Consider the following 144,179-nt stretch of genomic DNA (forward strand, 5'->3'; position numbering starts at 1 on the left):
TGGCTAACACTACATTGTCAAACAAATTGTAGGGAATTGGCTATAATATTATGTTAAATAACTAAAATATTGGCTAATGTATAATGTATAAAAACTTAACCATGTTGAACATGAAAATTGGCTTATGCCAACAGATATGGTTATGAAATCTATGCCCAATTGTTTATGACAATACTAATTGTATGTCAATAAAATGGCTAACGATACATTGTCTAAAAGTGATGCATGTAAATGACTATAATATTATGTTAAATAATTAAAATATTGGCTAATGGTTCATACATAATAAATTTATATATGAACATACGTAAAATTGGCACATGCCAACAAAAATGGTTATGTAGTTTAATATTCAAATGTTGACGCCAATACTAATCATATGTCAATATTGTGTAGTTAGAATATCAAATGATAATATAAGTACTTCTAAACTAATTCAATGAACCCATAATCAAGGGCATGCCACTAATTGGGACAACTCCCAACATGCTCTAAAAGATTACATATGAACTCATGAAACTCATTGAATGAAGTGCTCATCGTCCATAAATGATCATATGAATCTACTACACTAAAGTAAGTAAGTAACGTGAGTTATAACATAATTAAAGGGGTCTAAAGTAAGTAAGTGACCAGATTGGGGTGTTAAAGGAAGTGAGACAAGTCTCACTTACACCTAAACTACTATGTTAAAAGAATACTCACATATGAGTGTGTTAGAATGTGTGAGTCGGTCTCATTAACACCAAAGGATGATATGTAAGGAAAATTCACATTTCATCAATGTAAAGTAAGGATGAACAGTCATCAATAGAGTAAGTAAATCTTAATCTAGAAGCAAGCCTCCATAATGCTTGAGTCAACACTAAAAGATAAAGAATAAATGAACATTCACGTAATGAGGTGAGTAAATGTGTTAATCTATGATACTAATGAAAATGGTGACAACATGATAGAAGGCTAAGATGAATGGTGAGACAAGTCTCCACCAAGCCGAAGTAAAGGTCACTAAAAGTACTCACCAAAGACAGTGTTGAATATCAATAGACAAGTATCAATCATTCTTTATATATAAGTTTAATGATGATCCATGATGTATGAGTTGAATGTAATGGAACTTTATACAGAGCATCGATAGGCTAACTATGAGCGGTGATGCCTTCCTTGGGAAAGGGGGAGGTTCACGTAACTCTCATGAGATGAGATTGTCCGGCATGCCAGGTTTGGGTCTCCTTATATCTCCTAGTCTTTGAACCTATACTGCCAATATAGGGATCTAGTAGGGTTCGACTCCCTATATACGCTAGCATGTTCGTGTCACTTAGGTCGGTGATTCCACCTCTTTTTGGTGTGGGGCAGACATTGGATTCATGATGCTCACATGATCTATGTCGGTTAAGGTTAAAGTTCCCAAAGAAAGAATGAGACCATCCTCAAAGTATGAAAGATAGTAAAATGAACGATACCGAAGGTGTTTGTGCAAGACAATCATAAGGTGAAATTAGATCAGGTAATGACATTAGGTCATTCTTTGACATTGCACTTCATGATCGCGATGAGAGTCTTAAACTTCATCCTAGGTATAGCTGGTGTTTACATCAGCCTATTAATGAATGAAATGAATAATGTGAAGTATGATGAACGAATGAAGCAGACTCTGTGTTTTCTAAAGAAGTCCCTCGGGTTGAGGTCCCATATGTTGGGCCCTCACTTGAGATATCTTATGCTACATAAACAATTCCAAAGCCTCGTGTATATGAAATGCGTAATATATAAAACATAAAAGTAATGTAATCAATGGGATGCTAAATAGACAATTGCTTATGAATGGTAATGAATATATAGAGAAAAGAATGACTAACTAGTTATAAGGTAGGGAAATCATTCCTTAGTCCTTGGATTACTTACATCGAATTATTGTGGGTATGGTACTACAGTGAATCATTAGACTTCTAAGTAAAACATAGGACTAAATGAATTATTGAACTACCCAACAAGAAGAATAAAAAGATTGAAAAATAATCTAAGTGTATAAATAGGAGCTCTCAGCCTACGAGGATCAAAAATCTAAAACTTTCGCCCGAGTTGTTCTAAAATTATGTTGATGATACTAATGTCTTGTAATAATATAGAAAATGAGTGGTGTGATTTGAATTCATTAAAATACATCATATTCATACCACAATTCACACCTAATGATTTTGGAAAGTCTAGTGACTAGGGTTTCCAAAATTAGCATGTTGTTTAGGAAGAGCTTTCTTTGATCATGCATAGGCTTATTTTTATGTGTGCATACACCCATACTTATTACAAGTTGTGTACTAACCCCTACTATTTACTATTTTATAAATGCAGGTTAAGGGACACATTGATGACTCTTGCAACCGTTTGAACATCAGTGTTTCTCCAGACCAATTGGTAAGGTCCTCTTGATTTTGAGGATGCTACAGTTTTGGTCTAGCCTTAGTTTTATAAAAATCTAGTGGACGTTGTCCCTAGAGTTTATTTCGTAGTTTCATTTTGAATCTTCTATAATAAGGTCGTGTGTGGCAAACATATTTACTATATATTCTTATTCTATTTCAAATTGATTCTTATGATAGATGGTTGTAATATTTATGTTGAGCTTAGTATATGATGAATTCATGAAATAACTTACAAAGTCTATGTATACTTCATATGTTTAAAATCATTAAATGTTTCGCTAAAATAACCATATGAATGTGATGAATGCAAGATGAGGCTTGTCTGCGACCTCTGAGAGATCAACGATGCCGGTTGCGATCCAAATTCCAGAATCCGGGTCGTGAAAATGTTACATTCATATATATGTAAATTTTATTTTTCTACTACATTTTCTTTGATGTACTAAGTTTCGTTACTATTTTACCATCTTATTATATATCACATGTGTTTTAAATTTCTTTATATACATATAATGAGTTAAATATTTCTTGAGTTGAGTAGACCCAAGGTAAGTTTATCTAATTACCCCAAGCTTAGGTCATTGTTTAGATTTTCAATTTCATACTCGTACATTCAATGTACTGATGTCATTTGGCCTGCTTCGTCTTATGATGTAGACGCATGTAACTTGGATCACCATCCAGTGCACCGCTGATCTAGTTTTAGCACTTAGAGTCAGTCGTGATCCTCCTTGCATTAAGTAATATCCTTTTTATGCTTTCCAATCTTTCTATTATAGAATGTTGTGGGGTATGTCCTAACATTTATCAAAGTATGTTTAGAGGCTTCATAGACGGATAGTTAGTAGTTTAGTTGAATCTCTTTCATTCAAATTATATTTGATACTTGAGTGCCATTTTTGTCAAGATGTTAAATAAAGTTAATTTTGAGAATGTTCTTGTTTTACTATTGAGTTAAGTAAGCCAGGGCAAGGTTCGCTCAAAGCCAGCAATGGTCATTTGGTGTCGTCCACGTCGAGGATGTTGGTTCGGGGTGTGACACAAGGAATAGTTTAGGTTCACAAAATATGAAGAAAGGGGTTGGAGGTTTACATGGCAAATATTGAGGTGATTGAGAATCTACCACAACTAATCTCTGGTAAAAGGTATTTGTAGTTTCTTGGGGAATTCCAGATTCTACGGGATATTAATCAATGATTTCTCAAAAATTTCACTCCTATTGGGAAAGCTATTGGATAAGGAGGACAAATTTTACTTTGATGACGCATGTATGAAATCCTTTAAGTGTTTGAAAGAGAAATTAATCTTTACTCTAGTGATTATTAACCTAGATTGGTCACAACCATTTGAAGTGATGTGTGTTGCAAGAGGGACTGCGTTGGTTGTTGTTTTGGGACAAAAGTGTACTAAATTATCCCATCAAATCTATTATGCAAGCAACATATTGCTTAAAGCTCCATGTAACTACATTATTACAGAGCAAGAGATACTTGCGGTTATATATTCTTGTGATAAATTCTTGGCATATTTACTAGGCACCAAAGTTTTAGTTCACACTGATAATCAAGCCCTACAGTATTTAATGGCAAACAAATATGCTAAAATACGGTTTGCAAGATGGCTATTGTTAAGAATTTGACTTTAAATTCAAACATAAAAGATAGTTTTAATATCAGGTGGCCAAGCACCTATCTAGGTTGGATGGCAAAGAGAAAGATGAGATTAAGTTACACATAAATGATCCATTCCCATATATGTAGGTACTCATGGCCACTCTTATACTGATTCTTTGATTTGCCAATTTTGCTAACTATATGGTGTGTGGTTTAATGCCAGAAGACATGAACTTGTATAAATAAAAACATTTCTTGTTCAATGTCAAAAGATATTTCTAGGATGACCAATATTTATTCAGAGAAGGTGAGAACCATATTATTCGAGGATGTGTGCCTAAAGAGGGAGTCCATGAAATTCTAAATGCTTGTTATGCGTCCAGTTGGTGGTCCTCATTTACATGTGCGAACAGCCGTTAAGATTCTCATAGTGGTTATCACTGGCCATCCCTTTATAATGATTCTCATAAATTTGTCAAGGAATGAATACAATGCTAAAAGAAAGGTGGGTTGTCCAGAAGTTATGAGTTGCCTTTTAGACCTATTTTATACCTATTCCGGAATTTCAGCTATTTGATGTGTGGGAAATAGATTTTACAAGGTCGTTGGTGAGTTTGTTTGGTAATAAGTATATTTTGGTGGCTTTGGATTATGTTTCTACATTGTGGAAGAGTGTCACGACCCAATGATGAAGGAAACAGTGTTGTTCAATTCTTAAAATACTACCTCTTTGCAGATTTGCACCCCTCGGGCTATTATAAGCGATGCAGTTTCACATTTTTGCAACTGGATCGTCGCTTCTTCATTGAGTAAATAATAAGTGAAACATAAAGTGGCAACTCCATATCGTCCTTAAATGAGTGGCCAAGTCGAGATTCCAAATGAGATTAAGATTATTTTTGTTAGAACCGTGTATGCAAATTTGACCTATTAATTTCACAAGGTAAATGATGCTTTTTAGGTATATCCCATTGCTTACATGACACCAATTGGCATATGCCAACATAAGCTGCGTTTGGTAAATCTTGTCACCTATTATTGAACTAGAATAGAAAGCACTATGGGAATTAAATTCATCAAATATGGATTGGGTAAATGCCTCGAAAGAGAGAGTAGATCAACTGAACAAAATGAATAAATTAAGATTTAAGGCATATGAAAGTCCAACTCTGTACAATGAGAAAATAAATAAACGGCACGAATTTAAAATCCTTAGGAGAGAATTTTGAGTTGGTAAATTTGTGTTTCTATACAACTCTCGACTGAGACTCTTCTTGAGAAAGCTCAAATCAAAGTGGTCCGGTCGATTTAAAGTGATGCTAGTGTTCACGAATGAGGCCATTCAAGTTGAAGGTAATTAAGTTTCAGCCTTCAAGGTCAATGGTCAATGTGTGAAGCTATATTTTTTGTGAATTCCATGAGATTTTAGAGATCGGCGTAGTGTACTTTGAGGATGCTTGAATGCATTTCTATGTCAAGCCACGACGCTAAATTAGACACTTTTTGGGAGGCAAAAAAAGTGTTAGTTTTTCTTAACAATTTGTGCTGAATGTGTAGGTATGGGTGATTCTGCGACACTTCGACCCTTTCGGCGAACCGCCAAATGAATTTTCAGCCTAAATTTGGTTAAATACCATGTTACAAATACAGTGTTGCAACTCTTGAAAGAGAAACACATATTTTGAAGGTTAGATCATGAGAGCCTCCATGAGCATATTCAAAACTTTTTGGGGACATGAACTCTCTTCTCACTCAATGATATTTTGAAAGAATCAATTCGGTTGTGGTTGTCCCCTTTTTTGAAAGAATACTTACTTTACATTGATGAATGTGAATTGTTCTTACATATCATCCTTATACGTTAATGGGACTGGTCTCACACATTCTTACACACTCATATGTGAGTATTTTCTTAACATAGTAGCTTAGTGTAAGTGAGTCTTGTCTCACTTCCTTTAACACACCATTCTTCCCACATACTTAATTTAGACCACTTGAATTATGTTATAACTCACGTTACTTACTTACTTTAGTTTAGATGATTCATATCATCCTTTATGGACGATGCGCACTTCATTCAATGAGTTTCATGAGTTCATATGTCATTCATTTAGAGCATGTTTGGAGTTGTCCGAATGAATGGCATTCCCTTAGTTATGGATTCATTGAATTACTTTAGATGTGCTTATTCATTTGGCATTCCAACATTTTAGTCATATAAGATAGTATAGGGTATGTTGGGACTTATCCCATTATTTGGCATACCCTTAGTATGGATTCATTTTGTTATGTTGGTCATGCTTAATTTGACATTACGTTATAGTGGTCACGTAAGATTGGTGTAAATTTAGTATTGGCCTAGAAAATTTGGAAATGACTTCATACACAATTTATTGGCACAAGCCAAACATTGATTCATATATAGTTTCATGAGATTCTCATTAGCCAATTTTTCCATCATTATTTAAAAACAATAATATAATCCAATTCCATTCAACTTTTGGACAAGACATTGTTAGCCATTTTACTGGCATAACCTAAACATTCATTCAACTTATGATTTCATGGATATCTATTTAGCCAACCTTATAAAATAACTTTAGGCATAACACATTTAAACATCTTGGACAGAATCATATTAAAATTTGATGAATATATCATCTTTATAACGTCATATTAATGGCAAGTATGCACAACAAACCATAACATCTTCATACATATCAATTTCGCATATATCTTTAACATAGTATCATTCTTTTAATTCACATAATAACAATTGGAATCAAACGAGTCCAATCAATAAATTCATTCAACCATTATTTAACTAAAAAATATACATATTAAGATAAGCCAGCACCACATACCAACAACATGATTTCTAACCTATTCAACATTTAAATCGTAACAAGGATACTAGGGAAAGGAGTTCAACAAGAATGACGGGAAACAACCCTAGTTTTCAAGATCTTTGAATTATTCGAAAGAAAGTTCTCTTCGAGAAAGAATTACAGGAGATAAACCCATACATTATGTAGAACTTAATCTACTAAGACCACCATGAACGAAACTTTTAAGGAACCTTTAAATCGCCCTAGAGAAATTGATAAATTTTCTACCTTTTTGTTGCGTTCGTTGCTTACTATTTTCACGTCGCCTTTTCTTTGAGCTTGAACATGATTTTTAGGTTTAATAACTGATCCTTAATTATAAAACTTAGGTTTCATAAGTTAATTTAATAAACTAATTAACCAATTAACAAAACGCCCCTCCTAAGTTGACTAAAGATAGGAGAACATAACACTTAGTCAAATATGGAAATTGTTGTTTACTATAGTTTTGGTCAAAATTATGACTTTATATTAATTAATTAAATCCTTAATTTAATTAATTTAGGGGCCTAGTGTAAGAACTTAAGTACCCCCAAGTCATTGGAACTATAATCAACCCTTTAGGACCATCCTAGGTTAAGTACTAGGATGTTTCTTGAATTATACTAGGTTAGTGTAAGGATTTCGTTTTAATAATTTAAACCAATTAATTAAATTGCTAATTTAATTAATTATGTGACCTATGTTAATTACAAAAGTATCCTGAGGTCTTTAGGACCATAACCATTCCTTTGAACCATCCTAGATTAGGTACTAGGTTGTCTTTTCCTTGTTTTAACCGAAATCTGGAAATTGTTTTGTGATTTTGGTTTTTCCCCTTTAAATCAATTGATTAAGTTTATAAATTAATTAATTAAGTCGCCTATTGTAATTAATAAAGTATCCCTGGGTTGTTAGTACTTGAACTAACTCTTTGGACCATCCTAGGTAAGGTACTAGGTTGTCCCTTTTTTGTCTTATTCGAAATCTGGAAATTTCCTTTGTAGTTTCGGTTTTAGCCCTTTTAAATTAATCAATAAGTTTCTAAATTATTTAATTATGTAAGCTAGTGCAATTTATAAAATACCCATAAGTTTTTAGGACCATAACAAAACTTTTGAACCTTCCTAGGTTAGCTACTAGGTTGTCTCTTTAACTAGTAATAGGTTAGTGTTAACCCGGTTTTTGTCCTAGGTTGGCGGGTGCACTAATGGGTCCATTTCGATTAGTGCTAGGTTGTTTAGCTAGTTGTGACAGTTATTTAGGACTTAGAGTTGGTAAGGAAGTTAGGTCCACATGGAGTGGTCCCTTGTGCACTTTTTCCCCCTAACACCTTAACTAAATTCGGTAAGGGTGGTTCCTTCCTTTAGCAACTTCTTCACATGTCTTGCACATGTTATTGCACATGGGTTGGTTGTAATTCTCTAACTAAATATTATTTATGATTCATTTGGGAATTTTTAATTATGGTCCCAAGGACCCTCACTATGTTCTTGGGCACTGCTTAATTTACATGATCATTTTAAATGATTATGTGCTATGGTACTGGCTTGACACTTGGATGCCTAGTACTTTATGTGGTGGTATGGTGAATATGATTGAATATTGAATTTAGCTTAGGCTCTTCCTTATAGGTACTTTTGTTGAACATAATTCTTGGATTGGGGTATGACAACTCAAAAAGTATATTTTTTATTCGTATATAGCAAATTCGCTAATATCCATTAGCCAATTTTTCTATACCATGCCAAATATTTCTCAATATTGGGCATTGGGATACCTATGTACCCCTAATATTCTATCCTAAGGGCATACTAACTCTTCATTAGACATACGATTTTCCGGAATGTTACATTATCCCCCCCTCCCTTAGAAACATTCATCCACGAATGACACTTATACATCATTCAAAAAAAGAGGGTGACTTTAGAAAGTTACTTAATCATACTTAATCGTTTCTCTTTTGTGAATATCTAACTGATATTTATTTGGATGATGCATATCATTCAAGATTATTTGAAGCTCTATTTTTTTTATTGAGGAATTTCCTTATCAATCACACTTAACTTAATGCACGTCACAAATCATGCAACACAGGAAACATATCTATGCTACACAAAAACAGCACATGAAATGCAAACATAAGTTCATTTTAACTCACATAGTGCTATTATAAGACATACGATTAGTGACCTATCACACCAAATTGTCTAAAGCACTTATACTTAGAGTTTCTTAAACATAAACCAGACATAGGAAAAGTATATCCAATCGTTTAGATAACATCTTGTTGGACTTAAGATTTGAACCTAATGACGCCCAACTTAATTTCAAAGGGACTTGCCACTAAGCCATCTACTTCTCTACACACCCCTTCGGCCTTAATACTGTCTCCTATGGGGATACTAACTAGAAATGGTTCATGTAAGATCTCAGGAAGTAAGTCAAATTAATTATCCACCAATGGAGTAACCATAGACAAGGTAGATCCTAGATCTAATAATGCATAAACAGGAAAGGAGAAGACAAGCAATTTACTATTATCCACATCTGCGGACTTCTCTTGCTCCTATCTTCCTTTCAATTCATAGAACCGGTTTCTCTTGGGGGGTTTGGCTACAACATAAGGATTTTGCCGAGGCTGAGCATCTGCCTTGGCCTGTTGGATTCGAACCACGCCCTTCTCTTTTTTACCAGACTTATTTTAAGACTAAAGCCTTACTACCCTATTTCTATTGTCTATTATAGCATAACACATATGAAGCAAATCCATGTCTAAGACATACTCTTGAGTTGGTATGCAGCCAACTTAGCCTTCTCCTCCTCATAAATACTCATAGTAGGATTTCATACATTACAATGCATTCAAATCCATGCGAATAACCACACTCACCACACGTCTTTCGTCCACGTTGGGCATTTCCATGATGACCTCTTCCTGGGAAGGCCAGATCTTGAGTCTGGCACCTTAGACCACCTGGTCATCATAATTCTTGTGTGTATTCTTCTACGAGTTCACACAACAAAGAAGTTCAATACTTATATTGACACAAAGTGTAAAAGCTCTAGATAGCATGATAAAGAGTAGACAATGGAGAATTTCCTATCATCGCAAAGTGTCTAAGTCATGATTGTGGCGCGCTTCACAACCATACGTAAGAAACTACGTAACGTGGTTGCGTTTAGCTTTATTTCCTCAGTACTTTAACCTCATGCTCTGATAGCAAGTTTGTCCCGACCCGGATTCTTGAATCCGGATCGCAACCGGCGTCGTTGACCTCTCAGAGGTCGCAGACAAGCCTCATCTTGCATTCATCACATTCATATGGTTATTTTTAGCGGAAAATTTAAAACTTTTAAATGTATGAAGTATACATATACTTCATTTAGTTATTTCATGAATTCATCATATACTAAGCTAAACATAAATGTAACAACCATCTATCATAAGAATCAATTCGAAAAAGAATAAGAATATATCATCAATATGTTTGTCAAACACTGCCTTATTACAAAAGCTTCAAAATGAAAGTAATAAAGAAACTCTAGGGACAAAATCCACTAGATTTAATTAAAACTAAGTCTATACTAAAATTGTAGCATCCTCAAAATCAAAAGGACCTACCAAATAGTCTGGAGAAACGCTAATGTCCGAACCGTTGCAAGAGTCATCAATCTTTCCATTAACCTGCATCTATAAAATAGTAAATAGTAGGGTTTATTACACCACTTATACTATGTATGGTTGTATTCACACATACACATAAGGCTATTCATGATCAAAGAAAGATCTTCCTAAACAACATGCTATTTCTGGATAACCTAGTCACTAGACTTTCCTAAATCATTAGTTGTGAATTATGGTATGAATATGATGTATTTTAATGCATTCAAAGCACACAACTCATTTTCTATATGATTACAAGACATTAGTATTATCAACATAATTTTTGAACAACTTAGGCGAAGATTTGAGATTTTTGATCCTCTTAGGCCGAGAGCTCCTCTCTGTACACTTAGATTATTTTTCATTATTTTTCTTCTTCTTCTTGTGAAGTTCAATAACTCATTTGTTCCTATTTTTTACTTAAAAGTGCAGTGATTCGTTGTAGTCTCACACCCATAATGAACTAAGTAAGTAATTCAAGAAATTAAGGAAATGACTTAACTACAATTTGGGGCATGAATATATTTATAAGTCAACACTTGTTGACTATACTCATTATTTAGTTTATTGCATAATGTGGGTAGTTCTTGGGGCATATCATTAAAGCTTATGATCTTGCTTACTTTGGGCATGAATTCTTTATAAGTCAATCTTTATTGGCTAAATACATTAGTTAATAATTTTGGATAAGCATATTTGAATTCATTAATGTCTTTTATATTTTCTTAATAAAGAAAGACATTATAAGCCAATTTTATTTGGCTTTGTTCATTTTCATGACACGAAGATTCATTATTAGCTATACCTTTTACTTATTATTAACTTCATTGTATATGCTTTGACTAATCTTATAGCAAGTCATTCATTACACTATACATTCATTACATTTCATAAGTCATTCTCCATTGATCATTCCATTGATTTCATTACTTTCTTGTTAGGAAAGTTATAGGTTATTTATTTAATGTTTTCATGTTTTATATATTATACATTTCATATCTACTAGAGCTTGGAATTTTGGATATAGCATTAAGACATCAAGTGAGGGACTAACATATGGGACCTCAATAAGAGGGAATTCTTTAGCAAACACAGACTTTGCTTCATTCGTTCATTCGTACTTCAGATTATTCATTTTATTCATTTGTAGTCTGATGTAAACACTAGCTATACCTAGGATGAAGTCTAAGACTCTCATCGGGATCATTAAGTGCAGTGACCAAGAATGACCTAATGTCATTACTTGAATCTGATTTCACCTCCTAATTGTCTTGCACAAACACCTTCCATATCATTCGTTTCAATATATTTCATACTTTGAGGAACTCAAACCTTAAACGACATAGATCATGTGAACATCATGAAATCCGATGTCTTCCACACATCGAAAAGAGGTGGAGCCACTGGACAAGGTGAAACCAAAACATCCCTAGATCGCTTAGTTGGAAAACCACTGGCTAGTTCCCTATGTTGGCAGCATAGTTCAAACACTAGGAGATTTAGGGAGATCCATACCCACCTTGGTGGACAGTCTCGTCTCATGAGAATTACATGAACCTCCACCCTTCCCGAAAGAAGGCATCACCACTCATAACTAGCCTATTGGTGCTCAGTTTAAAGTTCCAGTTTATGTTCAACTCATACATCATAGAAGCTTGCTTCTAACATAAGGTAGTCATAGATCATTAGATGATTTCTCATCTCTTCTTTTACGTATTAAGTGTGAATTGTCCTTACACTTACATATAGAATATGATTTAGATTTATTTATTCTTTTGATGACTTGTCATCCTTACTTTGCATTGACGAAATGTGAATTGTGCTTATATGTCATCCTTACTTTACATTGATGAATGTGAATTGTCCTTACATATAATCCTTAGGTGTTAATGAGACTGGTCTCACACATTCTAACACCTTCATACGTGAGTGTTCTTTTAACATAGTAGCTTAGGTGTAAGTGAGACTTGTCTCACTTCCTTTAACACCCCATTCTGCCCACATACTTAATTTAGACCGCTTTAATTATGTTATAACTCACGTTACTTACTTACTTTAGTTTATTAGATTCATATCATCCTTTATGGACGATGAGCACTTCATTCAATGAGTTTCATGAGTTCATATGTCATTCATTTAGAGCATGTTGGGAGTTGTCCGAATGAATGGCATTCTCTTAGTTATAGATTCATTGAATTACTTTAGATGTGCTTATTCATTTAGTGTTCCAACATTTAAGTCATATAAGATAGTATAGGGTATGTTGGGACTTGTCCCATTGATTGACATACCCTTAGTATGGATTCATTTCGTTCTTTTAGTCATGCTTAATTTGACATTGCATTATATTAGGCACATATGATTGGTGTAAATTTAGTATTGACCTAGAAAATTTGGAAATGACTTCATAGCCAATTTATTGGCACAAGCCAACATTGATTCAAATATAGTTTCATGAGATTCTCAGTAGCTAATTTTTCCATCATTATTTAAAAGCAATAATGTAAGCCAATTCATGTAACTTTTGGGCAAGACATTGTTAGCCATCTTACTGGCATAACCCAAACATTCATTCAACTTATGATTTCATGGAGATTTGTTTAGCCAACCTTATAACATAACTTTAGGCATAACGCTTTTAGACATCTTGGACGGAATTATATTAATATTTGATAAATATATCATCTTTATAACGTCATATTAACAGCAAGTATGCACAACAGAACGTAACATCTTCATACATAATATTTTCGGACATATCTTTAACATAGTATCATTCTTTTCATTCACACAATAACATTTAGCATCAAATGAGTTTAATAAATAGGTTCATTCAATCATTATTTAATCAAAAACCATACACATTAAGATCAACAACCACCACATACCAAAAGCATGATTTCTAACTTATTCAACATTGAAATCGTAACAAGGATACTAGGGAAAGGAGTTCGACAAGAACGACGGGAGACAACCCTAGTATTCAAGTTCTTTGAATTATTCAACAGAAAATCATCTTGGAGAAATAATTCCAGGATATAAACCCATACCTTATGTAGAACTTAATCTACGATACCACCTTGAACGAAACTTTGAAATCACCCTGGAGAAATCAATAAATTTTCTACCTTTTTCTTGCGTTTGTTGCTTAATGTTTTTGCGTCGCCCTTTCTTTGAGTTTGAACGTGATTTTTAGGTTTAAGAAATGATCCATAATTATACCACTTAGGTTTAATAAGTTAATTTAATAAACTATTTAACCAATTATAGAAACGCCCCTCCTAAGTTGACTAATGATAAGAGAACATAACATTTAGTCAAATCTGGAAATTGTTGTTGACTATGGTTTCGGTAAACATTTTGACTTTATATTAATTAAATAAATCCATAACTTAATTAATTTAGGGACCTATGGTAGGTAATAAAGTACCCCTAAGTCATTGCAACTATAATAAACCATTTAGAACCATCCTAGGTTAACTACTAGGATGTTTCTTAAATTATAGTAGGTTAGTGTAAGGATATCGTTTTGATCATTTAAACCAATTAATTTAATTTAATTAATTAAGTGGTATAAGGTAATTTAAAAAGTACCCTTAAGTCGTTAGGACCATAAACAATCCTTTGAACCATCCTAGGTTAGGTATTTGGTTGTCTTTTTCTTATTTTAACTGAAATCGGGAAATTATTTTGTGATTTCGGTTTTGCCCCTTTGAATAAATTAATAAAATTGATAAATTAATTAATTAAGTATACTGGGGTAATTAATAAAGTATCCTTAGGTTTTTAGGACCTTAACTAACTCTTTGGACCATCCTAGGTTAGGTACTAGGTTGTCCCTTTCTAGTCTTAACCGAAATCTAGAAATTTCCTTTGTAGTTTCGGTTTTAGACCTTTTAAATTAATTATTTAAGTTTCTAAATTAATTAATTCATCAACCTAGGGGAATAACTAAAGTACCCCTAAGTTTTTAGGACCATAACTAACATTTTAGACCATCCTAGGTTAGCTACTAGTTTGTTTCTTTAACTAGTACTAGGTTAGTGCGAACCCGGTTTTGCTCCTCGTTTGTCGGGTGCAATAATGGATTCATTTCGGTTTGTGCTAGGTTTTTTAGCTAGTTGTGACAGTTATTTAGTACCTACAGTTTGTTAGGAACTTAGACCCCACATGGAGTGGTCCCTTGTGCATGTTTTCCCCCTAACTACCCTAACCGAATTCGGTTAGGGTGGTCCCCCCCCCCCCTTTGGAAGCTTCTTCATATGTCTTGTACATGGGTTGGTTGTACTTCTCTAACTAACTATTATTTATATGGTTCATTTTGGAATGTTTACTTATTGTCCAAAGGACCCTCACTATGTCCTTGGGCACTGCTTAATTTACATGATCATTTTAAATGATCATGTGCTATGGTACTAGGCTTGACACTTTGGATGCCTAGTACTTTGTGTGGTTGTATGGTTGATATGGTTGAATATTAAATTTTAGCTTAGGGTCTTCCTTGCAGGTACATTTATTGAACATAAATCTTAGATTGGGGTATGACAACACAAAAAGTATATTTCTTATTCGTATAAAAAATTGGCTAATATCCCTTAGCCAATTTTTCTATACTATGCCCAACATTTCTCAATATTGGGCATTGGGGTGCCTATGAACCTTTAATAGTCTATCCTAAGGGCAAACTGGCTCTTCAATAGAGATATGATTTTCCGGAATGTTATAATTGAAGAGATGAAAGATGATTTCTCACCATTGAATAATAGAGTGAATTCTCATGCTAATGCAATCAAACAACTTGATGATAAATTAGGCCAACTTTTAGCACAATTCGAGCCTACAATATTTGAAGGGGGTTAAGCTAAATATGACAATGATTTAGCAGTTGTGACTCGTAGTCGAAAAATCGTTGTTTGTAGTAAAAAAGGTAATGATGGGGTTAAAAATATTAAGTAGAGAAAGATATTGACGAGGAAGAGAATCCTATTCAAGCATCGAAAAGTGATATGCTCAAAGAGAAGGAGGGAAAGCCCCTTCAAAGAGTTACAAAAAAGGTAAAGAAAAGAGCACCTCAACTCCAATGATTGTGCAACCTCTTCCCAAAATAGCTCTTCTATTTCTTCAATGTCTCAAGAAGAAAAATGAGGATGATAAGTTCCTATAAATGTTCAAGAAACTTTCCATAAATCTATCGTTAGTGGAAGCATTGCAGAAGATGTCGGATTATGACAAATTAATAAAAGAGCTGCTCACCAAGAAACGAAGCATTACTTCTTGACAATAAAATTTTCTAACAATTATAGTGCACCATCCCATTTACTATCAATATGCTTCGATTTGCTAAAGCTCAATGTTATTTGGGACAAGTATAAGTATCATGCCCTATTCAATCTTTAGACAACTTGGGCCGGGTGAACAAAAATCCACAACAATGTGGATTCTTATGGTGGACAAGTCGATCAAGCACCCCATTGGGATACTCTATGATATATTGGTAAAGGTTGATCAATTTATCTTCTAGGCTGATTTTGTTATTCTTGATTTTGAGATTGATGCTAAAATTCCCATTATCTCGGGAAGACCCTTTTTAGTTACCGGGAGAGCATTAGTGAATGTTAAAAGCGGGAAGTTGATGTTTCAGGTGAATAAATATGACGTCAATTTTAAAGGGTGAAAATCAATGAAAAACCCAAGTAATATCCATGTGGTTTCAACGATTTATGGAATTGATGATGAAGTGGCTAGTGTGAGCCATTTGATGTGTATGAGTGAACCTTTTTGAGGTTGTTCTTGCAAATTATAATGAGACCAAAGTTCATTAGTAAGATAAAGCGGTATATGCTCTGTCATGATTAGGTGAATACTCAAGGACACCATTTTAATCTAGTAAACATTGATCTAAATAATTGAGAAATTCCTCCCTTTAAACCATTAACAAAAACCACCAGAGCTTGAGTGAAAAGTTCTCCCCACTCATATTCCATACGCATTCTTAGGAGGAAATAACTTTTTTCCCATTATAATACTACTAACTTGCTTGAATTGAAAGTAAAATTGATTCATGAGGTGTTAAGAAGGTACATCCAGGCTAAATGGTGGACTATCGTTGATGTTGTAGATATTGCACTTGGCATTTGTACTCACAAGATTAAACTTTAATCAGTGCAAACCGAGGGTCGAGCATCAAAGGAGATCAAAATATAGAGATCTCACACTATCCACTTCATCATCAATAAATTTGAAGAAGTTCGGAGATAAAATGAATTAAAGATGAAAGATTGAAGAATAAAATTAAACAATAAGGTCAATGGATCAAAATTGCACTGCACCCACGTGGAACTTAAGAAAATCCATCAAAAATCAAAGTGAGACGGATGGCAATGGCCTCTGTTGTTCACACGAAATTCTTAATTCGCTTAGTTTGTATTTCTCAGTTTGTTCTGGAGTCATTTATTTTATTTAGGATTTTCTACATCTATAAATATTCCATAGAAATAATTATTCGACATAAACATAGAGAGGGAGATCAATCATAAGGTATCAAAGTATAAAGTTATCAATATTTTATGTTTTTGTTTTTCTTTTTTCTTTTCTTAGAGATTAGTGGTTGTAGCCCTAGTTCTGGGGTTGTATCTATGGATTGAATGTTGATTATTCAAGGCTCTTTTTTAATTAATTATTGGTTGTCATAATAAGTTACTTTTATATTTTAGCTTTTGTATTTCTTGACTGGCCATCTATAGAAAAATATATTGTCCAATCTTAAAATTGAGAGGGTAGGGGTCATATAGACAAAATAATATAGAGAGCTCGATAAATCCATTAAGTTGAGATGATTTGTGTTCAGGAGTGCACCCGGACGAGCAACTTACTTAATTACGAAAAAGGATGAACTATAAATGCTCGCTAGTCAGGCCTATTTATCCCTGGTCAACGATGTAGTTAGACAGTTAACTGGATTAAGCAACTAGATGTTTGATACCAGACTCATACAAATAACCCCGTAAACCAGTAATTTGACAACTGATATTAGTTCTAAGCCAATAATATGATGCACGAGATTCATTATGTGTTTCAACCCTGGAATTTTCCAAAACATCGTAAGTAATTTTATAATTTTATTCTTGAATTCTTTTCTTTTGGTACTCTTAAATAAATAATTGTACCAGAATAATTTATTAAAAATAGTTAATTGACAAGTCTTTCGGGTTTGATTATGTGATTCTTTTAAAGGACATTATATTACTTGCTCGACCACATACAATTGTGTGAGCAATTGGGAGCAACATGTTTTGGGTGTCACTGCTAGGGAATTAGAAATTAACTAACTTTTAGTGTTATATTTTTCATTTTATTTATTATTTATTTCTTTTGTAAAATAGTTTTTTTTCCAACAATTATTATCTTTTCTTTATTCGAATAAGTTAGTACTCTTATTGATATGGATGAGTTGATAAATCGTGGTTCGATGATGAATGTCCTTTATGTTATATATGTGGTCATCAATATATTCATTGAAATGGTTGTCTTAAATCTTCCCTTAACCCAAACCTCTGTTATGATTCTTCTATTATTTATAATGTTGGTAGAGGTGAAGTGGGGAATGCAAAATAAGAAACGCGTAATGAGAATTCACTTATGGAATATACATACATGTTGGACAAAATTAATTCAAAAATCACCTAAGAAACATTTGAATGCGTGGAAGACCGAAAAAAATCATGAAATTGCTTGATGACCTTGACGCTATTCAATTAAAAATTACTATTCTAGCTAAATTAGAAGAGATTGGCGTGGATGATGACAAATTAGTGGAGAAAAAAGAGGAATTCAAACCATTCAACTATACCTTATTCCTTAATTTCCAAGTTGAGAAAGAGTACAAAAGTAAGAATGTTGTAAAAAATGTTGCTTTGGAGTTGAGCAACTTCAACCTCATTCAAAACACTTTTCTATAAAATCTTAAGTTCATTGATGAGGACAAGATGCTTATTTTCTAAAAAAAATTGTCTACGTAGACAAAACGAGATTGCTCACATAAGGTCCAAGAAGTACAAGATGCGACATATATTACTTGGTTCATTTATCTTTATATCACCACCTCTAGAGAGGAGAAGAAAATCTATGCAATGTTTGGAATAAAATTCATAAGTTCAAAGTGGAAAGCAAAGTAATGAACTTACTTTACATGTCGCGATGGTAAATTTGGCGCTTATTGTGTAGCAACCCAATTTATGGTGTAACTTATTTTTTTAATGTCATTTTTTCTGTGATTTTTACAGATTTTGGAGAGGTCTGAGTATTAATTTTGAGCTAAGGAGCACGTTGGAGCTTAAGTGTAGGGTGTGTACGACCATTTGATAAAAATAAAAGAGAACGTGCTAATAGCTACGCCTTAAGGCCCCAGGAAGTTTTCCTAAAGCTTGTTTTAAACTTTATTTGATACTTTGGGCACATAACATCTTTTTGAATTCCTAATTCTTACTATTTTGTTAAGTTTTTTCTTTATTTAGGATGGGTTCCTTGTCTTTTATTTTGGTTCTTTTCCTAAGGATAGTCCCATTTAATCGAATGTCGTTTATTTTTTAGGAATAAGTTTTCATTTAACTATTATTTTTTAAAGAAAAAAAAATATCCATTTGAGTGTTCTAAGACTTGCTATTTAGGTCAAAATTTTGAGTAGTGCTTTGTTCTGAAGGCTTGATTGATAAGGAAAAAGAATACTCTTTGACACATAAGCTCATTGTTGTGACTTTGTATGTAGATTATTTTATTTTGTATTTTTTTAAGGATAATGCACAAGTACCCCCTCAACCTATGCCCGAAATCCCAGAGACACACTTATACTATACTAAGGTCCTATTACCCCCCTGAACTTATTTTATAAGTAATTTTCTACCGCTTTTTAGCTTACGTGGCACTAGTTTGAAAAAAAAGTCAACCATCGTTGGGCCCACAAGATAGTGCCACGTAGGCTAAAAGGGGGTAAAATATTATTAATAAAATAAGTTCAGGAGGGTAATAGGACCTTAGTATAGTATAAGTGTGTCTTTGAGACTTCGGGCATAGGTTGAGGGGGTACTTGGGCATTATCCCATTTTTTTATGATCCTCTCTATCTTAGAAGTGGAATTGATCCATCTTGATTGATACTTGTATCATGTGTGGTGAGAATTTTTTAATTCCATATTTTGCATCTTAATAAGTCTAGAATTTGTATTGCATGATATTGAAGAGAAATAAAAAGTGTTGTTTTATTTAGAAGATGAAAATATGTTTTCATTGATTTGTCCAGTAAAATTTAGTTTTTTCAACTATTTAATCACTAGTTATCCGTTTTAATCATGTAGCCTTTTGTCGGTAGCCATATTTTGCCCTTGTCTATTTTGTTGAATCCCTAGTTTTTTGCATCTTTCTTACTTGAGCATTATAACACAGTCTAATTCTAGTTATCAATTCTGAGAAAAATGAATGGTTCAGTGAAAAGATAATCAATGAAAGCTAAAAGGATTAAATGCCCTCTTTGAAAGAATGTGATGAGGAAAAAAAGAGATGAACATAAAAAGTTACCTTGATGATGACCTTGGTTGTTCACAAGAGATTGTGCACCTTAACGTATGTAAAATACGTATGTTAAGGGTGGTTGTTACGAACTAAAAAAAATTCAAACAAAATATTAAAGCATCCTTGAGATGATGAAAATTACTTGTGGAATAATTTTTGAAGAGAGGGTTGAAAATAAAAAGAATAAAACAATGAGTGATGAAGTCTTAAAGTTCAAAGTTCTTAAGAAAGTATAACTCACTATTATATTGTTTTCCTACTTGTCCCCTAGCCTACATTACAACCCATTAAAGTCATATTTGATTTTATTCAAACATGCTTAATTAGTGGAGATGTACAAATTGGACAAGCCTATGGTTCTTTGTGCATACATGTGAATTTTGTTTGTGAGTATGATAGTTATTCATGATGTGAATCCCTTAATTTGTATTAAATCTTTTTAATTGAGTGTATGAATTATTTGTTCTAGTGAGGACACTTGTTTCATGATGATAGGTGATTTTCATTACTTTCTTTGATGAGAGTAGGGGAGCAAACTTAATTTTGACGAGTTTAAAGTCCTTCCTTGAGGTTATGATGTTAGAGGTTTGTTATTTATTTAGATGCTTGGAAAAATGATTGATTATTGTACTTAATGTTTTAAAGGGTTCCATCAAATTGATTTCCAAAATTTGAGTTTTCAAGTGGGTTCCATCCAATCTCAAAATTGATGTTATGAATTGATTATTTTATGATTTCTTTTGGATATTATGATAGATTAACATGTATTCTAACTCAATTATGTCATTTCTTAATGGATTGGTCTATTTTGTAGAAGATGATCTATTCCTCTTAACCCTAGGTTATGATCTTGATATGAATTGTATTGTATTTGTTCGATTGAATTGGTTATTGATTGAATTCCTATTAGATGATGTTTTTGTATCAATTATGAATAAATTAGGATGAATTATATTATTATCATGCTAGTTCTTGAGAAGTGATCTAGGTTATAAAGTATGTTGTGAATTGACCTAAGTATCTTGTCTTAAGCTTTGATCTAGTATTTAATTGTGATGTAGTAATTCTTTTAGCTTTGATATCATGTTGGTCATTGAATTATGATGATGGTATTCCCTAATTGGGTTAAGGTAAGGGTTGATGGTAAGACCTTGATGATGGATTATGAAGGAGACTTTGTAAGTCTTATGATCCCTATCCTTTATTTCAAATTATGGTTAATTGTGATTAAGTCATGATATTATATTGGAGTATGCCTTGTATAGGATTGATAGGGTGGTATGATATTGAATTGTAATGTCTTGACTATGATTTTTGAGTTGTTGTATTAAGATGTAATTGTTATAAAGATGGTGAATGATTTACCAATGTGCCTTATCATGATATGAAGATGTTAATGTGCTAACCTCACCTATATGAATTGTAATGAAAGGAGAATACTTGTGCAATTCTTATTGATATATGATGATGATAATATTATACAAGGGTTAGACATTATAACTTACAATAAGCTATGATGATTAATAAAGACATTTAAGACATTTCAAAGGGGACTCTAGCTTAGTATCGAGTGAACTAGAGTGAGGACTGTCCCTTCCCATATAGGGAAGATAGTATTAGTAATGTACTTTTGAGATTGGAGACTACAATGCATGTAGCATAAATAGGGTCCCAACTATCTCCTCGTTCTTGAACTATATTGCCCCCATAGGAATACTAGCTCATGGATCCACGTTGTTGCTATGTTCATGTTTTGGTACTATCTTTGCAAGTAGTCTGCCTTCTTTCGTTGTAGGATTCCATAACACCAGATTCCACATTATCTCATTTGAACTAATGGATTGAACTCTAACTAAGGTGACCTAAGGGTTTTAGCTTAGTCTAGGTACAAGTATGGGACTCTACCTAAACATTGCACTAGTAAGCCTTGAAGGGAGTCTTAGAAGGATGTTCTTATGTGTGAATATGCTTACAATGCCTATAACATGTATATGATGAACATCAAAATTGTTGATGCTATATGTTGTCAATTATGAATATTTGTTAGTCTATATTTTTAAAGTAGTACTCTTAAATGTTATGATATTTGAAGTAGGAAATTAGTCATGATTCTTGTTGGTTTACTTGATTGAGAAAGGTTATGGGGATTTGCTTGGTTATTGCACTTGTTGACTTGATAGGGGTTCATGGGTAATCATCTTGCTTTAGTTATGTTGAAAGTACTCTTATTCATGCTAGTTACTATTATGACTTGATGATAAAGTTACTAGGCTATGTATTAAACTATATGTTATGCATGTTGACTTGACTAGACTTGATGTTGTTCTTGTGATGTACATGTCTATGACTTCATGAACATGTCCTATTGGTTGGTGTGGTCTTGTTGAATGTGCATAAAGGTTTGTAATGAAAATGCATGCTTACTGAGATGTCCTTTTTCTTAGCATGATTTTAAATTATGTGTGCATACGGTCTCATACTTAGTACAAGTTGTGTACTAAAACCATTTCTTCTTTTTCCCCAATATTTAAGGTTCCGGTCGTTGAAGTGAATTTAAAGAAGACTTGGATATCTTGATCATCCAAGTAGGGTAGGTCCTAACTTTCCGAGGGCGATGCCACTATCTAGCTAATGGAGTTGTTTTGAGCTTAAGACTTTTATGTTTCTTTCCTTTCCATTTAGTATGAAACATTGCATAGCCCATGTGAGGTATTCTTACCTTGATGTTTGGGAAATTCCCTAGTTCTTACACTCTTATTAGATGGTCATGAGATGAGATGACTATAATGACTATGTTATATTTTATATACCTATGTGTATGTACAATTTCCGCTAAATTTGACCTATGAATGTAATTATGTAAGCTAAGAGGCTATTTTTACTCCCCAAAGAGGACGACGATGCTGGTTATGTCTAGGGGCTATTCTCGGATGTGAAAAACTTGGTATTATAGCATGAATTTAAATATCTTTGAGTCGATGTTTCTCTCAACCACGTCTATGTTGATTCGTGTTCATAATTGTGAATTGCGCCACACTTATGAATAGGAATCTATATGATGCTTAGGAAACTCTCACTTTCTTGGAAGTCTAATATCATGCCTTTAGAGTGTTAACTCTATGTGCTTTTGAACCATGGACTCCCGTCTAAGGAATTTCACTAAGATCAATCCCCTACTTTAAATGGGTCCAAGGTTGAAAAATATCTCAAAGAGTTCATTGATGAGGCTTATAATATCCTCTAATCTATGGTGGGGTTGTCTACTAGTGAGAAGAACGAGTTAGCCACTTAACAACTCAAAGATATGGACCAAACTTGGTATGTCCAATGGAAGGATAATAAGTTGTTTGAGGTGTCCTGGTGACTTAGGAAGTTTCCAAGAAGGCTTTTATTAATAGGTTCTTTCCTAGGTAAAGAGGGAAGCCAAGGTTGTGGAGTCCATCAACCTTCGCCAAGGAGGTATGAGTGTTCTTGAATACTCTTTGAAATTCACTAAATTGTCAAAATATGATCTTTCTTTGGTTTCTGAACCTAGAGATGAAATGAACCGCTTTGTGATTTGGGTGCCGGATGATTTGGAAGAGGAGTGTAATTCGGCTATATTACATGCCAACATGAACATTTATCGTCTCATGGTTCATGCTCAACGTGTGGAAGAGGCAGGGGTTAAGAGGAAGAGTAGAGATGCTAAGAGGGCAAGATCTTTTGATAGTGGTTCTTCAAAGGGATGGATTTAGATACAAGACAAACCTTAAGTTCAAGAAGAGAGTTTCTAATCAACTTCCTTCGAAGTTCTCTAAGGCTAAGGATAATAGGGTCTAACCCTAATCCCAAAAAGGGAAAGGGTAATAGTTCACCAACCAAAAAGCCAATTTGTGGAAAGTGTGGCGGGAAGCACTATGGTGATTGTCTTAAGGGAATGGATAATTATTTTGGTTGTGGTAAAAGTGGGCACAAGGTTAGAGAGTTCCCTAATGTGAGGCGTCAAGAAAAGGGTAGTGATCAAGCTCAAGCAAGTGGTTCAAATGAGGCTCCAAAGAACTGATTCTATGCTCTCCACTCTAGGGGTGAGCAAGAGACTTCTCCCAACATACTAACCAGCATGTTGAAAGTCTTATCTATTGATGTTTATGACTTACTTTATCTTGGGGCTACTTTATCATTTTTTACCCTCTAGTATCTAAAAATTTTGACATTTTACCCGATATCTTGCATGAACCTCTTATAGTGTCTTCCCAGGTGGGTGAGTTGGTTGTTGCAAAAAGGGTGTATAGAAATTGTCCTTTAATTTTTCCAAATAGAGTTTCTTATGTTAAGCTAGTAGAACTTGATATGCTTGATTTTGATGTCATTTTTGGCATGGACTGGTTGCATGCTTGCTTTGCCTCTATAGATTGTAAAACAAGGGTGGTGAAGTTTAACTTTCCAAATGAGGCCATTATAAGGTGGAAGCGGGGAAATTCTATTCCTAGAGTTTGTATCATCTCTTGTTTGAAACAATGTAAAATGATCTCAAATGGGTGTTTATACCCCATAGTAAAGTCCAAGATTTAGACTCCGAAATTCCTCCCGTTAAGTTGATCCCCATAGTGAGGGAATTTTCAGAGGTCTTTCCTAATGATCTTCCAGGTTTTCCTCCCGTATGGGAAATTGATTTTGGTAGCGATTTGTTACAGAATACAAATCCCATTTCCATTCCTCCTTATCGGATGGCTCTGGTCAAATTGAAAGAGTTGAAGGCTCAACTCAAAGATTTACTAGAATAAGGCTTCATTAGACCTAGTATTTCTCCATGGGGTGCTCCGGTTTTGTTTGTGAAGAAGAAGGATAGGTCCCTTAAAATGTGCATCGATTATCTCAAACTCAATAAAGTCACTATTAAGAATAAGTATCCTCTCCTTCGAATTGATGACTTGTTTGATCAACTTCAAGGGGCAAGCTACTTTTCTAAGATCGACTTGAGGTCGGGTTATCACCAACTTAAGGTGAGAGGTAAGGATATACCAAAAATGGCATTTCGGACTAGATATGGTCAATATGAGTTCTTAGTAATGTCCTTTGGTCTCACGAATGCCCCAACGGAATTTATGGATCTCATTAATAGAGTGTTTCAGAGTTACATAGATTCATTTGTTATTGTGTTCATTGACGACATCTTGGTATACTCAAAAAGTGAGGGTGATCACATGAACCATTTGAGGGTGGTGTTACAAGTTCTTAAGGAGAACCAATTGTTTTCCAAGTACAGAAAATGTGAGTTTTGGTTGAGGTTGGTGGCATTTCTTGATCATATCATATCTAGTGAGGGAGTTGAGGTTGATCCAAGGAAAACCGAGGTGGTGAAAAATTGGCCTATACCATTGACTCTAAGCGACACTAGGAGATTCTTGGGTCTAGCGGGTTATTTTGGGGGTTTGTTGATGGTTTTGTGTCCATTGCATATCCCTTGACTACTTTGAACCAAAAGACTAAGTAGTTTGAGTGGTTAGAGGCATGTGAGAGAATCTTCCAAATCTTGAAGGTTAGGCTTACTTCCTCGTCGATGTTGACTCTACCGTAAGGTACAAAGGGTTTCATTGTGTATTGTGATGCATCCCGAGTGGGTTTAGGGTGTGTACTTATGCAACATGGGAAGGTGGTAGACTATACTTCTAGGCAACTTAAGGTGTATGAGATAAACTACCCAACACATAATCTTGAATTAGCGGCCGTGGTATTTGCTTTGAAAAAATGGAGGCATTACTTGTATGGTGTCCATGTTGATGTGTATACTGACTATAAAAGTCTCCAATATGTGTTTACCCAAAAGGATATGAATCTACGACAAAGAAGATATCTAGAATTGTTGAAATATTACGACATGAGTGTCCTCTATCACCCCGGCAAGTCCAATGTGGTTGTGGATGCTCTAACGTGTTTATCCATGGGTAGTGTGTCTCATATAGATGAAGCCAAGAAAGACCTAGTGAAAGATGTCCATAGGTTGGCTAGATTGGATCTGAAGCTGCAACATTCTCCGAATGGTGGTTTTATGGTCCATCATAACTCCGAGTCATCATTGGTAATTGAAGTGAAGTCCAAACAATACTTTGATCAATCATTGATGGAGTTGAAGGAATCGGTTCTTGGTAAGTTTAATGAGTCATTCTCCTGGGGAGGGTATGGTGTCTTGAGGTATCAAGGAAGATTGTGTGTTCCCAAGGTAGATGGATTGAGGAACCGGATCCTTGAAGAAGCCCATGGGTCCCGTTAATTCATTCATCTGGGTTCGATAAAAATTTACCATGACCTTAGAGAAGTGTTTTGGTGGGAAGGTTTGAAAAAGGACATAGCGGAGTTTATTGCTAAGTGTCCAAATTGCCAACAAGTGAAAGCTGAACATCAAAAGTCGGGTAGCTTACTACAAGAAATACAAGTTCCTATTTGGAAGTGGGAAGACATCAATATGGATTTTGTAGTAGGTTTGCCTCGGACTCAAAAGCAATATGACTCTATATGGGTGATTGTGTATAGGTTGGCCAAGTCCTCTCACTTTAATCCCGTCAAGTCAACTTATTTGGCGGAATATATTCAAGGATCTTGATAGATAAGATTGTATGTTGCCATGGTATTCCGTTATCCATTATATCGGATCGGGGTGCACAATTCACATCTAGGTTATGGATGCCATTTTAAGAAGGGTTGGGTACTAAGGTAGAGTTAAGTACCGATTTTCATCCCCAAAAAGGATGGTCAAGCGGAGCGTACTATTCAAACCCTTGAAAATATTCTTAGAAGTTGTATTATTTATTTCAAAGGGAATTGGGATAAGCATTTGCTTTTGGTGGAGTTTGCTTACAATAATAGTTGTCATTCGTTCATATCCATGGCTCCTTATGAAGCCTTGTATGGTAGGAGGTGTAGGGATCCTATTGGATGGTTTGAAGTAGGTGAACTTTCGTTTCTTGGTCCCGATTTGATTTATAAGACCTCAGAAAGTTCATATCATAAGGAATCACTAGTAAATGGCCTATAGTCGACAAAAGTCTTATGTTGATCATAGGTTAAGGGATTTAGAGTTTGAAGAAGGTGATAAGGTGTATTTGAAAATTTTGCCTATAAAAGGGGTGGTTAGATTTGGCAAGATAGGGAAGTTGAGTCCTCGTTATGAGGGTCCCTATGAATTATGCAAAGGGTTGGTAAAGGTTGCCTAGTGAATTGGCTTCGGTTCATTCAGTTTTCCAAGTTTCAATGCTTAAAAAGTGTATCGTTGATCCCGAGTATATTCTTCCTATTGAGGGTCTTGGTTTGAAGGATAACCTCTCCTATGAGGAGATTCTAGTTCAAATCCTTGATAGGCAAGTAAAGAAGTTAAGAAACAAAGAGGTGGTTTCCTTAAAGATGTTATGGAAGAATCACCTAGTTCAGGGTGCAACACAGGACGTCGAGGCTGACATAAAGTCCCGTTACCCTCACCTATTTGATAACTAGGGTTAGTTTTTCTTATAAAACTTATTAATAATGAAAAATAATGACTCAAAATTGGAGTTTCTTGATTTTTGGTGAAGTTTTGCAAAATGTGCATTTTTGATGTAGTTACAGTAAATGTGGATTTTGACTTGAACAATTTACAATTTTGCTTGTTTTGAGTCATTTTGTGCATTTTGATATGGTGAGTCTTCATGAAATGATATGTAGAACATTGGTAAGTTGAGCTTTGGCATAATTGACTCTAGATGCTACGTTGAGCTCTTGTTGTTGTGAGAAGGATGTTCCTCATAATGTAATGTTGAGTCTTATGTGTGGTAATTGAAGTTTTGAATTGGCTTTTGTAAGTGATATTATTGATGTTGTAACTCATGTTATTATGTATTGTTGTTGTTGGGTTGCTAGTCTTGAGTCTATTCCTTCCTTTTAATGATTTTTAGTGTCATTCATGGACGAATGTTCCTAAGGGGAGGGGGGATAATGTAACACTTCAAAAATCCAAGATGTGTTCTAGAGCCTAACATAAACGTCATAAGGTTTAGACATTGTTTAAATGTCTATTTTAATGAATATAAGTCATTTAGAAAGTCTAGAATTCAAAATGTCCAAGAACGTCCATGACGTCCAGAAACTAGTTAAAAAAGATACTAGCCTGCCTTAGCCTCTAGCTTTTAAGAGTCAGAGATTGATGAAATTTGGTAGAAGGGTGTCTAACATGTGTTTAAGTTGATTTGTGGTCGAAACGTCCGGGTAAGACTCCCCAAGGACCAACCAAGGCCCTTGAGGAGGAACCTTGCATTTTGGGGTCAAGGACTGCCTGGGCAGTGTGCACCCATGAAAAGAAACGACAAGGCGTGTGTAGATCGATGGGGAGTCGATCCCATCCATCGACCAATACTTATCCAAATACTTGAAGGGCCTCTTTTGCACAGTATCTGAACTTACCTACGGATGTGCAGCACCGAATGGGGGCTTGGTCGTTGATCGTGGAGTCGTCTGTGAAGGTCCAATTTCCAGCACATTTTTACTTATTTCCAATTAATAAATTAAGGGGTTAGGTCGTTAGTTAGGGTTTAAGGTAAGCCAAATTAATTTAATTAACACCCCATACAAAGACCCAAAACCCACAAGACTAACCTAATCTCTCATAATTCACAAAACAAAACTTTCTTCCTTCTCTCATATTTCTTTCTCTAGTGAAGAACACCATTGGACCAAGCTAGGAAGGATTTAAGGGCTGAAAAAGGTCATATTTAACCATGAATCTTCATGAATTAACAAGGTATGGGATCTAATTCACCTTTGAGACCTCTTTCCTCAAAGTGTTGTATCAAATTGATTTCCAAAATTTGAATTTTCCAGTGGGTTTCATCCAATCTCAAAATTGATGTTATACATTGATTTGTTTATAATTTCTTTTGGATATCATAAATATATTAACATGTATTTTAACTCAATCAAGTTATTTCTTGATGGATTGGTCTAATTTTTAGAAGATGACCTATGCCCCTTAATCCTAGGTTATGATCTTGATATGAATTGTATTGTATTGGTTCAATTGAATTTGTTATTGGTTGGATTACTATTAGATGATGTTATTGTATAAATTATGACTAAATTAGGATGAAATATAGTCCTATCATTCTAGTTCTTGAGAAGTGATCTAGGTTATGAAGTATGTCGTGAATTGAACTAAGTATATTGTCTTAAGTTTTGATCTAGTATTGAATTGTTATGTAGTGATTCTTTTAGACTTTATATCATGGTTATCATTGAATCATAATTATGTTATACCCTAATTGGGTATAATTAAGGATTGATGGTAAGACCTTGATGATGCATTAAGAAGGAGACTTGGTCAGTCTTATGATCCCTATCATTTACTTCAAATTATGGTTAATTGTGATTAAGTCATGATATTGTATTGGAGTATGCCTTGTATGGTATTTATAGGGTGGCATGATGTTGAATTGAAATGTGTTGACTATGATTTGTGAGGTGTTGGCTTAAGATGTAAATGTTATAGGGATGGTGAATGATTTACCAATGTGCCTTATCAGGATATAAATGTTAATGTGCTAATCTCACCTATATGAATTGTAATGAAATGAAAATATTCATGAAATTATAATTGAGCTATGATGATGATGAAGTTATATAAGGGTTAGAACCAATGACCTACCATAATTTATGATGATTAATAAATACATTAAAGACATTTCAAAAAGGACCTAGCTTTGCACCGAGTGAAATAGAGTAAAGAGTGTCCCTTCCAAAATAGGGAAGGTAGGATCATTAATGTACTCTTGAGATTAGAGACTACAACGCATGTAGCATAAAGAGGATCCCAACTATATCTCTTAATTCTTGAACTATTTTGCCTCATAGAAATACTAGCTAGTGGATCCACGTAGTTACTATGTTCATGTTTTGGTACTACCTTGGCTAGTAGTCCGCTTCTTTCAGTGTAGGGTTCCATGACACCGGATTCCAAATTAGATCATGTGGTCTATGTCGGTTAAGTCAAGATGTCCCAAAAAGGTAAAAATGAACTAAAGAATTGAACTCTAACTAAGGTGACCTAAGCGGTTTGGCTTTGTCTAGGTAGATGTATGGGACTCTACCTAAACATTGCACAAGTTAGCCTTGAAGGGAGTCTTAGGAGGATGTTCTTATGTATGAATATGCTTATAATGATATATTTCATGTATATGATGAACTTGCACATTGTTGACGCTATATGTTGAGTGGTTTCACTTATAAATATGTTTTGGTCTATATTCTTAAAGTATGATGCTACATACTCTTAAATGTTATGATATGTGAAGTAGGAAATTAGTCATGACTCTTATCGGGTTATTTGATTGAGTAAGGTTATGGGGATTTGCTTGGATATTGCACTTGTTGATTTGATAGGGGTTCATGGGTAATTTTCTTTCTTTAGTTATGTTGAAATGTACTCTTATTCATGCTTGTTACTATTATGACTTGATGATAGAGCTACTTGGCTATGTATTAAACTACATGCTATGCATGTTGACTTGATTAGACTCTATGTTGTTGTTCTTGTGGTGTACATGTTTATGACTTAATGATCATGTCCTATTGGGTTGGTGTGGTCTTGTTGAATGTACAAAAAGGTTTTAGTTGAAAAATGCATGCTTATTGAGATGCCCCTTTTCTTAGCATGATGAGAAAGTATGTGTGCATATGGTCTCGTCTTAGTACAAGTGGTGTACTAACACATTTCTTCCTTTTCCCCAACATTTTAGGTTTCGGTCGTTGACGTGTTTTTGAAGAAGACTTGGATCTCTTGATCATCCAAGTAGGGTAGGTCCTCACTTTTCGAGGGTGATGCCACTATCTAGCTAATGGAGTTATTTTAAGTTTAAGACTTCTATGTTTCTTCCCTTTCCATTTAGTATGAAACATTGTATAGCCCGTGTGAGGCATTCTTACCTTGATGTATGGGCAATGCACAAGTTCTTACACTATTATTAGATGGTTCTGAGATGAGACGACTATTATGACTATGTTATCTTTTATATACTTATGTGTATGTAGAGGTCTATGTAAACCTCCAAGTAGAAGTAATTAAAAGTTTTAATCCGCTAAATTTGACCTATGAATGTAATGATGTTATCTAAGAGACTAGTCTTAGTCCCCAAATAGGACGAGGACGCCGCTTACGTTTAGGGTCTATTCCCAGGTGTAACACTTTCAGTAGAAATGGTTCTTGTTTGATGTCAATTTATTGGATGAACCATATTTATCCAAAGACTATGCAGACCATAGTATTCGATGATGTGTGCCGGATAGGGAAGTCAATAAAGTTCTAAATGTTTGTTATGTGTTGCCCGTTAGTGGTCCTCATACCGATGTGCGAACAACTGCTAGGATCTGCAAAGTGGGTTCTACAGTCTATCTTTCTACAAAGATGCTCATGAATTTTTCAAGAAATTCATACAATGCCAAAGGCAAAGTGGGGTGTCCAGAAGGCATGAGTTACCTCTTAAGCCTATTCTTGAAGTTTAGTTATTTGATATGTGTGAAATAGACTTTATAGGGCTGTTTGTGAGTTCGTTTAGTATTAATTATATTTTTGTGGTTGTCGATTACGTTTGTAAATCAGTGGAAGCAGTGCCACTACCCGATGAAGGGAAGAGAATTGTTCAATTCTTAAAACACAACATCTTTGAATGATTTGGCACCCCTCGATCTATTCTCAGTGATGGAGGTTTGCATTTTTGCAACCAGTTATTTGCTTTTTCATTGAATAATAAAGAGTGAAAACATAAAGTGGCATCCCCATAACATCCTCAAGCGAGTTTCTAAGTCGAGGTTTTAATCAGGAGATTAAGAGTATATTGTCTAAGACCGAAAATCAAAATAAGACTGATTTGTATCAAAATCTAGATGATGCTCTTTTGTCATATCGCACTAATTGCATGAAAATAATTGGCATATCCCCATATAAGCTGGTTTTTGGAAAATCATGTAACCTACCGATTGAAATAGAACACAAAGCATTATAGGCAATAAACGCATTAAATCTGGATTGGGTAAAAGCCTCGAAAGAATGAGTAGATCAGCTGAACGAAATGAACAAATTCAGGCTTAAGGCATATGAAAGTTCATCTCTACAAGGAGAAAATGAAGAAATAGCACGACTGTGAAATTCTTTGGAGAGAATTTTGTATTATATAGATTGAGTTTCTATACAACTCTTGACTAAGACTCTTCCAAGGAAATCTCAAGTCAAAGTGGTGCCATTCATTTAAAATGACGCAAGTGTTCATGAATGGGGCCATTAAAATCGAAGGTAAGGAAGCTCTAAAATTCAAAGTGAATAGGCAATGCTTGAAGCTATATTTTGGTGAATGCCATGATATTTCAGTGATCGAAATGGTGTACTCAGAAGTTGTTTGAAAGCATTTTCACGTGGAGACACAAATTTAAATAAAGCGATTCTTGGAAGTCAACACAAGTCTTAGTTATTTTGAAAAATATATGTTGAATGTGCATGTATCGATGTGGAACCAAAAGTGAGTTGATACACTCGAATATTTATCGATGCGCCTAGTATATTAGGCAAGCCCAACTTTCTCCACCCTTTTGCACAAACCTGCTGGGTTAGAGTCCTAGAAATTTTGGTGCGCACCTTAGGCGATACAATAATGTTGTTCAGCCCACCCGATCTCGGTCACCCTTTTTCTATAATTTTAGTGGAAACAATCTAGATATTTTAGTGAATTGCATTTAAATTGGTGGTCCACCAATTGGTTCAGTGACCACTGTAACCATTCACCTAATGGCCACCCAGTGTATTCCTTCTCACCCTACTCTGTTTATTTAGTGTCAATGCCTCTCAGTTATTTTCTATATTTATTGTATTTTGTTATTTTGTTGTATTTTTTCTCTAATAATATTTAGGACAATGTTGGATGATTTTTGTGGGGTGGTAGCTTTTTTTCCCTCGCATTTTTAAGTGTCGATGATTGTTAATATGAAAGACTTGAATAGTGCTCTTATTTAAATGAAATGAATGTGCCAGTACAATGGAGAAAAGAAGTTGCATAGGAAATATTTGAATTTTAAGCATATCGTAGTGACTAGTTAACCAAGAATTTTTCCATTCGTCTATTTTATTGAAGTGAAGAAAACAATTAAAATGATTTTAGGCAACATTTTTGAATAGTGAACCAATTTGAAAATATAACTATTTTGTGGTCACCTTTTTTAGATGTCTGAATCTTTCTTGACACCTTTTGATCCTTTCCTTTTCTTGGAAGAAAGTTGAAAAACTTTGACCCTATTATACCATGACCCATAACCTTCATGAAGTATCAATATTTTTGAATATCCAACTTAGGCCAAAGCCTTAGTTGGGGGTGCAGTGAGAAGGAAAGTCAAGAAGTGTGAATTAACCCCCGTTTGACCAGTTGTTTTGAAAAAACAATTGAACCTCTCCATGTAAAAAAAAAAAAGAGGTAAAAGAAATGAAAAAGTGATTGAAAAAGAGAAAAAAGTTGTGGAATAAAGTAGTGATAATTGCAAAATAAGTGGGGTGTCCATTGGTTCGTATGCAGTTGAATGATTGGGTGAATAATGAGCATGTTTGAAATGTTAAAGAAAACGAGAAAAGTTATGTTCAGGCCATAAATCATGAAAGTAGAACCCACTAATCCTAAATGATCATACCTTTAAAATACGCCTTGTTACAACAAGCCTTGAAAAGGTTTTAGGAGCTTGAGTGAGCTTAAAAGAATGTTCATTAGAAAATAAGGGAAAACGTATGGGTGAAGTCATTCATGTGTTTATCTTTGTGAGTCTCAGAGTTGAGTGTTATTTCAGTACTTTAAATTGTTGATAATTTTTTTTGTAAATATGGAGTCATCTTTGATGTTAGAGCATTTAAATACTTTTGTTTAACTTGAACTTTCATTTGAAGCAAGTATTGTGAGCTTGAACACACTTGATGATGGTTAGTCACATTTGAAACTTTGAGTGCACAACTGATCACTATATGAGTAGTTTAAACCTTGTGGTGTGCATTTATGTTGAGTCTTATGCAGCACTATTTGTAGGCATCCTTATTGAACTGCCGATCTTGAGTTTTACTTAAGTATAAGCAAAATTTTAAGTTAGGGGTGTTGATGAGTCCAAAACATAGACTAATTTAGGTCCTATAGTTGATAGTACAAGTGTCCTCAAAGGCCTATTTTATGCTTCAAAATGATATTTATATGTAGATTAGCGCTATGGAGTCTACGAAGAAAGGCAAGGAAATAACCGGAAAAAAAGAACTAAAAAACTGAAGAAGTGAAGAAAAGTAATCATGATGCTCACCAAGACTACTAGGCGGTCCCTTGAGTGGATCTTAGCCAGCCAAATTTTATAGAGCACCACCTCTAAGATGAGAGAAATTTTGGTGAAGGGTGTTCCCTATTAGCGATTCGCCGAAAGGATCGGTCAAGATGGATTGTGGTTGCCAAAGTATACGAGACTATCAGTGAAGTTTCAAGAAGGGTGGAGATAAAAAGGAACTAAGTTCATATCACCGAACCACTTGGCGAACGCTGACATAGATAACTGAAAGTTACACTACGAAATGGAAGAAAAACTGAGCTAAGAGGGCTATGGACAAGGGTGATCTGCAATTCATTGACTGGTCAGCGAAGCTCTATTTTCCTTGTCGATTGGACAAAAAGGCCAAATTTTGGAATAGTACAAATTGTTATTATTGAAGAGAGAGAAGGCATTCCAAGCATTGTTCAAAGATAGATTGGACTGCATTGTGGAAAGAGAAATTGAGAATATAAACACTATTTTTGTTTGTTTGAAGCGTTTTTCTTTAGATTTAAAGTTGGGTATTGTAATAAAATCATGCTTTATTCATTTTAAGATTTTGGAAATTAATAATTGGATATGGAGCATGTAATCGATATTGAATTTTATCTTTTTACCATGAATAGGTAAAACCCCACCCATGGGAGTTTGACCACGTGACTAATTGCAAAATTTAGTGTAATGGGTGTTAAAAATTTTTGATTGTAGTGCTGATTTGAAGTGAATCTGCGATTTAGTTGCTTTGTGGAATGTTTATTTCACTGTGATTTAGTTTTTTATGCTTGCTTCAGCAAGAGGTGTAAAACCAATGTGATAAATTAGCATTTGTAGTGATTGGTTCATTGTGTGTTCAACTCGAGAGAGTGAATCCTATGTCTCACTTGACCTATCTAGCTCCAGAGAGTAGATATAGTGAGGTCGTAGGCTGATTTTCATAGTTAGTTTGTTGAGGTTCGAAAGAACTCAATTAAAATAAGGTAGTTTTTAGTGAAAAAAATTATATCACTTAAGGTCAATCCTACCCATGAATATGGGGTCACTTTTAGTAATCACCTAGAAGCCATTTAGCAAGAATTGGTAATTAGTTGGTCATTCCTCCAAGCTCCCCTTACTCATTTGATTACTATTATTGATTATTGTAGTTGTGATTTCTATCTGATATAAAGATCCCCCACTTGACATTTATGTCAACCTTTTTATTTAAATAAAAGTCTCCAAAAAATGTTATTCCTACAACCATTTTAATCGCGTTTATAGCTTCATAATTGAATTTGAACTTGTACCGCTCCTAGTGTGTTCTACCCCAACTCAATTTTTGGGTTTATACTAGATTACGATTGCCTACACCTAGTATAAGATGAGGTATAGTTGAGCTTTACTCAACTGTATGTGGTCCACTCCATGGGCCGTGAATGGCCAACGTTGTTTTGATACTATTGCACCCGAAAAGCTATAGTTAGCCATTTTTTGGATACAAGGTGTTACACTAATTGATAAGAGTAACAAAAGCATTAAGAGGTGTACCAATATTATATTTAATCATACAATGTTCCAATTAAGTTAATGTGGGTAATGGTTATAATAAGTATTTTATAATAGCTGAAAGAAGTTACGAGGATTATATTAGAAATAAGTTTTAGAATAAGTATTAATACCTACTTTAGGAGAGTTTAGTATCCAGAGATAAGCCATTCAGGAATATGAGAGTAAAGGGAATATAAACCAGTGTGGAGATAATTAAATAGATCAACAACTTTCAAGTGCAAGTTGTAAGCCTAAGGGGGAGATGATAAGATGAGAAACCAAGTCAAGTGTGGAGTATGAGATAGTGATGTATTTCGAAAGAGTTTTAGATGTATATCAATCCATTCATAATATTATGTATTCCTCAAGTAAAGTCATTACAATATCTTGTTGATATTCTTAATATCATAATTGTGTCTATGACCTATGCTCATACACTTTAGAGAGATTCATGTCTAAGCTTATTTTCCAAAATAAGGGGAAAGACTTTAGCCCATGGATCTCAATCTTATCCATACAGTTATGACAATAAGCATAATAAGCTCAACCTATTCATATATGTACTCATGTCTCATAGTATTCCAGTCTCGCAAAATCATGATTTGATCTGAATGGTGAGCAAATATTGTTATCTCATGCATATTCTTATATCAGAACTCTCGAATTAACCGTGCTTATGATCTTTCTCCCTAAAGCTCTTTCAGTTATCCTTTTTAGTCTTGAGAGTGGTGTTGTTGACAGTTTTTATGTGATGATAGAGAAGACGATTGCTATTTTTTATTGTAATAATGATGGTGTGTTTATTCCAACTAAGGTTATAAATGTGGAGGAAAAAAGGAGATAAGGTTTTACTCTGAGTAATAAGCCAGTTCTTGAAAATAATGTCTGAAAGTTCTGTTGATAGAAGTTACAAGAGAATGAGTAATTCTTATATGGATTGGTTAGTAGGAGTCTGTGGAGTGGTTATAGTACTGGGCTTGAATTTTGTGTTAGTAGCATGTGGATAAATCCCTGATGCGTTGGATTGTTCTTGACTAGGGCTTGAAGATTTGTTCAATGTAGTGGTAATAAGTAATATTCATGGGATGAGATCACCTTTAGAAGCATGAAACAATATTCTTATGGTTTAGATTAGTATAAAAATCGCATGTTTAACGTAATATGATTTAGAGATTAGGCTTGAACACACTATTAGCGGATAGTATAATTTAAACCTTGGTAAGAGTAGTCATAAATGATTTTAGGAATAATGAGTTGCAAATAATGAGGTGCGATATTCATAAAAAAGGTCATAGTTTAGCGGAGTTGCTAGCTTGAAAGCGAGTTGTTGTATTTCATAAGGCATAATAGTCTAATTCTTAGTTCATGCCTATATTCTTTTGATACATACAAGATAACTTCAAATAGTGTGTGACTATGTTCAAAACAATATTGTTCTTGACTTATGTGCTATACATAGTTCGAAACACTTTGTATGAATAAGTTTCACCTATGTTAGTAGGCAATATCAGAAGTCAAAATATAGTAATAATAACTTCTTCCCCTTCGTTCTCAGTTTAACTATCATTTGACCACAAATGATCCCAAGGGAGAGATATTGAAACACCCCAAAATTTCTATTTTTAGATTTGAATCATCTTCATTTGTCAATAAGATCGTATCAGGTGATTCTTAAATTGACCATATATGTAAAGGTAAATTCTTTAGTTTGTAAATGATTTTGGATATCAATTAAAGTTAGTAGAATCTCCTACCACAAAGTTGAGTTGAAAGATTCCTTACCAATTAAGTTTTCATGTAAGATTCCAATTTGGTCAACATAAAACGATCATATCTCTTAGAATATAAAGATTTATGTGGCACATAATCTATCAAATTAAAGATATTTAATCTTCTTTCCAAGGACATCAATTTTGCTACAATTTAAGTTTTGGGTAAAACGTAATGACCATTTTAGTAACCTGATGTAGTGTAGTGACGCATTAGCCAACGAGAAAGCATTAAAAGGGGTCATTTTTTTCTTTTTACCTCTACGAAACCCTAAACGAATTTCTTGACTTATAAGAGAACCAAAACAGTCAGATATGCATCTCTCAAAACAGTCAAATATGCATCTCTTAATCAATCGTTCTATTCTCTCTCAAACCCGAAAGCAAAACTCTATGGAAAATTCAAAGTAGAAAGACTTCATTGAAGATTATTTCAATCTTTTTCTAGATTCTTCTTCAAATTAAGTCTTTCTCCCTGAATTCCATTCTTTCCAACACAAGTACCTTCATACAATTAAGAAGGACTAATGAAATTCAAAATTCTTAGCCATAGAGTTTCAAGAAACTAATTCAAGAAATCTCAAGAAAGTTTTTCTTGATTTTTTATATTTCAAGCTAGGGTATTAAGGTTTCTAATCAAGTTCTCTTGAAGATTCTTTGAGATTATCCAAGAACCTTGTTCTTGTAGGCATGTAAGTCTATCACAGTTTTGGACTCATTCGTTCTCACGCACTACATCTATTTTTAAATCAGTAAAAGAGTAATCTGGGATTCAATCCATAAACTTTTTATTCCTAGATGAGTTGATTTCGAGTTCTTGAGTTAATGATTCTTTTAATTTCTATTGCTAATTTTTTATTTTTTTTATTTTATTCGTTGAGATTCTTCAGTTGATTCATTCATGTGTATATTTTAGATAAAACCTATGAATTGAGTTTTCTTGAGTTGAGAAGTATCATAGAGTTCTAAGTTCTTGAGTTCTGAGTTTATGTTTTCTATGTTATTATTGAGATCCTTGAATTAAGTTGCTCATGTCTATATTTCAACATGAACCCTATTTTTAAAATCTTTAAGGAGAATACTTTTATTTTAAATTAAGTTTTTGAGAAAGTAAAAATGAGTTTAGAATGAGTTTTAAAATATCATTAGTATGACGATCGAGTATGTCATCAATGTTTAAGTAGTGTGGTATCTAAATATACCATCAATATTTATGTAGTATAACTTCCATAGTCATCAACCATCATAATACAATAATGTTTTGAAATGTTTTTGAGAAAGAGTTTTCAAGTGTGAGTTAGGTAAGAGTATAAGGAGACTAAGTGTTCCGAAAGGTAGTTATTTTTACATTAATAAATAGAAACTTTGATTTCTAAATGAGTTAGAAGTTCAAATGATATTTCAAGCGCAGTTACCTTTTTAAGAGGGTAGTTTAAGCAATTGTCTCAAACCAAAGGAAGATTTATGCTTTTAAACATATGAGCATGAGCTAATATTATAGGTAGAATTGAAAACCAATACGGGGATGAGTTCAGATAACTCACATTCCTGATAAAGCATCTATGCCAACATGGTTACATGATCATACTTTTAGATGAATCCTAAGTTCCTTTGCATAGAGCTTAGTGGATCTACTTAATTAAGGTGTTTTATACCCCGGCAAGGCATAGGACAGTCTGGTAGCATGGGTGATACGTTGTATCATCACATAGCTCATAGTGATGGTTGTCGGTTAGAGAATCTCCTAATACAGTTAAAGTGTATTTTTATATGTCACATATTATGATGAGTTCAAAGATGAGAAAACATTTTGTACAACTTTAAATAATTTCATTCGTTTATTTCTTGACATTCAGCTTGAGTACATTGTTATCTATTCCACACCTTTCATTAAGTTATTTGTTATTTAGCTATATTGCACACGCGTACATTTAATGTATTGATTTCATTCTACCTACAGCTTTTCATGATTTAGATACAGGTTATTAGGATCCTCAACAAGATTTTGTTGAGATCATTTCGTATTCTCCCCAGCTTTTGAGTAAGACCTCTTTGGTTTCAAAATACTCCATTTTTATGAGATGTTAGCGTTAGTTCTTTTGAGAAGTCATGGGTCTTGTCCTAACACTCATCTTTGTATAGTAGAGGTTTTTTAGATAAACAATTTTGAGATACTCAATATATTCAGCAACTTTTTGAGATTTAGTAAGATATTTTTAAGCTTTTCATTCAATTCGATGTTTATGTATGCTCAAGTTTTTATTCCTTTTGCAGTAAACCATGATGATGATTCTCTTAGGGACCACCAGTGACTCTTGAGCGCCAGCCACGTTCAGGGTCTAGGCTCAGATAGTCATAATTGTTATGACATCAATGAATCTACTGAAAATTGTGAAGTGCTTATTTGGGAAGAATTTTCAGTTTCTCAATGAGAAACACCATCCAAGTTCTATGTGATGTAGACAACATGTTTATTGTTTAAGTGATGATGAAGAAGTGTTACTAAGCAATTTAAGGGGGTTTGATATCCCTCTCCAACTAAGGAATCTGAGATGCAACATTTGTCCCCTTAAGATATCTTTTAAAACACACATGAGTAAGCTAAGACTACAAAAGGAAGCATGGATTATCCTTCAGATATATGAATTTCTACAATGAGTGAGTCGAGAACATTTGAATATGCAGTTGTAGAATTTAGCAATTTTGACTAGACACGGTTTAAACCTACATTAAGGTTGGGCAATATGGGTTGTCTATGATATCCAGGATGCCATGCCTAGGATTTATGAATTCATTAGGAAGATTTTGTCTCCTGCATTTAAATTACTCATACCATGGTGTAAGCCAGATCCGTTGAATAAAGATTAAAGCAAATGGCTATATGAGGGTTTTCCAGCTTCTTGTGCTAGGTTCAAACTAGAAAACTCAAAAGACATTGAATATAATCCTATGTTCTCACATTCGGTATGCGAGACAAATGGAAACATCTATGATGTAATAAATATCTTTCCAATGGAAGGAGAGACTTGGGCCCTCTTTAAAGATTGTGATATAAATCAGTGTCCACATCTAGGGAGCAATAGAAATTTCAACTATGAGTTTGTTGAGATCTTACCAGACTATGTTGTTGCGATTGAATAAAGCAAAATCTTTACTTGTCGTTTCCATCAAGTAGTGGACCCATTTTAGTTCTAGCGAAGGATATTTTTCGATTTTGTCATATAATTCCATTTATGAAGACGACGGGGATGGATAAGAATGATGTTTCTGAAGGATTCTTCGAACTATACTCATATGCTCAAATTACACATCCCTAAAGAAGTATAAGCGGTGGTAATCAAGTAGAGAACCTAACTAGTAGGTTGGGGTCGATCCAACAAGGAAAATGGCTTAGAGTTAACTTCAAATCACTATTAAGTCTATTTAGCCAAGGTTTTTCCAAAAGAAAGTAATTAGAAGGGGGGTTATAACAATTCCTTAAACAATCTTTATTAACAAAGTCTTTATCAAGTTTAGATACTAACTAGGGTGTATGTGTGCCCGTAGGTTCATAACGCCGTATTCCTAGCAACAAAAATTCTTCCCTAGTGTTTTACATGTAAAGTGATAAGTTATGTATCTCTAAATCCTTGGTAAGGAATCTAAAGAATTTCACTTCGTACCTTGGTCCTGGTACGTGTGTATGAACTACTAAACCTTACATTTACCTTATGTTATACATCATAATCGATGTATGAATTAGTTATTACTTTGCACCAATCGACACTAGCCTGTTAGATAGTATCACACTAAATCTATGTTAATAATTCTTTTCTTATTGACTACCTCCTTGCTCCGTCAAGTAGCAACAATTCTAGGTCAAATGCGTGCACTCGTTAAAAAGACATCTAAACGAAAGAATTATCAATACATGCAAGAACCTATTTGAGAATTGCTAATTCGCTAGGCTTACTTTGTCAATCACCCATGGTTCCCACAACCCTAGTTGTTGATTTAGTTACACATGCAAGGAAAATCACAATTCATAGTTTTTAATAAAGAAATCATGAACTTACTCAAAAATAAGAAGAAACACAAAAAATCAACTTGAAATTTCAAGAAAAACCTTGAAATCAAACCCGGAACTAATTGATTGCTAAAGTTTGCAAAATCAATCTCCAAACACAAAGTAAAACAATAATAAAAGTGTCTAATAAAAGTAAAAACAATAATAAAAGTGTCTAATAAGACAATAATAAATGTTTTTGTGTGTTAATATATATTAGCAAAAACTTTGTTAATGCATTTGTAATTACTCCCTTCTAAGCTCTTATGTATATATGTTTGTTGCTCCTCTTCCTTTCACTTTTATATACTAGCTTATGAATCCTTATGTGACTTACGTATATAATTAGTTTTTACCTTGATGTTTGAAATAAGCTTGTTAAAGCAGTTGCAGTGACCCCCTTCTAAGGGCATACATTTATGCATGTATACGTTGCTCTCCGTCCTTTGTTGTTTGTATCCTAGCTTTTGGGTTCTCATGTGACTTAATTTGCTTAGTTTTTATCTTGATGTTTAAAAAATGTGTTTTGTCATTAGTAATGATGCGTTTTTGAGTTGTTGAAACTCAATAAGATTTTAGAATTCTTGCATGCATGTGTAATTAATAGCTAGCTAGATTTGCTGGAACTATTAAAGAAGTTGATAAAAATATGTACCCAATTTTTTAAAATGATTTTTTTCTCCTTATTCATTTTCCACCTTGGTAATAACTTTTCCCTTTTTAATATTTTTATATGTTGTGATACAATATTTGAATTAAAAAAATGGATATCGTTTCATAGATTCTTCAAAACTCGCAATAGAACTTGTAAGAAAATACCAAGAGAGAAAATAAGAGAGAAAAGTGATGTTTAAATTATTAATTTTGACAAATAATTAAATGAAAATAAAAGTACCTCTACATATGCACTAAGGAGTAATAATTTATGTACAATTAAGTCATATACACTTCAGATGACAATCAATTTCAAAGAAAGATTTGATGGCCACAAATAAGTGAAAATAATAATAATTTTAAAATAAAAATCGTCTTATTTACATGGGAGGCTTTGAAAATCGATGGTAATTTCTTCATCAGTCAATTTTAACTTGTAATGTAAGAAAAGATATAAACGCATATACGTTAAAATAATGAAAAATACATAGTGGCAACCATATCTAAAAGACAAAATGATAATTTATGTCTAAAATATCAGATAAAAGAAAAGTGGTGTGACATTATATCAATAATGATATTCTGAGTTTGAAATTAAGATCAAAATTAAATTAATCAAGTATGAAATGAATCAATCAATAAAAAACAGAAATTTAAACAAAGATATCAAGGAATAACTTGTCAATAATTATTAAAATGTAAACAAAGCAACATGAAAAACATACAGTTAAAGCTTTATTGAATCATCAAAAACAAAAATAACAATAATTTAGTACACAGTAAATTAGCATCAACAATAATTTAATAACTAAAAACAAATCATTAAACAATGAAATCAATGCAAACCCCAAAACTTTAAAAAGTGAAAATACATTTAGGTAGAATTAACAACAACAAAGAAGCTGGAACATCAACTTAGATAGATATAAAAATACAAAATTAAAAGGGTTACCGAAGTGTTGCTTCTTTGAGCAAATATGAAAGTGAAAGAGTTGTCGGTGTTGCTAATTTATTCTTTTGGATCTGTCACGTGTTGCAATAGTTAGAGTTGTGTTCCAAATTAATGGATTCTATGTGCAAACTCGAAGCTCGTTGCTTTCCAGCACTGGTTCACCAGAAAAAAAATGAAAAATAAAAGGGGGGGGGGGATTTTTGATGAATGAAAACGGAAGCAAGTTTGGGGTTGATTGGTGGAGCAATGGATTGAGCGGTGTTTGTTAGCGATGGAGAAGATGGTTTGTTTGGTTGTTTGGTGGTTGTTTTAATGGCATGAGGGAGTTCGTTTGGGGTTGTTGATGGTAGTTTGGTTGTTTTAATGGCGTAAGGAAGGTGGTTTTCTTGTTGTTGTCACTCGAAAAAAGATACGACCTCTAGGTATGTTCTCTTCTTGAAAATGTTCAACCACCCACTTTATTTTTTGACCTAATAAAAACATAAATAGGTAATAGTTATACAATGAGTTCAAATCATGGGCTTGAGACTGTGGCCCAAAATTTTAATTAATAATATATTGAAAAAATTACTTATATACACATATTTACTTACCTTAATATCCATTTATCCCTATCTTTTAAAAAAATTCAAAAACCCTTAATTCTCCCAAAATCATAAAATCTCCCAGATACATAGATATTTCACTACTATTTTCAACATCCACGTTTCCCTCCCCTTTTCAGTTCTTCATTTTATCACTAAATTCTCTCTACTTCATTAGTAGTTACAAATTTTAAATTCATTTTGATTATCAGAAGGTGTCTCTCTCAAATTTATCTATTAATTTATTTTTAAATTTCAAATCTTTTCTATTTCCAATAATGATTTCAAAATATTCAAAGAGGTAAATTTCTTTCAATCACTTCAATTTTCAATTTCTTTTTGTAACGACCTGTTTAGTCGTTTTGAGCAACAGATGTTATTTCTAGAAAACTGGCTGAGACGATGGATCCCACGATGGACCATCATGGGCACGACGGACCGTCGAGGGGTCTCGTTTCAAAACACTTAGAAATTCTGAAAAATGGGTACTGAAATCGACTCTCTGAACTTCGTAACGGAATGGCAGGACGGACCGTCACAGACTCCTTAAGGGAATTGAGTCTCTGAACTCTGTGACGGAGCAGCAGGACGGACCATCGCAGGCACGACGGGCCGTCACAGGCTGCGTAATCCCAGGCTGAGTCGGATTTCTTTAATGTTTTAAGGGACGTTTTTGACTATTCCTACTTTAATTATAAAGTTAGTGGGTTAATGTTAATAAGTCTAATTACATGGGGGATAAAAGAGGTAACCTTGAGTAAATTAGTGGGTTATTATTGCCATCTTTTATTCTTAATTGTATGCTAATTAGGGTAAAAGAAAGAGGGTTTGAATAAAGAAAATAGAAAGAACAAAGAGAGTGAGAGGATCGAACGAGAAGAGGAAAACACAAAGCTTTGGGGAATTTGCTTGCTTGATCACTAATCTTCGGTGGAGGTAGGTTATGGTTTTTATATGCTATTCGTAGTAAAGTCTTAATAGCGAATGATATGTATTGGGTAGTGTTGTAAACCCTTCTATATGCTTAATTGTATGCTTGCATGAATATGATTATATAATTGTGATAAAATAAGCATGATGAAGCTATTGAATCCTAAATCGTGAAAAAGAAACCCTAATCTACTTTGTTAATGATGATGCCTTGGTATAAAAGAAGGCTTGATGAACGAAAATAGTGAGATTAGGGGATCGGGTGCCACGTTCCGGTACCAGGATAGTATATGAGGATCGGAGTGTCACATTCCGACACCAGGATATTATATGGATCGGGTGCCACGTTCCGGTACCAAGATATTATATGAGGATCGGAGTGTCACGTTCCAACACTAGGATAGTATATAGATCGGGTGCCACATTCCGGTACCAGGATACTATATGAGGATCAAAGTGTCACGTTCCGACACCAGGATAGTATATGGATCGCGTGCCACGTTCCGGTACCAGGATAGAATATGGATCGGGTGTCACATTCCGACACCAGGATAGAATGAGGATCGGAGTGTCACGTTCCGACACCAGGATAGTATATGAGGAGCGGAGTGTCACGTACCTACACGAGAGGAATAAAGATAATGAATCTTGAAAGATGTTAATATATTCAATCTAATGAACCTAATTCCCAAATGAGTATCATGAGGAGGCGTGAGTCCTCATTGATGTGCTTGGTGTTGTAACCAAGGGTTATGGTAATTGTAAATGCTGCATGCTAAGGGTATTAGTTGATTTTATGATGTTATCTGATATATACTGTTTTCTATTTTGAGTTGGCCGATGATACCTACTCAGTACTTGTGTTTGTACTGACCCCTACTTGTATGTTTCTTTCTTTGTTATATGTGGAGTGCAGCAAACTTACCTTCGTCTTCAACACAACAGCAACTCTAGCCAGTCTTCATTACTCCGGATATCAGGGTAAGCTAATGCTTCTAGCTTGGACTGGATCTTCCTCTTCATGTCTTGATGCCTTGAAGTTCCGGCATGGACTAGCTGTTTATGTATTTTAGCTTCTTAGATACTCTTAGATTTAGTAATTTGAAGTAGATGTTCTTGTGATGATGACTTCCAGATTTTGGGGATAATAATAGTTGTTGAGTTTTTAGAAGTTATTGAATTTGTTTTTATTAATGAGTTTAAGTCTTCCGCATTACTTTCTGTTGATATTATATTGAAATGTTAAGGTTTAGATTGGTTGGTTCGCTCACATAGGAGGGTAAGTGTGGGTGCCAGTCGCGGCCCGATTTGGGTCGTGACAAACTTGGTATCAGAGCATTAGGTTCATTGGTCTCATCACACAAGAACGAGTCTAGTAGAGTCTTAAGGAACGGTAGGGGGACGCCTTTACTTTTCTTTGAGAGGCTATAAGACTTTAGTAAAATTCCATTCTTACTTTCTTTCTTTCGTGCTATTACTTGGATCCAATTGGTATCTAGGTAATACAAATTGGTATCTGACCATCTTCACTCTATTTCGCAGATGGTTAGAACTAGAGCAACAACCGCGCCACCACCAGCACCGGCAAGACAAGAGGCGTCTGAGCCAGCCACTGAGACTGTAGCTCGAAGAGGAGCAGTGGCAAGAGACCGTGGTAGAGGTCTTAGGAGGACGCCCTTTAGAGGAAGAGGACGAGCACCTAGCCCATCTTGTACTAGGGCGGTGACTCCTCCACCAACTGAGGAAGTGGTAAGAGATGGTGAGGATGGGGAGAATGAACAAGTGCAAAATGAGGGATTGCCACCCTAACCCACCCCAGAGATGATCAATCAGGTTCTTGCTTATCTTAGCGGGTTATCTGATCAGGGCCAGACATCTCCAGTGTTTTCCACACCAGCACCTCAAGTTCCGGAGGTACAACATGCAGCTACTGTGGCTCGCTGTATGGATGTTCCATTAGAAATAGGCACGTTTCCTCGTCTGACTACATGGCCTATAATGACAAATGATCAACATGAACTTTTCAGTAAGTTCTTGAAATTGAAACCTCCAGTCTTCAAGGGTGCTGAATCTGAGGATGCCTATGATTTTCTGGTTGACTGTGATGAGCTACTACACAAGATGGGTATAGTAGAACGGTTTGGTGTTGAGTTTGTGACTTATCAGTTTCAAGGGAACGCCAAAATGTGGTGGCGGTCACATGTTGAGTGTCAACCAACAGAGGCACCACCTATGACTTGGGCATCATTCTCTAGCTTGTTTATGGAAAGTATATCCCCCGGACTTTGAGGGATAGGAAAAGAGATGAGTTCTTGAGCCTAGAGCAAGGCAGGATGTCGGTTTCTGCCTATGAGGCTAAGTTTCGTGCACTCTCCAGGTATGCCACCCAACTTTGTTTCAGCCCACAAGAGCGAATTCGCCGTTTTGTATAGGGGTTGAGGTCAGAATTGCGCATTTCAGCCTTACAGGTAGCGGCTACGGCAAAATCCTTTCAAGAAGTGGTAGACTTCGTAATAGAGGTGGAAGGAGTGAAGCCAGATGACTTCACCATGGCATCGACATCAAAAAGGTTTCGAAAGGGAGGTGAGTTTAATGGTTCTTACTCTAGAGGACAGGGTTCAGGAGGTTACTCAGTCCGACCAATTCAGTCTTCACTACAAACTGTAGTTGGGGGTCCACCGCAAACTGGTCAACACTTCTCTGAGTTTGGAGGTTATCCCCAGACTTCGTCATTTTCACAGAGACCTATGCTTGAATCCAGAGAGTGTTATGGATGTGGGGAGACTGGACACATCAAGAGGTATTGTCCAAAACAGAACTACAGACCCCCCATAGTCAGAGGTAGAGGTGGTCATGGAAGAGGCCGTCATTCTGGAGGACGTGGTGGTCGAGGTAATGGTGGTCACCAAAACGGCCGGGGTGATGGGCAAACTGTAGCCACTACAGCACAACATGGTAGGGGCAATGGACAAACAGGTGACAGGGCCCATTGTTACGCCTTCCCTGGGCGGTCTGAAGCGGAGACATCGGATGCTGTTATCACAGGTAATCTTTTGATTTGTGATTGCATGGCTTCTGTATTATTTGATCCTGGCTCCACATTTTCATATGTATCTTCCTCATTTGCTAATGGTTTTAACTTACATTGTGAATTGCTTGACATACCTATTTGTGTGTCTACTCCGGTGGGTGAGTCTGTAATAGTTGAAAGGATATATAGGTCTTGTTTGGTGAATTTTGTGGGAAACAATACTTATGTAGACTTGGTTATTTTAGAAATGGTTGATTTTGATGTAATTCTTGGTATGACTTGGCTTTCTCTGAATTTTGAGATCTTGGATTGTAATGCTAAAACAGTGACGTTAGCCAAGCCTGGGACAGATCCGCTAGTGTGGGAGGGAGACTACACTTCAAATCCGGTTCGTATCATCTCCTTTCTTCGTGCTAAGAAAATGGTTAGTAAGGGTTGTTTAGCGTTCTTGGCACATCTCAGGGATGATACTACCCAAGTACCTCTAATTGAGTCGGTTTCGATAGTTCGCGAGTTTTTAGATGTGTTTCCTGCAGACCTTCCTGGTATGCCACCGGATAGAGATATTGACTTCTGCATTGATCTTGAACCGGGTACTCGCCCCATTTCTATACCCCCCTTATAGAATGGCTCCCGCGGAGTTAAGAGAGTTAAAGGCCCAACTTCAAGAGTTGTTGAGCAAAGGCTTCATTAGACCAAGTGCATCTCCTTGGGGTGCTCCGGTGTTATTTGTGAAGAAGAAGGATGGGAGTTTTTGGATATGCATAGACTACCGGCAGTTGAACAAGGTAACTATTAAGAACAAGTATCTCATTCCTCGCATTGATGACTTGTTCGATCAGTTACAAGGTGCTTGTGTCTTCTCTAAGATTGACTTGAGGTCCGGTTATCATCAATTGAAAATACGGGCAATGGATGTGCCAAAGACTGCTTTTCGAACCAGGTATGGGCATTACGAGTTTGTAGTGATGTCTTTTGGTCTTACGAATGCCCCTGCTGCTTTCATGAGCTTGATGAACGGGGTTTTTAAGCCATATCTGGATCACTTTGTGATCGTATTTATTGATGATATATTGGTATACTCAAAGAGCAAGAAGGAACATGAGGAGCACTTGAGAATTGTATTGGAAATGTTGAGGGAGAAAAAGCTTTATGCCAAATTCTCCAAGTGTGAGTTTTGGCTAGATGCAGTGTCCTTCTTGGGGCATGTGGTTTCTAATGATGGGGTGATGGTGGATCCTTCTAAGATTGAGACGGTGAAGAATTGGGTAAGACCTACTAATTTGTCAGAAATAAGAAGCTTTGTTGGTTTAGCTAGCTACTACCGTCGATTTGTCAAGGGATTCTCTTCCATTGCTTCCCAATTGACGAACTTGACTAAGCAGAATGCTCCATTTGTATGGTCGGACGAGTGTGAAGAAAGCTTTCAGAAGCTCAAGACTTTGTTGACTACCGCACCAATCCTTACCTTGCCAGTGGAAGGTAAAAATTTCATCGTCTATTGTGATGCATCCTACTCGGGTTTGGGTGCAGTACTAATGCAAGAGAAGAATGTAATTGCTTATGCTTCGAGGCAATTAAAGGTGCACGAACGTAATTATCCGACCCATGATTGGGAGTTGGATGCGGTAGTGTTTGCATTAAAGCAATGGAGACACTATTTATATGGAGTTAAGTGTGAAGTATACATGGATCATCGTAGCCTACAGTATGTCTTTACTCAGAGGGATTTGAATTTGAGACAGAGGAGATGGCTGGAACTACTGAAGGATTATGATGTTACCATCTTGTATCACCCAGGAAAGGCTAATGTTGTGGCAGACGCCTTAAGTAGAAAAGCAGGGAGCATGAGTAGTTTAGCCCACTTACAAGTTTCTAGACGCCCATTGGCTAGAGAGGTCCAGACTCTGGCTAACGACTTTATGAGGTTGGAAGTCCGGATCCGAGATAAAGTGTTGCGAGGAGAGGCTAAAGAAGCAATAATGGATGAGGAAGGTGTTTTGAGAATTAAGGGAAGGGTATGTGTGCCCCGTGTTGATGATTTGATCCACACGATTCTTACAGAGGCTCATAGTTCCGGATATTTTATACATCCTGGTGCAACCAAGATGTACTGTGACCTAAAGCAACACTTTTGGTGGAGTAGAATGAAGCGCGACATTGTTGATTTTGTTGCCAAATGTCCAAATTGTCAGCAAGTAAAGTATGAACACTAGAGGCCTGGAGGGACACTTCAGAGAATGCCCATTCCTGAATGGAAGTGGGAAAGGATTGCAATGGATTTCGTAGTTGGTCTTCCAAAGAAAATGGGTAAGTATGACGCTATTTGGGTGGTTGTTGATAGGTTAACTAAGTCTGCTAATTTCATTCCGGTCAAGGTGACCTACAATGCAGAGAAGTTAGCCAAAATCTATATCTCAGAAATCGTTCGATTGCATGGAGTTCCACTCTCCATCATATCAGATAGAGGTACGCAGTTTACTTCTAAGTTTTGGAGAACATTGCATGCTGAATTAGGTACTAGGTTGGACCTCAGTACTGCATTTCACCCTCAGACCGATGGTCAGTCTGAGCGAACGATTCAAGTGTTGGATGATATGCTTCGCGCATGTGTAATAGAATTTGGTGGTCATTGGGATAGCTTCTTACCCATAGCAGAGTTCTCCTACAACAATAGCTATCACTCAAGTATTGATATGGCCCCATTTGAAGCATTGTATGGGAGGAGATGTAGGTCTCTCATTGGTTGGTTTGATGCATTTGAGGTTAGACCTTGGGGTACTGACCTTTTGAGGGATTCATTAGAGAAAGTGAAATATATTCAAGAAAAGCTTTTAGCTGCGCAAAGTAGGCAAAAGGAATATGCAGATCGAAAGGTTAGAGACTTGGAGTTTATGGAGGGTGAACAAGTCTTACTGAAGGTTTCGCCCATGAAAGGGGTGATGCGGTTTGGTAAAAGAGGTAAATTAAGCCCAAGGTATATTGGTCCCTTTGAAGTACTTAGGCGAGTAGGGGAGGTGGCTTATGAGTTAGCCTTGCCTCCAGGGCTTTCCGGAGTGCATCCGGTATTTCATGTGTCTATGTTAAAAAGATACCATCGGAATGGAAACTACATCATTCGTTGGTATTCAGTGCTGCTTGATGAAAATTTGTCTTATGAGGAGGAGCCTGTTGCTATTTTAGATAGAGAAGTTCGCAAGCTGAGGTCAAGGGAGATTGCATCCATCAAAGTTCAATGGAAGAATCGACCAGTTGAAGAAGCCACTTGGGAGAAAGAGGCCGATATGCAAGAAAGATACCCACACCTGTTTACAGATTCAGGTACTTCTTTTCGCCCTTGTTTTTCTTCTTATGATCGTTTGAGGATGAACGATGGGTAAATTGGTATCTATTGTAACGACCTGTTTAGTCGTTTTGAGCAACAGATGTTATTTCTGGAAAACTGGCTGAGACGACGGATCCCACGACGGACCGTCATGGGCACGACGGACCGTCGAGTGGTCTCGTTTCAAAACACTTAGAAATTCTGAAAAATGGGTACTGAAATTGACTCTCTGAACTTCGTAACGGAATGGCAGGACGGACCGTCACAGGCGTGACGGACCGTCACAGACTCCTTAAGGGAATTGAGTCTCTGAACACTGTGACGGAGCAGCCGGACGGACCGTCGCAGGCACGACGGGCCGTCACAGGCTGCGTAATCCCAGGCTGAGTCGGATTTCTTTAATGTTTTAAGGGACGTTTTTGACTATTCCTACTTTAATTATAAAGTTAGTGGGTTAATGTTATTAAGTCTAATTACATAGGGGATAAAAGAGGTAACCTTGAGTAAATTAGTGGGTTATTATTGCCATCTTTTATTCTTAATTGTATGCTAATTAGGGTAAAAGAAAGAGGGTTTGAATAAAGAAAATAGAAAGAACAAAGAGAGAGAGAGGATCGAACGAGAAGAGGAAAACACAAAGCTTCGGGGAATTTGCTTGCTTGATCACTAATCTTCGGTGGAGGTAGGTTATGGTTTTTATATCCTATTCGTAGTAAACTCTTAATAGCGAATGATATGTATTGGGTAGTGTTGTAAACCCTTCTATATGCTTAATTGTATGCTTGCATGAATATGATTATATAATTGTGATAAAATAAGCATGATGAAGCTATTGAATCCTAAATCTTGAAAAAGAAACCCTAATCTACTTTGTTAATGATGATGTCTTGGTATAAAAGAAGGCTTGATGAACGAAAGTAGTAAGATTAGGGGATCGGGTGCCACGTTCCGGTACCAGGATAGTATATGAGGATCGGAGTGTCACGTTCCGACACCAGGATAGTATATGGATCGGGTGCCACGTTCCGGTACCAGGATAGTATATGAGGATCGGAGTGTCACGTTCCGACACCAGGATAGTATATGGATCGGGTGCCACGTTCCGGTACCAGGATAGTATATGAGGATCGGAGTGTCACGTTCCGACACCAGGATAGTATATGGATCGGGTGCCACGTTTCGATACCAGGATAGAATATGGATCGGGTGTCACGTTCTGACACCAGGATAGAATGAGGATCGGAGTGTCACGTTCCGACACCAGGATAGTATATGAGGAGAGGAGTGTCACGTACCGACACGAGAGGAATAAAGATAATGAATCTTGAAAGATGTTAATATATTCAATCTAATGAACCTAATTCCCAAATGTGTATGATGAGGAGGCGTGAGTCCTCATTGATGTGCTTGGTGTTGTAACCAAGGGTTATGGTAATTGTAAATGCTGCATGCTAAGGGTATTAGTTGATTTTATGATGTTATCTGATATATACTGTTTTCTATTTTGAGTTGGCCGATGATACCTACTCAGTACTTGTGTTTGTACTGACCCCTACTTGTATGTTTCTTTCTTTGTTATATGTGGAGTGCAGCAAACGTACTGTCGTCTTCAACTCAACCGCAACTCGAGCCAGTCTTCATTACTCCGGATATCAGGGTGAGCTAATGCTTCTAGCTTGGACTGGATCTTCCTCTTCATGTCTTGATGCCTTGAAGTTCCGGCATGGACTAGCTGTTTATGTATTTTAGCTTCTTAGATACTCTTAGATTTAGTAATTTGAAGTAGATGTTCTTGTGATGATGACTTCCAGATTTTGGGGATAATAATAGTTGTTGAGTTTTTAGAAGTTATTGAATTGGTTTTTATTAATGAGTTTAAGTCTTCCGCATTACTTTCTGTTGATATTATATTGAAATGTTAAGGTTTAGATTGGTTGGTTCGCTCACATAGTAGGGTAAGTGTGGGTGCCAGTCGCGGCCCGATTTGGGTCGTGACACTTTTATCATCATTTTTTAATTTTTTCATCTTAAAAGATAAAAAAAAAATTACCTCCGCCCCTGCTCTCATTGAAATCTTACTGAACTTTTGCAATTTTAGTCAATCATATTGTTGTTGAAATTTTTTTTTGAAAAATATTTATTTTCGTTGAATATTTCTACTATTGAAAATGTCAAAAAAAAAAGAAAAATATTTGATCTGCCATTGGACAACCATCACTATCAAAGATACAAATTTTTTCATGTTTTTCGTTTATTTTGAGTCTTAAATTAGTCTTTGTTAGTATTATCATTGATTTGATACATCATTGCTAAAATAACTTTTATTTTGTGCAATGTATAATGTTCATATTTAAGGTATTGATACAAAATTATAATGTTGTTGAATCTTTGATTAGTTTTATCATGTTCAATATAAATGTATTTGATACATAAATTCTGTGTTATTACATCACACATATCCAAAAAAGAAAAAGTTATTTTGGAACAATTACATGTATAATGTATTTTTCAAATTTTAAAAAATAGAATTTCTCAAACAAAATAAGATACATAAATAATAATGCATCATACACTAATTTTTTTATTATGATATGTAAATTTAAATATATACTAATTGTATCTGATACATAACAGTTACCAAATAATAATGTATTGATCCCAAACTTAAAATCTTGTGGACAACAATTTCTTATTTAATGTATCTAGTAGAAATACAATACTTATTAATTTAAATTGAAAAGATTTTCGTGATCTCAAATAAAATAAGATACATAAATAATAATGTATCATGCACTAATTTTTAGTTATGATATGCAAATTTGAATTTATACAAAATGTATCTAATACATGACAATCACCAAATAATAGTGTATCTATCTCAAAATTAAAATCTTATGGGCAAAACTTTCTTATTTTATGTATCTAGTATAAATACAATACTTATCAATTTAAATTGAATGATCTTTATGATGTAACTTTCCAATTTTCGACAATTTTGAATCAAAGTTGAAAGAATGTTCAATGAACTAGGAAAATAATTTTGAAACTCAAAATTTTCAACAATTTTGAACCAAAACTAAAAGGATCTTCAATGAAATGAAGAAGAATTTTGAATATCTAAATTTTCTACAATCTTGAATAAAAATCAAAGAGATATAGATGAACTTGATTCACCAAAAGAAATTGTTTGTCCAAACAATTCAATCACTTTTGTATCCTTCATAATTCACCTCGCTTATTCAAAATTTTGATAAAATTTTTTTTATGAAAAACAGAGAAAACGGTGAACGAGAAGAAGAAATTTAATTTTTAATTATTTTGGTTTGATACACTATAGGATTTTGAATTATTGAAAATAATTTGGAGTGGAATAGCGCAATTTATGAAATCTTAATTTTATTTTAAATTTTTTTTCTCCTTAATTAGTGCAACACATGGATACTATGAGATTTTAATTTGATTTTTCAGTTTTTTTCTCTCTTAAAAAGTGCATAAAATTGATATATAATATGTGAATTCTTACTAATGTATCCAAAATGTCTAAGAAATATGAGATTTATGTAATCACAATAATAGTGATATAAGATAATATAAGTTTTACAATATGATATTTATTTAAGTTATACTATAATTAATATTTATTTAAAAGCATATATTGAATTTTTCTCCAAATTGAACCCTATGCTATCATCATGTGCCAAATTTGCTGTAGAATGGATTTTATGATGGGTAGGAATGGGGAGTGAATATAAATATGAAATAGTGGTTGGAAAATAAAAATAAAGGAAGAGAAGGATGGAATTGTGGTTATTGGCATTAAATTTCTTTCAATTCTCTGACCTAGAGAGTTGAAACATTCTTCTTTTCTTCCTCCTTTTCTATGTTGCTCATCTTTGATTTTCCTGTAAGAATTTTACCTATTATGTGTTTGTATGTGAATCTTTTTCTTTAATGATTTAAGATTTGATTTTACCTTGTAGCAATATGTTGGTTAGCATAGCGGGTCATGCTACCCCCATTAAAGAATTATTGTGGCTGCTTTCTCTCATTGCTGGTATCATCATCTGTAAACTTGTGAGATTTTTCTTGCTTGCTTGATTACAATTAAAAAGAAAAAAGAAACATAGCTTGTGTAATTTCTTACTTTGGAAGATGTTATATTCTTTGGTTGAAGGTTTATCAATTAACAGGTGCTATAAGCCCTTTCTTCTTCACGGGATATGTTAAACTTGATTGCCAGAAAAAACTTGAATGGAACAACCGGTAGTAATCTTAACTTTTCATGTGACTTTTAGTGATATAGTTTATGTGTCTTACTGAGGAATCTTTCGTTTGTTCAGAGGGTTTTCCACTTTCCACGCGCTCCTTGTAACAGCTGCTTCTTTATATCTCTTGCTTGAATCAGACCTTTTCTGTGATGGTGCTCAGGATGAGTTAATTATAAATAGAACATCAGCTTTTTCAGACACCATACTCGGGGTATTATTTTGTCTTTGTTTTAGATTACAATTATAAATGGTTGCCAATATTTCTCCATTTCGTCAGTTAGCAAGATTTTAAATAGTTTAGATTAACAAATTTTTTATCCATATATATTAGACTTTATGAGTTTTATTATTATAACCATTGGGAGAGAAAAATGCTTAATTCATACTCTTATTAATGTCATGCATCATTATGCTTTTAGTTTCCTAGGGTAGTTACACAACCATGGCTTTACTTACCCGGGGCTACTCTGCTCTAACTTTCCCTGCAGTATCTAAATGTAATAATGTTGTTGTGGTCATGCTTTGAGTTTATACTTGAACAACTTATATCTTCCTTCATCTAATTTGACTCTAGCTTCTTATGTTGATATTTTGTTGGATGTATATATTATCAATTCTCAGCTCTATTCCATCTGTATGGTCATGCAGATCTCCACTGGCTACTTTCTGGCAGACCTGGCAATGATTTTCTATTACTTCCCAGCCTTGGGCGGAACGGAGTATGTAAGTATGAGAAAGCACTGTATTTTCTTGTATAAGTATACTATCAATTTCATAAGTTGGGGTTGTTGGGCTTTTAATCAACGCATAATAGGTACTACTCCTCTTTACTTGATCCCGCACAACTCCAACAATGGGTTCTTGCAAAAGATTAATGTATGAGTTTCTCTTACTCTTCATAGGGTCTGATTGTGTATCTTGTTGGATCTTTTGTGGCGTTGATGTTTAAGATTGTACTTTGACTTTGAATTTTTATGTTATCTTTCAGGTCTTACATCATGGACTTTCAATGTTTGCAATTGTTCAATCCCTTTTAAGTGGTCAAGCACAGATATATATATTTATGGTACTTTTTACTGAGAGTACTACTCCCTTTGTTAATTTAAGATGGTAAGAACAATTGATATCTGCTATTCCTCGTCTTCCAAACCTAACATTCTACATTACTGACTGTATAAGCATATATGTAGGTACCTAGATGTTGCTGGTCAAAAGAACTCTCAGCTTTATGTAATTAATGGAGTAGCTTTATTTCTTGGGTGGCTGGTATGGTCATGCACGAGAATTTATTTCCTTCTGCCTTTGTTCTTGCAATTATGTGGATATGAAGCTAAGCTAAATTTCTACTTGGGTGGCTATAAATTTTGATTTGGCAAGAATGGTCTATTTAAACTTATGACCTCCTTGCCCATAAATTGACAAATTGCTTTCTTCTTTGATGAAAGTATTTTATGCACAGGGTACATTTGATTTGTTCTCGATTAGTGAATAAAGATGGTCTAATTTCATCAAAAAATTCTTTGTGCTACCACCAATGCAATGTAGTGTAACGGCAATAACTAAAAATGAAACCAAGTTAGTTACATCAACTATCTTGAACATTTGCTTCTATCATGTTCTGTTCAAAGTTTAAAAACCGATATTACACGGGCTGGTGTTGCTGATAATTCTGAAGATATTTGTGTTTCTACTAATGCTACATATGCCTTGAAATCTACTTGATAAAAAATGTGTTTGTGCCTTAGCTGGTTATGTTACAAGGATGTTAGTTGAACACTTTTTTCATTTGATATGATTATCTTTTTAAACAATAATTCAGCAACTCAAATATTAGATTTGTGACCACTTACCAATAGATTAAAGTATCCACATTTTGATAAACCAAAAGAAATTGCCTGGGTTTTATGCAATATGACAAACTTGCAATAATATTAAACATTTGTTTTGAGGTTAAGCTTGATAGCATCATGCACCTTTAAATCAAGAGTTTTGACTTTCTCCCGAGTAATTCATGAAAATAGAAGGACAAGTCAAATTAGCTGTATGTTTTAGACAGTAACATCTTGAACTGTTACTATTTCTTATTCTCATTTGACTTGTTCTTTTTATGATTGTGATGTTATTTTTTTTTTCAAGAGACTTCTAATGCTAATAAATTGTTATCTTTTATAACGAAGGTTTTTGATGTGATGCTTTCAGGTTGCAAGGATTCTTTTGTTTCTCTTTTTTTTCCATCATATGTTTAACCATTTTCATCAGGTGAGTACCTATTTGCACAATGTGTAGAATCTAAACTGTTTTAAGGCCTAATTCTTCTTCAACTTAAATACTTGTGGGATTTTGAAGCTCGGCGGAATTCTTCAAGTCTACATACTAGACATTGATTTATAAACTCTAGGTCCTAATGGATTATGTAGCTAGGTCAAAGTTTTGGTTACCTCTGCATCATCTAAGTGGCTAAACAAGGGAGACGTGTTAAGACTTCAGAGATTTTTCTAATTGGTTAGGCTTTTTCTTATAACTGCAAAATTTCTGAGGGCCATGGCCGGTGAATAATGGACCTGCTCCTCTACCTTTCTTCACTTAATCGGCAAGATTCAAACCCTGATGTGCATGTACTGTGAACCAGCACACATCGCAGATTTGTTGTTACCACTAGACCAATGCCCTGGGGCCCGGGTACTAGACTATTTAATTGATGAAAGTGAGATATCTTAAACTTTGTAAGAATTAAAAATGCAATTAATTTTCGGGTATGAATTATATGTCCGTGAGATTTTCTTGATGTGCTGTTATCGTTTTATGCTTAGGATAGCTGAATCAACTGACCCTACTTGACTAGAATCTGTTTCGGAAATAACATATTAGTTTCCTCCATTTGAACGGAAAATGTATGTGTAAAAAAGATAAGAGGACACGTTCTAACACTAATTCAATTGTTCTTCAGATCAAGAACGTTTATCCACTGGGATTCTACAGCTTGTTGACTGTACCTCCTATTTTGGCACTGCTAAATATCGTCTGGTTTTGGAAAATCACAAAGGGTTTAATTAAGACTTTGAGAAAGGCTAGACACAGCCAGTAGCAGTCAACAACAACTACTACTCTTTTGAAGCTTGTGCATCAAATAAAGCTGTTTTCCGATCCCTACTTCTTCATTGAATTACTGAGCCAACAAAACAAGTGATTGTAAACTAACATTTTTACAGTATCTTTGTCAGAAAATGCTAATCATAAACGTGACATCTCTTTCAAGAATTGTAGTGTGATGTAATGCCCAAGTGTAGAACTGGTTATTGACAGTGGGGTTGTTTTTGCAAGGCGACAAGGAGCCTATTGGGTTAACAGTTTTTCTCATAATGCACAACAACTTGTTTTGTCTTTTGCAAAAGGAACTCAAAATTGTCATATCCACTTGTCAGGCTTTTACTCTCCCTAGCTCCTCATGTTTATTATATATTAAATCAATAAAAATTTGTAACAGCCTGTTTGGCTAGGCTTATGAATACATTTTTTTTTCCAATAGTACTTTAACTGAGGAAGTTTGCATTTGGCCAATAAATTGAAGAAAAAAAAAACTTTTGAACAACAATTAGTGTTTGGTTAACAACTTTTTTAAAAGTTTATTTTTATCCAAAATTTTTATATTTGTGAACTACGTAAAAAAATACTATAAGTCGTAATAATTGTCAATTCAAAATATTTGAAAGATGGTATATTCAGGATTGTATATAGCAGCATCTCTATGGGACAAACTCTTTCAAAATCTATAATTCATAACAATTTGGTGCTACTATCTAGTAAAAATCTTATTAAAAACTATTCAAGTTTGAGACCTATTAGCATCAACAACATATCAACGAGATCATTTCATGGTATGCTGAAAAAAGTTTTGTTGATGCTATATATTCTAATTAGTCAGATTCTTTGAAGGAGAGAAAAATCATTGAATATGTGTTTCCTACATAAGAGTTATGTAGTAACTGATATCAGGAAGAGGGGGGAACCAGTCAATATGATGATTAAATTGGATATAGCTAAAGCTTGTAATAGGATTTCCTGGCTTTATTTAAGTAAGGTTCTAAAGAAATGATATTTGCAGACCAACTTATTAATATGATCGGACATACAAATCCAACAATTGAAAGCAAGGGGACTCTTTAATCTCTAACTCAATGCATTCTATCAAGTGAAGTGTCATCAAATGCTCTTAATTCTCTATTTAAAATCATAACCATGTTAGTTATGGAATGCCTAAATTGAGCCAGAATTTGAATCACTTAACTTATGTGGATGATACTATTATGTTTGCATCAACGAAGAAAGGATCCTTCAACTCTTTTTTTTTATTATTATAATTTTCAAGATTTTGAAGGATTATGAGGAAATGTAAGGCCATATGATCAATCATGTACCGCAGATTTACGGTTCTAATAATGTTTTAAACTTAGAGTTTTGGATGCGTCTTAAGTACTTTTTAGTAGATTCGATGCTATTTTTTTGGCTTTGATAATTATTATTTTGTGAAGACTTTGTCCATTTAATTCTTCAAGCATCTGTTTATAATATAGCTTTTGTTCATCAATTCAAGATTCCAGATTCCAATTGCTCTAACTATAATTTCATGTAGTTATTTTAACAAACATAATATAAATTGTGATAACTAAAGAATTAGTAGCTAAATCCATAACTAGAGTTGTGAGAACCACGAGAAATTAACAAAGTAGACTAAATAATTAGTAATTCTTGACTAGTGTTTATGCATGTATTGTTTATCGATTTGCTTTGATTGCTTTCTAACGGTGCACAGTGTTAAAACCCACCTTATTCCTACTTTCCAAACCAAGGAAGTAAAGAATGGGAAAAGAAAATAAACAACAGAGATTTGGCGTGACAATCTGCCTTCTAATAGCTTGAACCATACTTGTAAAGGCTAATCTGGGATCAAGAGTAAGGTTAATAAAGTACACACCCGTAGACCGATTAAGTTGTGTGGTGAAATTTCCTACTTGAATGATCAATCACTTAGGATAAAACTAATGTTACTTTCCAAGTCTACACCCTGGGCGTGGTCGACACTCGAGAACCATTGTCGGCCCCAAACGAACAATTGACATGTCTTAACTCTTAGCAAAAGACTTACTCTTAATAATACGAACTCAAAAGCATAACTTCACTCAATGTCTCAAAGAAATACTCAAAATATTTTAGAAATAAAACATTTAACTAGCCAAAGATGCAACTCAATTCTCAACATAAACAACTGAAAATGAAAAGAATCATGAACTACTCTCTATCTATCTACGAAGGCTCTAATACAATGAGAGATGTCGGGACACGACAACCGATCATCCAAACAAATAGAAATAGCTGAAGATAAATAAGGGATCCTTCAAAAGCAAGAAGGTTCGCCAAACAACTCTGGAATTCAACTAGACCAACAAAGCACTGGATGTTGATTCTGGTTATATGATACATCATAAATATGTAGGTCAAAAAATGATGTCAGTACATGAAATGTACGAGCCTGTGAGGGGAAATCTAAAATATGACATAAGCTTAAACCGGAACCGAACAAACAACTTACCTCGCCTCAAATCAACTCAATCTCAACTCATTTTAATATAATAGCAATAAATAATGTGTTATAAATAAAAGCTTTTAAAACACTAGATAACAACTCAATGTATTGAAAAATACAATATAACTTAGTTTGTATGTAAAAATACAAAATAAATTGTGTTTGAGAGATACTCTAATAGACAACAATCACTATGACCTATGTGATGATACAACGTCTCGACCACGTGGCCAGAACTATCTTATGCCTTGCCGGTGTATGGAACCCCTCAACTAAGTGAATACTAGTCTATGCTTAAAAGCAATAAAGAATTATCTCTAAAAAGTATGACCCTTTCTACCAACGTTGGCTACATGGTTTAAGAGGGTTGTGACTTGTTAGAACCCTCCCCATATTGATGCTCAATACTACTCCAAAAAATATAACTTAGCGCATATGTTTTAATGAAAACATTTCCTCATCCTCAACTTTGAGATTATTACTCAAAAGGTTTCTCTAAAAAGTGATAGTAATCAAAATTGCTCATGAACTCTTTTAGAAATCAGTGTTTCCTCTTATCTTAAATGTAAAACCATTTACTATTGGGAATACATATATATCGTTTTAAAGAAATTGAACTCAACTCTACTCTTCCTCAAACTCAAATGTTTAGGTCATAAAACAAGTTCAAAAAGGTTTGCAAAAGACTTTTCAAAAGACTCGAAAGAACTCTCAAGACTTGATTCTTAACTTTAATTTGAATTTGAATCATGAATTCAAGGTTATGATTCATGTTATGAATGATTTCTAGATGTTTAGGATTATAGAGGAGTTAGAATCACAGTTGAGTAAAGGTACCCTTTGAAAGAACTCTGAAAAGCTAAATGACGAAAAATGGGTGGGGACAGGAGACCCTGGCACACTAAGTGGCGCGGGGCACCAATTCCTTTACTACTGGATCTCTCTGTTGGCGCTTTGGTGGGGCAGTGTGCCATCCCTTGTCTAGAAAACCCTAATGAATTTCTTTCTCATATTTCAGACCCTAACTCGCCTAGATTTGAAAGGTTTCTTTTCCAATCACATAGATTCGAATACCCAACATAAGTACACGATAATCTACTCAAAACAACCCTCAAATCACTAACATGTATCTCAAGAACTCATTAAAAACCCAACAATCAAGAGTACGAGTGGAATTTCAAGAAATCAATCCTTGAACTTTGAGAACAAAAATTACATTAAGATAGCATGATTAGCGTATAGGTAGACAAACCCAACACTATGAGAACTTACATACCTCTTAGGGATCAAACCCTTGGCGAAACAATCTTGGATCCGCCAGAAATTTCGATGAATGCCTTGAATTTTCCATCCTTTCTCCTTTTTTATCTTTCTGAACTCTATAGAAAGTGTGAATTTGGATTGTAAAATTGAACCAAAATAGTTTAGACACCTAAAACCTTACTAAAAACAAACTAATCTGATTGGTTAAGGAAAAAATAAAGATACCCCTCATATTTTCATAAGTTTTCTTAAATAACATGCTAACTTAAAACAGATGTATCTCCCTCATTTGAGATCGAAATTTAGCAACTCAGTGGCAGTGGAAAGAGGATCTCAAGACCTTTCATTTGATATCTTATGGGGCACCTAACTCATCATATAGTGAGAGTAATGGTCGTTTGAATTTAACCCAAAACTCACAACATAAACATAACTTGAAAATTTTTAGATTTGGCTTTTCTAAAATTTAGCTCTTTCTAATGTTACAAATAACGTGTTGACTTTGTATGTTAAACATTACGCAGGGTTACTATTATAGAGTTTAGTGCGTTAAGTACTTGTTTGGAACCCATGTACCCTAGTTTCATCTTTGATTAATTTTACAAAATGTTAAAATATTGTTTACTTGTTACCAAATTCAATCAATTGATATTTTGTGTTACAAAATCCCCCTTTTACAAAAATAATCTAACTGAAAGTACAATCAACAGTTATTAGCCTAAGTCTAGACCTCATTTCTCATGGGATCAACCCTAACTTCTGTTTGATTCTTTATTTGAACAACAACAGTTTATACTTATTTATGGAGGTAAAAATTTGGGTATATCAAATTTCGATTTCGCTGCTGGGAAATAAGACTTCTATATTAGATTAATTTTGTATTTGCACTGTTAGTTAATTATTTCCCTATTTGTATTTTTTTTGGTTCCCTACAAATTTTGTTTGAAGTATATGTCAAGTACACAGAATCAAGGAACCCCTAAACCCCTTATAATCTATAACTAGCCAAAACTCTATAAAAGATGGACGGGCATGAACAAAGTCTAAGACTGAACAATGATCCAATTGTAGAAGGTCAGGAGGATAACCCTGAAGTTCAACTTCCATGAGTAGGGGAGGTACCGAGAAACAATTAGAAGAACCCTGTGTTAGTACAAGATCAATAAGCACCTGATGTTACGTGATAATTTCAGGGTTGATCATAATGATATGGGATCAACATGCGCTATAGTTATACCTCCACTACCACCCAAACATACATTTGTGGTTACTAGAAGTCTCACGCAAATGCTTACTTCCAGAGGTTTATTTCATAGAATGTAATTTGACGACCCATATACTCATTTGAGTAAATTTATCAATGTTTATAAGAGTAGTATGGGAAGGCTAGACTTAGATGTGGATGTGATCGGTTTACATGTGTTTCCATTATAATTAATGTGTGATGCTATTCATTGCTATCAAAGATTTCATATAACCGAGTTACCACATGGTCGGAGTTGCATAGAGTATTCTTGAAAACAAACTTCTCTTTGTCATAAAAGTTGAAGATGAGAGATAAAATCAACAACTTCATGGCTTTATCGGGAGAAGTTTACTAAACCACTGTATTGATGATGAATCGTTCAAGGAGTACTTTTATAGAGGGCGGATGATAATGAAAAAAAGTGTTAGATGTTATTGCTGGAGGATTATATGAAGCTAACACATTTCAGATAATTACACATAAGTTGGGAAATATTTAAAAGAATAATAAACCATGGAATACTAGAACTTCAGCTATGAAAAGATCTCTTTTTAAATACAATCCACTTATGATCAAGTGAGTGAAAATATGCGTCAAGAAGTGGCATAGTTAAGAACATATGTCAGATTGGTGTTGAAACATTTGAGTGGGGGTGTTGAGAATGTTAATCCATCAACTACCAGAATAGACAACACCACATGATCATGTTTTTTAAAATGATATTAAATGTTTGGGGGGGGGGTTCTAGAATAACACCCAAACATCCATTCAGGAAAACTGAAGCCAAGGTTAAGGAAATTAAGATTGGAATTACAACAATACAAACTTGAGGGTGGAATGCAATTTGAGCGTGGTTCAGGAATTCTATGCTAATTAGAAACCTGATGCTCATTCTTACTTTGTAACAATACGTGGCATCGAGGTATCTCTTACACCATCAACTATTAATCAATTATTGGGAACTGCAGAAGCCCCTTCGAATATATCGACTGGCTTAAACATCAGCCCTTTATATCAACAGATTCATCACACTTTGTGTGGCATGCAGTCCATTGCTAAGTGGATTCGACATGGACATTGTGGCTTTCCCTCCTGGCAAGTGACGTAAAGAAAAGAAGTGAAGTAAGCTCCCCCCCGATACAAGCGAGCTAAGGGGCTTGAAGTTATCATCCATCCTATCCTTATGCCCACATGAATCGAGAAGTCTGGGTGTGGATAAAAATTGTTATGAACTTTTTGATACCAGGTCTGTATTTCAAATAGGTGACGAGAGACTGAGTGTGCTTGGTTTATGCTCTAATGAAGGAGTTTTCCATTAATGTGCCGTAGTGAGGACCACGGTCCGTGGACCAGGTCCGTCAATCTTGGTCCACAGACGACGGCCAAGACTATGGACCATAGGTAGGACCACAGTCCGTAGACCAAGTCCGTCGATCTTGTTCCACAGAAAACTCAAAGATCCCAAACTACGGCCAGGTTCTATAGACCGTAGGTAGGACCACGGTCCATGGACCTGGTACGTCAATCATGGTCCATAAACTCATTCTCTGAATCAAACGACGAAGGAAAAGGACGGATTGTAGTTGGAACCACGGTCCATGGACCAGGTCTGTTGATCATGGTCCATAAACCCACTCTCTGAACCAAGCGACAAAAGAACAGGACGGACCGTACATAGGACAATTGTTCGTTTCCACAGATGATGGCCAGAACCTACGGACCATAGTTAGGACCACGGTCCATGGACCAGGTCGGTCGGTCACTCCGACAACAGTTATAAATTAGTATTCAATCTCAGCATGTTATAAATTTGGTCATTGCATCAAGTTAGCTCAGAATTCAGTATATTATGTTCAAATTATTATATTTGCTTTTTAGCTTATTCAGTTATATTTTATTTCATCTTTAATATATCTTACATGCTCAGTACCTTCAAGTGCTGACGCATACGTGCGCTACATCTTCTCATGATATAGGTTCAGGTCCTCAACATCCAGATCACACATAAATTGATTTTCGATCTCCAGTTCAGAAGATTCAGTGGTGAGTCCTCATTCTTCAAGGACAACAGTCATGAGTTTCGTTTTTAGTCTTTTAGTCATTTAGTTTCAGTTTTTGCTAGACTTAGCTGGATCTTGTCCCAGTATTTCTAGATAGTTCAAAGGCTATTTTCAGACATAGTTAGTTTCAGCCTAGTATTGAGTTAATAACTTCTTTATATTAAACTCACAAGTACTTCATTTATCTCAGTTATAGAATATCGATATTCCCCATATTTTTAGTTTAAATTATGATTTAGCTTCTGTTATTAGTTTATTATCTTTAGTATGATCATGATCATGCCAGCAGGGTTAGCTTGGGATCACTTGTCGTCCTAGGTTCCTTGTCCGCGTCTCACGGATATCTCGGGGCGTGATAAAACCTTATATCAGAGCATTAGGTACAAGAGTCCTAGGATGTATGAAAAGTCGCACTAAGTAGAGTCATTTTCATGGATGTCAATTGCACCACATCTAATGAGAGGGAGGCTACAAAGTGTTTTAGGAAAACTTCACTTTCTTGTTACTCTTATCGTGCATAAGGTATGATCTTATTCCACTCTAACTTAAAGTTCTACGTTTCAGATCATTCCTCCTCGTAGAGCTAACGCTATAAATGCAAACGCATCTCCTCCAGTCCCAAATCAAGAAGTCTTCAATGTTGAGTTCAGGAATTCCATACAAATGTTGTATTAGAGTATGATCAACTAGAACAATTGTGTTCATACTCCGGTGAATGCAAATGGTGGATCAGCAGCAGCAAGGGTCCATGACTTTGTTAGGATGAATCCACCTGAGTTCTTAGGATCACAAACTAATGAGGATCCTCAAAATTTCTTGGATGAGATCAAGAAGATCTTTGAGGTAATGCAAGTCACTAGGAATGATCGGGTTGAGTTGGCATCATACTAGTTGAAGAATATTGCTCATATATGGTACACTCAGTGGAAGGAAAATAGGGGTATAGATGCAACTCCTTTTAATTGAGATTGCTTTAGTGAGACCTTTCTGGATAGGTTTTTCTGAATAAAGTTGAGAGAAGAAAAGGCTCAGGAATTCATGAACTTGAGGCAGGAAACATGACACTACAAGAGTATGGGCTCAAGTTTAACCAACTTTTCAGGTTTGCTCCTCACATGGTTGCTGACTCTAGGGCTCAGATGAATAAGTTCTTGTATGGAGTGTCAGATTTGGTGAAAAATGAGTCAGAAATTCTATGTTACTAGGAGATATGAACATCTCTAGGCTTATGACCCATGCTCCATAATTTGAGGGTGATAAGCTTAGGGAACATTCCAAGGAGCATAAGAAGGCTAGGACTGGGAACTATGACTATTCTAAGCAGAATTTGGGTGGTGGAAATCGCTCGGAGAGTCAGCATATGTTTTCAGCTCCTGCCCCTTCGTCAGCTAGTGTTTCGTCCTTCAAGAACAGGTATGACCAGAAGGTTAGAGCACCAGGCTATAAGTCTCAGAGAAGTGTTTCAGAAACCAAGACTTACCCCACTTGTCCTAAGTGTTCTGGGAAGTGTTTCAGGAACCAAGACTTACCCCACTTGCCCTAAGTGTGGTAAGAACCATCCGGGCGAGTGTCTCACAGGAAAAGAAGTATGATTTGGTGCGGTTAGTCTGATCACAGTTTGAGGGATTGTCCTTCTAGACAGGGTGAAGGAGGTGGTAATGGTAGAGCTCAGTCTACAACTTCATCAGCACCAACAAGTCGCCTGACTCAACAGGCTAACTCAAATGGTACAGGTGGCGCTCAGTGCAGAATAGGTTATATGCTCTTCAGGCTCGCCAGGATCAAGAAGGTTCTCCTGATGTAGTTACAGTTACGTTAAGAGTCTTTGACCTTGATGTGTATTCATTGTTAGATCCAAGGGATTTTCTTTCCTTTGTAACTCCTTACATAGCAGTCCATTTGAGTATCAGTCCGGAAAATCTCTCAGAACCTTTCTCAGTCTCTACTCCTGTTGGTGACCCAATTATATCTAGACGGGCATACAAAAATTGCTTTGTCACAGTATCTCAGAAAGTCACCTCAGCAAATCTTGTAGATTTAAAAATAATAGAGTTTGATATCATTCTAGGCATGGATTGGCTACATTCATGTTATGCCTAAGTCAATTGTAGAAGTAGGATTGTTCGTTTTCAGTTTCCAGATGAACCAATTTTAGAATGGAAGAGTAGTAGCTTAGTGCCTATTGATCAATTTATTTCTTACGTTAGGGCCAGAAAAATGATCCTTAAGGGTTATCTCATCATCTAGTTCGGGTGAAGGATTCTAGCTCTGAAACCCCAACTCTTGAGTCAGTTCCAGTAGTCTGTGAGTTTTTAGAAGTGTTTCAAAAAGATCTTCTCAGAGTCCCTCCCGACTTTGGAATTGATATCTTTCCAAATACCCAGCCTATTTCTATTCCTCCTTACAGAATGGCTCTAGCAAAGCCTAAGGAATTGAAAGAGCAGTTGAAAGACCTTCTAGATAAGGGATTTATTAAACCTAGTATTTCACCATGGGGTGCACTAGTGTTGTTCGTAAAGAAGAAAGATGGTTCTCTCAGAATGTGCATTGACTATAGACAGTTAAACAAGGTCACAATCAAGAATAAGTATCCCATCTGCAGGATTGATGACTTGTTTGACCAACTTCAGGGTGCTAGCCATTTATCAAAGATAGACCAAAGATCGGGTTATCATCAACATAGAATTAGAGATAGTGACATTCCAAAAACAACATTTAGAATTCGGTATGGTCATTATATATTTGTAGTTATGTCATTTGGACTAACTAATGCTCCTGCAGCTTTCATGGATTTGATGAAAAGAGTGTTCAAATAGTACTTGGACTTGTTAGTTATTGTCTTTATTGATCATATCCTCATTTATTCTAGGAATGAGGAAGAACATGCGAGTCATTCGAGAGTTGTTCTACAAACTCTCAAGGATCTCCAGTTATTCGCTAAGTTTAGCAAATAAGTTCTGGTTGCAATCCATTGCTTTCCTTAGTCACATTGTATCTAGCAAAGGGATCCAAATGGATTCACAAAAGATAGAAGCAGTGAAACAATGCCCTAGACCTACCTCTGCTTCAAATATCAGAAGTTTCTTAGGTCTAGCGGGTTATTGTAGAAGGTTCGTGGAAGGATTTTCATCTATAGCCTCACCATTGACTAGGTTAACTCAGAAGATGGTCAAGTTTCAATGGTAAGATGATTGTGAGAAAAGTTTCACATAATCAAAACTAGATTGACTATAGCTCCTTTCTTGACTCTACCAGAGGGTTCATATGGTTATGTGATCTATTGTGATGCATCCAGAGTTTGCCTAGGTTGTGTGTTGATGTAGCAAGATAAGGTTATAGCTTATGCCTCTAGACAACTTAAGGTTGATGAGAAGAACTATCTAACTCATGACCTCGAGATTCGAACAGTAGTATTTGCACTCAATATATGGAGACATTACTTGTATGGTGTTCATGTAGATGTGTTCACTGATCATAAGAGCCTTCAATATGTGTTCACCCAGAAAGAGTTGAATCTTCGCCAGTGTAGATGGCTTGAGTTCCTTAAGGATTATAATATGAGTGTGCATTATCATCCTAGTAAGGCAAATCTAGTACTAGATGCTCTTAGCAGATTATCTATGGGTGGTGTAGCCCATGTTGAGGAAGAAATGAATGATCTAGTGAAGGATGTCCACAGGCTTGCTCTCTTGGGAATTTGCCTTATGAGTATATCATATAGTGATGTGACATTTTAGAATGGGGAAGAATCTTCTTTAGTAGTGGAGGTTAAGGAAAAGCAAGATAGTGATCAAATCTTGCTTGAACTTAAGGGTGCAGTCCACAATCAGAGAGTGGAGGTTTTCTCCCAAGGGGGAGATGGTGTACTTCCCTACCAGAGTAGATTGTGTGTTCCTGATGTGGGTGAGTTGAGAAAGCATATCCTTGCAGAAGCCCATAACTCCAGATATTCTATTCACCAAGGTGCCACTAAAATGTATCGTGATCTGCGGGAAATCTATTGACATAAAGAGGGATATAGCAGATTTTGTGAGTAAGTGCCCCAATTGCCAGCAAGTCAAGGTAGAACATCATAAACAGGGAGGTATGACTCAAGATATCGATATTCCTATTTGGAAGTGGAATGTGATCAATATGGATTTCATCACAGGGTTACCTCGTACTCACTGACAACATGACTCCATTTGGGTGATAGTTGATAGGATGACTAAGTCTTCTAGCTTTTTAGCAGTCAAGATTACTGATTCGGTAGAGGACTGTGCCAAGCTTTACATTAATGAAATTGTGAGGTTACATGGGGTTCCGGTTCCTTTGTCTATCATCTCAGATAGAGGTCCTCAGTTTACCTCTCATTTATGGAAGCCATTTCAGAAGGGTCTTGGTACTCAATTTAATCTTAGCACAACATTTCATCCACATACAGATGGACAGGCAGAGCCTACCATTCAGACCCTAGAGTATATGTTGAGAGATTGTGTGATCGATTTCAAAGGTAGTTGGTATTATTACCTTCCTCTTATTGAGTTCACCTATAACAATAGCTATTGTTCCAGTATTCAGATGGCCCCGTATGAGGCATTGTATGGGTGTAGATGTAGATCTCCCGTTGGTTGGTTTGAAGTAGGTGAAGCATCTTTAATAGGGCTATATTCAGTCCTTTATTCTATGGAGAAAGTGCAACTCATTAGAGAGAGACTTAAGAAAGCCCAAAGTCGTCAGAAATCTTACGCATATGTAAGGAGAAGGGAACTAGAGTTCCAAGTTTATGATGGGGTTTTCTTGAAAGTCTAACCTACGAAAGGAGTGATGAGATTTGGCAAGCAAGGGAAACTCAGTCCTAGATATGTAGGACCTTATAATATCTTTAAAAGGGTTGGCTAGATGGCATATGAGTTAGATTTGCCAGCAGAATTAGCAGCAGTGCATCCGATATTCCACATCTCACTCTTGAAGAAGTGTGTGGGTGATCAAGCCTCTATAGTGCCATTAGAGAGTATGGCGCTAACTATTGGAGAGTATGGTGCTAAAAGACGGTCTTTGTTATGAGGATGTACCAGTTGAGATTCTAGACCGTCAGGTTAGAAGATTGAGAAATAAAGAAGTCGCTTCAGTCAAGGTTTTGTGGAGGAATCAGTCCGTAGAGAGAGCTACTTGGGAAGTAGAAGCAGCCATGACAGCCAAGTATCCTCACCTCTTTCCTTGCGATTCCACTCCAACTTGAGATAATATCTCCTCTTCAGTATTTAAGTCATTCATGCATGAATTCAATCTTAGAATCATGTTCCCTAAGTTTGCACTTACCCTTTCAGCATATTTGCATGTTCTTAGAACTCAATTCATTCAGAATTTCAGTTCTCAGTGTTTAGTAGTAGGGATTGCAGCTCTCTCCCTCTATTTCAACTATTTTAGTCTTCATTTGACAACAAATGTTCTCAAGGAGGAGATTATGTAACAACTCGTACCCTAGATGAAAGTTCAGATTTTCTAAAAGTGCAGGTGCCATCTATAGAGGCCACCTATGGACCGTAGTGAGGACAACGGTTTGTGGACCAGGTCCATCGATCTTTATCGACAAAAGACGGATAGGACCTACTAACCGTAGGTACGATCACGGACCGTGGACCAGGTCCATCGATCTTGGTCCACAGAAAACTCAAAGATCCCACACGACGGCAAGGACCTACAGATCGTAGGTAGAACCAGGATCCGTGGACTAGGTCTATTGATCATAGTCCATAAACCCATTCCCTAAACCAAACGATGAAGAAATAGGACATACTGTAGGTTGGACCACGATTCGTAGACCAGGTACGTTGATCATGGTCCATAAACCCACTCTTTGAACCAAACGACGAAGGAACATGATGGACCGTAGATAGGACAACGGTACGTGGACCATACCCGTCAATCTTGGTCCACAGACGATGGCCAGAACCTACGGACCATATTTAGGACCACGGTCCGTAGACCAGGTACGTCGATCACTCCAATAGCAGTTAATTTAGGGGTCTTTTGGTCTTTTCTTATTTCATTTAACCCCTAAGCTACGTAATTTAGACCCTAAATTGAGGTTTTAGTCAGTTTAAGCCAAGAAACATAACAAGAACTTACCTATGTCAAAATCATAAATCAAAACTTAGAAAATTAAAAGCAAGCATGACTCCTAGTTCAAGAACGCAACAAGGTTCCATCAGGTTATGCCCCAAAATCTAAATATTTCTCTGTGGATTTCATCACTAAGTATTTGAGATTTCACTAGTGGGTTCCCTTCACCCATAGGGTCCCTAGTTTTCAGTCAGATTCTTGATTCCCATATCATGATTAGACCTAAGGTTTGTAGAATTTAGAAATTCATCATGAATTAATTAGTTATATGTTCCAAATCAGATTTCCATGTTATTATTTAGTTTATCGCATGAATTTCAGAACTATAGCTACGTATTTCTTTAGTTCTTGAATTACACATGTTAGGTGAGATATCTCAGTTACTTCAGATATACATGCCTCAGTTATAAATGCATAATTACCAGATTAATTATTGCATTCTTAGTTTGCATGTTCAGTTTTGAGATATCCAGTATTTACAGAAACTCAGTCATAATCAATTAAATACATAATTAATTGGGAGTATCATAATACCGAGTTGGACTATGGTTCAGCATAACCAATTAGTCCTAGAACTACTAGCCAAGTAGGTTGTAACTCCCCTCATGTGCATCAGTTTAGTGATCACGCCGGCATGCCTTTATACCTCTGGCAGGGTATATTAGGTCCTCTCGATGGGGCATATACATCAGACTCTGCATTTATATCGTGTGGTTTTATTATCGGTAATTAGTAGCTCCCACGGTTCAGTCTGACTCTCTTGCATTGACCATATTTACAGATCAATTAGTATTCAGTCTCAACATGTTATAAATTTGGTCATTGCATCTAGTTAGCTCAACATTCAGTATATCATTCAAATTATTATACTTGATTTTTTGCTTGTTCAATTATGTTTTATTTCATCTTTACTCTATCCTACATTCTCAGTACCTTCAAGTACTGACGCATACGTGCGCTACATCTTCTCGTGACGTAGGTTCAGGCCCTCAGCATCCAGATCACGCATAGATTGATTCTCGATCTCCAGTTCAGCAGATTAAGTGGTGAGTACTCATTCTCCGAGGACAACAGTCATGAGTTTCTTTTCAGTCTTTTAGTCATTTAGTTTTAGTTTTTGCTAGACTTAGCTGGGGCTTGTCCCAGTATTTCTAGTCAGCTTAGAGGCTATTTTCAGACATATTTAGTTTCAGCTTAGTATTGAGTTAATAACTTCTTTGTTAGCTTGTGCATTCAGTTTATTATCTTTATTATTCTCATGATCGTGCCATCAGGGTTAGCTGGTATGACTTGTGGTCCTAGGTTCCGTGTCTGCGTCCCGCTGGTAGCTCGATGTGTGATAAAATGGGACATGCAAAAGGACAGAGTGAATAGAGGTCGAAGATATGTTTTTGGGAGACTAATCACTAGTTTGTGCAGGAGAGAAGGAGTACTAGAGGAAAGTGTGGATTACATAGCGCCCTTGTTCACCACACCCTTAGATGTCATGAAGACAAAGGAGGCTGAAAATGTGCATAGACCCACCCTCACTAAAGCAGAGCGCTACATGAGGGATGATATGATTACTACGTGGATGTTTAGACTGAAAATGTTGTGCTATAGAAATGGGTGTTGATATTCCATCATAGAGAAGTTGAATGAAATTGACATTAGGTACCCCTTGAATGAGCATGCTAAAACAATGTTGGGACTTGGTCCAACATTTCTGGAGACTGTATGGGATGATATCCTTACTAATAAGGACAAAAGAAGAACCATGTTGGATAGTGAATCTAATTCTGATGCAGAGGAGTTTGTCTATAAAAGGCATCAAAGCTTATGTTGACATAGACGAGAGTGATCAGGGAAGTACACTCGTCCTACTTTGTTTTCATTTTGATATGTGCCGCACTTGGGACGATGTTGCATTTTTAGTTGTAGGATGGGATTAAAATATCTATGTATATAAACTTATTTTTCTAGTGTAGTTTATGATTTTGTCTTTGGGTACCTTTGAAGTTGCTTTCGGTTCTTTTGCAATGATAGTCATGTTGAACTGTATAAAAAATATTTTGTTCTTAGGATTGAGTCAATGTCATAGTTGAGTCAAACTTCTCAATGATAATGGATGACGACAATCTTAAGGGTAGATTCTGTGATTAGGTTTGTAGGGTTGGTGTCACAATCCATACCATCATGATTACACCTACACTAACCCTCTGGTGGGTGAACCATTAATACTAATTATCTTACCAAGAAATAACAAATTAATCAAAAGTGAGACATTTAAAGATACAGAAGTAGGTTTGAATACTAAAAGAAAAATAGAGAGTTCCCGTAAAAAACTCTAATAACCAAATGCGGAAATAATGCCTAGAACCTGAAAGTCAATGTACAAAAACTCTAGCAATTCATAAGTCTAAGGAACTGGTACAACCCAATTGAACATAAGAAAATCTAAAGTACTAGTCTAAGTACGAAGATGTGGACATAAAAAAAAAGAGAACACATGGTATCCTGGAAGAACTGGCTCACCCTTGAATTCAAGTCGATGACTGGTCTTCTAAATAAGGACTATCGGTAGCTTCCTGAAGATGCCCTATACTCAACAAAGAAAGAACAAGTGTAGTATCAATATACAACCACAATGTACTAGTAGGATCACGCGGCTATCCTAATAGGTGAAACATATATAAGTCATTATAATAATAATAATACACATACATATATCTAAAATATACAATATCAATTACCACTTACAAAAAACCATACAATTTCACAATCTCGAGATATACAATTATGCCAAGTCATTGTTCCTCTCATGAAATGTTAGTGTACCGATAATTGGTACCCGATCCACGCTAGTTTCCCAGACATGACTGTCAATCCCGTATATGTGTCGGATGTGTCACCCGATCCATGTTAGTATGTTGGAAAGCAACACCCGATCCACTCAACAAGCCACAATCACAATCACAATGTACATTCTCATAATCATATCATTAAGTCACGATTCATGGCATGCAATTATTCAATCATCCTCATTTACAACTAGTGTGATTGATAATGTAACATTCACATACAGACATGCATTATAATGAAGCAATTACATATATATATCACACCAACATGAAATCACAATCATCACCTACCTCAAACAAATCTTGAATCCCCTAAGGAACTTGAATTTTCTCTTTCTAAATTATTTCTGCTTGTTCTTGGTCTACAAGCAATCAATATAACATGATGATCAATAAACAATGTCTAATTACCCGAATTAAAATCAACCCCATCAACCTTAGATCCAATCCATGATCCAAATATCCAAAGTAGGGATTTTTACACTATCCAAACAATTTGAAAACCCTTACCCAAGAATAATTACCCACGAATTTCCATTCTACGGATCAAAAACATATTTGATAAATGAAGCTTAATTTTAGCCTTAAGAACAGTGAAAAACTATCAAGAAAACACTTGGGGTCGTCTTCTGGCTCTCAAGAACGAATGTTGTAGAAAATGACAATTTTTGGGTTTATTTTTGACTTAATTCGCGATTGTCCCGCCACAACGGTCCTCACCCTGCTACATCGGCCCTGCCCTGGCATGAAAATCTCACCTTAGTGGCGTTCACAGAAATAGTGAGAAAATTTAAGAGTTTCAAACCCCCATTTCACAACACCCCTTCATCCCATGACATTCAGAAAATACTCATTCACGCTAAGATCAATTTTGGGAGTTCTACTCGCCTAAATTCAATTTCATAAAGTCGTACAAGTTCCTTAACATTCTAAATATCTACTCATGTGATCAAAATCATAAATAGATCTCCCATTTGTTACCATATTTTCCTTGACCTCACAAACTCTAATTTATTCCAAAAATGGACTAGGTTGGGAAAATTCAAGTTACTAAAAAAAAGTTTTTCGGTCTAAAATTTTTCCCCGTTGACTTTTCCATAATGACAGAAACAAGTCGTTACAGTTATCATCTTGCTAATTCCTCACAGTTGCATTGAGATAGGCTTAATGTTGAAAATAAAGGGATGACTATGTATTGACACATATAGTCTCCTTTATGTGACTCTAAATACATGTGCTTAAAATTAATTCGTGCTAGTGATTGAGAAGCATTTTGTAGTAATGAATTCATATTTGAATGTGCCATGTGTGCGAGGTCTTTGTATTCCTTACTACTAATTGATGTCCAGAACTTGCATGGTGTGTTTGCAAAGCGAATGAGAGGATAAGAAGTTGAGGAAGTGATATAGGCATTTATTTAATAGCCTTGTTGGTTTCCTTCTTGTAACCACCATGAATATGTCCTTATTAAATCCATTCGATCAATCAAGTTGTTCTTTGGTAGACGAACATGAAGCTTATCCTCGTTATTTCTATGGCCTATAAATTTGATCCAAAATCTCCTAAGCTCTTTTATGGACAATAGTTAAGGAAAAGAAAGAGCGAGTGTGAAGCCCTTGAGAATAAATCTATCTCATGAATAAGAAAGATAAAAAAAATAAAATATAAGAAATGGTAGAAATTAATAAATGTTAAGAGAAAAGGTTCTAAAAAAGAAGGGCAAATGAGAAAAGGTTTTTTATAAGAAGGTCCAAAAATGAATTTTGTCTTGTATGAAAGCGCTTGGGAATATGGTCACTATTCATATCCAAAGATAGTTCCTACTCATCCCCTAGCCTACATTACAACCCTCAAAGACCTAGTTGATCTTGAATTTCTGCATTCCTAAAGGTAATGTGCGATACCCTAAGGGCAAGCCTACGGTTTGTTGTTTGTGGCATGTTAATTCTTTTGAGAGAATGAGTGAAATTTTCTTCTTAAACCTAGTATTGTTTGAATTCTTTGTTTGTGAGTAAATCAGTGTGTTCACTTGTAGCGAGGGCACATGTTTAGTGAAGGGCTGGTAACTGATGCAATTGTGTAACCAAAAATTGTGCATGAGTTTGCTGCATTTTAAGAGTACATTCTTGAGTTTAGAAGGTTCACTGGCTGCCCTGGTGATTGAATGATGTTGTGATGTTGTGGTAAAACTCTTCTGGTTGTTGTGGCCGAAGTTTGATTGTCTTTATTTAAAAGCCTAGTAGAGTCGTCGTGTGCATAAAGAGTTTAAATGTTCGAGGAATAACAAATATTGTGTGGGGTGGTGTTCTTAAGCATATTTACGCGCCTAATAACCAATTTAGCCCATATATATAGCCAAGTTTGAGAGCAAATTCCTAGTTTGAGCTGCAATTATATAGTCAAGTGTTTGTGTTTCCTCTATCCAATGTGATTGGATGTTTGAGGGGCAAGAAACAAGAAAAATGAGCGAGAAAGTCAGCCATTCAAGAGGTTGAAAAATAGAAATCAAAGTTGCTAAGGAGAAATGGCCAGGAAGCTGAAAATGTACTATGAGGGAGCATCTCGGCGTTGGGGAGCTGAAGCTAGAGTGTGGAAATCTAATTCCACAAAATAGTAGAGTGCGCGATGGGAGTGCGTTGCAGAGTGGATCAAATTGTTCACAATGTGCAGCGAGGGAATAGGTCCGCAACCTCCAGATTTTCACCACGTGTTTTTATTTCAGACTATAAATAGCCCGTTCGTGTTATGTAATCGTTATTCAATTTTTTTAAAAAGGAGAATACGATTTGAGCAATTTGGCTGATGAACTGTAGGATTTTTCTTCTACTTTTTATTTTGATATATAGTTTAATGATCTTTGAACATTACTTAATGATTAATTCATACAATGAGTATCGAAGTTCCCTTATTCTGGGGTTGTAAGACAATTAATCACATAATAGTCTTTATTTCTAGCATTAGATGAGTGTTATTATCATTCATGCTTGCATCCTTTATTAACTATTTTGATGATTGATCAACATTAAATCAAACGCATTGTCCACTCTTGAACTTGGAAGACGAATAGAGGGATAGAAAAAAGAATGTGAGGAATATGTTCATTCTAGGGCAAAACTCAGAGTGTTTTGTATATCGGATATGAGTATACCTATATTCCACATTTGGTTAATGTAAAAGATGATATCTCAATGCTTCGTTTCTGGTTCATGCCTATCCGCGCTCAACGATGTAGTTAGGTTGTCCATGGTGGTAGGTGATTAGAGGTCAGGAGACTATAATCGTAAATTCAACCTTGTTAATCAATAATGAGGTTAACCTATCGAATGCTGGAATAAGTTATTTTAATGTTTGAAAGCGATGCATGCTACAACCTTGGAATATTTCCCAAATTGTGAAATCCCCTTTTGTAACTGGTTTAAATGTTAGTAGTTGATATTTGAAGTTTTTTAACTTAGTTAATACAAATAAATTCCTGAAATTGTTTGTCACATAAGTAAAGTTATTTTAGTTACAATAAAGTTAGTGTTTATTGATTTGAAGTCCTTTAGGTTCGATAATATGACTAGAAAGAGTTACTGCACTACATGAGTTTACACTTACATGTGCATATGGACGCAACATATATACATATACATATATATGTATGTATGTATGTATGTATATATATATATATATTATATATATATATATATAATAATAATAATTATATATATATATATATATATATATATATATAATACGCACACAAACACTAGGTAAATTGCCCGCGCTTTAGGCGGTGGTGAATTACACCAATGATCTACTTTTGAACATTTGATAATATAAGTATTATTGAGAGGGTACAACCCTACGACAATTGTCAAGAATATTGTATCCAAATAAGAAATGAAATTTTTTTAATCTTAAAATGAAAAATATTTGATTCTAAGTCTTTATAAATTTTGTTATTAATTATTTATTTTACTGTAGTTGCTCATCTGTAAAGTCTTTAGAAAATATATGTAATTGTTTTATTGTCTATATATGTATTTTCAAAAGGTGGTACAAACATTTTATTCATCATGCAAGAGATTTTCTCCTATTCAAAGCTTCTACATACAAAATCTTAATATTATACATCTTACATAGTTAGTTGTGTAATAATTAAAATATAAAAACACACCTCTTGGATTTCAATGAAACATATGTCGCTCAAATAATTTGGATTAAATGATTTCTTGGCAAGTACCTTGTTCAAAATCATACGCAGTTGATGAAACTACTTTTATAGCCAAAAGACATATTTTGTTGTTTATGTATTTATAAGGATATAATTATTTCTTTAATATTTGATTAATATAAATTCATCCTTTTTTTTGAGGGGGGGGGGGGAGGGGGGATGTAATTCATTGACTTCAAATCCAAAATTTGAACCCCAAACATTTGATTAAGGTTGAGTACAATACTTAACATCCCACTACACGCCTTTATATTTTGGATGTCACTAATAGATTGAATGCTTCGATAAGATAGAAATTTGAATAAATAATTCTCTAAGGTAGTGTGGACCATATTAACTTTTGAACACTCAAAGTTGCTTCTTAGACATCCCATGGATCTTTTAGCCACTGAAAACTCTATAAAGATCAAAGTCGTGTATTTTACAAGTTTAAGAATTCTAATATACATGACACCAATAGTATAATAATTACATCAAACTATTGATTAAAAAATCTTTATTTCAACATAATGATCAAAAGCATAAACATAAACAATAAAGTTTAAAACATGTACTCAAAAATAAAAACTAATCATAAATTAATGATCGTAAAAAATATATGAGGAACTGCAATAATAAAATAAAACATAAAGGAAAATATCGAGCTCTCTAAATGCATATTTTTCCCTTCAAGAAATTATTTCATTCTAGTGTTCGAGGCTTAAAGGAATAAATCCTCTCGTGACAGAATGACTATATTCACCAGTGTGTCGATAGAAAAACAATGGTGTTAGCTAGTCAGGACTTAAGCACATGAATATCTAATTGTGCAGAAGAAGAAAAAGTTCAAAATTTTCTTTGTTTTGAAATGAGAGAAAATCCCTCTATTTATAGACAACGTAGTGCGAATGAATGTTTATTGTGGCTTATCAAAAAGGTCACAACTGTTTGGACAAGTCATGATTTTTCATGAAAGTCACAATCTTTCATAAAATTCATAATTTTTCATAAAATATGCAACTCTTCATAAAAGTCCAACTCTTCATTAAAGTTGCAACTCTTCATAATAGTCGCAACTCTTCGTATAAGTCGCAACTTTTCATAAAAAGTCACAACTTTTTTGTGAAAGTCGCAACTTTTCATAAAATTCACAACTTTTCATGAAAAGGAAGACCAATTTTGGAAATAAATAAGTTAAAAGAGAATCCTGATTTGTGGTGACGCCACATAGGCGGGCTTATGGTTCTCTTTTATATAAATATATGATTATTTTTAAAAAAATTTAACTAAAATTTTAATTCTTCGGTGCACTATAGTTTAAAGACCCTTGAACCAAACATCGAACTGAAGAACTAATCTTTTGTAATAATAACACCGAATGGGAAACCAAAGAACCGAATTAGTTTAGCTCTGTTTGGTTTTATGGTTTTCCAGTATTTATGCCAACCCCTAATTTAAAAATGTGAATTTGATCCATGAAAACCATCTACGATCCGTAGATGAGATTTCGTTAGACTCAATGAGGTTTAATTAAGAGACTTGAACCGCGACCCTATAAGAATAACAAAAACACATTTTTTTTAATTCTTCCCACTTCACCCTTTCGCTATTATCCAACCATTATAACCCATTAACTCCCCCTCCTTAACCATTTCTGATCCCCAATTTCATTCTTAAAAATAATACTCACTCCACACTCATCATCTCCGAAAGTAGTTTGTTCCTCCATAAAAAGCTAATTCAATTCAAGTTGGACATACACGCAAAAAGGGTGCAAGTCAGTAAACCCTAAAGTAGAGGACTCAGGTCTTTGATTTCAAACTACACTCATACAACTTCAAACTCAATTCAAAAAGTATGAAATCCACCCCTGATTAGATAATTCAATTGAAGGTTGGAGTTATGACTTGACCTAGGGTTGATATATTTTTATGTTAAAATTGATGTTTTAATCCTGTCAATCAACCATTTGGATGATAGTATCGTGAGTATTGTCGATTGGTTTCATAAATTTCATTGGATTTGAATAAATTAAAAGTGAATTAAACTTAACCTAGGGTTAAATTATTAGTCTAATTTTTTAGAAAACCCGAGGGATGATGGTTAATTACTGTTATGTGGAGGATGACTACAAATTATGAAAAACATGAATAGGTTGGGGCTATTAGAATTAAAGATTTCATTTGTCTGGGTGAAATAGCATACTGGTCTGGGTTTTTGATTCCTACAGGGGCCTTCTACAAATCATAGAAAGTTCTAAAATCCGTAGATTTCATAGACAAGATTAATAGGTCAGTGTTTCCCATTTCCCTCCTATATATGAGTCGTATGAATTCCTACAGTTCGTAAGTAGGTCTTGTAGTTTATAAATAAAATTCCAATAGCTCAAGTTGTGAACTACGAACTGACCTATGGTCTGTAGAAACTTTGACGGACCATATTGTTAGTGCGTAGTTCCAACTACTGAAACTTAAAATGTGGCCTTCCTTCCTACGATTGGACCCTATGGGTGGTAGAACCTTCTATGGTCCGTAAGAACATAATAGTGTACGACCATGAAATTGTTTTAAGTTTTATTGATTTATTTATAGTTTTTGTTTCTTTCTTCTGACCTGTTCTTTGTGACTGTTGATACATATGATTCCGAATCCAAGTCGGGCACTACTAAGAGACAACCTGTTGAGTATGGATAGTCCTATTATTGTTATACTAATTGAATCCTATTTGGGTTATACTACTGTAGTACTAGAGACATCATATAGTGTATATATACACATCCTTGTACAGAAGTATAGTAAGCCACATAATAATAATAATAATAATAATAATAATAATAATAATAATAATAATAATAATAATTGAATTATATCTTTCATGGTTTTACATGGTATCAGACGCCATGACCGGAGCCAATTCCTCTATCTCCTTCGCTTCTTCTTCACACACAACTCTTAGTCATGCTCACCACTTTATCTCCATTAAACTTAACTCGAAATTATACCTTTTTTGGTGAACACAATTATTGCCTATCCTCCGTGGTCAAAATCTTCATGGTTACATTGATGGGTCTACTCCGTGCCCAGCGTCAACTATCAGCGACACTATTGGTGCCTAGCCAAACCAAGATTACTTCCAATAATCATTGGAATGAATACGTCGAAGGAGGTATGGGACGCACTTGCAGCTACTCTATCTTCTCCATCTAATACGAGGGTTCTCAATCTCCATATGCAACTACAGAACTTAAAACAAGATGATATCTCTATCACACAATACTTACACAAGGCCAAACTCATCTCAGATAAACTTTCTGCTGCTGGACGACCACTTATTCTTACAAACCAAAATATATATATCTTTAAAGGGTTGCGATCAACATTTAAATACATCGTTACTACCTTATCAGCCCGTCCCGAGCCAGTAACTTTCTTAGAAATTCATTGTTTATTGCTAGATCACGAATTCATCAATGGCTTCTCTTTCTCATCCCTCTCTTTATCATCTTCTACCCCTTCGGAATCCATTAATCAATCAGCATCCCACCTTAGCGGTAAAAGTACTCCAACTAACCGTAATGTCAACCCCAATTCCAATTGAGGTAGAGGTCGTTCATATCGCGGTCGTGGTGGACGTGGAGGACATTCCCATCAACGAACCTTCTCCAATAACAATCAGCAATGGTAGTCCTATGATTCCCGTCATAGATGCTAAATTTGCAATGGAGGCAATCATCTTGCCAACGCTTGTTATCAACGCTACAACAACTCACCCTTTTCTACTGCAAACCTAGCTTATCCATCCCCCCCCCACCAACAATTAATGGTTTCCAGATATAAGCGCTACTTATCACATAACCCCAAATCTCACTAATATTCATCAAGTTGAGGATTACAAGGGACTAGATCAAGTTCATGTTGGCAACAGCCATGGCCTTCCCATTCACCACACTGATAAATCTCTTCTTACCTCTCCCTTTCGCTCTTTTTCCCTTAAGAATATTTTACATGCTCCCACTATCACAAAGTCTCTTCTTTCTGTTCAACGTTTGCTATCGACAATAATGCTTTTTTTTAATTTCACCCATATCACTTTCTTGTTAAGGATTGGAATACCAAGAAGCCTCTTCTTTCCAGTCATTGTAGTGGTGGTCTCTACACTCTCAATTCATCTCCTCCAGTGGACTCTTCCTCTGTGTCATCTCATTATTCCATCAAGGCATCTCCTTCATGTTGGCATCTTTGTCTCGGTCATCCGCGTCAACGAATTCTTCAACAAATACTTAGGAAAAATAATTTGCCTTGTAGTAGTTCTAGATTTAATATGTATGCAGTGCTTGTCAATTGGGCAGGTCACAAAAATTATCTCTTCCTTTGATTCTCAATAAAAGTTCTTCAATTTTACAATTATTATATGTTGATGTTTGGGGTCCAACTCCACTTCTATCGTCACAAGGCCATAAATACTTTGTAGTTTTTGTTGACGACTGCATAAGTTAAACTCGGGGATTTCCCATTTCGAATAAGTCTGATACCTTAACCGTGTTTCAAAAATTAAGAACTCTTGTTGAGCGACAATTCAACACTAAAATTCAATCTATACAATCTGATTGGGGAGGGGAATTTTGTTCCATGTACCCTATTTTACCCAATCTTGGTATCTCACATCGTATATCATGTACACATACCCATGAACAACAACGTAAGGTTGACTGAAAACATCGACATATTGTTAAAACTGGACTTAGTCTTCTTGCTCATAGTTCTACTCATGCTCGCTAGTGGTATTTTGCATTCAAATCAGCAGTTTATCTAATTAATTGACTCCCTTCATCTACAACTAATGGTCTTTCTCTATATGAACTCGTCCATCACTCCATACCTAACTACGGTTTTCTGAAAGCTTTCGGTTGCTTGTGTTATTCGTACTTACACCCCTACAACAAGCACAAGTTTGATTTTTGAAGCAAGCCTTGTGTCTTTCTAGGATATAGTCCCAACAACTTGGGTTATAGATGCCTTGATCTCTCCACTGGACGATTTTATATTGCCTGACACATCAAATTTGATGAGAGCAAATTCCTATTTGCCGAACCTTCTATCCTTGGCCCTCCCCCATCCCAACCAACTTCATCACACCCTTGGGTTTCTCTTCCTATTGCATTCCTCCAAATTCTAGTCCTCCATAACAGCCCACACCTCCTAGTTTATTTCCATCCGCACCTCGTGACACTCTTCATTTTTCATCAGAACATTATAGTACTAGTCACGGTCCCCAGCAAATTACTATACCCATCATCTCTCCTAGTGAGCCTTGTCCTTCATCGTCGATGTTGTGCCTGACTACATCACCTTCAATGGACGACTTCTCTAATTCCAATCTTGTTCCTAATCCGTCTCTATGACACAAGCCACAAACATAAAGATCTCATCACATGAAGCTTCGCAATATGAATCCTTCCACTAATTTAGCTTCTGCCTCCTCACCATCCCCTCCCACAATTGAGCCAACTTGTTTCATTGAAGAAAATAAATATAAAGAATGGAGAGCAACCATGACGTACGAATTGGATGTTTTTCTCCGCACTGATACATGGTCCTTGGTCCCTTATGATCCATCAATGAATGTTCTATGGTGCAAATAGGTGTTTCGTATTAAAAGAAATTCAGTGGTGTTATTGATCTTTATAAGGCTCGCCTCGTCGTCCATCAACAAAAAGTTTACTACTACTCAGAACTTTCAGTCCGGTCATCAAACCAGCCACAATTCATATTGATCTTTCCATGGCAGCAACACGTCGTTAGTTTGTATACCAATTGGATGTCTAAAATGCTTTCTTGCACGAGGATCTTCAAGAGCAAGTTTTCATGTCTCAACCATCTAGTTTTACTCATCCTCTCTATCCTAACCACGTATGTCACCTAAATAAGTCTCTCTACAGCCTCAAACAAGCACCCAGAGCCTGGTATATGTGACTTCTTCATTTTCTCGAGCATATGGGATATGGTGCCTCCAAATCAGACACTTCTCTATTTATTTACATTGAAAATGATGTAACAATATATATCATGCTTAATGTAGATGATATAATAATTATGAGGAGTCACACCTCATTTTTGGATTCAATTATTTCTAAGCTCGGGTCTGAATTTTCCATACGTGATTTGGGTCCTTTAAGCTACTTTCGTGGTGTTCAAGTTTCTACAGGGCCAGATGGTATTTTCCTCTCCCAACACCAATATATCAGAAATATTTTTTCCAAGGCTTGCATGCAACAGTTTTAACCTTTAGTAACCCCTATGGCAGTGAATACAAAGCTTCATACAGAGGACAACCCACTATTTTCTGATGCAACTATGTATCGCCATGTTTCGGCGCATTACAATATGTCACTCTCACACGCCCGGACCTTGCATTTGTGGTTAATAAAGTATGTCAATTCATGCACAATCCTACTGAAAATCACTGAGTTGCTGTTAAACGGATACTACACTACTTACGACACACTCAATATCATCGTTTTGACATTTCTTTCTCATCTAATTTGCTACCTCGGGCTTTAACTAATTCAGATTGGGCAGGCTGCATAGATGATCGCAAATCCACAGGTGGCTATGCAATCTATTTAGGTGTTGCTCTTGTCTCCTGGTCCTCGAAGAAACAATGCACTGTCTCTAGGTCCTCTACTGAATCTAAGTACAAAGCTCTTGCGATGCAGCTTCTAAATTAGCTTGGGTCCAATCTCTCTTGTCTGAGTTAGGTGTGTGTCTCCCAAAGGCTCCAATTCATTGGTTTAACATCATTGGTGCGATGTACCTTTTCATTAATCAGTATTTCATGCTTGGACGAAGCACGTTGAAATTGATTTTCATTGTGTTCGTGACAAGGTTGCTCAAAAAGATCTCTTTGTGTAATATTTATCCTCCAAGTATCAAATTGCAGATGTTTTTACTAAGCCTCTCTCATCCACCAGGTTTGAGTTCATGCTATCCAAGTTGAATGTGTTTCTCCACCATCAGCTTACAAGGGGAGTATTGATACATATGATTCCGAATCTATGTTGGGCACCACTAAGGGACAACCTGCTGAGTATGGATAGTCCTATTATTGTTATACTAATTTTGAATCATATTTGGATTATACCACTGTAGTATTATAGACATCCTATAGTGTATATATAAACATCCTTGTTCATAAGTAAACTAAGCCATATAATAATGATAATTGAATCATACCTTTCGTGGTTTTATAGTGACTAACAAGTGTTCCCACAGGTACTGCGCCGCCAATATGTTATTTACAAAGATAGGGGAAATCCACAACACCCTTTGTGTCCAAGTATTAGTTATGAATGAACCCATAGATAATTAAAAAAGTGGGTCAGAATGCAACCCTGGAATGGGATGACTCACCTAGGCCACCGCAAATCACCAAACACCAATCCCAAACTCGAGACGATCTCGGCTCGTTTGGTATAGTTGCACCACCCCAATCCTCAAATCTCCAGTATGAAGAGGGAGGGTGTTGGATCACAGAGAAATGAGGGTAGTTCACCTATTGAGTGTGCGTCAGGCTCTTAGTACGTATCATAGTCCAGTTTGAGGGGTCTCACTCTAAGGGATCAGAGGAGCTCGCTTAGTTTAACAACCAAATTATTTTGAGCTACTTAGCATGTTCCATATATTTAGGAAGTCGGTTGACCGTAATATGAGAAGAAACCCTAGCCATCCTATTAATGAGGAGCTGAGATTATTGACTGTAGTTTGCACACTGCTCTAGAGATACATGCACTGTTCAAAGGACATCGGTGAGAGTGGATGATAGATTCCCCAAGCAGTCCATTGAAAATACAGTCTGGGAATTTTATTCATCATGTCCTACCAAAGTCAAGAATTCAATGCCGAAAAAGGGCAAGGATCTATTACAATCTCCTCTTTTGAGCATCAGAGTTCGAGAAGTTCCGGTTGACATCTCTGAGCGTGACCATTCGTTGATTTTTCCATGGCTTGATTTATGAGAAAATTGAGTCAACAAAACTATTTGATTATAAGATGCAAGTTGTGCATGATAAAAGCAATTAAGGTTGGTTCTCAAAAAGAGAATTTATCGAGGTGGGTTGCTAGATACATTGCAAAGTAGGGGGTTGCCGCTGATTGGGTATGCTGTTATTTCCTAATAAAAAATGCCTCAATGAACTTCTTTTGCAAAAATTTGGTGGTCGATTAGTTGTTCATGCTTATCCCCCCGCTATGGTGGATAATCATTTGATTCATGATCGTTTGATGATGGTTTTACATCTAACGTATGGATATGATATTGATTTTTCTCGGGTACTTATTATGAGATACATGACAGAGCATTCCAGGTTGCCACGATTCTCCCCTTTCCCGAGCTGATATTATACCTATGCCAAGAGTTCATAGTGCCACTACTTGGGGGTATTGACCCACTGATTCCTCATATTCGCACACTAGGCATATTATGCTTATCTTGGATATGGGAAACTTATATCTGGGCAATGGAACGGGATGTACCGGTATCGTTCTGATTCGTTCCGGTCCGGTTCCCTACGGAATGGAATGGGATATCCTGAACCGGGACACGAAACGGAACGGAACCGAGGTTTAGTACCGGTGTGTGGGAACTAGTTTATTTCGATTCCGATTCTATTCTGATTAATTAATATTTATTAGTTAATATATATTATAAATTTATAAATTATAATTTATATTTTATATTAAATAATAAATACTACCCAACTACCCCCTATTAGTATTACATTTAAGACTTAGTCAAAATAAAACCCTTCCTAGAAGGTGGTTGCGTAAACTATGCACTCTACTAATAGTTGTAAATTGAAATTCTAATTTGTAATAAAAATTTAAATAAATTAAATTAATATATTTTTAATCTGTGTAATTGTTTTATCCTTATTTTTTATTTAATTTTTTAAAATTACAAATTTAATTTATTAAATTAATAAATAATAAGTAATAACTTTTAAACTTCAAAAGATTTAAACCTTGAAAACTTAATAAAGACTTAACTTGTAAATTTTTTAAAAAAAAATTCTTTAAAATAAACTTTAGTAAAAGATTACATTAAAAATTTAAAAACTATTCATTTAAACTTAGAGAAATGGAAAAAAATATTCATATTTTCGTAATTCAAAAAATCATTTTTTGAAATAACTAGATGTGTCATCCCCGTTTATCCCATTCCATTCCATTCCGGTCTGTTCCGGTTCCATCCCGGTATATAGTGGGACGGAACGAAATTGAGTATCCATCCCGGTAATTCTGGTCCAATTCATTCTGTTACCGGTCAACTCGTCTCGTTCCGGTCCTGTACCAGTTTGTTCCAATCCATTACCAAGTCTTAGGGAAACCCGACTGCACCACTACTCGGCTCAGATTTAGCATGCCATCGATGTCTGCTACTGAGAAGACCGAAGAGGGTCAGGTTCTTGCAGGAGATACTCTTACAGCTCAGCATGTGGAGGTGACACATACATCTATAGTCACCCAGGATGATTGCACATCACATGCTTCTACAACATTGGGTGTCTCTACTTTGCCTGTTGCCAAACTACAACGGCTAGAGACTCATATGGCTAAATTGTTACAACATCTTCAACCCTGGATGCAAACAGTCGTTGAGGAGTCTGAGACGAGGATGAAAGTTCTTATTATCAATCCTACTTAGGCCACACATCGGAGGATACATGCCTTCGAGTTGAGGATGCTAGCTCAGCCCCAGACTACGCCGAGTGTAGATCTTGTAAGGTTCCAAACAGAGTTGGCCAAACTCTAAGCTGATGTTGATGAATTGGCTGCTATAATTTATTTTGCACCAGATCATTCACCCTAATATTGTAGATTTATTCACTAAGACATTGTCAACATCCACACATTTGAGAAGCTAAATATAATATTGGAATACATCGTCTCCGAGATATCAAATAATTTTTTGATTAGGGGGAGTAAAATATGTGTTGTACTCATTTTTTCTTAACCAAGGTTTTGTCCCATAAGTTATCTTCGAAAAGTTTTTAATGAAGCATCACTCAAGGCTTATTATAACTTGTGCATTTTTTTCCGTTGCTAGGTTTTTCCCCACTGAAATTAATTTTTATATTTATTGGTTATAATAAAGTTTAACTCTTCAATATATTTTTCTGTTGACACAAATTTCATTTACCCAGTTTACTTTATTCCTTTTTAAAAGGTACTTTTATTGTGTTTTTCTTGATTATTTTTTCTTTTTGCACCATTTATTTACATAATTCGATTAAAATAAGGAAGGAACATCATATTTTTTTACGATTTTATGAAGAAACCAATATTTTTTAATTTACATATTCAAGACCCAATTAGATAAATTACCAAATTCTTCCAACACTTAAACTTTTGTTTGTTCTTGAGCTAAACAAATAAATATAGTATTTTTTTAAGAATTTTCACCTAACATTTTTTTTGAAGGGTGTCGGATAGCTATATTTATTTATTTTTAAATCATCTGTTCTGAAAGGAAAATGGCAAGTTACTGAAAATTCTAGGTTAGGAGATTTCATTAAGGAAAAATTACTTTGATTGATACCTTTTAATAAATAATTATTGATTTTAGCGATATCTTTTATTTATTACTCTTTCTGTTTTGAAAAGTATGACCTAGTTTGACTTGAAAGGAAGTTTAAGAAAAGAAAGAAAATTTTTTAATCTTGTTTTCTAAATTAAAGTTATATCAAATGTACCAAAATGCTCTTTAATCTTGTGGCCTTAAAATTTCACTTGGAAAGTTAAAGCTAAAGGGTTGTCAATAAAGGAATAGGGTCGTTCTTTTTTAAACAAACTAAAAAGGAAATATGGTCATTCTTTTTTAAAGGGTGGAAGTACAATTTATAGAAATATTATGTTAAATCTGAAATATGTATTAAAAGTGAATTATGTTATAATTGTTTTTTAAGATATATTACACTTGTTTGGTAAGAAGTTGACACATTGTATCATAAGTGTATTAAAATGTAGGATAAATGTATGAGTCATCAATAAAACTTGCAGTATGTGTTCATAATAAATTGTTCTTTGTAATATGTATTTAAACTGTACTTATAAATGTATTATAAGTGATCAAGTGAAAAAAAATGGTATTGGTATAAATGGTAATTATTTTCTTAATATAGTATATTTATGCAAGTTTCTCAATTATCGAGCGAAAGGTATTAAGCATTTCTTGAGTCACTAGACATAGATTAGTGGTGACAAATGGGTGGATTGAGTCAATTTTAGGTGGATTGGAAATGGATCAATATAAAATGGATAGTGAATTCAATCCGCTCATATATGATATCGGTAAAAATGAATTGGGTAACAAACGACTTGGACAAAATAATGTTTACTCATATTTACCCATATTTTCATGAGTAAATAGTACTCTGCTTAAGAATTCATGAAGAAAATTATTTAATCTTTTTTGGATGAAAATTTTTTGAAAATACTTTATTTAGTTATATTCATAGAAGGGAAAAATAAATCCTATAATTTTTCAATATATCATAAATTTATGTAATTGTAACTTTCGAAAAAATGTACTCGTCTAGTGAAAAGCCTATTAAGTTTTAAGAATAGGTATTGGGGGTACATAGGCATCCCAATGCCCAGCCAATATTTAGAAATATTGGGGCTTGTTAGAAAATATTGGTTTAAAGTGTGTTAGCCAATTTTTCCAAGTATTAATGAGCTTGTTTAAGAAATGTACCTGCAATAAAGACCCTAAGCTAAAAATATATGTTTCATAGTATTTGCGTAATAGATATAAGGCATACATGTGTCAAGCCTAGGCATCATAGCACATAACCAATTAAAATGGGCATGTAGATTAAGCAGTGCCCAAGGACATAGTGAGGATCCTTGGGACAATAAGTAAACATTCCAAATGAACCATCAAGAATAGTTAGTTAGGAAATTACAAGCAACACATGTACACGAAAATGTGAAAGCACGTGAGAAGAAACGGCCAAGGGAGGGGACCACCCTAACCGAATTCGGTTAGGGTAGTTAGGGGCAGGCGTGCACAAGGGTCCAACCAGGTGGGGCCTAACTCTCTAACCAACTCTAGACACTAACTAACTGACCTAACTAGATAACTAACCTAGGACTAACCGAAATAAACCAATTAGTGCACCCGAACACCTAAGACTTAACTAGGTGACTCTAACCTAGTAACTAGTTAAAGAGACAACCTAGTACCTAACCTATGATGGTCTAAATGGGTTAGTTATGGTCCCGAAGACTTAGGGTACTTTAGTAATTACCCTAGGTACCTTAATTAGTTAAATTAAAAATTTATTAATTAATAAAAATTTTAAAATTTGGCCAAGACCCTAGCCAATTTCCAGATTTTGGTTAAGTCAAATGGTCTCCTATGTTTAGTCAACTTAGGAGGGGCATTTTAGTAATTAACTAATTAATATTTTAATTTACTTAATTAGCCTAAGTTGAATGAGTCAAGATGAGTTCCTAAAAGTTAGACTCATGTTCAAACACAAAGAAATTCACGACGCAAAAACAATGAACAAACGAAAAGGAAAAACAGAAAGTTTCTCTTGATTCTCTTAGGCGACTTCAAACTACTCTTCAAGGTTTCATGCAAGGTGATCTTCGTAGATTAAATTCTACATAAGGTATGGGTTTTCTCTCCTGGAATTATTACTCCAAGAGGCTTTTGAAACGCTTCAAAACTCATGAATTTCAAAACTAGGGTTGTTTCCAATAACATTGTTGAACGTCCATCTCCCTAGTTATCCTTGTCAATTATAATAAGTATGTAGATATAAATCTTGAACATGTTGTTGGTATGTGGTGCTAACTGATTTTTATGTGTAAGTTTCTTGATTTGTTAATGACTAATGAGTCCTATAGATTGGATTCGAATGATTTGAGTGTTAGTTACATGTAAGGAATGATATATTGTTTACTTGTATTTCGAGAATATGAAGTTACTATGAATTGGCTATGAAGTTTAGTTACTGCTAAAATGTTAAAGTTTTGACTTGTTCATTTTGAGGAATCACTATATTACATTCATGAAACTAATTGATTTGGTTAGTGATAACATAATGAAAATAGTTTTAGTAAAGTTGGTTCATGCCAATAAATTGGCTAACAATGTTTTGCCCAAAAAGTTGAATGAAATTTGCTTACAATATTGCTTTCAAAGTATGATGGAAAGATTGGCTAATGAATATTGTAAACCAAATTAAGCATGACCAATGTAACTTTGAATTCATAACCAAGGGTATGCAAATCATTGGGACAAGTCCAAACATACCCTTTCCAAATGAACTATGAACGTAGTAACTATATTGAACAAAGTTCTTAACGTTTATAAAGAATGGTACAAAGCTACCAAAAGACATGAAACGAGTTAAGGTGAGTAATAACATAATTAATAGTCTTTGACTTATGAAAGTGACCAGAATGGGGTGTTAAAGGAAGTGAGACAAGTCTCACTTACACCTAATACAACTAAGTTAAAGATACTCACATAAGATGGTATTAATAATCGTGAGACAAGTCTCATTAATACCAAGATGATAATGTAAGGTTAAATTCACATTTCATCAAGTAAAGAAAGGGATGACTGGTTATCCAAAGAGTTAAGTAAACCTCATAACTAGAAGCAAGCTTCCATAATGTTTGAGTAAACTCTAAAAGATGTAAAGAAAAAGAAGTTGAGCAAAGCACCGATAGACTAGCAATGAGCTTGTGCCATCACATGTAAGCCTCATGAGATGAGGCTACCACCAAGGTGGATAAGTAGTCTCCGTATATCTCCTAATATTCGAACTATGTTGCCAACATAGGAACTAGCCAGTGGATTCCACCTAAGCGAGCTAGGTATGATGCGGTTTCACTTTGGCCGGTGAGACCACCCCTTTTCACTGTGGGACTGACACTAAAATTTCATGATTAGCTCACATGATCTATGTCGGTTAAATTCTCAAAGAAAATATTCGGTTCACTTTAACCGTGAACCACCTCTTTTCGGTGTGGGGAGAACACTAAACTTGGTTTCACTTTAGCCGGTGAACCACCCCTTTTCGGTATGGGGCAGACACTAAATTTCATGTTAGCTCACATGATCTAGATTCACTTTGATCGGTGAATCACCCCTTTTCGATGTGGGGCAGACACTGAATTTTCATGTTAGCTCGCATGATCTTAATTCTAAAGATGTCCTTAAGAAAGCAAGAAAAAAATAAGAAGAGATGTATGTTCAAAGTGAGCTAAGAAAGTAAGAGCTTAAGAATAGCAATCGTTAGTATTTGATAAGAATGAAGTTTTCAGCAAATAATGGGCATAGCCAATAATGACTTCTTTTATTATGAAAATGATCAAAGCCAAATAAGATTATCTTATAATGACTTCTTTTATTATGAAAATGATCATAGCCAAACAATATTGGCTTATAATCATTTCTTATATTATGTAAAGAGACACATAATAGGCATAACCAATGAAGATTGGCTTAATAAGATTTCATGCCCAATTTGTAGTTAAATCATTTCCTTGGACCTTCGGATTACTTACTTGATTCATTGTAGGTATGGGACTACAAAATTGCACTTGTAAGTAAAACATAGGCTTAAGGAGATCATTGAAATACACAACAACAAGAAGAAAAAAGACTGAAAAATAAACTTAGTACAGAAAGAGGAGTTCTCGGGTTTAGGGTATCAAATTTCAAAATTTTCGCTTGAGTTGTTCTAAAATTATGTTCGTGATTCTAAGGTCTTATGTTCATATATAAAATGAGTTGTGTGCTTTGAATGCATTAAAATATGTCATATTCATACCATAATTCACAAATGACGAATTAGGAAAGTCTAGTGATGTCACTTTCAAGAAATGACATGTTGTTATAGGAAGAGCTTTCCTTGATCACGCATACTCCTTATGTGTATGTGTGCATATACTCATACTTAGTACAAGTGTGTACTTACCCTATACTATTATTATCTTTATAGGTGCAGGTCAGTGAGAAGGTTGAAGAGTCACCGAAGTTGTTTGGATTAGCAATCTCCAAACATCGGTAGGTCCTCTTGAGTTCGAGGATGTTACATTTATCTTTCTAGCCTAGCACTTTCACATAGCTAGTGGATGTTGTCCCTAGAATTTCTTTCTAGTTGTTTTATTTGAAGCTTTGTATTAAGGCCGTTTTGGCAAACTATTATGTTATATATTGATCTTTCCATTTGAATTGTTTCATAAATTGTAGATGGTTGTTTAGTCTTTGATCTCATTAGAATATTATTCTATGTAATGATCATATGAAGTCTATGTATACTTCACTATGTTTTAAAAGTTTTAAATTTTCCACAAATTTAACTATATGATTGTGATGAAAGCTAAGAAGAGGTTTTTAGCGACCTCTGAGAGGTTAAAGACACCGGCTGCATTGGAATTTCAGAATCCGGGTGTGACAGTTATAACAAGGGGAAACAATTTTTAATTTTAAATTAAATGAATCTTTTCATTTTATGATTAAAAAATGTTTAATACAATTTAAGCAATGTCAATACTAATACATGATTTCCTTATTTTACACTTATTTTTGTTTTTACACTATTATTTTTTATCCAATATAAAATTAAATTTAAAAAATATATAATTATAATTGATAAAAAAATGTATATTCAAAATATATATTGTTTTGAGGGCTAAAGAATTCAATAAACATATATAAATTTATATATATATATATATATATATATATATATATATATATATATATATATATATATATATATATATATATATATATACACACACAAATTTCATTTATTGTGTCATTACTTCATTCCTTTTTAAAAGGTACTTTTGTGTGTTTTTCTTGATTTTTATTTATTTTTTGCACTATTTCTTTACATAGTTAATATAGGGAAGTTGCAACATAATTTGTATGCTTTTATGAAAAAATTTATAATTTATAATTTACATATTCAAGACCCAACAAGATAAATTACAGTCTAACCTCTATAAATTAATATAGTTGGGACCAAGAAATTTTATTATTTTATAGAGATATTATTTAATCGATAAATTAATATTTATTAATCTAAAGAATGTTTGAGATTTAATGAAGGTTAATTTTGAATATATAAAATCATTGTATCTTACTAATTTATGTATCATATTTATTTATTTCACATAAAAAAAAATAGTATCCATAAAGTACAACATATACATCAAAATCATTGTATCTTTACTAATTTCAACCTTTTGAGGTTGGGATAACAAGAATTGTCAAGATATACTATCGAACAAATTTTATCGTAGGATATTAGAAGACTATGACATGAGACAAATTGATCCAGTAAAGATTAATGCTTTGGATGTTGTCAATTTCTCAATCCCTTTTTGGACAAAAAATGTTCGGCAAGAGATAATAACAAATTGTTTGACACTGTAAATTCGTGCGAGGGATGCAATCTTAGAGAATTTGAATGAACCGACTTGTAAAAACATCATTTATGAACTTGAGGTCATTGATTAATGATCTCGGTTACCACAATAAAATGGATGTAAATAACATGTTAGATTATCCGGGTGAAAGTAAACATGTTAAGAGGTCAGAACATAGAAGAAATTGTGGATATTACCGAAAAAAGCAATGTTGACGATAAATTAAAGATGATGGTATACCCTTGGTACCATTTGCGCGTAAGGGAACACTTATCACATCTAGAACTATTCAGAATTTTATAATACAGTTTGAAATGACAACACCAGAGCTTTTAGATGTAATAAGAAAACTTAGAGATGAGCTTCAACTAGATTTATATTTTAAGAAAACCAAAACACAATAGAATCATATTTTACTAAATTGTCTTGATATATTTGTATTTTTAAAGAATTATTAATTTATGATATTAATGGGACCATATATATTTATATATGTTATCTTATTATCTTATCAAAATTGATTATTTTTTCCATTGGCCCAAGTCGGGACTGGAGGAAAATATTATTTTAGAGTGATTATTAATTTACCGAGTATTAATTTATAGAGGTTTTATTGTATGATGTTCCTTCCCTATTTTAACCGAATTGTGGAAAAAAAAGAAAGAAAAACACAACAATAGTACCTTTAAAAAGGAATAAAGTAATGATAGGATAAATGAAATTTGTGTCTAACAGAAAAATATATTGAAAAGTGAAACTTTATTATAACACACCCAATAAATATAAAAATTAATTTCAGACAGTTGAAAGGTCATAGAGCTAATTAGGATTAGGTAGTCCAAATGGGGCAAATATAAATTTGAGATGAAGAGCATCAATTCAGTATTTACACATTCCAATAGAACAAACGAGTTTGTAATGATTAAGGTTTTAATTTAATCACAAGTAAAATGGAGATTGATGTAACTTGTAACAATCACGTGTCTGCACTAGATAACTAGTTAGCAGGCTGGCTATGCTAGTGAATTTAATCATCCAGCCAATTAACTAGGTGATAGAGAAACCATTTCCCAATTTAACAAACTCAAGCTTTTCTGAGGATCATATATCAGAGTAGAAATGGCCAATGGGTAGCAAATACCAGAGAATTAGATATGGACTGGACCCACTAATGTCTAATTACATGGAAAGTTTACAAAAGCTTGTATACATTGTTCTTCCTATATATCAGAAACTCACCTTCAAGACAACAAAGAAGATTCACTAAAGATTTCTCGGTCGACCCATTGAAGTGCTCCAAAAGATCAGAAAGGGTAACCTGCATATTTATACATTTTCCTCCCATCAACAACTAATATGAAAACTTCAAAAAGTTCAATCTCACTGCAAAGGAGAACGACTTACCCCATCATCAGAGTTCTTGAGCCAGCTCAATATGGATTCTTCCGTGGCATCCAGAGCCCTAAAACTTTCTTTTTCTGCTGCTTCGACCTTCTGTCGTTTTGTATGAATGAGAAAATCACCTTCACTGGATGCAGCTTCTTTCCTACTCTCAGTCAGGAGATGAGATTCTGCTCCTTCAGTCTCCCCAGGAGAAGAAGCACAAGTGATGCCAGGTGCTTCACCTATGTCATCATCTCCTTGCATGTCAGATTGAATAATAGAGTTCTGTAGTACTTCTGATATTTCAGTCAAACATTCATCTCCATTGCAACTTTGTTCAGATTTGTATGAAAATACTTCAGCTGATACTCCTGCCTCTTGCATCGTCAAGTACGCCTTTATCTGACCATAATTTACCTGCTTAATAAGATGACATTTACCTTTAACAATATGGTTGGCATGATACCTCACTATAAAGAATACACTACAATTACAAACAACTGAACAATCTTTCATATGAGTGATTTCAACATAGACCTCACCTCTTCTGGTAACTCAGTTTTTATCGGCTTCAATTTTTCCCTACCAACTTTTGAGACAGCATTCTGGATACTTAAGAATGTCTCTCTTGTAAGCCCAGTCTCCTCACAAAACCTAGTCCAATTCATTTTGCATCCCTCTCGTGCAGCTTCGAGTATATAATCTAGCACAGTTTGTTCCTTTATTGCTACTGCTCTACTAGGAAAATTCTATATTCAAAAAGAATATGTAAGAATCGTAACAGGCAAGCTGAAGGTTCATCAAATAAAATCCTAATAACATGACTCACTGCAATTTCTTTGAACGTGAGACCATCCTCATGCCACATCTTCCATGCTTCAAATTTTGCTGGTGTTAACTTTTTATTGATTGGAACTGTGAGAGTCTTACTGGGAACAGAGGTTTGACTGGTTGGTTCCCCATCCAGAGAAAGATTGCAAGCTTCTGATAGATGCTTAATACTTAGAAGAAAATTGTCCCCATACAGTTTTATGAAATGCTGCAACAGAATTGAGAAATCAACTCCAGTAACACCAACAGTCACATCAAAGTCACATGCACTAAAAGAAACAGATTTAGAATCCGCTAAACAATCAGGAACAAAATAGATGCTAACATAAGACACTCCTTTTCTGCATGGTTTCAGCAATAAAGATGGCAACAAAAGTAAAGCAGAAAGGTGAATCATGGATCAACCTCATGATAGGGATTAGGGTGCAAGGGGGAAGAGAGAGAACACCAAAAGCAGGCATACGAGCACGGAAAATAAAAATGTATGAAGACAGAGAATTACAGAAAGGAGCTTACACAGTTTGACAAGTGAATAACATGAACATTACAAGGTACATTCACCTTAAGGTCTGTAACAGTTACAGGTATTTTGATATCAGTATCCAACTACTAAGTATACCTGGTTTACGCCATCTATATTTGCTAGTCTTGCTTTTGTAGAAGGCCTTGTCAAGCTTATCCTTTTCAATGTTTGGTCGCCACAGACTGCATATCTGGAAGTGACAACTAGATATAAATTTGTATCTCACTTTTATGCATCCAGGAAAAATACTGTCATAGCATGCATGTAGCATCCTTTATATTCAAATATCATACAGATAGTTGTTAAACCAAAGTTCCACAAGAATGAGCTAAGAATTGTATTATGTACTTACGGAGCAGTTCCAGTAGCTCTGGCAAGCTTAATTCTCTCTTCTATAAGTATTTTGTACAGTCGAGTTTCAGCCTGAATAATCCACACAGGAAAGTAATATTAGTGTGGGCACCACTAAATTCAAATGTGGAAGCCAAAGTACGCCAAACATTTGAGTAGCCTGTGAAACTATGGAAATGCACTTTTTTTTATGTCTGATAACATTGTTTCATGTTCTAGCGCCATTCTGATTCAAAGGAGTTTCAGGCATTACGAAGGACTGTTAGAAGCAGAGATGTACATGAAGCATATCAGAACATCCCAGCAACTAAGGCTAGCTGAGGATGTTTGATGATGAGTTCTACCATTTTGCATTAGCAAGAGAACTTTGAGGAAGAGAACTTAGATTTATAGGGATTTATTAAGGTCTTTGCTGCATACAGTGGCATATGTAGGATTAACTACGCAGGTTCAGCCAAGTGCTAACTAGCAATGGAGGAGACACAGACTTGAAAGGCAGATCAGCGCGCAACTCTACTTTTTGGTTCATAACGTGGGAGGCCACAATTCTTCTTAAATAATTGGACAAAACAACCTCATTTTGCATTCACTTTTATTGAATTAAATTAGAACAATTAAATTTTAAATGAAAGAACTGATTTTGTCTCTTCAACAAATGCAAAGGTTTTGATTGATTGGCTCTTTTTTCCAAGTTCAGTGCACTGAGAGGTCAAAACATGATTTTGGAAGTTCAAAAAATATCCTAAGAGAAATATTTCTTCAATAATTTTTTAAAACAAATTATAAACTAAAATTCTAATAGGATAAACTCTAAATACAAAAATGATTAACAACAAATCCATTAACTTAACGAAAAATATAACTTTAACAACTAAGTCTAATTTAATTCAAACCATTTTTATTGTAACGTGTTGCTTTAACAAACTTAACATTTCATTGAGTCATTAATGGATTTTACCTTTTTTTTATGACCGTGGTTTCCAGGCCAGCTTTCGCACAGCTCGGCTAATACCACGGGATACCTATCACCCCCATGAGCAATAGGTAACTCTGTGTGACACCTCGGAAATTGGAAGTTGAGATTGGAAAGGAAAAGTTTCATTTTTGGCACTGTTTCCGACCTACGGAACATAGGAAGTCCTTCATTGGTCTTGGTTTGAGATTTGGAAAATGTCACTTCCCAGTAAGTTAACCTATGAAAGAACAGGACAGATTGTAGGGTGGTCTATGGGTCGTTGGAAGTGCCGTGTTATCAAAGGCGCGCTTTAAGCCCTGAAGCAAGGCTCAAAACATGTTGAGCTCTTCGCCTCGCTTTATGTGAGCTTCGGTGTCGTCATCATGGTTCTAAGGCAAACTTTTCCTTGCTAATGAGCCTCTTATGAAGAAGTGACACTAAACATGATATTTCACTTTATCATAATTTTATTTTCAATTTCTTTGGTCATAAATGTGTCGTTCATGTTTATAATTATTAGTCTTGGACTAAACATATATATATTGTATTTTTTTTCTCCGTTTGCGCTTTTTCATTAAGGCCCACGCTTTATTTGCGCTTAAAGCACCCACAGAGCTTAGCTTTTTTACAGTTTTGGCCTTTGATAACACTATGTAGGGTCATTCAAAGAATTGATTTGAGACCTTAGGTTTACGAGAGAATTTGACAAATCGTGATCTGGCCTGTGGGTCGTAGAAGGTACCATAGAAGTGATCTAGACTTAGTGAAATTTTTTACTTCAATTTGGACTCAAGGGAAGGGGTCTATGGACCGTAGAAAGGACTACACCCCATAGGTTTTGTTGAAGTTGCCTAGGATTTTGAGTCCCATTAAATGATTTAACGTCTAACCAAGACGGTCCGTAGAAGTTCCTACTAACCGTAGGTCAAAGTCATAGGGTCTTCCGACAGTTTTTAATTAAGGATACTTTGGTCTTTTCCTACCTAATTAATCCTAATATATGTCGTTTTGGCCCTATAACTACCCCTATAATCATTTTTACTCCTAAGACTTAAGTCAAAATCCTCTCAATTCAATCAATTATCCCAAAACCCCTCAAGTCTTCTTCTGCAAATCCTCTCAAGAGTTCTCAAGGTGGAAGCTAGGTTTCAAGCTTCAAGGTCTCATTCTCATTGTATTCAGGGTTTCGATTATCAAGGTATGTGGGTATTCACCAATGGACTCCTTTCAACCATTGATTCCAAAAGTATCTCAAACTCCTAAGTTGATATCACCCAATTCCAATTAGGGTTTCATGCTAAATTCCATGGATCCTATTTATTATGATTCAATTGTTGACATTCAATCTTATTATGCATGATTTGATTCAATCACATGAATTTCATTTGATTTTTTATTGACCAATGTCCATGCCTATTTCATGAACTTTAATTATGATAGATGTTTATGAACTTATGAATTATGATTATGAAAGTTATGCATGTTTTATGAAAAAGATGATTTACAACTATGGATGTTGTTGAGATAAGTATCAATGAATTGTGAAAGGTTTTCTCACATATGAATGCAATCATTATTTAGATGCTTAGAAAGGTAAGTGTCTAATATGAAAGTTTATGAAATCATGGTTTGAAAGGAGCTACTCTATTATGATTTATGATTGGATTGGTAGTGTAATTGTGCCTTTCCAAGTATTTTGATATTATTATGATTATGTCTTTTCCGATGGGATTTTCTTAGCACTAAAAGGACTTTGAGATGGAGGCTCTCCTGTTAGAAGAGGTCGAATCTCTAGAAGAATCTCCTTGAACCTTAACTACATGCCAGTTAGATCGTCCTAAATGACCTAAGCTAGTGAATAAACTTTATGTGACAGAATTCTCCCTTGGCAAGTAGATTCTCCTTTATGGTGTGAGGGTTATACCGGATTCCATGTTATAGAACATGGTCTTATTGTCGTTTAACATAAAATATTCCATAAATGAACTATGTTTTCTTCTAAGGTTTTATGAAAGCTTCTCAAATGGTTTTAAGTATGCATTGACATCGTATATGATTTAAGATTTCTTTATAATGGCTTTTATCAAGTTTTGCTCAGTCTTGCATATCATGTTAAGCTCCTCATGTTTATCATGCCTATGTTTTTATACATTTCCCCATACTTACTACATTCATCTTACTATTGCATATATGTGCCTATATTGGCTCATAATATAGGGTCTGACGTTCCTCCTCCCACTCATGGCTAGCTTGGATTGTTCTATTAGCACATCGGATTGGTGAGTCCTTCGTGCTCCGAGGATAAGACCATTGATGCTCTATTTCTTTGATTGTTTTTAGTTTCCGACTTGCATGTGGTGTATGAGTTATGTCTCAACCACAGTTATGATGTTAGAAAGGGTATATCAGACAAAGTTTAGTATTTTGCACTTATGTTCATATTCCTTTTATGATTTTAGACTTATGTTACCTTTCTCTCTCTTATTGTATTTCTTTTACATCAGGCTTAAGTCAAGTGGCTTGTTTAGGGTCTCTTGGGATCTTATTCTCCATGTCACTTAAATAAACTAAATTACTTTTATTGCGTGTGAAAATAAACTTATTATATATTTTAAGTATAAATGGTCTTTAATAAAAATGAGACTAAGATCTTTGTTTAATCACTTATTCTAAATCAAAAATGTGCCTAAAAGAATAAGAATAAGAACTCTGTTTGGATTACCCATTCAACTAGTAAAACTAATTATAAAGACAGCACTATGTCATCAAAGGAAAAGAGGCCCAAAACACTTTAAGGTCCATTGGGCTTTAAGTGCAAAGCACAAATAAAATGTGGGCTTTAATGAAGAAAAGCAAAAATGGAGTAAAAATACAAATATATTAGTGCATGACTAGTAATTATGATAAAAAATAACAAATATACATGGACAAGGAAATTGGAAAATAAATTATATAGAGGGAAATGTCAATTGTTTAGTGTTGGCTATTCATGATACACTCATTGGCAAGGAAAGGTGACACTTAAGCTCCCACGAAGGGAGGCGAAACGAACAACACATTTTGATAACACTGCCCACCATCACTATTGTTTTACCCAGTTAATCAAATTCATCTTTGATCATCAAAAGCTCTTCAAAAGCTTTTAATCCAAACACATTTACATTAAATTAAATGAGGTATAAGGAGGAGTCCTCCCCAATTAACTGTCTCCAATTCCTATTGTAAAAAAGCACGCACTTCTGGGACAATAAATTCATCATCTATTTTCAAAATGGCCTTAAAAGGAAAAACAGGGAATCTAAACTCTAACTCCCATCTCGCCAAGAGAATGAATCCCCTTAACCAGTAAGCAGGATTCAGTTTATGCTACAAATCCTAACCCTCTTGCATCAAGGAGGTTCTGCTGCAGATTGCATATTGGATAGACCATAATATAAGTCTTTTCACGACTTGGAAAACACTAATATGAAGAAACGAAATAGTTATGACGCAACAATAAGACTGATGTCTGAAAAAAGGGAAATATAAAGAGCACATACTTCTGAAAATCCTTCAAATTCCCTAAAAGCCAAACCATTGATCTCGCTCGTTTCACTGGGTATATCTATGTTTTTCTCATCAAGATCCATTTCAGGAGTCTCCGCCAAAAATAGTGGAGGTTGATGATCAGGGCTACTAGATCTCAGAAACTGCAATCCTTTTTCACTGACACTGATGCATGAAATTTAACATTGTTTCATTCATTTGCAGATATACAATAAGATGTCAAGAAGGAGATAAATAAAAGACCCATGGTTGACAGACGTGTATAAGAAAATGTTCAAACAAATCCTAGAAGAAGTCAAAAGAAATTAGCGAAGTATCTACCTCACAGTTTTGTACATATCTTTGAAGGTTTCTACCAAATAATCTGCAACAAGGCAAATTTTCTGTCAAAATTCCTTGTAATTTAAAGTTGATGAAAAACATTAGGCCTTACACTTACTACTCAGCATTATCTCACAAGGGAAAGAAGCAACTGCTTGAATGAATATACACATTGAAACTTATGATCCTCTATCCAGTATAGAAAAGAGTGACCTTCATGTAGCTAATACTAGAGATAAGTTGGACTGAGATTTATTGATATAAAAGCATGACTGTGTTGCTAATACATACCACGTGAAATCAATTGGTAAGCCAGTCCCTTCCACCAATTTGCAGATAAGTCTTTCCCAAGACCATGAAACGGGAGCTTGTCAAACTGAGCATCAACTATTTTCTTGGACTGTCATTTCCGAAGGGGTTAGTACAAGGAGCTTGGTGTTTTAGGCAGTCAACTAAGGATGAACCAATAATTCAACAGAAAACTATTGAACTTTCAACAATATGCAATAAGGATTTATATTTGACAAAATGAACAATGTCGACACAAGTTCAGTACCTGACTCTTAACAAAGGAGTACCGAGCTTCCTTACACACCTTAAAACAAAAGGTCCAACTCGTCTTAATCTAGCCTATACAGATATCAACTGGAACCGTTTACACTAAAATGAAAATTACATTTTTTATGAGTTTTTATTATTTGAAATTAGAAGCTTCAAAAACATGCAAGTACATCTCCACATAAAGAATATGATATTGCATCCAATTTTTGTCCGGCCTACTTTCCATTTTAACTGAGTCAATCTAAAATAGATGGACCTCTTTTGGTTACCTACTTTGTTTGGAAGGTGGGGAAGAGCAGAGTGAGGAAACCCTGAAGTTCAAGGATGCAAGCTATAATCTCTACCAGGGGGGCCCTACATTAATTCTCCTGTTTGCAAGGATTCAAATCAACGTTGTTAATACTTGATTATATTATGTCACTGATTAGGCATCATTGTTTTTTTTTTAAATTGAAAATCATTATTCTGTGTCTTCCAAATGTTTATTTTCAATCTTCACTTCACAAATGCCATTACAATTACAAACTTTTCTGACATCATAACTAAATATAAGATTCATAAATGTTTCCACTCAAAAATAGGCCTTACAAGTGGGAACACATAGTATTCAAGAATTCATCTCCTAGTTAAACAATAATTCAAACATATTCTCAATTTAAAGATTTCAATGAGAGCTTACTCGAGATCCACGAAGGATTCCTATGGGTAGATTCAAGCCCCAACGGCCTCCACATGACTGAATACAAGCCATAAGAAGAAATGCTTCTCTTGCCAAGTCCTTTTCCTTCATTGAGCTAGTGCAAATATCACAGTTTCCTGGAAACCATATTGAGATTCGTTTCACTCTCTTTAAGTAATTGTCCATACCTCATACCCAAGTGTTGAAACCCAGAATGCTTTCAACCAGTATATTCAAGAAATCCATAGCATTACCCACCAGAACATTTGAAAACACATATCTATTGTATCATTCAGTTCTTGTTCTTCTTCAAAATGTATCGGGAATTTTTCAAAGTTGTAGACACAAACACTAATTTCATGCAACAATGCTCTTACCCTCAGAAATATGAATTTAGACAAGACAAATCTAAGTTGATACATACATTGAACTCTTTTAAAAGATCCCAACTATATAAATAAGACATCCTTTTTTTTTTCAAGGCTATAATTTTATTAATGTTAAGCAGAAACATGCTCATATATAACAAGTATATCAAAAAGAAGAAAACCTATGAAAAGGGATGGTTTTTTACAAACAGAAAAAATGACACCCAATCTTCTATACATAGTCTTGTGGTTGCACCAAAAAGAAATAAGGAATAAGATACTACTTCCTAACAACTTGCACATAACTGTTCGATACTCCTTGATTTTTCTCAAATCAACCACTTCATTAGCCACCAAAACTGCATCAAGTATATATTTGCCTCCAAGAAAACATTCTACGAAGTGGATATGGTCTCATCCAAGACCCTCTATAGTCTATTGGAAAGCACCTAAGGATAATAAAATTCTAGTCTTTGACAGTGTTATCAAAGGCGCGCTTTAAGTGCACTTAAGCCCTGAAGCGAGGTTCAAAAGGTGTTGAGCGCTTCGCCTCGCTTTATGTGCGCTTCGGTGTTGTCATCAATGTTCTAAGGCAAGCATTTCCTTGCCAATGAGCCTCTTATGAAGAAGTGACACTAAATAATTGATACTCCACTTTATCATAATTTGCAATCGCTACCTGATACAATGCTTAGATGATTAGGATTATTAAAAAGTAGTAATTGTTGTTCATTAGTCACAAAAATAGGTATTATTGTTCGTTGTTTGTTAGAATTTGTTAGAGCAGTTATTTCATTAGCGTGTAGTTTTAGCTTCCAATTCAATTCTATAAATAGAGTTGTAATACAATTGTTAAGGCATTGAATGATACATAATAATTCTCTTCTCTCTTTTATTTTGCTCATTCTTAGCTTCTATCTCGGAATTGCTCGGATGTAGCTATCTTCTTCTTCGAGGTTCAGCCTCCTAGTTGACATTATCTTTTCGATTACTGGTAATTGGGTAAATTGGTATCAAAGTTGCTGGTCCTCGGCTAAGAAATCATGGTTGCTCGGGACAAAATCTAGACAGATCTACAAAGAAAATGGAGGGAAGATTGTCTCAGATACAGGAACAATTGCAGAAGTTGATGGAAGGTATGGCGAGTATCAATGATAGAAATGTACAAAACATAGAAGGAACCAATGGAGAGATCAAGCAAGCCCTAGGAAATGCGAAACAGAAGGACAAGGAGATGGATCAGAATAGAGCTAAGTCATTTGTGGGTGGAGAGAGTGAACAGGGGGTTTGCAATGCAGCTAGGGATGTCCAAAATTCTAATGGTAAATTTCTTACCCGATGTTCTAAGCTTGATTTTCCTAGATTTTGGGGCTGAATATCAAGGCATGGTGTTATAAGGTGGATCAGTTTTTTGCCATGGATGAAGTTCCATACGCTCAGAGAGTGAGTGTAGCTTCTATCCATTTGGATGGTGACGCTATTGCTTGGCACAGATAATACTTAAAGTCTAGGAACTCAGTTATAGACCCTTCTTGGTTTGAGTATGTGTTGGTTGTTAATGAAAGATTTGGGGAGGAATTTGAAGATTCCATGGAAGACATTAAAAATCTACAACAAACTGAGGATGTTAGAACATATCAGGCTGATTTTGATAGGTTATTGAATGGGGCTAATTTGTCAAACGAAAATGCTATCAGTTGTTTTCTAGGAGGGTTAAAACATGAGCTCAACAAGGCTGTTAGAATGCAAGCACCCAAAACCTTAATGCAAGTCTACAAGTTAGCTAAGTTGCAGGAAGAGGTTTTTGATGTTCAGGCTAAGTCTTGGGGAATTAGAACTAGCATGAATCAGACTGGTCTTCTCCCTACTCCGACTAGGTTACTGGGTGTACAACAACCTACTTTCTCTAGCACAACTGTCAAGAAACCTTATGAACCAAATGCTAACATGTTCAGTAATGGTAATACGGGTAGAAGGTTATTTATTGACTACTGTTGAGATAGATGAAAAAAGGACTAAAAGACTGTTTCTTGTGTGATGAGAAGTATATGCCTGGGCATATTTGTAAATTCAATAAACAGATGGATTTGGTAAGTTTTGGAAGATGGGGAGGTAATCATGGAGGAAGAAGTGTTAGAAGTGGATCAGTGCATGACAATTTCCTTATCAAACAATCAAGAGTAACTGAATATCATGAAAAAAAATCCTTACAGGTGCTTATTGATACAGGTAGTACTCATAATTTCATTGATTAGTCAATGGCGAGGAAGTTAGGTTGTAAAGTTTTGCCTATACATGAACAACCAGTAAGTGTTGCTGATGGTAAGAAGGTTCAAATTGATGTAGTGTGTAAAAATCTAAAGTGGTTACTGCAGGGTACAACTTTTTCTTCTGATTTCCTACTACTACCATTAGGGAATGTTGACATAGTGTTAGGTGCCAGTGGTTAAACACTTCGGGTAGGATTTTGTTTGATTTCAGAAATAGAACTACTGAGTTTGTGCACATTGGCAGAAAACATGTTTTAAAGGGAGTTAGTAGCCAGATAAAGACCACCAAGGCCCAATCCTTAAACAAAAAGTTTGTTGAATCAGTTCAGGTAATCATGCTTACCTTGGTGAGAGATGCAACCTCGGATCGGCAAGGCAACAGCATACAAGTAACTCAAGGGACTGATTTTCATCCCACCTTAACTTTATAATGGCCCAGTAAAAATGCCTCTTTGGTATGCCTACTACATTGCCCCCTCATAGAAGCATCTTTGATCACAAAATACCACTCATTGACTCAGCTACTCCTGTTAACAGAAGGCCTTATAGATATCCTGGAATGAAGAAAGATATTATTGAGAAGCTAGTATTGGAAATGCCAGATCAAGATGTGATACAACCTAGTTCTAGTCCCTATGCCTCACCTGTAGTCCTTGTTGGGAACAAAGATGGGAGTTGGAGGCTTTGTGTAGACTATAGAGATCTCAATAAACTACAGTAAAGGACACATTTTCTATCCCTATCATTGAGGATTCGTTAGATGAACTAGGTGGAGCTGAAGTGTTCTCTAAGATTGATCTTAGAGTTGGTTACCAACAATTAAGGATGAAGGAAACAGATACCTATAAGACAACTTTTAAAACTCAAGGACACTATAGTTTTCTGGTTATGTCATTTGGTCTTACAAATGCACCTTCTTCATTTCAGAGTCTTATGTATGTGTATTTAAACCACTCCTTAGGAGGTTAGTACTGGTCTTTTTTAATGATATATTGGTGTACAGCAAGGATATGTCAGCTCATGTGCACCATTTACAAGTTGTGTTTGATTCGATGAAGCAACACCAGCTCGAAGTGTGCTTTTGGGGTACCTCAGGTAGAGTACCTAGGTCAGTTCATCCGTGCTATTACTCTGCAAATATCAAACAACTGAGAGGGTTTCTTGGTTTAACAAGATATTTTTTTTTTGAAACTATATCATTTGTATTTCACAGAGTACTTAGGTAGTACTGAAAAACCATATTTACAAAAGCAGAATGTAAGTATAATCTATCCAAAAACTGAACCAAATCTAAATGGATCCTAAAATATCTATAACTGACTCAGTTTCATTGGAGTAGACATTTGTACACCAAAAGCAGAACAACAAAATACACTTAAGCTTAACTTCCTGCAGGTTGTTGTTCCTATTCTCAAAACATCTCTTGTTTCTCTCCCTCCATATAGTCCACCAAAAACTAGCAGGGATCATCCGCCATCTTTCTCTGTTTGTGGCCCTAACTCCAGCCATCTCCCAACCGAATAGAGTCTCATCAATCTTGCTAGGCATACACCAAGATATGCCTCTGAGATCAAGGAAAATCTGTCACAGTTGCCCATTAAAGTTGCAATGTAAGAAGAGATGTCTCAATGTCTCATTAGCCTTCCCACACAAGGAACATCTATTACATAGAGAGATTCCTCTCTTGGCCACATTATCCAATGTCAAGACTGCCTCCTTGGCTAGTTGCCATGTAAAGCATGCCACTTTGTGTGGCACTTTGATCCTCCAGATTTGCTTCCAAGGCCATTTTTAGTCTTGAATGCCACCAGTAATTATCTGTTTGTATCCTTCTTTCACCTTGTAGCTACCTTTGTTGTGCCCCTGCCACCAAAAATAATCCTCGCCTGTTTGTATACCTTGAAAACTCTCCAGAACCTTAAACAATTCAAGTATTCTGGGAATTTCCCAGTCATTCAAATTTCTTCTGAAAATCAGATCCCAGCCTTGTGTCCACATTTCAGCGACAGTCTTCTGTTGGTGTTGAGCCAGTGTAAAGATGTCAAGGAAACGATCTATGAGGCTCATACCACCCAACCATTTATCAAACCAGAAATTGGTTTTTCTGCCATTTTGTACCTTGACAGTTGAACTGAGAAAGGGCCAAAGTATTCGGATGGATTTCCAAAGGCTAATCCCATATGGGGTATTTACCTCTTTGGTTTAACAAGATATTATAGGAGGTTCATTCTGAATTTTGGATCCATTGCTAAACCTCTACTGAATTATTAAAGAATGATAAGTTTATGTGTAATGAGCGTGCTAGTGTAGCTTTTCATGTTCTGAAAGATGCACTAGTGACTGCACCTGTCTTAGCATTACCAGACTATGATAAACCATTCATAATTGAGATTGATGCAAATAGTTCAGGAATTGGTGTTGTCTTGATGCAGCAAGGGCATCCAATTGCCTATATCAATAAGTCCTTGGCACCTAGACATCAGGCTATTATGTGTATATGATAGGGAGTTGTTAGCCATTATATTTGCAATTACTAAGTGGTCTCATTATCTGTTAGAAAGACATTTCACTGTGATAACTGATCAAAAGGCACTAAAACACCTCCTTGAACAAAGTATTCACACTAATTTTCAGGTCCCTGGTATTTCTAAACTGATGGCCTTTGATTTTACTATTGAATTCAAGAAAAGGACTGACAATAAGGCAATTGATGCCTTGTCAAGAAATCAAAGTGATGAGTTGTTGGCTATTTTACTCTTAAATTCTAAATGATACACTTTTGGAGAGAATTAGCCTAACATGGACAGTTGATGCTGAGTTGCAAGCTGTTATTCTAAAGTTACAAGCAAGGCCTTTTAATTCTCTAACTGGATTGGTTCTCAGCTAAGGTGGAAAGGCAGGCTAGTAGTAGGGTCTGATTTGCAGTTAAGTCAAACCATTATTCAGTTGTGGCATTCAACACCATAAGGTGGCCATGCAGGCATGGATGCAACTATTACGAGGCTACAATCCCTTTTCTACCGGATATCATTGGCAGCTGACATTAGGACTTTTATCCAGAAATGTGATACTTGGCGAAGGCATAAGTATGATGCAGCAGCGTACCCTAGACTACTTCAACCATTACCTATTCTTGATGGTGTAAGGATTGATATCGCTTTAGATTTCATTGAAGGTCTTCCTAAATCAAAAAGGAAGGATGTCATTTAAGTAGTAGTGGATAGATCCACCAAGTCTGGTCACTTCATTGCTATTGCACACCCTTACACTACTAAATTTGTAGCTCAATGTTTTTTGGACAATGTTTTCAAATTGCATGGTATGCCAGCTTCAATAGTAAGTGACAGGGGTCAGGGATCCCATTTTCTTGAGTTCTTTTGGCAAGAGTTATATACATTACGGGGGGTCTTAGTACATAAATCGACAGCATACCATACCATCCCCAAACTGATGGTCAAAAAACAGAACCTTGTAGACATATTTGAGAAGTTTTTGCTCTGATAGTCCTCATACTAGGGCTACTCAACTACCACTTGTTGAATGGTGGTACGACACTACATACCAGTCTACTTCGAAATGAACACCTTTTAAAGTTCTGTATGGTCAAAAACCACCAGTACACTTGCCTTACTTAGCTGGTGAGTCTTCTAGTGACACGGTTGAAAGATCCCTGGAGGTACAAACTATAAAGGTTGTGATAGCACTTCTAAAGTTCCATTTAGCTAGAGCACAAGAAAGCATGAGAGATAAAGCTAACAAACACATTATAGGCAATTTATGGAGGGAGAGTGGGTTTACTTGAAGTTACAACCTTAACACACAGATTTCAGTGCCTTCTAGGCCTTTCAACAAGTTTGCTACAAAGTATTTTGGTCCTTAATCTTTTCTAGAGTTGGTGCAGTAGCTTACAAGTTGCTTTTACCTGTTGATGTCCATATTCATCTTGTGTTACATGTTTCCCAGCTTAAAAAAGTGTTATGAGGTGCCTACAGTCATTAATCATCCCCCTATTTTACATCTTTCAAGTCCTTATTGTCCCATTCCTGAGTCGATATTGGAGAGAAGGATGGTCAAAAAGGGTAATAAGGTTGTGTGTCAAGTCTTGGTTCAATGGTCTGGCTCGAATGCTTCTCAGGCTACTTGGGAGTTCCTATATGAGCTGCAGCACAGGTTCCTGCATTTCACCATTGAGGACAAGGGTGATTTCCATTGGGGGTATTGATACAATGCTTAGATGATCAGGAATACTAAAAAGTAGTTACTACTGTTTATTAGTCACAAAAATAATTACTACTATTCACTGTTAAAATTTGTTAGAGCAGTTATTTCATTAGCTTGTAGCTTTAGCTTCCCATTCAATTCTATAAATAGAGATGTAATACAATTATTCAAGACATTGAATGATATATGATAATTCTCTTTTTTCTCTTCTATTTTGTTCTTTCTTAGCTTCTATCTCGAAATTTCCCTGATATAGCTATCTTCTTCTTCGAAATTCATCCTCCTAGTTGATATTATCCTTTCGATTACTAGTAATTGGATCACTACCCTGTGAAAGAAGTTTATATTTGGATCTCCTTCCTCCAACAACAACCACCTCAACTTCTGTCCCCAACTAATTTCATGGGCGAACATCAAAAGGTTATGTCCCTTTTCAAACCCTTTTCCTATCTCTCCATATCCTTAACTCTTTCCCCTACTCCACTTTTATAATTTCCCCACCTTATTCATGATTTCCCTCATTTTCACTTCTACCCTTCCAAACACCTTTTTGTTCCACACTTTAAATTGTTTTGTTCAACTTTTTAACTAAGCCTGAATGACGTATTCCCCACGACTTTGTAGTTGTTCCACCATCCCACCATGTTTTCGTCAAAATCCATGTTATCAAATATGATAGGAGATCTAGTGTTTCATCCTCCTCCTCTGTCCAAGAAAATGGATGAGTGATTCAACGTCAACCTCAAAAGGATAGTTTGGATCACACTTGGAGCCAACTCCTCTCATCAGGTCGACACCAAAAAGCTATTGAGCCTCGATCTAGAAGTTGAGTCTCCAACCTGACCCAAGTGAATCTATAAGACTTGTTAAGGTAAGACAATAGTTATCAATACTCTTATAACTCCTTCATTTCCCTAGATACGATACACCCCACCCTCTCCTCCAGGAATCTAATGGCATTAAGATTCTACCTAGTACCAAGTGAAATTAAAAGTGTGCATAAGCGCAAAAGCGAGGTGCAAATACACTTTGCCGCTTGGCATGACCTAAGGCGAGGCTCGTGTCAATAGGCCCTTCTAATATTTTTTTTAAAACATCAGTTTAAAAAGGGGGTCCTTTAAAATTATAATAAAAAGTCTGTCCAGTTCCCTACTGCAATTAAGGGGAGGTCACAGTGTTTCTAAAAGACAAAAAAAAAAAGATGAAGAATTATAAGAAGACAAGAGCAATTGAAGGCTTGAAGCACCAAAAAAGAGATCTGATTCTTCTTCTGCTGGCAGAACAAGCAGCAAGCAAGGTTTCTTCTTTCTCTTATCTCTTCTGACTTTTTACTGACTTCATAAATTATTGATGCTGAACATTCAATAATTCATACTCCTTTATATCTTTGTAGAAAATTTAAAAATCAATGGAAATATGGGACACTTCTCCTCGTTTAATGACTTATGGTGTCTTAATTTAATAATGATCAATGAAATTTAACACATGTAAGAGCATAATAACAAAAATAACTTTCTTAGAAGCCATATAGTCATATTGGTGGACCCCATATATATGTAGTTGTATTTCATTATTTGCTGAGTTATAATTGCATGCAAAGTCCTTTAATTACATAAAATCCCCCCCGAACTTTGCAGCAAAACTCGCTTTAGTACTTAAACTTTACGGGTAATTATTTGTCCCCTAATCTTGTTGCAAATAAATTAAATAGCACCTTACAATAACAATTTCATATACATGGGTGAAGTGCACGTGCTCCACCTAAGTGACACCTCAGTGCCACATCGATGACATGTCAGATAATTAAATTATTTTTTTAACTTCTCCACATCTTTTAAAAAATTTATTTTTCACTCTTCACCCGCCCTCTTCATTTCATTTGGGTCAATTTCGTAAGATCCAAAATTTCATATTGATTGATTCATTTTATTTTTCATTGCTTTGTAATTATTTACTATTACTTCCATCAATACTTATATCAGTCACCATACTTTTTTTCCCCAACTAGATGAAACTATCAATTCATATCAACAACGGCGATTTTAAATTAATGTGCTAATTTTTTAAATTTGTTGTTGCTTTACTTATTTCACTTCTTTATGCATATTCAGGTATAGATTAAGTAACGTTATAGTTAGATGAATAATTATTTTGTTAAGGAAAATCAAATCTCAAAAGTAAAGGATAAAGAATATTATGTGGGTCTTGAATGTGATTTTCTTTTTTTGTATAGCCAAAAAAAGTATAGAATGTAGAGTTTGATGAAGGAGAAAGAGGATGGGTCGATGGTGGGGTAGGATGCGGTGGGACTTGGGAGTTTCAAGAAGAAGAAACAAGCAAGGATGTGGGGGTTTTGAGAAAGGGGTGGAGGGGTTTGAAGAAGAAGAAGAAGAATGGGGTAGGTGGGTTTTTTTTTTGTTTTGTTTTTTCATTATAATATAGTGGGACCCTTTTTTCAAAAAGGAAAAACGTACTCGCATTACCTTTTATGCTTTTCTTTTTTTGCCACGTCATCTGTTAAGGTGGTATTAAATTCACTTGAAATGAGTTAAGGGGGTAAATGATTACCCGTAAAGTTAAAGTGCCAAAGTGAGTTATGCGGACAAGTTCAGGGGGGATTTTATGTATTTTCCCTATTTTTTTTTTGTTTCAGCTTAAAAATAACAAAAACATGTCCGGAGTCCCCTTTTTTTTGTTCTTGTTGTGTATTATTATACATTATTTAGAAATTATAACTACTATATCATAACTTCTTTTTTTTCAGAAGTAGAAATGGCAGAGGACTTGTCTAAAGGCAATAGAAGGGATTCTCGTTGGAAATATAACTACTTGAAGGACCCTGATGACACACATGATTCACGCGCAATTTTTGTGGAAAAAAAACCACGGGTGGAATTAATCGAGCAAAACAACATTTGATCGGGAACTTTAGGAATGTAGTGAAGTGTAAAAAATGCACAGAGGAGGTTAGAGAGGAACTGAAAAATTACATGGAGGAGAAAAAATTAAGAAAGGAAGTCCACACTAACGAGTTTCTCGAATTTGATGAGTTTGAATATCAAGACAATGTTGGTGGAGAAGATGATGTCCAAGAGATCAATCATAAGGAAAGAGGCGGAGGAAGCTTTCCTAGTGGCTCTAATAAGAAACTGCCCAAAGGAAAGGGACCTATGGATATATTTCTACAAAAGCGTGGAACACTTAGGCAAACAAACATCAAAGACTCATGTGATAAAGAAGCAAGAGCAATGATGATTCAAAAATTCGCTCGCTTCTTTTATGATAATGAGATCCCATTCAATGTAGCTCCCTCGAAAAGTTTCAAGGAAGCAATTGAGGCAGTAGGAAGGTATGGTCCAAACTTGAAGCCTCCAAGCCACCATGAATTAAGAGTTCCATACTTAGGAAGGAAGTTGAGTTGACCAATGAGATTATAAACAAACATAGAGAAGAATGGGTGAAGTATGGAACTTCCATTATGGTAGATGGTTGGACAAATAGAAATCAGAGAACTTTGATAAACTTTTTGGTGAATTCTCTACATGGAACAATGTTTAGTGAGTCGATAGATGCTTCCTCACTTGTTAAGACGCTGAGAAGTTATATGAATTGCTTGATAGATATGTGGAACATGTCGGAGAACAGAATGTGGTTCAAATTGTGAGTGATAATGGTAGCAACTTTGTATTGGCTAGTAAGGATTAATTGCTTTAAAAATCTAAAGTTTTATGTTTTACTTTCTAATATCGATCAAAGATTTGATTTCTAAATTTAAGCATATCTATTTCCCCTTTCTTTTTCTATAGGTCAACTGTTACAGGGAAAAAGACCAAACATGTTTTGGATGTCATGTACAGCTCATTGTATAGATCATATGTTTGAAGACATAGGAAGATTCCTATCATCAAGAAGGTCCTCCAAAAAGCAATTGCCCTTGTCGGTTTCATTTATGGACACTCAGGTAACTTAAATATGATGAGAGATTTTACTAAAAATAAAGAGTTGGTGAAATGTGGGATTACTTGATTTGCAACGAGTTTCCTGACTTTGCAACGGTTGCAATATCAAAAAATAAATCTGCGAGCAATGTTTACATCTGACAAATGGGTGATTAGTAGGTAGGCTAAGTTAACAAGGAGGAAAAGTGCAATACATACTGACTTGACAGCAACATTCTGGAGTCAGGTTTCTAATATTTTGAAGATAATGGGGCCTATTGTTAAGTGTTGCAATTAGCTGATAATAAGAAAAAACCTATCATTGGGTACATTTATGAAGCCGTGGATAGAGCTAATGAGGCTATTGCAAAGGAATTTGAAGGGAATGCTGCAAAATATAAAGATATCATTAAGATTATTGATGAAAGATGGCAATGCCAATTGCATCATCCATTACATGTTGCTGGACATTATTTAAATCCAGAGTTCTTCGCTCAAAATCTAGCTATTGAGAATTGTCCTAAATTAAACAAATGGGTTGTATGAGTTTCAAAAAAAAAACAAATGGGTTGTATGGTTGTATTGAAAAATTGGTTACAAGCAATGAAGTACAAGACAAGATCATATCACAAATACCATTGTACACAAGAGCTGAACAACAATTTGGCCTTCCTATTGCAAAAAGAGCTAGAACGAAAAGAACTACTGGTAAGTGAATATAATAATATTAAAATTCTTAATTATTTAGTTTATGTTTAAAAGTTTACTTAATACTTCTTACCTAGTACTTAGGTAATCTCTTATACATAATGATGTCTACATAACACTTTTTACAGGTGAATGGTGGAATTTATATGGTAATTCAGCTCCCAATCTCCAAAAATTAGCCATTAGAATTTTTGGTTTAACGGCTAGTTCTGCTGGATGTGAGAGTAAGTGGAGTGTGTTTGAGCATGTAAGTACTAAGTCCTCATAGTGGTATACATCATATTTATTAATTTTCTTTGCATAGTTAATCTATTAGACTAATTTACTAACACTACCCAATACAACAGATCCACACCAAAAAAAGAAACAGATTGGAGCATCAAAGATTGAATGATCTAGTGTATGTTAAGTATGATCATGCTTTCAAAGCTTGTTATGACTTGCGGAATGTCATTGATCCAATCTCGTTGGATAACATTAATCATAGTAATAAATGGTTGGTTGAGAAGATGGGTACTAGTATGGAAGCAAAAGATGAATTGGTGTTTGGTGATGACAACTTAACTTGGGGTGATGAATCAAGAGAGCAGTGAGGATGTGTTGACATACACAAGGCGACAGAGACAGTCGAAAGTTATCAAAACTAATGCCTCAAGCTCCCGAGCTCCACGTATTCACACAAAAATGAGGTTGATTCAGATGAGATAGGGAAAGAAGAGATTGAAGGCTATAAATCTATTGATAGTGATGCCAATGAGAATCACTCTATTGAAGAAGATGATATGGAAGAATATTAATTTAGTGATTAGAAGTAGAATATATAAGCAACATATGTTATGATAAACCAATTTTCAATATACGCACTATATATTTACTATTTTTGTGTCTATTATGTTCTATAAGTATTATATATATGTATATAATTTTTTTATTTTAAAAAAAAAAATTCTTCATAGTGCGCTTTTTTTAGTGAAGCCCACGCTTTTAAGGCGCTCTACGCTTTAAGCTCCATCAGGGCTTTAGCACTTCTTTTGCGTTTTTCGCTTTTGACAATACTGCAAGTACCCATGGAATATTCCAACTACCATCTTACCAAAAGCCAACTTGGACCCCTCCCATGCAGGGCCATAAACTCCCCAAAACCCCATATACTATCTCATTCCCGATATACTAAGTCTTGCCACTAACATAAACTCAATTTTATTCATCTTAATCCTCACTTTCTTCCTTTCATCATAAAGTTACATGACTCCCAAGCATTCCCTCGAGCTGATATTTTACCCACCTACCCTCTACCGCCTTAACGCTTCTCATAATACTACCTGAAACCATCTTTATTTTTGTCTCTTAAAACAAATTAAGTTTGTCCACCATGCTCTAATCTCCTCCTTGATGATGGCCCTTTACCCTGGTCATTCATTCTTCTCACATGCCTACTAACGATCTAACTATCCATCAACATTTATTGTATCTTCCCCCCTACTACCCTCTTTCATCGCATACAACACTGTTGTAGAGGTGTTGGAGACAACATCGACTTTGAAAACTAAGGATCTCTCACTTCCCATACCATGGGGGCCTTTATCCTAAACTGGAAGGAAAACAACTTGTCTTAATCATCGTCGATCTCGCTAGAGAAGATCTAACAAAAATTGAGGTCGAACAAACCTTGTCCACAAACTGTGTGGTTCTAACCTTTACTCAATCTATTCCAACTCCCACTCATCCCACACTTGAGATTCAAAGTGTGCTTGGATTGCTATTCAAAACCAACCAATGCAACAAAAACGTCAGAGAATCGAAAAAGTTTCTTTTCACTCTTTTGCCCCTATAAAAGTACTATTGCCCTAGTATTGAGATTGTGAGACGATTCTGAGCTAGGAGATAGCCTTTTCATTGAATTTTGATCTGTTACCAGCATCAGAACAAGAGATTTGCATCGATTATTCCTATTTTGAGTGGCCCCTTTATTCAAGCATGTTGGTAGTCGGTCCTTCATAACTTAACCTTACTAAACAAAGTGGATTGATGAATTGGTCTAAATTCCTCCGCCAAACCGGTCCACTAACCTAAGGGCATATAGGTCTTATCATTCTCTCGCTTCTCTTTGTAGTCTTGACAAATTTGGACCCCTCATCATCCAGCATGTTAACATTACCCATCTACTGCCATTTCACCATTTTTCTCTACTAGGAACTTTTGCCCCCATAATCCCAGGTCTTTTTACCTTCTCCCCCTCTCTCTTCTCCTCCCTCATTCCTTCTCTTACACTTTTCTGCGCTAGACTTTCAAGGTTAAATTTTAGTGTTAACCAAACCCTTAAATAAAATCACCCCTCTCCACTACCATAGACACTAAATCTTCCCCCCACCCCCACCCCCACCCCTCTAACATACACCTTTACTCTACCATTATCCGCTTGGTTATAGTAAAGATCAATGAAACCTCCACAAATATTCCCAGCTTTTTTGAACAATTCATAACAGTAATACCACAACTGTCGGCATTCTGGCAACATTTATGACCATGAAATCTTCCTTTTTCTTTGTTCTTCACATCTTTTTATCTCCCATCTTTCCAATCAAATAGTTATCGCTCATCCATCTCACAAACTTACCCAGTACACGCATAACTTCTGCCTCAAAAGCAAATTGATACGAAAATATGTCATCCTCCATAGGTGACATTTTCAACCCTGATGGCCCTTCCAAGCCTCCACTGGTCAATCAGTTACTAGCTCTAATGATCTCATCTTCTTCTCAAAAGTCCCAATCAAACAGGTTCAGAGATACTCCGTCCTTGCCAGTAACTAATGATTTGATTGTTTAAAAATGAGTTTAAGCTCATTGTCCACTCTCTTCCATCCCCCCTATAAAGACAGTCATCCAATCAGAGTCTCCTTGTTTGAACGAAAGTTTAGTCTTCTTCCCTCTAAAGAGAACTAGGAGTCTAGCCATCTTTCTACTTTTCTCGGACCTTCATGTATAAGACATGTCACTAACAGATAACTACTCTAGATCTTTTGTTGGTAACAAATAATAATGGAACTAAAAAATGAAATCAAACAGAAAAATCTAGAAAAGATAAGACAAATGTTCCCAGGAGAGAAGAGATTCTATAGAGATAATACCACAATCATCATGGGCATACTCATCTGCAAAGTAATCCAACAAATATTTTCTTCTACAAGTTGACAGCATGCAGTAATGTTGTGCAGCAGAAAATGCTTCCGTAATAGCTTTTCTTTGAGATGCCTGGCCATAAGTCACAAGTATACCTGGATGTGTAATAGCGGTAAAGAGACAAATGCAAGAATACAGTCCTTTTGAACAGGGATGATAGAGTAACATACTGAACGAGCTTCTGCAGAGTAGAAATCAGCTTTTGCAAAGTCACTTCTTGTGAAGTAAAGCCAGCAAGCTGAAGGAACGCCATCTCTACCGCATCGTCCACTTTCCTGGTAGTAAGACTCCAGACTCTTTGGGCAGCCGTAGTGTATCACATACCTTACGTTTGGTTTATCTATACCCATGCCAAAAGCAACAGTTGCAACCATGACATAGAATTCATCTCTGATAAATGACCTGCAATAAGAATTGTAGCCTATACTTCACCCATGACCAAACACTAATGACTCCGGAAAAAAAAAAAAAAAAACTAAAGAAAGCAGATAAATTGGTTTCTGCGGTAGACTTAGGAAGGCCAATTAATCGCCCATACTAGCTTCGAAAGCAAAAGAGCTGAATGAAGAATGATGAAACCTATGAGCCTCCTCACGTGCTTTATTAGCCACTTGACCATGGTAGATACCAGCTTTGATTCCTGCCTCAAGAAGTGATTTGAAGATCTACAAAAACCATGATAATGGTAAATAGGTCATAGCAGCATTGAGTCACTAGTAAAGCATCATGCACTGTTATGATATCATAAGAACAGCAACAGATCCAATGACTTGACACTATTATGCAACAAGAAGGATCAACAGTCTGTCGAAATTAAGAACTCTATCAGAACCTAGCAGGCTAGCACATGGAGAAACAGAGTAAAGAATAAATGGAACTACTAGGAGGAGAAAAACGTTCAGCATTTTCTCAAGTGAAACAAACTGTAAGTGCCAAGCAAGCCAAACTTCATGCATCTAACCACAAACCTTTAGAAAAGACATTGAAGACTAATACTTTGAACATTTCTACTCATTAAGAGATGTAATCAAAGCACGTCCACTGGAAACATATCATACTAGAATGCTAAGAATGTCCCAAGTTGGCAAAACAGAGATCATAGTTTTAACATGGCAGAGATGAAATGTGACCTCTTCAGTGTCTTTGACAGTTGTACAATATACTATTGTTGAATTTGCATTATCTACATATTTAGAGATCTCCTCCACCAGCTGATCAACAAATTGAGAACTACGACTAAAAGATTTGACTCCGTAAAAAAGATTTTTGCGATCAAATGAGCCAATAGCAACATGATGGTCTTTCATCAGCAAGGAGTTCATAATGTCACTCCGAACTCTGAAAATAAAGAAAAGAAATGATTATTCATCCAAGGCTTCAACGAGCCAAAAGAAGAGAAGAAAAATTAAGAAATACAAAGTGGTGTGTGAGCTTATATATACTGGTCCAACAAAGCTATAGTGCAGGTTCAATATTTTTATTACCCGGTAAATGACACTCCATTCTATGAGAGACGCAATAAATACTTTACAGTGATTAGAAGTGGTGACTAGTTTAACCAAAGGCATAAATAGCATAAACTGATCCAGCTTAACTCATAACAGAAGCATACTACAACAACAATGCTTGAAAATTAGGACTAACAGTCAAGAGACGGCTAACACAATAGAATCAACTGTTAGATCCAAGAGAAGCGAGGTAAGGTGGTATAGTTGAGGCTGATTTCTCAAAGTAAAGCTAGCTAACAGTTGAGCTTGGATATAAATTTTCCTTGTATTACTGGGAACCAGCCAATTCACTTTAGTAAACTTCCCTAAAGTACAGTTGTAGATTACATCAAACACTGAAGACACAACCAAACAGTAGAAATTAACATATAAAATAGTGTTTGGTAGAAAGTCTACTGTATGGTCCAGACACTAACAAGCAGCAAGGAAAAAAAATTATGAGATGGACCAAGATTGCAGAGAAGAAACTACATCCAATTAGATATCCTGTCAACCTTGTTTCTGAAGCAGAACATGACCCAAAAATCAATAGAAAAGAAGAAATCGGGGAAGTTATGGAAAAGAAATTTAAGAGAAAAAAGTTAGAGAACTTGAAAAAGTATTTACTTTTCTGTAGCAGTTGCTGTCAAGCCAACAAATGGAACATTCAAAAGAACATTACGCAGCTTGTCCAATTGCTTATATTCAACCCTGCAAAGGAGAAAAGCAAGTTTCTTTAGACAATAGGTAAAACGTAAAAGGGAAAAGAGATATTATAATTCTTACGATCTCTCCTCCAAATAGATCCCATCGATTTCATAGCAGAACTTATCTCTTCTGGAGGTTCTCTTGAGACAACCATGCTTGATGAGACACCATCCAAGAGAAGCAAGTCGCTTTCAAAAGATGTTTCAGATTTCCAGAACTTCCTCTACCTTGCTGCATTGTACTGTCCATCCCTTTGTAAGAGCTAGGCTGCATGTCGTAACAGTAAACATCCCTATCCTTGTGCATTCCACCCTAGAATCTCGCTCTATTCTAGAGAATTAAAAGACTGCTACTTTCAAGCACCCAGTAGTTCAAGTTTCTTCTCAACCTCATATCCTATCCCTTGACATTGCACCGAGATAAATTTGAATTACTATGAAGCTGAGGAAATTGCTTCTTTCTGGGGATCTGCTATCCAGTTGTCAACAAAGAAGGATATTTCTTCTGTCATCTATCCACACAGCAATTGCTTCTTGCTGGTAACTTTATATAAATGTTACTTTTACTGATCAAAAAAGAAAAACATATATCCTTCTATCGTTTCCAATTTAAAAACCCGCTCTTTCCTCAAAATCTAGTGACATAACCATATGATTTTCCAGCAACCCACCCATAAGTTCTTGCAGTGCTTTGGTACACCGTACACCATTCCCCTAGTGATCCTTATTTCTTTATCAAACATATCCACAAGGAATTCCCCTATTTACTGAACCTTCAAAGACACTTCTTTAGGAAGCATCTGTTTTGGGTACTAATTAGATCCTTCTTTTAACACAGGAGGGACCTTTCCATTCTTTATCCGCAGTCTTCCTTAATCTTGAACCCATTGTAATAATTCCCTATTTCATCAAATGGTAATTTTTCACTTTGCTAGGTATCATTTCATCACATACCACTCCACCAACACTGCTGCAATTTAAGTAATTAAATTTCAATGCTATGTATTACAACTTCACTCTTCATCAATCATTTGGTTCTCCCGTCAAACAGAGTCCACATGTTAGCATTGTATACATTTAGGTACTTTTCCTATTTCACTTCACCTTCATTTGTAGGGGACTACTTCCAATTTTATGAATTATTTCTACCTCTCATAAAATCATTATACTCTAGAGTGGTTCTCCATATGGTGAGAAAAAAAATGAACATTTAACCAAGAACAAAAATGGGTACCAAGGTATTTAACTATAATTGTTTCCCATTTATTAGCTAGGAAAAACTGTACAACTAAAAAAATATAATCTTCTTGAGCTTTATTTATCTTCAGCCACTGCTTTTCATATCTCTAAATTGAGATTTTTTTTTGAAGCAACAAACCATACACAGGCAAGATACTCAAATAATACTTCTACTAAAGTCCTTGCCAAATGGACCAGAGAATCCATGAAAAATTCGAAATGTCAAAATATTAGGATAATGTGGTAAAAGGGTCTAACCTGAAATCATGACCCCATTCTGAGATGCAGTGTGCTTCATCAACAGCCAAGAGACACATCCCTGCTTTCAACAATCTTGACCAGAAACTGCAGCACGTTGTGCGAAAAGCAGATGTATAGTTAAAGATGCTAAACTCATTGGAAAAAAACATCTTAAAGATTCTTAACGTGAAAATCATCATTATTTCCAAGTAAAAACCTTGATAAGTGAATGACGGAAAACAATAAAAGCAACAACAGCAAAAATAGTTCACAACAATAGTCAGTCGAAACCTTAACTTAACTGTTTACTGAAAAGTTACAGTAATTTTCTACATGAGCCAAATAGGTACATCTAAGACTGAAGTAAGATTCATGCAAAAAGGTGAAGATGAAATTGAAGGCATCCATCAAAAATATTGGAGCCTAACAAGTTATACAGAAAAATCCTCTTGCCCACAACTTGATATGAAAACTCACATCTGGAGTGAAACTAATCTAAAAACTTGTAGAGAGAAATCATGTATCTTGATGAATTTTTACAGGAAATATAGTATCTGAATAACTGGATATTTGACAAGGCTACAGAAGTAATAAGAATATAAAAGTATTATTTCCCAATTGGTATTCAAGGAGCTTTTTCACTTAGAGACCGTCTTTCCAGATTACACACCTGATAGGAAGAGCACAAGCCTTTTCTGGAGTCATATAGAGAATATCATAGTGACCCAACTCAGCATTGGACTGCACCCCACGATCAGTCTGAGCACTTGAAAGATAGTCAGCTTTAATGCCCCTCTGTTTTAATGTCATGACCTACAACAGGACATTATATCTTTTCAGAAAATATATATATATATATATATATATATATATATATATATATATATATATATATATTATGCTATGAGCAATACAAAGTATTTTACCTGATCTTGCATCAAAGAGATGAGTGGACTTATAACAACAGCAACCTTTCCGGTTATCAGTGGGGGAATCTGATAGCTTAAACAAAAAATTCAAGCAAAATGTTGTGAATAGTTTCTAAAATATTGACCAAAAAAAAATAGTTGAAGCTTACCACAATGATTTGCCACTACCGGTGGCCATTATAACCAAACAGTCTTTTCCATCTAAAATCTTCTCAATAATTTCCTTTTGATAAGGTCGAAACTCAGTGTATCCAAAATATTTCTAAAACCATATGAAACCAAAATGTCATCAAAACAAAGGCAGAAATACTAATAACAAAATACATGTGCTGTGGGTTGAACAAAAAAAAAACTTTAAACTTAAATCAGGAAATCAAAAGATAGGTTAATGAAGGGAAAAAATGAAGAAAACCTTAAGTGTAGACTTCATGTCCATTATCAAGAGGAGCGAATCGCCGTGAACGTTTCTTACTTTACGGCTAAGAGGTAGTAAATGGTTTATAAGGTTTTAAAATAAAATGGGCCGTCATATAAGTTTTAACTATTGTGTGTAACTGACACTTATATGATTAAAGTTGATATTTTGGTCCATTAAATTAGATGAATGGTAATTGACTAAAATCTAATTTAATCAATTTTGATGGGAATTGAAATTGGGGGAAGCCACCAGCAAGCTGTATCAGAGGGGAAATAAATTATTTTTCCCCACCTCTCGTCATATTTTTTTTCTTCCTCTTCTTCTTTTTCGTCGTTCTTGCTTGCTTGATTGTCTTTCTTCTCGTTCTCTTTATCTTTTCTTCTTCTTTTCGTACATTATTGGTCTTGGTTGCTAGTCCTTGAGCTTTCTTCTTTTCTTCTTCTTAAATCAGATTTAACTAATTTAATCAATGGATTAGATTTTGGTTGCTCTCAATTGAAATTAAATCATAAATGATTAGGGTCACACACCATTGTTTTGATATGTAAAATTAATAGTTGTTTGAAATCATTCATCATCATTTGGGCACCTGCAATTTTTTTCAATAATTTGCATTAGCATGTCCAACAGATTATTATATGTTGCAACAATTGACTATTGAAACAAATTATAGGCATATGTAGCAACAGAAAGATTATTTCAATAGCAACACAATTGACAGATTTGCAACATATAACTTACACAAGCTGCAACATATAACTTACACAAGTAGCAACTTATGACTTGCATGTCTCAATCGACATGATAGTTATATAATACCATTGTAAATCATTGTTTTAAGTGTTATATCATATTTTTATTGTTTAATTATGGTTTAAAGTACAAAATTTTTATCTAAGTTGACATTTTTTCATCCCTAAATTGCTCAATTTATCGATTAAGTCATCCTTGAAGTGACACATGTGGCAACATATGCACGTTCTGTTGAGAAAATTGCAACAGATATGTCATATGTGGCAACATATGCACGTCCTGTTGGAAAATTGCAACAGAAATATCATATGTGGCAACATATGCACGTCCTGTTGGAAAATTGTAATAGAAATATCATATGTGACAACATATGCATATCATAAAATGATCTTTTGGGGGTTAATTCAATTAGATTGTCACCTAATTCAACATGTAACGCTAATATATAGTCCTATAACATGTCTAAGTACAAAATCATGGTCTAATACAACAACATTCATTAATTCTATCAATTATTTTTACAAAGACTATCAATTACCACTACTTCATCATACAATGACCAAGTAACTATATATGATAGTTATATCATATTTTTATTACTTAATTATGATTTAAAGTACTAAAATTTTGTCCAATTGACATTTTTTCATTCCTAAATCGCTCAATTTATCGATTAAGTCATTCCTGAAGTGACATATATGACAACATATGCGTGTTTGGTTGGGGAAATTGCAACAGAAATATCATATGTGGCAACATATGTATATCATAAAATGATCTTTTGAGGTTAAGTCAATTAAATTGTCATCTAATTCCACATGTAACACTAATATATAATCATATAACATGTCTAAGTACAAAATTATGGTCTAATACAACAACCTTCATCAATTCTATCAATTATTTTTACAAAGACTGTCATTTATCACTACTTCATCATACAATGACCAAGTAACTACATATGATAGTTATATAATACCCTTGTAAATCATTGTTTCAAGTGTTATATCATATTTTTATTGTTTAATTATGGTTTAAAGTACTAAAATTTTGTCCAATTGACATTTTTCATTCCTAAATCGCTCAATTTATTGATTAACTTATTTTTAAAGTGACATATGTGACAACATATGCACGTTCTGTTGGGAAAATTGCAACAGAAATATCATATGTGGCAACATATGTATATCATAAAATGGTCTTTAAGGGTTAATTCAATTAAATTGTCATCTAATTCAATATGTAACGCTAATATATAGTCCTACAACATGTTTAAGTACAAAATTATAGTATAATATAACAATCTTTCTCAATTTTATCAACTATTTTTACAAAGGTTATCATATCACTAGTTCATCATACAATGATCAAGTAACTTCATATGATAGTTATATAACATCGTTGTAAATCGTTGTTTCAAGTGTTATAGCATATTTTTATTGCTTAATTATGGTCCAAAGTACTAAAATTTGATTGAATTTGACATTTTTTCATTCCTAAATCTCTCAATTATCGATTAAGTCAACCTTTAAGTGACATATGTGACAACATATGCACGTTTTGGTGGAAAAATTGCAACAGACATGTCATATGTGGCAACATGTACATCTTAAAATTTACTTTTTTCGAGATAATATTTCAAAAGGAATAACAACCTAACCATCCTACAAAAAATAAGTGATAAAAACCACTAAAAAGTCTTATTTAATACAAATAACTATTATATTTTATATTAGAAGATATCAACGATAAACAAGAAATGATGAGAACAACAACGCTTTGTTGTAGAAGAAAATCACAACATATTAACCCTGATGTTGTGAAAAACATAACAACAATTTGAATTATAAATAAACAATGGAACGAGAGAAAGGAAAGAGAGAGAGAAGAAAATGAAAATTAGTAAAAATAAATTAAATTTGAAATATGAAACAAAACGATCTTTTTATACCTTTTTATTTTATTTTTTTAATTCTTTTTTATAATTCATAGTGTGACATCTGTTGCCACATATATCCTTTTTGTTGGGGTAAATGCAGATAATTTTATAATTTTTTTACAACAAATGTGATATATGTTGTCACAGACACCACATTGGTAACAATAAAATGTTGACACATATCTCCTTTCTGTGACATATGTTGTCATATATATTTTTTCTGTGACATATGTTGTCATATATCTTCTTTCTGTGACATATGTTGCCACATATATTTTTTATGTGACATATGTTGCCACATATCTTTTTTCTGTGACATATGTTGCCACATATATCCTTTCTGTTGGGGCACATGTAGATTGAGTTGTTGTCATGGATGAAGCTTCTTGTGTCATTCATCTACAAAGTAAATAAAAAAATATTGAGATTTTACAATTCATTATAAAATAATAATAGCAGTATGTTGCAACAGATAGATAGTTTGTTGCCATAAATTTACATTATGTTGCCACATATGTACCTGCTGTTGCAACACATAAAATTTTTGTCGCAACATATAGATCTTATGTAGCAACAGATGAATCATATGTTGACACAAATGTACAGATTATTGCAACATTTGAATCTTATGTGGCAACAGATGACCATTTTGTTGACATAAAGTGAGATGTTACAACATATGATAACTATTTGAATATGCACCAACATATCACTAAAATGTTACAACATATGCTAAATACTTTAACAAATGAAATATATTTTGGACGCCTGAACAACACTATATTTCTAAAATCATATCAATAAAATAGCCACAAAAAGAACAACAAAAAAAACGACTTTTCACTAAATGATAACAATACATATACATTTCCTCAAAATAAGAATTTTTTGAGTTGACTGATTTTTTTTTTCAAAAATAATATACACACCATTAAGTCGATTATTCAATTTTTATATCTACAGAACGTTCTATTGTTCATTAATCAAGAAAAAAACTTCAAAAATTATAAAATATTCTTTAAAAAATAACTTACCAATTTCTAGTCGAACACAATTAGAGTTAAGAAAGATGAGAGAGTAATGGAGGATTGGAGAGGAAGAGTAACGAATGGAGAGAAAGAACAATGACGAATTTTCGAATTTCTAAGGAAGAAGAAGAATAATCGCACAAGGGAGGAAGAAAAGAAGAGAGAGAAGAGAGGAGGGAAGATGAAAAGAGTTTTCTTTTTAAATGGTTTCATTTGAATTATAAAATTGTGTTTTTTTGTATTTTATAAAAGATTAGAAAGTTTTAAAAATATTAATTTGGTCTCATATTTACTTAGTTATACTTTAAAGAGGATTTGACCAGCTCATGGTAAATATGTCACCAAAAAACGAGACTTATTTGACACCTTTCCCTTAATTTTCTCTAGTAAATGTGAATGTTTTGGTATATGTCCACTGTTTCAGCTTTGGGCCCTTCTCTTATCGCGCCATTTTTTCTCCCTATTTTTTACCAGTGTCATCTAATCTTGGGACTTTTAAAAAACAAGTGACAATAAGGTTTTAAAATAAATGGGTGGTGACATAAATCTTAACTAAGTATTTGGTGTAAATGATAATTATGTGATTAATGATTAAGGATTGTGGAGTTGCCCTCAAGTTTATAAGTTGATAGTTTGGTCCATTAAACTAAATGAAGGGTAAAAAGGTAAATAGACCAAAACCTAATTTAACCAATTTTGGTGGGAATTAAAATTAGGGGAAGCCACGAGTAAGTTGTACCAAAAGGGAAAATGAAATATTTTCCCCCACCTCTCGTCATATTTTTTTCTTCCTCTTTTTTTTCGTCGTTCTTGCTTGCTTGCTTATCTTTCTTCTCGTTCTCATTATCTTTTTCTTCTTCTTTTTGTACATTATTGGTCTTGGTTTCTAGTCCTTGAGCTTTCTTCTTTTCTTCTTCTTAAATCAGATTTAACTAATTTAATCAGTGGATTAGATTTTGGTTGCTCTCAATTGATATTACTTCATAAATGATTAGGATCACACACCATTGTTTTGATATGTAAAATTAATAGTTCTTTGAAATCATTCATCATCATTTGGTCACCTGCAATTTTTTCAATAATTTACATTCGCGTTTCCAACATATTGCTATATGTTGCAACAATTGACTATTGAAAGGAATTATAGGCATATGTAGCAACAGAAAGGTTATTTCAATAGCAACACAATTGAAAGATGTTGCAACATATAACTTACACAAGCTGCAGCATATAAGCTAGACATGTAGCAACATATGACGTACATGTCGAAATCGACGTGATAGTTATGTACTACCCTTATAAATCATTGTTTCAACTGTTATGTCACATTTTTATTGCTTAATTATGGTTAAAAGTACTAAAATTTGGTCCAATTTGACAAATTTTCATTCCTAAATTACTCAATTTATCGATTAAGTCATCCTTGAAGTGACACATGTGGCAACATATGCATGTTCTGTTAGGAAAATTGCAACAAAAATGTCGTATGTGGCAACATATGCATATCATAAAATGATCTTTCGGGGGTTAATTCAATTAAATTGTCACTTAATTCAGCATGTAACACTAATATATAGTCCTACAAAATGTCTAAGTACAAAATTATAGTCTAATACAACAACCTTCATCAATTCTATCAATTATTTTCTACAAAGACTATCATTTACCACAAGTTCATCATACAATGACCAAGTGCTACATATGATAGTTATACAACACCCTTATAAATCGTTGTTTCAAGTGTTATAACATATTTTTATTGCATAATCATGGTTCAAATTACTAAAATTTGGTCTAATTCAACATTTTTCATTCAAAATTGCTCAATTTATTGATTAAGTCATCATTGAAATGACATATGTAACAACATATGCACGTTCTGTTTAAAAAATTGCAACAGAAATGCCATATGTGGCAACATATACATATATATATCATAAAATGGTGTTTGAAGGGGTTAATTCAATTAAATTGTCACCTAATTCAACATGTAACACTAATTTAAGTACAAAAATTGTCATATCACTACTTTATCATACAATGATCAAGTAACTTCATATGATAGTTATATAACATCGTTGTAAATCGTTGTTCCAAGTGTTATAACATATTTTTATTGCTTAATTATGGTTCGAAGTTTTAAAATTTGGTCAAATTTGACATTTTTCCATTCCTAAATTGTTCAATTTATCGATTAACACATTCTTGAAGTGATATATGTGGCAACATATGCACGTGCTGTTGGAAAAATTGCAACAGACATGTCATATGTAGCAACATATGTATATTATAAAGTAGTCTTTTTGGGGTTAAATTCAATTAAATTGTCACCTAATTCAACATGTAACACTAATATATAGTCATACAACATGTCTAAGCATACAAATATAGTCTAATACAACAACTTTCATCAATTTTATCAATTATTTTTACAAAGATTATCATATCACTAGTTCATCATACAATGACCAAGTAGCTTCATATGATGGTTATATAACACCCATGTAAATAGTTGTTTCAAGTGTTATAATATATTTTTATTGTTTAATTATGGTCCAAAGTACTAAAATTTAATCCAACTTGACACTTTTCCATTTTCAAATCGCTCAATTATCGATTAAGTCGACCTTGAAGTGACATATGTGACACTATATGCACGTTTTGTTGGAAAATTTGCAACAAACATGTCATATGCGGCAACATGTACATCTTAAAATGTAATTTTTTTCCAGATAATATTTCAAAAAGAATAACAACCCAACCATCCTACAAATAAATAAGTGATAAAAACCACTAAAAAAATCTTGATTTAATATCATAACTATTATATATTATCTTAGAAGATATCAATGATAAACTAGAAACGATGAGGGGTTGTAGAAGAAAATCGCAAGATATTACCACTGATATTGTAGAAAACATAGCAACAATTTGAATTGTAAAGAAATAATGGAATGAGAAAAAGAAAAGAGAGAAAAGTAAACGAAAATTAGTAAAAATAAATTAAATTTGAAATATGAAACAAAACGACCTTTTATAGAGGAGAGGAGAGGAAAAATGAAAGAACGATTATTTTAGATATTTTTATTTTATTTTTAAATTCTTTTTTGATAATTCATAGTGTGACATATGTTGCCACATATATCCTTTCTGTTGGGATCCATGTAGATAATTTTATATTATTTCTTTACAATAAAGGTTATGTATGTTATCGCAGACACCGCGTTGATAACAATGAAATGTTGACACATATCTCCTTTCTGTGACATATGTTACCACATATCTCCTTTATGTGACATATGTTGCCACATATCTTCTTTCTGGGACATATGTTGCCACATATCTTCTTTCTGTGACATATGTTGCCACATATATTTTTTCTGTGACATCTGTTGTCACATATCTTCTTTATGTGACATATGTTGCCACATATCTTCGTTATGTGACATATGTTGCCACATATCTTCTTTCTGTGACATATGTTATCACATGTCTTCTTTCTGTGACATATGTTGCCACATATATCTTTTCTGTTGGGGCACATGTAGAAAGTTTTGTGGTGTTTTTACAACATAGGTTATATATGTTGCCACATACACAACATTTCTTCTTTTCCATAATAATTGACATTTGTTTCGACAAAAAAATCATTAATATTATCACAAAAAATAAACACTTAATCAATTATTTTATACAACTTATCAACAAAAATAGTAATTTACAATGGTATACATAACCATCAATCTAATTAATGGTGGATATTGTTGCTTCACATCACAATTGACGACTTCAATCTTTTTCTCTTTCTCTTTCGCTTTCTTTTTAAATTTCTCCTTCTCCATCTCTAGGTCCTTCTCTTCCTCCTTCTTGTTCTCCTTGCCTTTTGGTTTGAGTGTGATATAGAGTAGTAAAATTAGATTCTTTCAATCTCCTACACTTCAAATATTTGTGAATAATTGAACCAAACTATATTTCTTAAATCATATGAACAAAATGGTCATAAAAAGAACAACAAAAATAACAAGTTTTCACTGAATGTTAACATTACATATACATTTTCTCAAATTATGTCTTTTTGGGTTTGCTAATTTTCTTTCTAAAACAATAAATAATAGGTGTTGTTACCCTATTATTCATTTTTCACATCTATAGAATGATTTATTCTTCATTAACCCCAGAAAAAAACTTAGTATTATTCCAAAATTGTAAAATCTCCCAAAAAAATGACTTGCCCATTTTAAGTTGAACAAAATCTTCAGTTAATAAAGAGGAGAGACTCACGATGGGAGATGAGGAGGAAGATAAAATAATGGCAAAGAATATTTGTTTTGATTGTTGAATTTTTAGATTTTCTTAAGGAAGAAGAAGAAGAGAAGAGAGAACATTGTAAGAAGAAGAAGAGAAATTCCTATTTTCATTTGCTTTTTGTTTTAAAAATGGTTTGGATAGAATTATAAAAGTTGAAAAATGAAGTACTTTTTTTATTTTATATAATATTAGTAAGTTTTGAAAATGTTAATTTGATCCAAAATTTACTTAATTACATTTTAAAAAAGGATTTGACCAACTCTTGGTCAATCTGTCACCAAAAACCAAACCAAGACTTATTTGACACCTTTCATTTAATTTTGTCTCTAATCTTGGGTGGAGTACATACATACGCACATAATTTTCGGAATCTCTCATTTAAGTCGAGAAAATGACATAAATAATCTCATTATTATAGGAGTAGATCTAAAATGGTGTCTTTAACTATGAGTTATTCCTTAACTATACACTTAACATTTATAGTCCTTTAACTATTTAAAGATTTATCAATTTTGGTCCCTTAACTATACACTTATAAATTTTAGTCCCTTAACTATAAAATTGCCCATTGTAGTTCTTTAAGTATTCAAAAACTTATAAGGTTTGGTTTTATTTCATTTTTCAATACAAATAGCTTAGGTTTATATTAACAAAAATATTCGTGAAATTAAATCTTTAACCCATTTTTTAAGATTTTTCTTTAAACTACTATTATAGAAAAATAATGTCTACGATTCAAAATACAATTAATGAGAAAATTAGATATAAGTCCTAATTTTATTCAGTGGAGGATAATACTAAGCATATAATTGTTGTTAATGACTTGAAGTCGCACTAGATATTTTAAATAGAGTGGATATTATTTAATTTACTAAAATTCTTTACGTAAAATAAAATGAATAGAATAATAAAAATGATATATTTAAAAATAATTCTAAAAACTTACAAATATACCATTTTATAAATTTCAATTTCCGAAAAATTAAACAAATTATGCTTAATGAAGTTGTTGGAGTACAAACTTTGAACTTAATGGGGAATAATTTTTTTTCTTTTTATTTATAATAAATTTTAGCATATTCAAGTCATTAGTAGCAATAAATATGCTTCATTTTATCCTCTATTGAATGAAATAATGACTTATATTTTCTTTGCTCGTGAATTTTATTTTGAATCGTTAAGGTTAAGGTTCTTAGCATAAGGTTAATTTGAAGAAAATGAAGCGGAGAGAGGGGAACAACTGAAAAAATTGCTAAAAGATTCAAATACTGGAGACATGGATTCCGTTAATATAAACTTAAGTTGTTTATATTAAAAAATGAAAAAAGACCAAACCTGATAAGCTATTTATATTTAAAAATGAAAAAAAGACCAAACCTGATAAGTTTTTAAATACTTAATGGACTAAATCGATAATTTTATAATTAAGAGACTAAAACTGATAAGTGTATAGTTAAAGGACCAAAACTGACAAATTTTTGAATAGTTAGAGGACTATATCCGTCAAGTGTATGGTTAAGGGACCGTTCTAGACATACTCCTATAATTAAGGGACTATTTATGTCATTTTCTCCATTTAAGCCCATACTAGTGACTAAGAGCACAGGTCTAATATTTATTTAATAGTTAATTTACACACACACACACACATAATATATATATTATAATATTATTTCATTTGTCCCTATTTACTTGTTCTCTTTTGAATTGACACACTTATTAAGAAAAAATAATTATTGACATAATGATATTACTGTATTAGTCTATTAATTATAAAGTAGATAAATTAAAAACATAAGATTTTCAAAAAGTTATATCTTTTTCAAAGTAATTAATTGAGGGTATAATATGTAAAAAAAATTATTCTTTCTTGATTTGTCAAAAATTAACAAGTAACTAGAGACAACTATAAAAGAAAAAATGAACAAGTAAGTGAGTATTGTTAACTTTGATAATTTTAAGTAATTTTTATTTTTTTTATGCATGGACCAAATATTAATTCACAAATTTGTTTTTTATGTGGTATTAATCAAACAATTTTAAATTATCTCATCAAATGTAAATAAATATTATTTTTATTAAAAAAATTTAAATCATATTAAATTGAATGATTTTATTTAAAATATGAAGAGACTTATTGGATAACCATCACTAAAGAATATTTTTATTAATCATTAATATTTTACTCAAAATAATTATAAATTTTACATAAAGATTATCGATATTCAAAATAGTAAAACTACAACTTAAGGCTTTGAATATAAAATTAAAGAGCATAATTAAAGTTGGTCTCACCATTTAAAAATACTTATGCAGTAATTTAAAATAGAACAAAAACTGCTTTTTGTTAATGTTTCGAAAATGCCCTATTAAAATATATTACAAGAAGTAAAATCTTGATGGGTCCACTTGTAAAAAAAGATAAACTACAAATGTAGTATCTTCAACTCTAGGTGGGGCCAAATATGAAAAGGTATGAACTACAAATGAGGTATTTTTAGGTCTTTAGTCGAAAATGTTCACACAGCAGAACCAGTAGTACAACACAATTATTGCTTGAAGTTTAAAAGAAAATCCTTATATAACCAAAACGGAATGTAACGACCTGTTTAGTCGTTTTGAGCAACAAACTTCAATTCTGGAAAAACTGGCTGAGGCGACGGACCAAACGACGATCCGTCATGGGCACGACGAACCGTCGCAGGGTCTCGTTTCAAAACACTTAGAAAATCTGAAATTGGGTACTGAAAATCGACTCTCTGAACTTTGTGACGGAATGGCAGGACGGACCGTCACAGGTGTGACGGACCGTCATAGACCCTTGGTGGAAATTTGGGTCTCTAAACTCTGCGACGACCTGCAGGACGGACCGTCGCAGGCACGACGGCCCGTCACAGGTTGCGGAAATCCCAGGCAGAATCGGATTTCCTTACACGTTTTAAGGGACGTTTTTGGACTATTCCTTCCTTAATTATAGATTTTGTGGGTTTATATTAATAACTCAAATTCTTGGGGGTTAAAAGAGGTAACCCTAAGTTAATTAGTGGGGTATTATTGCCATCTTTTATTCTTAATTATATACTAATTAGGGTAAAAGAAAGAGGGTTTGAATAAGAAAATAGAAAGAACAAGAAGGGAGAGAGAGAAACGATCGAGAAGAAGAGGAAAACACCAAGCTTTGAGGATTAACTTGCTTGATTTCAATTCTTCGGTGGAGGTAGGTTATGGTTTTCATGCTTCATAAGTAAACTCTTAATAGTGAATGATATGTATTGGTAGTATTGTAAACCCTACTATATGCTTAATGGTATGTTTGCATGAATATGATTATGTGATTGTGATAAGATAAGCATGATGAAAATATTGAATCCCAAATCTTGAAAAGAAACTTTAATATACATTATTAATGATGATGCCTTGGTATAGAAGAAGGCTTGATGAATTAAAGTAATGGGATTGATGATGCCTTGGAATAGAGAAGGCTTGATGATTTACAGAATGATATTAGTGGATCGGAGTGTCACGTTCTAACACATAGTATTAGTGGATCGGAGTGTCACGTTCCGACACATAGAATTAGGGGATCGGAGTGTCACGTACCGACACATGTAGGGGATCGGAGTGTCACGTTCCGACACATGTAGGGGATCGGAGTGTCATGTTCCGACACATGTAGGGGATCGGAGTGTCACGTACCGACACATGTAGGGGATCGGAGTGTCACGTTCCGACACATGTAGGGGATCGGAGTGTCACGTACCGACACATGTAGGGGATCAGAGTGTCACGTTCCGACACATAGGATTAGGGGATCGGAGTGTCACGTACCGACACATAGTAGTAGGGGATCGGAGTGTCACGTACCGACACAAGAGGAAGAAAGATAATGAATCTTGGAAGATGATAATATACTCAATTTAATAAAACTTAATTCCCAAATGAGTATGGTGTTGAGGCTTGAGCCCTCATGGATGAACTTGATGGTACTTACTGATGATTATAGTACTTGTTGTTGCTACATGTTGAGTTTTATAGTTGATTTATGATATTACTTGATATATACTGTTCTCTATTTTGAGTTGGCCGATGATATCTACTCAGTACCCGTGTTTTGTACTGACCCCTACTTTTATGTTTTTCTTCTTGTTATTTGTGGAGTGCAGCAAACGTGCCGTCATCTTCGACTCAACAGTAACTCAAGCCAGTCTTCGTCACACCGGATCTTCAGGGTGAGCTAACGCTTCTAGCTTGGACTGGATCTTCTCCTTCATGTCTTGATGCCTTGAACTTTCGGTATGAATTAGCTTCTTATGTATTTTTAGCTTCTTAGAAACTCTTAGAATTAGTAGTTTAAAGTAGATGTTCTTGTGATGATGACTTCCAGGTTTTGGGAATAATAGATGTTGAATATTGATAGTTATTGAATTGGTTTTTATTAATGAGTTTAAGTCTTCCGCATTACTTTCTGTTGTTATTACATTTAAATGTTAAGGTTTAGATTGGTTGGTTCGCTCACATAGGAGGGTAAGTGTGGGTGCCAGTCGCGATCCGATTTGGGTCGTGACAAACTTGGTATCAGAGCATTAGGTTCGTTGGTCTTATCACACAAGAACAGGTCTAGTAGAGTCTTAAGGAACGGTAGGGGGACGCCTTTACTTTTCTTTGAGAGGCTATAAGACTTTAGGAAAAATTTCACTCTTTCATTCTTTCTTTCGTGCTACTACTTGAGTCCAATTGGTATCTAGGCGATATGAATTGGTATCTGACCATCTTCACTCTCTTTCACAGATGGTTAGAACTAGAGCAACGACTACGCCAACACCAACACCAGCACCGGCGGGACAGGGTGCGTCTGAGCCAGCCACTGGGGCTGTAGCTCGAGGAAGAACAGCGGCAAGGGGTCGTGGTAGAGGTCGTGGGAGGACGTCCTCTAGAGGAAGCGGACGAGCACCGAGCCCATCTGGTACTAGGGCGGTGACTCCTCCACCGACTGAGGAAGTAGTAAGAGAGGGGGAGGATGGGGTGAATGAGCAAGTACAGAATGAGGAAATGCCACCCCAACCTACCCCAGAGATGATCAATCAGGTTCTGGCTTATCTTAGCGGGTTATCTGATCAGGGCCAGACACCCCCAGTGTTTTCTGCACCAGCACCTCAGGCTCCGGAGGTACAACATGCGGCTACAATGGCTCCCCGCATGGATATTCAATTGGAAATAGGCACGTTTCCACGTCTGACTACTGGGCCTATAATGACAAGTGATCAGCATGAACTTTTCAGTAAGTTCTTGAAATTGAAACCCCCAGTCTTCAAGGGTGCTGAATCGGAGGATGCTTATGATTTTCTGGTTAACTGTCACGAGCTACTACACAAGATGGGTATAGTAGAACGGTTTGGTGTGGAGTTTGTGACTTATCAGTTTCAAGGGAACGCCAAAATGTGGTGGCGGTCACATATTGAGTGTCAACCAATAGAGGCACCACCTATGACTTGGGCCTCGTTCTCTAGCTTGTTTATGGATAAGTATATTCCCCGGACTTTGAGGGATAGGAAAAGGGATGAGTTCCTGAGCCTAGAGCAAGGTAGGATGTCGGTTAATGCTTATGAGGCTAAGTTCCGTGCACTATCCAGATATGCCACTCAACTCTGTTTCAGTCCTCAAGAGCGGGTTCGCCGGTTTGTGAAGGGGTTGAGGTCAGAATTGCGGATTTCGGCCTTACAGGTAGCGGCAACGGTAAAATCCTTCCAAGAAGTGGTAGACTTTGTGATAGAAGTGGAAGGAGTGAAGCCAGACGACTTCACCACAACATCGACATCAAAAAGGCTTCGAAAGGGAGGTGAGTTTAATGGTTCTTACACTAGAGGACAGGGTTCGGGAAGTTACTCAGTCCGACCAATTCAGTCATCACTACAGACTGTAGTTGGGGGACCACCTCAGACCGGTCAACACTTCTCCGAGGGGCCTATGATTGACTCCAGAGAATGTTATGGATGTGGGGAGATTGGACATATTAGGAAAAATTGTCCCAGACAAAGTTATAGACCCCCAATAGCTAGAGGTAGAGGTGGTCATGGTAGAGGCCGTTATTCTGGAGGACGTGGTGGTCGAGGTAATGGTGGTCACCAAAACGGCAGAGGTAATGGGCAAACTGGGGCCATTACATCAGAACATGGTAGGGGCAACGGACAGACGAACGATAGGGCCCATTGTTACGCTTTCCCTGGGCGGTCTGAAGCGGAGGCATCTGATGCTATCATCACAGGTAATCTTCTGGTTTGTGATTGCATGGCTTCTGTATTGTTTGATCCTGGATCCACGTTTTCTTATGTATCTTCCTCATTTTCTAATGGTCTAAATTTACATTGTGAATTACTTGATATGCCTATTCGTGTTTCTACTCCGGTGGGTGAGTCTGTGGTAGTTGAAAAGGTGTATCGGTCTTGTTTGGTGAACTTTGTGGGGAGCAACACCTATGTAGATTTGGTTATCTTAGAAATGGATGATTTTGATGTGATTCTGGGTATGACTTGGCTTTCTCCGCAATTTGCAATCTTGGATTGTAATGCTAAAACGGTGACGTTAGCCAAGCCTGGGACAGACCCGTTAGTGTGGGAGGGTGACTACACTTCCAATCCGGTCCGCATCGTCTCCTTTCTTCGTGCTAGGAAAATGATTAGTAAAGGGTGTTTAGCTTTCTTGGCACATCTCAAGGATGACACTACCCAAGTACCTTCGATTGAGTCGGTTTCAATAGCTCGTGAGTTTCTGGATGTGTTCCCTGCAGATCTTCCTGGTATGCCACCGGATAGGGATATTGACTTCTGTATTGATCTTGAACCCGGTACTCGCCCCATTTCTATACCCCTTATAGAATGGCTCCCGCGGAGTTAATAGAGTTAAAAGCACAACTTCAAGAGTTATTGAACAAAGGCTTCATTAGACCAAGTGCATCTCCTTGGGTTGCTCCGGTTTTTTTTGTAAAGAAAAAGGATGACAGTTTTCGAATGTGCATAGACTACAGACAACTGAATAAGGTAACCATAAAGAACAAGTACCCTCTTCCTCGCATTGATGACTTGTTCGATCAGTTACAAGGTGCTTGTGTCTTCTCTAAGATTGACTTGAGATCCGGTTATCATCAATTGAAAATACGGGCAACGGATGTGCCAAAGATTGCTTTTCGAACGAGGTATGGGCATTACGAATTTGTAGTGATGTCTTTTGGTCTTACGAATGCCCCTGCTGCGTTCATGATCTTGATGAACGGGATTTTTAAGCCATATTTGGACCTCTTCGTGATCGTATTTATTGATGATATATTGGTATACTCAAAGAGCAAGAAGGAACATGAAGAGCATTTGAGAATGGTATTGGAAATGTTAAGGAAGAAAAAGCTTTATGCCAAGTTCTCTAAGTGTGAGTTTTGGCTAGATGCAGTGTCCTTCTTGGGACACGTGGTTTCTAAGGATGGAGTGATGGTGGATCCTTCTAAGATTGAGACAGTGAAGAATTGGGTAAGACCTACTAATGTGTCAGAAATAAGGAGCTTTGTTGGGTTAGCTAGCTACTACCGCCGATTCTCTTCTATCGCTTCCCAATTGACGAACTTGACTAAGCAGAATGTCCCATTTGTATGGTCGGATGAATGTGAGGAAAGCTTTCAGAAGCTCAAGACTTTGTTGACTACCGCACCTATCCTTACCTTGCCAGTAGAGGGTAAAAACTTCATTGTTTATTGTGATGCATCCTATTCTGGTTTGGGTGCAGTACTAATGCAAGAGAAGAGTGTGATTGCTTATGCTTCAAGACAATTAAAAGTGCATGAACGTAACTATCCCACTCATGATTTGGAATTGGCCGCGGTAGTGTTTGCATTAAAACAATGGAGACACTATTTATATGGGGTTAAGTGTGAGATCTATACGGATCATCGTAGCCTTCAGTATGTCTTTACTCAGAAAGATTTGAACTTAAGACAGTGGAGATGGATGGAGTTACTAAAGGACTACGATATCACTATCTTGTATCATCCGGGGAAGGCGAATGTTGTAGCGGATGCTTTAAGTAGGAAGGCGGGAAGCATGGGAAGTCTAGCTCACTTGCAAGCTTCTAGACGCCCATTGGCTAGAGAGGTTCAAACTCTAGCTAATGACTTGATGAGATTAGAAGTAAATGAGAGGGGAGGATTGTTGGCTTCTGTGGAGGCAAGATCTTTCTTCCTTGACAAGATTAAGGGAAGACAATCTGATGATGAGAAACTGCGCAGAATTCAAGATAAGGTATTGCGAGGAGAGTCTAAAGAAGCATAAATCGATGAGGAAGGTGTTTTGAGGATCAAGGGAAGGGTATGTGTACCCCGCGTCGATGATTTGATCAACACATTTCTGACAGAGGCTCATAGTTCAAGGTATTCTATACATTCAGGTGCAACCAAGATGTATCGTGACCTAAAACAACACTTTTGGTGGAGTAGAATGAAGCGTGACATTGTGGATTTCATTGCCAAATGTCCAAACTGTCAACAAGTAAAGTATGAACACCAAAGGCCCAGAGGAACACTTCAGAGAATGCCCATTCCGGAATGGAAGTGGGAAAGAATTGCAATGGATTTTGTGGTTGGTCTTCCGAAGACAATGGGTAAGTATGACTCCATTTGGGTGATTGTTGATAGGTTAACTAAATCTGCTCATTTTATTCTGGTTAAGTTGACTTACAATGCCGAGAAGTTAGCCAAGATCTATATCTCAGAAATCGTTCGATTGCATGGGGTTCCACTATTCATCATATCAGATAGAGGTACGCAGTTTACTTCTAAGTTTTGGAAAACATTGCATGCGGAATTGGGTACTAGGTTGGACCTTAGTACTGCGTTCCATCCTCAGACCGATGGTCAGTCTGAGCGAACGATTCAAGTGTTGGAGGATATGCTTCGTGCATGTGTGATAGAGTTTGGTGGTCATTGGGATAGCTTCTTACCCTTAGCGGAGTTTTCATACAATAATAGCTATCACTCAAGCATTGATATGGCTCCGTTTGAAGCATTGATATGGCTCCATAGTAACCCTTAAATTCAATTTTTAATCTTATAAAGCATACATGTTGACGGAGTGGCAGCTGCTTCATTTGTAACTCTCTCTTATATAATAAGAGAATCTTTTGAATTCCAAAATATCCTCTGGCACCCACTAATACCGTTTATATCCATACACTTATCAACATTATCTAACCATTGATTATAACATATGCAACTCCATAATTCATTAATACTCGTTAAAATAGAATTATTATTCAATCAAAATCATATGTATATCTTTTTAACAGAAAGAAACGATCACTTAAATAATATATCTCCAGCACAAATCTCACAATAAGACAATGGAACATCTAATAGAGTTACACGAGTTCAACCGTCAGGTATACAAACTCCAAGAAACAAAGATATAAGCTATAAATAGATAGAATTGGAAAGTAGCCTCCATGAGCAGTTGTGAAGACTTGCCTCAACAACAAAATCTACATGAATGAACTCATCAGCAACTAGTCTGACCTTCTACATCAATATATACAAATAAGAAGTGAACTATGTATAAATATAACAAGAGGATTAATTGGAGCTTGATTGACTTGAGGAGCTTGATTACCTTGAGTAGCTTCCTCATTCACATTGTCACCCTCTACTCTTCTTGTATTATCCCTTCGTGCATTCATTTCCCGAAGACACAAGAAAAAAAGTAGGAGATGGACTTTTATAGAGTTAGACTCTAAGGCACGACTCAAGAATGATGAAAGAAGTGAAAATTCCAAAACACCTTATAGCCTCTCACTCATAAATGTGGTGTGCTTCACACTCATGAACAAGACTCTACTAGACGTGGCTTATGAGACATCATCCTAGAATCATTCTAACTTTGTGCTCTAATTACCATGTTTGTCACAACCCAAGTAGAAGTAACATGGCACATCGAACCCCGAAAGGCTCCATGTAATCCATTTAGCATATCAAGACATAAAGTAATAGAACAATAAGAATAAAACACATTTAAGTCCAAAAAGTCATAATGAAAGGAAAATGGAAGTCTAACTTGTCTCATTTATCCATCTAATACAATTGAAGAATCAAATAGGGTCAAGACCTTTACAACATAAATCCAAAAGTCTAGTACAATAAAATAAACGAAACTACAAAGAAGTTCAAATGACATGTCTCATCCTTGAATCGCGAGGACTCACCGCAAGCGAGGAAAACATTTGAATCCAAGCTTGTATCAAAGGAAGATCACGAAACACCGGAACCTACACTTTGTAAAAAATGTAGAAGAAATATGGGCTAGTACAAAGACGCACTAAGTATGGTAGTCATGCACAAAACCATGAAAAATTCCTAAAAAGGGACAATTTAGTTGAAGAGTATGCACTTTATAAAGTTTGAGAATCATCATAAAAATTAGTGTGAAAGCATGAGTATATTCTATATATAACTCATCACATCATAATAGAAACCCACTATGAATACCTTCAAAGTCTACTTGTGCCATGCATAAATAAGATCCTATAATCCTACCCATAATAAGTAATTTCCTTGAGTAGTCATAGTGAATAATTCATATTAATAATTACATCGGGAATAAGGCTTAACCAACATAGATCATGTGAGCTTAACATGGAATCTGGTGTCCTGCCCCACACCGAAAAGAGGTGTCCTACTTGCCTAAGGTAAGAACTTAATGTATGATCTTTTAGGTGGATCCACTAGCTAAATAACGTAAGGAGGCACATATTTATGGATAAGGAGATTGTTACTAGAAACCCCGGTCTTACGTAACAGGAAAGCTTCCATATCATGAGATTGACCTTAGAAACACGACCTTTCTTGACGGGAGACCGTCTATCTCATATTCAATATCCACCCGGTGCTAAGCATTACCTCCTACAATTACATGTTAAATCTTGGATTGAATTTACATGCATGAAGGAGCGCCTTAACCCTACATCCAACACAATTCACAAAATAGCTCATAGATTCAATAAGTGAGAATGGACTTTCAACCTTAGAATCACCATATTGTAAGAAGAACTTTCACATCTTGTTTCATTATCTGTTTATGCTAATAAACTTTCAAGCACACAATTTGACATGATTCCCATGTTTTACCCTTCTTGGATCAAGGATCACATTCTCCTAGCCACATTTAGTGTACGAAACACCCTTTTCTTTGATTTGTCCTTCCTGTTACTACTTTAAACATAGGTAATAACATGATTCAAATAGCTAAATTACCACAAGTATAATTTCATAAAATTTAGCTTACTACAATTCAACCACACCACAAAGTATTAAATTAGGGATATGAGGAGTTCATGGATTCATGGGAGATTTTATCATAAAACCAGATAATTAAATCATTAAAAACATTTCTAGAAATAATCCATCACTTGGAGTGAAAAACCTAGGTTTTGAAGATTTTCTAGCTTTGTAATTGAGAGTTTGAGGACTCCATGGATGAAAGGTATCCATGAATCAAAGACTATCATACCTTAGGTGAAGAAATACAACAAATTCGTATGAAAAAACCTCCTTCTTCAAGCCCTAACTTGATCTTCTTCTTCCTTTGGAGTTCTAGAGTGAAAATTTTGGGAAAAAATGATCTGATTTGGGAAGTTGGTAGTTATAATTTAGAAGACATAGTTCAGGGGCTTAAACACATATATATTTAGTCTAAAATAATACCTTACGACCTCACTTAATAGTAAATTAAAATGAAAAACCCAAAACCAGTGTGGTGAATGGCGAGCGCCTCATCGCCAAAGGCGAGAGGCGAGGTGAGCCGAGGCCTTCTCGCCATTCCCCACTGAGGCGAGCCAATATACAAAGGCGACCCATAGCGAAAAAAGGCGCTACCTTTTTTATTTAAATTTTTAAAAATATTTGACTTAACCATATTAGTCAAAATTAGGGCTTTTTTTTAATATTTTCAAAATCTGCTGTTGCGTGACTCTTCTCCCC

At 35.0% G+C, this 144,179-nt stretch overlaps 2 protein-coding genes and 1 long non-coding RNA gene across 11 annotated transcripts; 2 read left to right on the plus strand and 1 right to left on the minus strand.

Moving 5' to 3' along the window:
* The first annotated feature begins 54,888 nt into the window (after nucleotides 1-54,888).
* Nucleotides 54,889-58,879, plus strand: LOC101251212 (uncharacterized). 5 transcript variants are annotated; one of them, XM_004246209.5, is made up of 9 exons: nucleotides 54,889-55,170; nucleotides 55,247-55,340; nucleotides 55,441-55,529; nucleotides 55,607-55,745; nucleotides 56,183-56,257; nucleotides 56,523-56,644; nucleotides 56,725-56,800; nucleotides 57,734-57,793; nucleotides 58,482-58,879. In XM_004246209.5, exons 2-9 carry the CDS (start codon nucleotides 55,251-55,253, stop codon nucleotides 58,617-58,619), a joined length of 789 nt encoding a protein of 262 aa, XP_004246257.1. In that variant the 5' UTR covers nucleotides 54,889-55,170; nucleotides 55,247-55,250; the 3' UTR covers nucleotides 58,620-58,879. The 5 variants fall into 5 exon arrangements, with proteins under 5 accessions (XP_004246257.1, XP_010325734.1, XP_069144919.1 ...); XM_010327432.4 differs by lacking the exon at nucleotides 58,482-58,879 and adding an exon at nucleotides 57,881-58,319; XM_069288818.1 differs by lacking the exon at nucleotides 58,482-58,879 and adding an exon at nucleotides 58,042-58,319.
* A 6,719-nt stretch (nucleotides 58,880-65,598) lies between these two features.
* On the plus strand, nucleotides 65,599-94,085 carry LOC138338131 (uncharacterized). Its single transcript, XR_011211476.1, has 3 exons — nucleotides 65,599-65,667; nucleotides 72,769-72,835; nucleotides 93,853-94,085. It is a non-coding gene; the product is annotated as an uncharacterized lncRNA (long non-coding RNA).
* Nucleotides 94,086-96,148: 2,063 nt separating this feature from the next.
* On the minus strand, nucleotides 96,149-124,256 carry LOC101263933 (uncharacterized). Of its 5 annotated transcripts, none has more exons than XM_004246744.5 (20): nucleotides 124,142-124,256; nucleotides 123,879-123,991; nucleotides 123,727-123,802; nucleotides 123,471-123,613; nucleotides 122,819-122,905; nucleotides 121,242-121,325; nucleotides 120,258-120,465; nucleotides 119,707-119,792; nucleotides 119,298-119,529; nucleotides 119,076-119,199; nucleotides 104,441-104,577; nucleotides 103,492-103,600; nucleotides 103,201-103,243; nucleotides 102,873-103,044; nucleotides 98,380-98,450; nucleotides 98,124-98,217; nucleotides 97,503-97,712; nucleotides 97,216-97,422; nucleotides 96,695-97,090; nucleotides 96,149-96,608 (listed from the first exon to the last, which is right to left on the minus strand). In XM_004246744.5, exons 1-20 carry the CDS (start codon nucleotides 124,163-124,165, stop codon nucleotides 96,483-96,485), a joined length of 2,742 nt encoding a protein of 913 aa, XP_004246792.1. In that variant the 5' UTR covers nucleotides 124,166-124,256; the 3' UTR covers nucleotides 96,149-96,482. The 5 variants fall into 5 exon arrangements, with proteins under 5 accessions (XP_004246792.1, XP_010325730.1, XP_019071254.1 ...); XM_010327428.4 differs by having other exon boundaries at nucleotides 123,471-123,559; nucleotides 124,142-124,249; XM_019215709.3 differs by having other exon boundaries at nucleotides 123,471-123,559; nucleotides 123,727-123,795; nucleotides 124,142-124,207.
* Between the last annotated feature and the right edge of the window lie 19,923 nt (nucleotides 124,257-144,179).

This window comes from Solanum lycopersicum, chromosome 9, assembly GCF_036512215.1.
Source record: "Solanum lycopersicum chromosome 9, SLM_r2.1".
NCBI classification, from domain to species: domain Eukaryota; kingdom Viridiplantae; phylum Streptophyta; class Magnoliopsida; order Solanales; family Solanaceae; genus Solanum; species Solanum lycopersicum.

Coding starts and splice junctions, on each gene's coding strand:
- LOC101251212 (XM_004246209.5), top strand. CDS start 55,251: ATGTTGGTTAGCATAGCGGGTCATGCTACCCCCATTAAAGAATTATTG. Junction 56,258..56,522: donor CCTTGGGCGGAACGGAGTAT/GTAAGTATGAGA, acceptor GTTATCTTTCAG/GTCTTACATCATGGACTTTC. Junction 56,801..57,733: donor CTTTATTTCTTGGGTGGCTG/GTATGGTCATGC, acceptor TGATGCTTTCAG/GTTGCAAGGATTCTTTTGTT.
- LOC101263933 (XM_004246744.5), bottom strand. CDS start 124,165: ATGGACATGAAGTCTACACTTAAG. Junction 123,992..124,141: donor ACATGAAGTCTACACTTAAG/GTTTTCTTCATT, acceptor ATATGGTTTTAG/AAATATTTTGGATACACTGA. Junction 98,218..98,379: donor AGAGCTACTGGAACTGCTCC/GTAAGTACATAA, acceptor TGTCACTTCCAG/ATATGCAGTCTGTGGCGACC.